The sequence below is a fragment of the Elephas maximus genome, chromosome 15 (genome assembly GCF_024166365.1).
Source record: "Elephas maximus indicus isolate mEleMax1 chromosome 15, mEleMax1 primary haplotype, whole genome shotgun sequence".
In the NCBI taxonomy this organism is placed as follows: domain Eukaryota; kingdom Metazoa; phylum Chordata; class Mammalia; order Proboscidea; family Elephantidae; genus Elephas; species Elephas maximus.
This window is the reverse complement of record NC_064833.1, coordinates 44,254,550-44,398,728: the sequence shown is the minus strand read 5'-3', so window position 1 is coordinate 44,398,728 and position 144,179 is coordinate 44,254,550. Positions and strand designations below refer to the sequence as shown.

The following is a 144,179-nucleotide window of genomic DNA, read 5'->3' as shown; positions in this document are numbered from 1 at the left end:
TGTAATCCTGACCCAAATCCCAATAACATTCTTTAACAAAATGGAAAAACTAATCTCCAACTTTATGCGGAAAGGAACCAAAAACCAAACCCATTGCCATCGAGTTGATTCCGACTCATAGTGACCCTATAGGACAGAGTAGAACTGCCCCATAGGATTTCCAAGGAGTGCCTGATGGATTCGAACTGCTGACCTTTTGGTTAGTACACAAACTCTTAACCACTTACTATACAGCCATAGGAATCAAAACAGCCTGGGACTGGTACAATGACAGACACATAGACCAGTGGAACAGAATTGAGAACTCAAAAGTAAATTCATCGAGCTATGGAAGCTGATCTTTGACAAAAGGTTGAAGTCCATTCAATAAGGAAGAGATAATGTCTTTAATAAACAGTACTGGCAAAACTAGATATCCATTTGCAGAAAAATGAAACAGCATCCATACCGCACAGCATACACAAAAACTAACTCAAAATGGATCAAAAACCTAAATGTTAAATCTAAAACTACAAAGTTCCTGGAAGATAACACAGGAACAAAGCTAGGGGTCCTGATTTATGGCATAAATACACTATCAAACATAACTAAAATGCACAAATAATAGAAGATAAACTTTAAAAATAGGACCTTCTAAATATTACCAAAACAGTAAAAAGACAACATACAGAATGAAAAAAAAACTTTGGGAAGAACATATCTGACAAGGGTCTAATCTCTAAAAAATATAGAAAACTTCAACACCTCAACAACAAAAAGACAAACATGAACAGACATTTCACCAAAGAAGACATTCGGATGGCCAACAGACACATGAAGAGATGCTCACTATCATTAGCCAACGATACCACCTCACCCCTGAAAAATGGCACCGATCAAAAAAACAGAAAACGATAAATGCTGGCAAGGTTGTGGGAATTTTGGAACTCTTATACACTGCTGGTGGGATTGTAATATGGTATAACCACTATGGAAAATCTTATGGCACTTCTTCAAAAAGCTAGAAATAGAAATATCACATGATCCAGCAACCCCACTCCTAGGTATATATCCCAGAGAAATAAGAGCAGCGACAGGAATAGACATATGTACAGCCATGTTCATTGCAGCACTCTTCACAATAGCAAAAAGATAGAAACAACCTAAGTGTTCATCAATGGATGAACGGATAAATAAAATGTGGTACATGTATATACAATGGAATACTCTGCAACGATAAAGAGCAATGATGAATCTGAAAAACATAACATGAATGAATCTGGAGGAATTATACTGAGTGAAATAAGGCAATTACAAAATGCCAAATATTGTATGATATCGCTCTTATAAAAGTCAAGAATAGGTTTTCACACAGAAAGCAACATTCTTTGATGATTACCAGGCATGAGAGAGGGAGGGAAGGAGAATCACTTGCTAGATAGTAGACACATATTAACTCTGGTGAAGGGAAAGGCAATACACAATATGGGGAAAGTCAGCACAACATGACCAAGGTAAACGAAAACACAGAGAGGTACTCAAGAATAAAGGGCAACTATTTTTTTTTTTTTTTTACAGTAAATGCTATAACATATACAATTTTGCAACAACCAAAAACTTGTGAGTGGTTACATAGGTAGGTATGTATGCTATACATAGGGGAGGGAGGGCACATGGGAGTACATAAGCATGCACATACAGGTATAGTTGTGGGCATTTGTATATACATATTTGTATTGCTACATATACATTCACATATATCATAGAGCACATAGGGGACACAGTTATGGAAACTTCTTAGACACATCCAAACACCTTGTGGGAGTGAGTTACTGGGTTTGAAGGCTAAAGGCCATAGTCTTGGGGGCGTCTAGGTCAATTGACATAACATAGCTCATAAAAATAATGTTCTACATCCTAGTTTGGTGAGTAAAATCTGGGGTCTTAAAAGCTTTCGAGTGACCGTTTAAGATACAACTATCGGTCTCTTCCTGTCTGGAGCAAAACAGAGTGAAGAAAACCAAAGACTCAAGGAAGCAATTGGTCCACAGGACTAATGGTCCACAAGAACCACAGCATCCTCTAGCCTGAGACCAGAAGAATTAGGTGGTATCCAGCTACCAATACCTATCTATCACTCTGACCAGGGACACAATAGAAGGTCACAGTTAGAATGGGAGGAAAATATAGAACAAAACTCAAATTCATAAAATAAACCAGACTTACTGGTCTGATAGAGACTGGAGGAACCCCCGAGAGTATGACCCTGAGATACCTTTTTAACCTAGAACTGAAGCCACTCCCAGAGGTCACCTTTCTGCCAAATAAGAGATTGACCTATAAAATAAATAATAACATCCACAAGGAATGGGCTCCTTAGAACAATCAACTATACGAGACCAAATGGGCAACATTTGCCCAAAAGTAAAGATGAGACAGCAAGGAGGGGCAGGGAAACTGGAGGCATGAAAGGATGGAAATGGAGAAGGCAGGGTGGAAATAGGGAGAGTGCTGATATATTGCCAGGGTTGGGGGGGAGGAATAGCAACCAACGCCACGGAAGAATTCGTGTACGAATTATTGAATGGGAAACTAATTTGCTCTGTAAACTTTTACCTAAAACACAATAAAATGTTTAAAAAAAAAAACCCTATGGAGCACAGTTCTACTCTGATACACATGAGGCATGAGTTGGAGTTGGCACCACAGCAACTGGTTTGTTGTTCTTGTTAAGAGGCAGGTATAGGGTGCTATGAGATGCCAGAGGAGTAGGCGCAGACACGGTATACAGGAGGAAGGGATGGGGAAGCTGAAACTTCAGGGGCAAGTTTGTACCAGCCAGGTTAATGGGGGTGGGGGCAGGTTTGGGGGTGGGAAGGATGATACAGGCAGAGTCAACAGCCTGTGGAAAGGCCTAGAAGCAAAAGAGAAACAGGCAACTTCAGGGAGCTACAAATAGTTCATTGGGGTGGACAGAGGGAGGTGATGAGAAAAGAAGCTGTGGAGTTAAGCCACATATCTCACAATTGTATATAAGCTGCAGATGAATTGTAATTGTCTATTTTTATTCCTGGGCATCTCAGAGTACTTGTGCTATATTCAAATCTGCCAAGTTTCTGATGACCATTTTACCCCCAAAATTACTCTGGAAGCCTACCAAGATCCCCCTGCACAGTAAAGCCACCAGCCGTGAATAAGAAGATGTGGGAAAGGAATCAAAAGTCAGCTCTGGCTCTGGGAGACAGGGTCCTGCACGGTGCCCGGCACAGTAGTTGCTCAGTGGATATGCTTCTTGAATGAAAGAAAGAATGAATAAATGAAGGGGGAATGAGTTACAAGGAAGGGCAGCTTTTGAGATAGAATCATCAGTAAGCACCTCATAAATGCTTGGCTGAGGTATCTTGACAATCCAATAGTCATTGCATCCATTTAAGAGTGATACTTTGAACATGTTATGTTAAAGGGAAAAGATTAACACCTTACTATATTTCTCCATCTTGAAACTGTTCTCCTTCATTATTTTTCAAAGCCTGGAGTATGTGATGAATTTTGGAGTTTGAGGGAGAGGGATTCACGAGAGCTTGGGCACCATTTCACCCTTTCCCTCACCCTTTCCTTCTCACCTCCCAAGCCTCTTTGGTTCTCTTTCTTCCTCATTCTTAATTGGCTGATGTCCTAGAAAAACTAACTCATCCCAGTTTGCCCAGGGATTTTCTGGGCAAACTGGGGTAGCTAGCCCCAGGCAAACTGGCATGGCTAGTCGCCCTCCCGCTGAAACATCTTCTTTAGTTTGGGGCCTTCTGAAGACAACGGGACTATTAGAAGACATTCCAAGAAGTCTTCTCTTCCCTGGGAGTTTTTCTAGATCATTCTTCACCCCAAAAATACAGTATGTGCCTGAAATGAGACAAGGAGCTAGGAGATGATACCCTCAAAGAACTCAAAGTCTAGTAGGAAAGATGAAAAAGAAACCAAGCAGTTCAGAAAACAGGCTGATGGTCAGCTTTTCATGTACTATGGAAACAGAAGCAGCAGCAACCACTTCAGTGGCAGGGAGTCATTAGTGAGGGAAGAAGTTCCAAAGCCTTGATCTGAATCTAAAAGGAGGAGCATAAATTTGCCAGGTGAACAAGTCAGGGAAGAGCATTCTAAGATGGAACAGCATACACAAAGGCATGGATGTTACTCAGCCTGCGTGAAGCAAAGGTCCAAGGAGCAGCAGGAGGGAAGAAGGGAAAAAATGGAGAGATTTCTAATTCTGAGGACTGATTTTCAGTAACAAAATAGCAGACATACTCATGTTTATAGGCAAATTACAGCTGCCAAAAGAGACTCTTTTGACTTCAGGCTGAGATTAGCTGTTCTCTTGCTTCCATCCATTACTGTGAATAATCAGGAACTTGAAGACCTTCCCACTATCCCAAGGGAGAACATGATCTGGATCCAGTCCTACTTATTATATTCATTCTGTTATTTCCTACTGTTAATGTGAATAAATATGAAACCTGATGTGACTAAACACCACCACAGGCTGCACGATGTAGCAAAAGGCTAATTTATTTTTGATCTACTACTTACATGTAAACATCTGACTCAAAGCATCTCGCCTCCTCTTCAGGGACTCATGCAGTTAAAAGTTGATGAAACACCTGAATATTATGCAGCAGAACTTGGATCCATTTCTTCTCCCTTTTTTTCCTAACTCTTTGCTCTAAACATCTGTTGTCCCCTGTGCAGGCATGAGTTCATCAGCAGAACAACAACATCGGGGTCCTATATATAACAGGATTCTTGACTATGAAACTTCAACATGCACGTAGTGTTCTCCTGCTCACTATGGTCTCCTTAACTACCCTGACAATCAAGTAGCTCATACTAGTATTGCTTTGCGTTACCACAGTCCACCAAAATAAGTACCTATCATCGGCACCATATTGAACCATGCTGGCCTTGCATAGCAGGCACTGTTGGTTGCCTACCAAATACCCATTCCCCCTTCTTCCTTCCTAACAGAAACACAATTTTGTTCAGGTACCACACAGTTAAGTGCCTCAGGGGAAAGTGACTCTACTTTCACCTAAAAGGCAATCCCACTAAGGGTAGTAGCAGGGGCAGTGGTGATTCGGTGGTAGAATTCTTGCCTTCCATGCAGAAGACCCAGGCTTGATTCCCAGCCAACGTACCTAATATACAACCACCACCCAGCTGTCGGTAGAGGTTTGTGGGTTGCTTATCATGCTGAGCAGGGTTCAGTAGAGCTTCCAGACTAAGGTGGACTAGAAAGAGAGGCCTGGTAATCTACTTCCAAATAATGGGCCAATGTAAACCCTATGGATCATAATGGTCCAATCCACAATGATCATGGGGATGACACAGGATCAGGCAGTATGTTGTCCCATTGTACACGGGGTAGCCATAGTAGGTGCTCAAAAAATATTTGTTGAATAAATTTGTCATTGTTACTGTTAGTTGAGGTCTAGTCAGCTCCGACTCATGGTGACCCCATGTACAACAGAATGAAACATTGTCTAGCCCTGCACCTCTTCATGTCCATTGTTACAGCCACTGTGTATTTTGGGTACCTTCCAACCTAGGAGGCTCATCTTCCAGAACTATATCAAACAATGTTAGTGTTTTCACTGCTTAGTTTTCAGAAGTGGATCACCAGGCCTTTCTTCCTCATCTTAGTATGGAAACTCCACTGAAACCCGTCCATCATGGGTGACCCTGCTGATATTTGAAATACTGATGGCATAGCTTCCAGCATCATACAAACACTCAATCCACCACAGTACAACAAACTGACCCAAACCAAACCCATTGCCATCGAGTCGATTCTGACTCACAGTGACCCTAAGGGACAGGGTAGAACTGCCCCATAGAGTTTCCAAGGAGCACCTGGTAGATTTGAACTGCCGACCTTCTTTTTAGCAGCCATAGCTCTTAACCACTATGCCACCAGGGTTTCCAACAAACTAACAGGTAGATTAAATTAATTACTATTAAATTCTAAGATGAGGAAGTGCTCACATGATAATATCATTTTTAACCAAATAAGATTTTAGTCGAGGGATATACCAGAAAGTGGAAGCAGAAATGTCACAGTCATTGCTACAGTCAATGTAGTTGCCTTTGGTTTTGAAGATAATGACAATCACAACATCCCTGAAATCTTTGTCTAGGATCAAATATCAGCCACTAATATGCTCGGGAAGCAGTGACCCTGAAATGACAGGAGGTGACATAGAAAAACCAAAACTCAATACTACTCTAAATTAACAGCTTTGACCACATATTATTGGTATTCGTTGAGTCTTCCTCACCCCTAGACAGCCTGTTGGGGAGTTACAGAGACAAACAGAGGAATAAAGGGCATTACTGAGAGGGATCCTATTCGTTCATTCATTCCAGTCAGCCATCAAACTTTCATTGAGTGAATCCTACATGCCAGACATTTTAGCCAAGAGCCTAGGCTAATATCCTTTCTAGGATAAATAGTTTTTCTGTTCTGTTTATTCCAGAGATTATAGTTATTGTGATCACTGTCACCATCATCTTCATCATTATTCATGCAATGCTGGAAGCATGAAAACCTAAGAAAAGTCATCGAGGTGTCCCCTTACTTTTTCTACCGTGGGAAATGATGGTGACATTACTACCAAGTAGTATCACCTACACCTCCCAGCAAGGTTTTTTATTTTAAGAATTGCTCTATCCATCTTGGGGCCACAGTATTTCAGTTACCTGAGCCATGGGCGGGGGGAGGATGAGGCCATTTGGGCATTTTTGATGGGACGCTCTGTTCCCCTACTTTGGCAATATTTTCCCAGTTATAATTTAATCCTCAGAATCCTATAAGACCCTTAGGAGACCAATGGATAAGTGAATGGCTGCAACATACTAAATCCTTATTTTCATTACAAGAGCTTGATCCTGGTGGTAACATTTTTTAGCTTTTCACATCATCTGTGACAACAAATCACGATATAACAGAAACTACTGTGGAGCTAACAAGATGCTAACTGCTGGCATGTGCACTTAAAAATAGTCAGTTGATGGCACAGGAGAAATCAGATGGTAAAACTTTTACAACATTTTTCAAACACCTTCAGTAAAGCCTAATATATTTAAAAATAAATACAGGAAAAAGAAGAATTTATCTGCGCTGAAATTTTGGCAAAGAAAGGACGGGACGTTACCTTTGAATCCATCATACAATCCCCTTCTATCTGACTCTCTCCAAAAACTCCCCATAGCTCCGTGGAACCTTGACTTCCTTCCAGATGGCCACCGGACTCCTCTTCATTCCCCACGTGGGTCACTGCCTGTTATCACTGTGAGTTCTTAACATGACACCCAACTCTGAGTCTTCAAATCCAAGAAAATTCCACCAAATGGCATTATAAATATGGGCTAGGGCTTAGCTTCTTGAGACCTCCTCTATGAAATGGGAATAATGCCTTCCTGTCTTCTTCAAAGGTGTCCCTGGGTGGTGCAAATGGTTAATAGGCTCAGCTGCTAACTGAAAAGTTGGAGGTTCAAGTCCACCCAGCAGGTCTGGTGATCTACTTCAGAAAAATCAGCCGTCGAAAACCCCGCGGATCACAGTTCTACCCTGACGCACACGCGGCCGCCAGGAGTTGGGGTCGACTCGACAGCAGTTGGTTATTGGTGGCCTTTTTCAAAAGCTTGTTACAAATCATAATGAAACCATTTTCTTCCTTCTCTTTCTCCTTCATTTTTCCTTCCTTTCTTCCAGTTTTTCCTTCTTTCATTTTCACGAATACTTACCAGTACTTACTATGTGTAAATTCAATGTTGATGCTATAGAAGATACAAAAGTGACTAACGTTCCCACATTCAAATGATTTCGACCTAGTAGGAAGATTCAGGTGATGTAAAAATCATATTAAGACAGAAGGTGGTAATTGCCTTAAAAGAATAGTAGACACAGTGGCGAAAAAAATCCAGAGAAAAAGATCAATTCCTGCTGGGGAGAATCAAGCAAGACATTTGTGCTTGACCTTGAAGAATATCCAGGATTTGAATTTTCAGAGGTTAAAATAAGAGTTCCCAGTTGAGCTGAAAGCAAAAGCACAGAGACAAGAAACCACAGCCAAAGCAATGAATAACAAATACATTTTCTCAGTGTGTCAAGGCCCTCATGTGTCATTGTTACAAATGCATTTCAGAAGCTTTAATAGAAACAAGATTGGAAGAAAAAGTGCCGGAAAGCTAACTAACAGTGGTCATCCTTTGTGCTTTTATATAGTTTTCAAGTTTTCTTCAAGGAGCACATTACTTTTAATTAGGAAAAAATATACTTTTTTTTCAAGGAAGAATTTTAAATCGCCTCAACATAGTTGTCACAAAAAAGGAGAAACCAAATCTTGCAAGATACAGAAATATAACTAAGTGAGATAATGTGAATCATGTCGATGAGGACGTGGAGGAAGAAAATGGCCAGGAGGGGCAGCTATCAACAGCGGGTTCCTGCAGATGCTGACGTTTCAGTCTGCTTAAAGACAGGGCAGAACTTGGATTTCTCTTTTAGGTAAGCAGTGTCTGCCCTCTGCTGGTAATTCAAAAGATACCATAGGCAAGAGTTTTGCTTTTCCATCTCACAAGAACAAAGTGAAGAGACAGGAAACGTAAAATCATTATTCCAGTTGTAAAGCCATTAGCTTGTGGTTTTGGCCAGGTATTCTGTTCCTTTAGGCATACTCTCCCCATGGAGAGAAAAGATGGTTTGCTCACACTTCTCTTGAGCAGTAGCACAGCCCGTCCTGGAGTTGGGACATCAGAGCATGCAGCAAGTCAGAGGAACATTCAGTTGGCAACAGAGCAGGTTTGGTTTGTGTTGTAGGATGTAGGGCGCCAGGGGGGCAGGATTGTACCTACACGGTGCCCTGGGTAAGGTAAAGCGTTTGTACAAAGTTACATAGAGAATCAGTATCACAGAGGGGAGTCAGATTCTCCAAACTCTAGAGGTTTGATTGGGTTGTTTTTTTTTTGTTTTTTTTTTTTTTTCTGCACTATGCTGAATTGAGTGGTTTCTCAGCCTCAGCACTATTGACATTTTGGGACCAGATATTTGTGGGGATGGGGTTGGGGAAAAGTCCTGTGCGTTGTAAGATGGTTAGCAGCATCCGCAGCCCCTATCTACTCGATGCCAGTAGTACTGCCCTCCTGCCACAGTTGTGACAACCAAAAATGTCGCCAGACGTTGTTGTGTGGGGGATGAGAGAGGTGTCAAAATCTCCCCCTTTTGAGAACCACTGTTTTAGATCCAGCTTCTTTCCTTTTTAAAACCTGGGTATATTTACAAACCAGTGCTCATATTGTGTGCAAATATACAGGAGGTAGCAAGGACAGGAATCCCTCTGGGGTGCAAATGGTTAACTCACTCCTCTTCTAACTGAAAGGTGGGAGGCTCAAATCCACCCAGAGGTACCTCAAAAGAAAGGCCTATTGATCTACTTTCAAAAAATCTGCCATTGAAAACCCTATGGAGCACAGTTCTACTCTGACACACTTAGGGTCTCCATGAGTCAGAGTCAATTTGATGGCAACTGGACGCAACAACAAAGAACCAGGAGTTAGAAGACTCATGTCACCCTATACCAAGCCCCTTAACCTCCTGGAGCTTGGTTTTAGCAACTGCAAAAACTTATACAACTTTTATCTCCCAAGGCTGTTGTTTGGTCAACAACAACTTACGAAGCATCTTTTACGCGTTAGGCAACGTGGTAAGGGACAAACAATGAAATGACTGTGACGAACATAAAGCACTTTACAGATGTGTTTCCATACTAAAATGAATTCATTGGAAGGTAGCACTTTAAGAAAGAGTGAATACAGGTCCACAACCCCTTACTCACATTTCTGAAATCCAGAAAGATTGGGAAACCAATTATTTTTCACGTGTTTGGCACCGAAATCTATTTGGTGGCAAAACCTGACCTGACATGAATGAGGCTACTTATAGTCTTCACTGATCCCACTGGGTGTGAATATTCGTATTTTTTCAGCACAAATTTTAATGTGTTTGATCAAGGGGTGCTGTCCCAGACCCTGCTGGGGGCCCTACGTGGTATGTAACGTGCACTGTTCTACCTTTCTAAAACCCAAAACAACTGGAATTTCAAAACACAAATGGCCCCGGCGGTTTTGGATAAGGGATTATGGACCAGTATATGTAAATCGGAGCCTTGGTGGCACAGTGGTTAAGAGCTGTGGCGAGCTATGGCTGCTAACCAAAAGGTCGGTAGTTGGAATCCACCAACCACTGCCTTGGAAACTCTATGGGGCAGTTCTGCTCTATTCTACAGGGTCACTCTGAGTCGGAAGGGATTTGACGACAACAGGTTTGGTATTTTTGCTTTTTGCTTTGTTTTGTTTTTGGTGTATGTAAATTAAAGGAGCCCTGGTGGAGCAGTGGTTAAGCACTCGGCTGCTAACCGAAAGGTAAGCGATTCGAACTCACCAGCAGCTCCACAGGAGAAAAGACCTAGCAATCTGTTCCATAGGGTCACTATGAGTTGGTGCAAAGCAACACAACACCATATGTAATTTAACAGGGAAATGAGCAAAACGGGAGCTAACGCCTTCACACTAGAAGTATTGTTCTCATTTGCGTCTTGTACCACAGCAGGCAAACTGTGGGCTTATAATACAAGATGAGTGGGCAAAGATGGATGTGTGAGTTTGCATGCAGGGCATATGAATGTTGTCCGTTCATCAGTGTTAAGTAGCCCCGTCCGAAGAAACCTGTCACTATTTACATCATCACCCTGGGACCTCATGAGCCCTTTCCTGTCACAGATACGGATCCTGGTCAGGTGAGGCACAGATTCCTCTGCAACCCTCTGCCACTTAAAGCAGCTCCCCCCCCTCCCCCCCCACAGAAGGCATGCTTGCCTCCAGCTCCTGCTAGCAATGCCGGCATCAGCTCACCAGGCTCCTCGTTCTGTTCTAGCCCTTTCTTCATGCCTGTCCAGTCCAGCAAACTTGGACTGAGATGGGCATCTCCTCCCCCCATCCTCTGTCCATGCTCTCCTCTAAGTGTGCACGGGGAGGAATAAGGGGGAGGAGGGTGCTCTTGCTCTGTTGTTTACTGTGCAGATTTCGTAGGAAATGTGAATTAATCTGCTGAAAACAAACAGGAAGCAGTACTTACGATAAGCACGGGTCTTACAACCACACAAGCGGTTTTCACTTAAAAGAATTTTAGCTTAAACCAGAGCTTGATGTCTCTTTGTCACCAATCTCAATCTTAACCTTCAAAAGACTTGTGGTCTCCTGGGCTCCTTTTATTTATACAAAAATGAATACTAAACCTGTATTATGGGTCTAGTGCTGTGCTAGGTGGTATGCATGAATAAAATATGATCCCTACCTTGGAGAAGGAAGTTACAGTCCGATAAGGGAGACATCCTCGGACAACAGGCTGTCCTCAACCATTTTGTGAACAAAGGCTATTTTTCATTTCTCCTGATTTTAGACTAAAGCATGGGTCAGCAAACAAGGGACCGCAGGCCAGCTGCCTGTTCCTATAAATAAAGTTTTATTGGAACACAGTCACACTCATTCACTTACATATTGTCTATGGGTGCTTTTGCACAACAGCAAAGGTGAGTCATTGTAACAGAGACTGTACGGCTCGTAAAGTCTAAAATATTTACTATCTGGTCCTTCAAAAAAAAGCTTGCTGACCTCTGGACTTAAGGACAGATGTAAGGTTTATGGCAAGGAAAGCAGTGAAAGGAGGTAAAGGGAAGGAATTTACTGTCAAGGCCCTGAGAAGAACAACAAAAGGATAGTGTATAAGTTAGGATTCGGTCCAGCTGCATACAACAGAAAACCTAATGTTGTAGCTTAAACAAAATATTTCTTTTCTCTTACATAAAATGAGGCAAGAGGTTGACAATCTAGGGGTTGTCATCAGGGACCCAGACTCCGTTTATCTTTCTGTTCCCTACTATCCTTAGCATTGGTTTCCTTCCTCAAGGTCATCTCATGGCCCAGGGTGGCTGCTGGAGCTCCAGCGATCATATCTGTGTTCTGGACAGTTGAACAAAGAGAAGATCAAAAGAAACCACCTCCCAGCTGAGTCAATTCTGTGTAAGGAAACGACCTAGACACCCTACTCTACAACTTCCATTTTCAACTCATAGGTCACACCTAGCTGCAAGGAAGGTCCTCACAAGCAGAGTCTTTCCAGTCTATTAGGAAATGTAGTCTCCCATAGCACTCTATTCATGTACCCTTCATGTGTAGATGTTAACACTCTCACAGCTAGGGTATAAGAGCCTCTATTCAGTTCCAAAATAGGCATCCTAAACAATGCTTACTTAAGAAACAGGGACATCCCTTCCCCCATCTTGCTATTAATGTATTTGTTCGTTTTCAAGTATTTGTTCGGCTCCTACTATGTGCCAAACACTGTGCTTATCATGAAAACTTCTCCTTTTCTTTTTTTTTGGTGGGGGGGAGGTGCCAGCATTTTTTTTTTTTTTTACTATTTTTTCAGAAAACAGTGGAATAAAAGAAACCTTTTCAGGTATCATTTAAACAATTGAACTATTCCATGATTAATAAATGTGAGTTTATTTCCTCTTATATAAAACGTGTATGTAACTGTTAACAAGTAGTATGCCTTCCCAAATTGCATGGGTTAAAGTGGTTTTGTGTTATTGTTAACGTTAAGGAAATTGACGCCTTCTGAAAGCTCTCATCCATCCTTACTCTTTGTTGATGTTTCTCTCTCCCCCACTAGACTACAAACTCCTTAGGACACCTTTGTATTTGCTACATGCACATGTTAAGTAGGTGTCTGATGAGCTAATAATGAAGGGATGAGCTTCCAACCTTCTGGCTGAGGATTCCCTGCCTTTGTAACTGTGTTCAGTGGCTACTTCTTTTCTCTTGAGACAGATGACAGAGATGCGTGCAGAATTTTACAATTTTCGAAGTGCTTTCCCATACATTAAAAAATAATTTAAATCTCAGGGGACATCTAGGTCAATTGGCATAACGTAGTTCATAAAGAACACACTTTACATTTTACTTTGGTGAGTAGCGTCTGGGGTCTTAAAAGCTTGTAAGCAGCCATCTAAGACACATTTATCAGTCCCATCCCATCCGGCGCAAAGGAGAATGAAAAAAAAAACAAAGACACAAGGAAAATATTAGCCCAAATGACTAATGGGCTACATTAGCCACAGCCTCCACCAGCCTGAGCCCAGAAGAACTAGATGGTGCCTGCCTACCCTGATCAACCGCTCTGACAGGGATCACCAGAGGGTCCCAGACAGAGCAGGAGAGAAGTGTAGAACAAAACTCAAATTCACAAAAAAGACCAGACTTACTGATCTGACAGAGACTGGAGGAACTCCCAGGACTATGACCCCCGGACACTCCGCTAACTCAGAACTAAAGCCATTCTCGAAGTCCACCTTCAAGCTAAAGGTTAGACAGACCTATAAAACAAACTAACACATGTGAGAAATGTGCTTATTAATTCAGTCAAGTATGTGAGACCAAATGGGCAACACCTGCCCAAAAGCAAAGACAAAAAGTGGAGGGATGGACATGGGGAAACCAGGGTATAAGGGAAAAGGGGGAGAGTGCTGACACATTTGCAGGGATTGCAACCAATGTCACAAAACAATTTGTGAATAAGTTTCTAACTGAGAAACTAATTTGTGCTGTAAACTTTCACCTAAAGCACAATAAAATTTATAAAAATAATTTAAAAAGTAAATCAATCCAAAAATAAAACTTGGAGTGGTAGAGAGGAAGCATAGCAAGATTCTCATTTATGCTGAATGGATCTAGGAGAAGCTGTCTTCTTCCTTCCAATTTGTCCTCTAAAAATTGGCTTTAAATACAGTATTTGAAATCGTGCGTTTTTAGATGCCTTGGAAAGCATCACTCTCATTTACAACTAGAGAAAAACCAAGAAATAAAAATGTAAACAGCATCAATAGCAACCCAGGTTAGGAATCAGGAAAGTTTTATTAAACATAAAAGCTAAGGATCAATAGAACGTTTTCTTACAGAGATACAGAATCACCATAAAAATGGCAAACACTGTGGTCCTAAAATTATTAGGGGCTTTGGCTCCGTTTTCCAGCAGGAAAAAAAGCTACCGGAAAATATTTGGCCACCAGAGGGTGCTCTACCAAAATCCAAAGGAACTGCCTTGGAGAGCCTCCTCTTAAGTGCTCATTTATTGAAGACCCACCATGGATTGGGAAATCCTGGTACAGTAGTGGTTAAGAGCTACGGCTGCCAACCAAAAGATTGGCAGCTCAAATCCACCAGGCGTTCCTTGGAAACTGTGGGAGAGGTCTACTCTGTCCTATAGGATCACTATGAGTTGGACTTGATGGCAGAGGGATGTTTGTCTGTCTGTCTGTCTGTCTGTTTTGATTTGTTTGTTTTTACCATGGGTCAGAATCAGCCCCACGGCAATGGGTTTGGTTTTTTGGTTTTTGACCATGGGTCAGTCTCAAAGCTCTCATAGTTGTTTTCAACAGTCTTTCATAACCCGTGCTCCGAGGAAAATCACCGTGTCTTCTGCTCTAGACTTCCAGATCAAGACGCAATTTTTAAGTGGCAGAGAGTCAGATGGGCTCAACATTGCCCCAGACTGGAATTCCACTTCAGCTACACCCAGTAGAGTTGCACTAGAGGGGGCACTTTCTATTCTTGCATCTGCTCTTGAGTACAGAACTTCACACTTCTCTTAAGTATACTGACGATGAATAAACCAGAACAATATGAGGACATATGAGGCTGTTACATTTAATTTAGCAATTAATAATTAAGATTAAGAGAACAGTTTGCCATTTAGAAACACCAGGACTGGTCCTTTAATTATCATCTGGATTTCTTCTGAATTATTTGATTTGTTTAATCCTTGTTCACTTTCATTCAAAATCCCTCAAATTTTGCTAATTTGGCTGCCAGATATTCAGCTAATGGCCTTTGTAGAAAACAAACAAAAATACTCAGCAACCCAGTACTTGAATCACTCCAGCAGTGGAAAAATTATCAGGCTGGGGTGTGAGGACTCCTGTCTTCCAATCCACATCAGCCACCAATTAACCGTGGGACTGTGGGCAAGTGACTTCATGTACATCAGCCTCAGTTTCTTCCTTCAAAATATGGGAGGGGGGTGGCCTGGAGCATAGAATTTTGCTTCTTTCTTTTAAAGTGAGCCCTTTCTTCCATAATGGAAGGGGAATATTCTACCAATGTCCTAAAAAAAAAAAAAGTCCTGGCTCTAGGAAAATGGGAAACTGGTTCTGTTGGGTTTCACCCAAGGGTGAGAGCAGCAGAATGAGTCATGGGCCTGTCAGGGTTGTGTTCAGTTACATGTTTCAGTTGCCAAACAATGGATTAAGTGAGGGGTTTATTTCTCTCATGTAGCAAGGAAACTATGAGTAACAGATAAGGCAGTGGTAATGTGGCTGTTCAAGAACCAGGCTCCTTCCACCTTCCTGCCCTGCCATCCTTAGCAAGCAGTCATCATGTCGCCATTTCAGACAGGAAAAGGGGAGGAAAGGAGAAGGCAAAGGCCCCCACCAGAAGAGTCTGTCCATTTTTATTCAGGAAACAATAGCTTTCCTGGAGGCCTCATCCAGTGGAATATGTGAGCCTTCCATTTACATCTCATTGGCTAGAACTATCCACAGGATCACCCCTACCTTGAAGAAAACTGGCAAATGGAATTTTTTGGTGGGTACATTGCTACCCTGAGCCAAATGGAAGATGTAATAGCCAGGGAAAGGGGGTAACTGGAAATCGAATAGGCTGCTAGCTGCATTGCCACAGCAGTTAGAAAAGTATTGAGACAAAGATGGGTGTCCCTCATGCTAGTCGTTGAGTGACACGCAGATGGCTGTTTAAGAAGGAGTTCTCACTAGACATCAACCAGAAAAGTTCTTCCTTGAAGGGGACACAGTACCCACTCCAACAGAGGCTTGGGTTCCTTGAACACCCAGAGTAGAGGAGTCATTCTTCAATAGCTTATGTGCCAGTGGAGCCTGGGCAATCTCTAGCTCTTCGCCTATTGGAATCTAGACCCTCACTCAGACCCCACTAACCTCCCCTCTCTCCACTTCCCCTCCCTCCTTCCCTCTCCTCCAGAACTGAGAGCCCTTTCTACAGCAGAAGGCTTTGCTTTTCTTTATCTCCCAAATCTCTTATCTATGCACAGGAATCTTCCTCCTTCTGAAGCCTAGGTTTCAGCAACTTAGAACCCAAGAATGCCCTCCTTTGATGGCTCCTCTACTTTCTCTGAGTTGTCTTTCTCCTAAGGCAAAGAACATGGAAAGCCAAGCTCACTGAATGGGTAAAGGGCTAAGAGGTATATACGGAAGTACCAGAAAAGAAAAACAATTTAGATTTTAAAATACTACTGCTCTACTCTTCATATGAAATCTTACCCAAAATTTAAAATCAGAGATCAAATCAAAGCCAATGTAGTTGGAGGAAGGATGGTAGATGGGAGGATCCCAGGGCCTTTCATCTAGAGGCTTGGGAGAGATCTGCCAAGAAAAGTTTGAAATCCACCAAATCAGAAAATCTCTAAGTCCTTTCTGGTTTAAAAGTTCTATGATTCAATATTCAGAGCAGATCCTTAGTCTATTTTCCCAAAACTTAAGAATAGTCACACATAATAAGTGTGACAGAAGAAATAAAAGATGATTCATGTGGGAATGTTCCCAGCCTTTCCTTGGCCCAGAACCTACTCTTTGGCCTGCTTCAGGCTCTTCGGCTTACCCACCCTTCAAGCAGAGTTTGTGATAAGAAACCAATATGAAAGAATGAGAAACAAAAAAAGGCACCAGGGAATGTTTGTGGAGAGAGTGTTTAAGAGCAGTGGCTGAGGAGACAGCAATTGTGAGCATGAAGGTGGTGGATAGGAAAGAATGCTGGTAAAGATTTTATGGCCCACTCCCAAGTCTAAGTAAAAGACTTCATGGGTGAGAGCACAAGCTCTGGAACCAGACTCCCAGTTCTGTTACTTGCTAAATGTGACCTTGAGCAAGTTATTTAACCTTTCCATACCTCAGTTTCCTCATTTGTAAGATGAGAAAAAAGTAATACCTAACTCATAGGAGTTGCTGAAAGGGTCAAATGAGTTACTCCATATAAAGGATGTAGAATAGCATAGGTCACTCGACATATTCCATGAACGTTGTCTATCGTTCTTTATCATTTTGATCTCATGGACCTTCCTCTTTGACCAAACCATTCCAGGACTGAGCCATGTGAGTTGTGCCTTTTAAACCCTGTATCAATGTTTCCCTATTCTACAATTTTTTTTAATGCAAACTTTGAAATAATAATAAAAATATCACCTTTTTGTGTCCCAGGTTCCATAAGAACTTTTAAGTTCCCTGGTTTCATCTTTTCCCACCAATCCCTATAGCTCTCTTGACGTATCCATAAGCTCCATGGACACACTTCTGTGCTCCCTCCCAGGCAACCAGCTGCTGGAACAATCTTGAGAAAACATAAAGCATCCCATCTGCAGGCATGTTTCCTCTATGACCCCACACTGTGGACATGTGCTGTGATTACTTGGTCATGTTTCATTCCTCTGTGAGTCTATGAGTCTATGAGTCTATGATAGAGTCCCTACCATAGACTTCAAATCTCCAGTGACCAGTACATGCTGTGGGAACTTCAATAGATGAGGAAAGGAAGGAAGGGAAGGAGGCAGAGAGGGTAGGGAGGAAAATAACTCAAATGTCTACTGTCTTAATAGACCCCACCTGTGAGGGGTCTGGAATCCTTGGGGATTCAAACGTTTAACATAGTAGGCTGCTAACCAAAAGATTGGAGGTTCAAGTCCACTCAGAAGTACCTCAAAAGAAAGGCCTGACGATCTACTTCCAAAAAAATCCGTCATTGAAAACCCTGTGGAGCACAGTTCCACTCTCATACACATGGGGTCTCCAATAGTTAGAGTCAACTCTACGGCAGCTGGTTTTTTACTGGTGAATGACACCAAGCCCTCAGCTCCCCTTTTCAGTTTGTCTCACCTCTTGTTTCTCTCACATGAGCCCCCATCTAAACCTCCATTAAGCTCTGCTGTGGACTGCCAATAACTGCTACTCTAACATTGAGCTGGGGCTGATAGTTCCCTGTAGCTCTTGGATGATGTAAACTCCCTCTGGTCACTGCAACCTACTCTGTGATGGCCTTAGAGTTGCAGCTTTCTCCCTTACAAGGCCAAATTTTTACTTGGCACACCAAAGCCCACATGCTTACCCACTATACTAGAATGAATGTTGAATTGGAAAATATATGTTCATTATGTTTAAGAGGGGAGTGCAAACCGCAATTGAAACCCACAAGTCCCTCAAAGAATAATAAGTTAAGGTGAACTGGGTCAAAAGAACAGGATAAAAGACATAAACCCTTCCCTGCTTACCTATAGCTCAGACTAATGCATATAGGGACAATAATTCTAAACTTTATTGAGCGCCTACAGTGTGCCAAGCACTATTCTTTTCTCACATGAATCAGCTCACTTACATCTCACAATAGTCCTGGATGGTAGAAATTATTGTTATCCCTATTTTATTGATAAGGAAACGGAGGCTTAGAGAAGTTAAGTAACTTAACCAAAGTCACACCACTAGTGAGTATGGGAACCAGGATTTGAACCCAGGCAACCTAACTGCTTGTACTGGATTGAATGGTGTCCCCCAAAATTTATGTCCTCCTGGAACCTCAGGATGTGACCTTATTTGGAAATAGGGTCTTTGCAGGTATAATCAGTTACGATGAGGCCCTACTGGATTAAGGTGGACCCTAAGTCCAATGATTGGTGCATTATAAGAACACCATGTGAAGACACAGATACCCTCACAGAGAAGAAGGCCATGTGCAAATGGAGGCAGAAACTGGAATGATGCAGCTACAAGCCAAAGAATGCCAAGGGTTGCTGGGAGCCATCAGAATCCAGGAAGAGGCAAGAGAGAATTCTTTCATAGAGCCTTCAGAAGGAGCATGGCCCTACCTACCGATAACTTGATTTCAGACTTCTGCCCTCTAGAACTGTGAGAGAACAAATTTGTTATTTTAAGCCACCTAGTTTGTGGTACCAAAAAGAATTGGTCTACATTCAACCATTTCAGGAGGTAATATATGATCAAGAACCGATGGTACTTAAGGAAGAGGTAGGTCCAAGCTGCACTGAAGGCACTGGTGAAAAACAAGGCTCCAGGAATTGATGGAATACCAATTGAGCACAGATGCAGCACTGGATGTGCTCACTTGTTTATGCCAAGAAATTTGGAAGACAGCTACCTGGCCAATCGACTGGAAGAGATCCATATTTGTACCCATTCCAAAGAAAGGTGATTCAAAAGAATGCAGAAATTATCAAGCAATATCATTAATATCACACACAAGTAAAATTTTGCTGAAGATCATTCAAAAGTGGTTGCAGCAGTACATCAACAGGGAACTGCCAGAAATTCAAGCTGGGTTCAGAAGAGGACATGGAACAAGACATATCATTGCTGATATCAGACAGATCTTGGCTGAAAGCAAAGATTACCAGAAAGATGTTTACCTGTATTTTATTGACTATGCAAAGGCATTCAACTGTGTGGATCATAACAAATTATGGATAACATTGCGGAGAATGGGAATTCCAGAACATTTAATTGTGCTCATGAGGAACCTAGACCAAGAGGCAGTTGTTCAAACAGAACAAGGGGATACTGTGTGGCTCAAAATCAAGAAAGATGTGTGTCAAGGTTGTATCCTTTTACCATACTTATTCAACCAGTATGCTGAGCAAATAATCTAACAAGCTGGACTACACGGAGAATGGGGCATCAGGATTGGAGGAAGACTCATAAACAACCTGCGATATGCAGATGACACAACCTTGCTTGCTGAAAGTGAAGAGGACTTGAAGCACTTACTGATAAAGATCAGAGACCACAGCCTACAGTACAAATTACACCTCAACGTAAAGAAAACAAAAATCTTTACAGCTGGGCCAGTAAATGACATCATGATAAATGGAGAAAATGTCGACGTTGTCAAGGATTTCATTTTACTTGGATCCACAATCAATGCCCATGGATGCAGCAGTCAAGAAATCAAATGACGCATTGCATTGGGCAAATCTGCTGCAAAAGACCTCTTTAAAGTGTTAAAAAGCAAACATGTCACTTTAAGGACTAAAGCGCACCTAATGCAAGCCATGGTGTTTTCAATCGCCTCATATGCATGCCAAAGCTAGGCAATGAACAAGGAAGACCCAAGAAGAATTGGTGCCTTTGAGTTATGGTGTTGGCAGAGAATATCGAATACCCCATGGGCTGCTAGAAGAACAAACACATCTGTCTTGGAAGAAGTACAGCCAGAATGCTTCTTAGAAGCTAAGATGGTGAGACTTCATCTCACATACTTTGAACATATTATCATGAAGAACCATTCCCTGGAGAAGGATATCATGCTTTGTAAAGTAGAGGGTCAGCAAAAAAGAGCAAGATCCTCAACGAGATGGATCAACACAGTGGCTGCAAAAACGGGCTCAGACAGCAATGATTGTGAAGATGGCACAGGACGGGACAGTGTTTCGTTCTGTTGTACTCAGGGTCACTATGAGTCGGATTCAACTTGGCCGCACTTAACAACAACAGTTTGTGATAATTTGTGGTGACAACCTAAGAAACTAATAAACCACTGTTAAAAAAAAAAAAAAATCCAAAACTTGGAAAGAGGCAAAAGAATGACTGTGCATCTTTTCAATGTCATGTTGGGACACTGCCTACCAGATTCACCCAGAATTATCCTATCCTCTGAGGGAAGGGGAGGGTACCTTTGGTGACTCACTCTCTACTATTGATTAGGATATATTTACTTGTAGAAAACTGCGAATGATTCAAATAATTCCTGACCTATAGCAATGCAAATGAGTTTCTCTCCAGTGGAAAATATAACTCGAAAAGCTGTAGTTTTATCTTCCTCTAGGAGATCAGGCAGTTTGGTAACTAATTTAGCCATCTTGTTCAAGCAATCTTTCTTTCAGCAACTATAAATACTTCTGTCTCAACTGTAATCCTTTGAACTGGGTTAACCATCTTGAGTTAATTAAATCTGGGATGCATGTTCATTATATCTTCAAATAAGAGTAATATTTTTAATGTTTTGAAATTTTTACTTGGCACACCAAAGCCCACATGCTTACCCACTATACTAGAATGAATGTTGAATTGGAAAATATATGTTCATTATGTTTAAGAGGGGAGTGCAAACCACAATTGAAACCCACAAGTCCCTCAAAGAATAATAAGTTAAGGTGAACTGGGTCAAAAGAACATTATCTATATACTCACTCCCACCCAAAAAACCAAACCCACTGCTCACAAAGGACTGAATACAGCACAGAACAGCAGAAGTTGCTCTGGGGGAGCTTCATCTGCCGGTTGCTTTGGGAGTTGGTAGAAGAGACACAGGCCTTTGAGATCAAGACTAGGGCTTACCAAAAAGCCAAGCAATCCCCAGAAGAGTAAACTGTGGGTCTCTCAAAAGCTGTGACCTCCTGGGGTTCCTAAATAGGAAAATACCTAGCACTTTTACCAAGGTCCTGGTCCAGTAGAAGACAAGTACCCCAACTGAACACTGTTAATAGAGCTAAATAAATGAAATAACTGCAACATAATATTTTGCACTGGAGAGAGATTTATTTGCATTGCTATAGGTCAAGAATCATTTGAATCATTCTCCAAACATAACGCTGTTGCTTGGAATAGAGAAGGTGGTTAATATTGAAAGAGTAAACAAATTGCTCACCACTACAGAGAAATCACTTCTGCAAAAAATAAACCAAGTTGATCCAATTCACAAAGACATCTTTCAGGGCTATTCCCTTACTTGGAGAAAGATTATGACACACATACTTAGTTTCAAGTCACCACTAATAACTTGCTAATGGTGATAATGGATTTCATAATTACATGGGAAAGACCTACTTTTCAAGTGTTCAAAAATGGAGACATGCATTAAAAACCCATTATATTCCTCTGTGATTCTCTTCTGGAGTGGTTCTGGCCATTTGTGGTATCTGTTTGTGGAAGGATAATACAGCATGAGCACCCCAGGATGGGAAGATGGAGAAGAAGCGAGGAAGTACAATCATGCGATGGAGTCCCCACATATGTTAAGCATTTGGGAAGGAAAGCAGACTAAGAGAATAATATGAAACCACTTGTCACAGCCTTGCAGCTGTCTCCCAGCTCAGGCACCCATGGGCCTCATGACCTCTCCCAGCTTCAAGGAAGGGTGACTTACAGGAGTGCCTCGCTTTAAGAAGACCGCTGGGTCACAAACATTGCTGGGTAACAGAACCATGTGGAGCACTGATATAAAACAAAGACCCCCGGGCTCAGTGAAGTAGAATAGGGCCTAGGCCTCTGTCTTTTTTACCAGTTTTTTGGTAAAATCCATACCCAAGTTTGAAAACCACTGGTGTAGACCATGTAGACCTGGACCAAAACTGAAACAGAAAATAAGTGTCAGTTTATAAGTCACCAAAGGAGCCTTATAACTATGTCCCCATTCATTTTAAATTTACATCATTTCTTTATAAATTTTTTTTTTTTATAATTTTTATTGAGCTTTTCTTTATACATTTTTAAGTGCCCACTGTGTAACCAGTGTTTGGGGGGCAATAGTGGTTCAGTGGTGGTTCAGTGGTCGAATTCTCACCTTCCATGTGGCAGAACCAGGTTCAGTTCCCAGCTAATGCACCTCATGCACACCCACGACCTGTCAGTGGAGGCTTGCAAGTTGTTATTACGCTGAACAGATTTCAGCAGACCTTCTAGACTAAGGTTAGAAAAAAAGACCTAGCAATCTGCTTCCATAAAACGGCCAATAAAAACTCTATAGATCACAATTACCTGATACACAACTGGTCATAGGCATGGCGCAGGACCAGGAAACGTTTCATTCAGTTGTGCACAGATTCATCATGAGTCAGAAGCCAACTCAATAGCAGCTAACAACAACAACAAACAGGGTTTATTCAACAAGCTTTTATTTGCTGCCGAGCATGTGCCAGACACTGAAGATACAGAGACATAAGACATCATTCCTGCATTTAATATGCTTATAGTGGAGGAAGCAGCAAGTCACATTTTTATGGCAATAGTTACCACATAGTGAGCTCTTACGTTGTGTCAGACCCTGTACCATGTACTTTACAAGTCTTTAATCTTTACAAGAACCCTATGATATCGATATGGTTACTTACCTCAATTTATATTTGAAGAAACAGAGATAAAGAAAGCTTTAAAAAAAATAAACAATCCATCAACTGATGAATGAATAAACAGATTTGGTATATCCATATAATGAAATATTATTCAGCCATAAAAAGGAATAAAGAATCAATGCAGGCTTCAACATGGATGAACCTTGAAAACCTTATACTAAGTGAAAAAAGACAGACATTTATATGATTCCATTTGTATCAAATGTCCAGAATAGACAAATTCAAAGAGACAGAAAGGAGATTAGTGGTTGCCAGAGACTGGGGGAAAGGGTGAACAAGGGGTGATTGCTATTGGGTATAGAGTTCCTTTTTGGGGTGATGAAATATTCTGGCATTAGACGGTGGTGATGGTTCCATGATACTGTGAATACACTAAAATCCCCTGAAGTTTACACTGTAAAATGGCGAGCCATACGGTATGTGAATTACATCTCAATTGAGAAAGAAAGAAAAAGAAATATACTCAAAGCCACAGAGCTAGGCCCTTATCCCCGGGTCAATCTTACCCGAAAGCCTGTGTGCTTAACCACCACAGCACACGTCCTCCAAAACGGGAAATAAACTAACTACAGCATCATGTACAGTGATGAGGTGTGCACAAGAGGTCATGGGAGTCAGTGAAAAGGCACTCCCAAAACACAGCTGGGACAGAATTCCAACAGGAAAGGATTACAGAACAACATTAGACAGTATCTGACCTAGTGCTAGGTGGACAGCACAGACCGCAGGGAGTGCTTTTCAGAAAGGGGGGAGCTCACTGGGCAGCCCAAGAGTTGGAGAAGCCTTCAGGGAGCATGCTGGCTCTCAGCCACACTTGAAGAAGGGCAGACGTGGGCAGACTAAAGAAAAGAAGGACCTCCCAAATAAGACGTGAAGAAACGTTATTATGACACTGGTCAGGAGCACATGTCCTCTGTGGAGGAAGTGGTGTCAGTGACTGACGAGGATGACAAGGAATAAAGTTCTCCTGGCTTTGCTGATTAAAGCAAAGGCTATTATCTAGGCAAAGGCCTCACCCCTGTCTGGACGGGTGGGGAGGGGGGTGGAGGGGTGCTGTCTATGCAGACTGTGAACTGTTTACAATGTTTTATATGTAAGTACGTAGGCTCGTTTCTCTAGGAAAATGATATACAGTTCTCGAGGGACTATGTAACACTCAAAAAGATTTAAGTATTTCCTGTTTAGAGGGTGGCTACCAGGAGCAGTAGCTCCTGTGCAGATTCCGAAGGGGCTGCACTAAAGTAGACAGAAGGCATGCCAAGACGTAACGTTTGGTGATCAAGCAGTGAGTGCTGTGCTGGATCTGGCTCACAAGAACCAACTGTTAAATTTTCAGGAAGTTTGTGACCTGGTTGTTAAGCACAGCTGTTATTAAAATTAAATTTTAGAAACTCACAATTAAGTAAATTATATTAAAAACAAAGGAAATAAATACTTAAACTCATCACTTCCTAATTATTTCACTATTGTCTGTATAGGAGCCCTGGTAGCACAGAGGATAAGAGCTCAGGCTGCTAACCAAAAGGTCGGCAGTTCAAATCTACCTGCTGCCACTTGGAAACCGGATGAGGCCGTTCTACTCTACAGCGTCGCCATGAGTCGGAATCGACTCAATGGCAACGTATTTGGTTTTTGGTTACAGGAGCCCTGGTGGTGCAGTGGTTAAAACAGCTTGGCTGCTACCAAAAGTCCAGTGGGAGAAAGATGTAGCAATCTGCTTTACAAGATTTACAGCCTTGGAAACCCAACGGGGCAGTTCTTCTCTGTCCTAGAAGGTCGATATGAGTCGGAATCAGCTCTACAGCACTGGGTGTACAGAGTCCCTGGGTAGTGCAAATTATTAACATGCTTAGCTGATAACCAAAAGGTTGAATGTTCAAGTCCACCCAGAAGCACCTTAGAAGAAAGGCAGGCAATCTACCCCTGAAAAAGGAGACACCGAAAACCCTATGTAGCAGAGTTCTACTCTGAAACACATGGGGTCATCATGAGGAGGAGCTGAGTCCTCAGCAACTGATTATTATCTATGCTCTTTAGTTAGTTTATGTCCGTTGTATCTGTATGGAGGAAGAACTATCTGACAGTGTGCTACTGAGCATCTCTTCCCAACCCCACGTATTTACATCATGGAAAATGGCCACACTACAAATCAGGGCTTTTTTTGCCTTCCAGATGAACGTTAAACATTTATCAGCACACCGCTGGATAAGGGAGACTCTAGCCAGTATTAAGAAATGACATTAAAAAGTATTGGTAGGCTTACTGAAATAGACAACTAGTTAAGGCAACGTATTTACTGATTGGTTCAAGGTATCCTTACAAGCAGTGGCAAAATTGACAAAATGTCTTGCTTCTTGGAGCTTAGATTCTAGTGGGGAGAGAAAAAAATTTTTTAAAAAAGCCAATGCACATAACAAAATAGATGGTAACAACAATACGGGGAAGGGGGAAAAAGCTCCAGGTTGGGAGTTTTCACAGTTCAAACTAGGGTGATCGAGGAGGGCCTCACTGACGTGACATTTGAGTAAAGACTTCAAGGATGTAAGGGCACAAATCATATGGATATCTGGGGGAAGAGCTTTCTAGAAAGAGGAAATAGCAAGGCAAAGTCCTGAGGCAAAATTATGCCTCGTGTGTTGGAAAAACAGTGAGGGAACCCGTGGCAAAAGTGGACTGCATGACGGGGAGCAGTAGGAGATGAGGTCAGAGGGATAATGGGAGGACAGATCAGGTAGGGCCACGCAGGTTATTGTGTTGAGATGGAAGCCACAGAGGGTTTGGGGCAGAGGACTGACATGCTCGGCTCATGCCTTAGCAGGATCACCACAGCTACCAGGTTGAGAATAGATTGGAGAGGAGCCAGGGCAGTAGTAAGAAGACTAATTAGGAGGCCCTACTGAAGTGGAAGCCACCCTTGCCCCTGCCTTCATCTCCAAAAATCTGGCCACTTAAAAATGTGTCCAGCTCGCGCTTGCAATGTCATCTCACAGCAATTATATTTAATCCCTGCTCAGTAAGGAAAGCAAAAAATTGAAAAGAGAAAATGGGGCTGGACATAAGGACTATCATTTCCCAAGAAATAGGAAAAAAATGAAATTGCAATTTGCGTTTTTGACAGTTAGGGAAATTGAGTGGACCCAAGTTGCCTTAGGAAGAAGAAAGCTAATGTTAGTAAGTTAAAAATAACCATGCAATCCAGAGTGTTCTGGGATAATTAGCCTTGAAAAGGGGTTGCCCCAGTGATCTCATTACATTTCCTCAGATGACTTTCCCAAGCAATGGCAGGTGAGTAATGGGAAACCATTGGGTCACCAGGCACAATGCGCCAGTTTTAAAAGCCTAAAATTTCATCTTGAAATAAGTGGCAGAGTCCAAAAACATCAAGATCAATTAGCTGATAGTTAAGGAAAATGACATGCACTAGTGTCCTAGAAAGGGCTCTCTTAGGACGTACTGTCACCCTGTGTCCTTCACTATAAGTCAGGCCCAGGAGCTGCTGGTATCCCTGGACACCTGCCAAAGGTGTGTGTGAGAGTAGTGCACATTTAAATTGCACTGCATGGTTCAGTTTAGATCCAGAAGGTTGGAAGAGTTTTTTTCTAAACAGCATTTACGGAAACCAAGACTCACTGCTTAGAAGGCTAATGCTTTGCTGCAGGTCAGTGCTTTTTTTACCCTGCCTCCTGACTTGGGTGAGCTGAAACAAAAACCAATTATCCTCCAAGATCAAAATCTTCAGAGGCCTCAAGAGCTGTTTTAATTTGGTTTTAGAATTATGGGCCTGCATTCTGCCTTAGATGTAGCCAAATTAAAAACATTGCCAAGTAATGGAAAGTTACTTAAATCTTTCTCTTATGACTATTCCCTGTTTACATGCATTGTAATCATTTTCTGGCTGACCATAAACACATTTCTTTTAAGAGAAATGTCCCATAGCTCATTTTGGGCTATTTTTCTCACCCCCCTTTATTGACCTCCATCCTTTTATCTCATTCCCTTGGAAGCTTGAACCTCAAGTCTATAAATACATTAAAAATGAAAACAGATTCCATTTGGAATGAGGTCATGTGGTCGAATTTATTCTCGGATTACATCATGATTTAAACAATTCTAGATTGCTCCATAATATGCCTAAAATTTAGGTGTGGCTAGACTTCAGCCTCTTGGGGTCCACAGTGATCCAAGTAGAGCCCTCAAGCTGAATTATTCCTTCTCCATTACCTATACCCTTCTCTGTCTCTACTTGAGACTTTAGATGAAAACTGCTTAGTGGCTACAAGTTATCGCCAAGTATGACCCTGCCTAAAACACTGTCTAACTCGACATCTCAGAACCCTGCCTCTGCAGAAAGTTAGTCTCCAACCATATCCAACACCTCAATGCTGCCTAAGAATCCTTCCAGGTGTCTCTTCTCACTAATCCGATGTACTTATTTAGCACCTTTTTATGTGTAAGGTGTTGTATCAGACCCATATGGTTCGATGGTCTGCAGCTCCATCTGCTATTCCTTACTACAGCTATTTCTAACCTATATTGTTCTCCTGGACCCCCAGCCACAACACCTCCCTATTCCCCTTATCAGTGACCCAGACTCCTATTTTAGAAGAGGACTCCATCAACTTGCCACACCACCCTCACACCTACACATCTACCAGCACCTTATCCATCTTCCCTTCCTTCTCTTCTACCTCAGTGGAAAAGGTATGATCTGGAATTTTTCACTTTGTATTTCCTCAAGGGTCTTGCTACATCAGCATTTCCCTCTCTCTTCTCTACCTTCAATCTCTCCCTCTTTATTGGTTCTTTCCTATCAATATTTTTAAATGTTCAGGTCTATCCTGAATTAAAAATAAACAAATGACCCCCCAAACCCTTCTCTAGTATCCAACCTATCTCTGTCCCTCTATATCCAAGCTTCTAGAAATAGGAATCTACATATTCTATCCTCACTTCATCATTTTAGCAACAACCTTTAAGTCAGTGGTTCCCAAATGTAAATCTGTGTCCCAGGTTCCTTCATAAATGATCAAATACCTACTAGATATATCACCAGTTAGATGGTCCAAGGAACATTAAACCATGCCATATGCCTGAAGCTGAACTCATTAACTTCCCCAGACTACAAGAATTCGGATCCTACCTCCACCATTTACTAGCTGTGTGACTTTGGGGAAGTTATCAAACCTTTTTGTGTTTCCGTTTCCTCACTTGTATGTGTTACAAACTAGACTCTGAGATGTTACCCTATTTGCAAAATAGTAAGTTTATCTACCACAGCTTCATGGATGCTGGTAGAAGAGACGAGACTGCTGGGTCAGAGATGAATGCCAGTTTATTACTCACAACAACTGCAGTAGCCAGTATATCAGCATGTTTTTGCAATGGTTTCCTGAGCCCCAATTCCCCCAGGGTGATGAAAAAAGGGCCAAATGACTCCTGCGTGTCCAGCGTGGTTACAGGAAAAAAAACAAACCCAGTGCCGACGAGTCAATTCCTACTCATAGTGACCCTACAGGACAGAGTAGAACTGACCCATAGAGTTTCCAAGGAGCACCTGGTGGATTTGAACTGCTGACCCTTTGGTTAGCAGCCATAGCACTTAACCACTACGCCACCAGGGTTTCTGATTACAGAAAAGGAACCCTGAATTCAAGGAAACCACCCTTTGCTCCAAAAAAAGTTACAGTTAAGTCAACTCTGACTCATGGCAACCCCCTTTGTGTCAGACTAGAACTGTTCTCCATGTTTCCAATGACTGGTTTTTCAAAATTAGATCAGCAGGCCTTTCTTCTGAGGTGTCTCTGGGTGGACTCAAACCTTCAAGTTTTTAGTTAGCAGCTGAGCACATTAACCATTTGCACCACTTTGCTCCATGAGGAGACAATATATATTTCAAGGCTGTTTGCTATACAAATATCCTGGAGAAGATAGTCCAGAAAAAAAAGAGCAGTTAGTGCCTCAAGCACAAGACGTGCAGTAAAATAAGAAGAATGATAAAGTAGCTAACTCTCCAGTTTGTTGTGAATATTAAACATGTTAATAAATACAAAGACTTTAAGACAACGCTGGGCACATAGTAATCCTAATATTATTTGTGTATTATGTCTGTATCTCCCAATAGCTCACTGCTTGAGGGGTATGTTACTTACGTCTGTAAACTCATGCCCAGCACGAGGTATCGTACGCATTAGTTGCATGATGAATGTTTACTAAACAATTCGTTGTGTAATATCTGAAAATCTTCAAATATGACATATATTAATTTACATTCCAGCTACTCTAGGTACCTAGGTGATAGAAATCTCAAATATTGGCTCATTTTAGGCTTAACAAGTGAATTACAATGTTAATGCCAATTTGAAAGCCATCAAGTTAACATGAATTGGGTGAAAAAAATCATTTAATATCCTGTTTTAAAAAAAAGATTAAATAATGTTTAAGGGCTCGTTTTAAAAATATGTTCTATGAAAAGGAATATGATTGCTTTAAATAAGTTGAAGGTTAATAGGTGCAACTTTAGACAAAAGATTACCTTTGTCTTTATAGTTAATTTGACCTATAGCACAGTAGGTCTTCAACAATCAAAGCTTCAGTGACTATTGTATTTTGACAAGGAACTTTTTCTAGTAAATAAATGTTATTGAACACATTCTTTGTGCTAAGTATTGTCCTAGGCAGGGAAAAAGGCCAATTGAGTTCCTGCCCTCAAGGACTCATATTCAGAAGGGAAGATTAGCATCAAACACTCAAATACGTAAATGCTGGGGGAGCTAAAGGGGACATCAACAAATAGCATCCCATTTCCATGCCAAGTTCTGACCCAAAAATAAGACAAAGAGTCAGCGTTGCAGGGTCATTTCTATTACCTTTAACACTGATAAAGCTGATTCAGAAAATCTAACCAAGGTATAGGAGCCAAGCGAGCTTCAAATTTCAGTCCTCCTGAATTAGACAGATTTTTATCTACCCAGTCATAGAAGGTGCTGGGTCAGGCAGGCTTTCCCACACCCATTTGACCTTTACTGCTTATGTCTAGTGGAAAACAAGATGAGGAAATCAATAGTTTTATATTTGTCATGCTAAGTTTGCTATAAGGAGGCCTGGCGGCTCAGTGGTTAAGTCCTCAGCTGCTAACCAAGAGGTGAGTAGTTCAAACCTACCAGCGCCTGTGCAGAAGATGTGGCAGTCTGGTTCCATAAAGATTTACAGCCTTAGAAACCCTAAGAAACTAATGAGAACTCGAAGCACTTACTGATGAAGGTCAAATTCTACAGCCTTCAGTATATATTACACCTCAACATTAAGAAAACAAAAATCCTCACAAATGGACCAATAAGCAACATCATGATAAACGAAGAAAAGATTGAGTTTGTCAAGGATTTCATTTTACTTGGATCCACAATCAACATCTATGGAAGCAGCAGTCAAGAAATCAAACCACATACTGCATTGGGCAAATCTGCTGCAAAAGACCTCTTTAAAGTGTTAAAAAGCAAAGATGTCACTTTAAGGAGTAAGGTGTACCTGACCCAAGCCATGGTATTTTCAATAGCCTTATATGCATGCAAAAGCTGGACAATGAATAAGGAAGACCAAAGAAGAATTAATGCCTTTGAATTATGGTGTTGGTGAAGAATATTGAATAAACTATGGACTGCCAGAAGAATGAACAAATCTCTCTTGGAAGATGTACAACCAGAATGCTCCTTAGAAGCAAGAATGGCAAGACTTCATCTCATGTACTTTGGACATGTTGTCAGCAGAGACCAGTCCCTGGAGAAGGGTATCATACTTGGTAAAGTAGAGGGTTAGTGAAAAAGAGGAAGACCCTCAACAAGATGGATTGACACAATGGCTGCAACAGTGGACTCAAACATAGCAACAACTGTGAGGACCAGGCAGTGTTTCATTCTGTTGTACATAGGGTCACTAAGAGTCAGAACCGACTCAACAGCACCTAACAACAGCAAGTTTGCTATGCCTGTTGGATATTCAGGAGTCTCTGAGTGGCGCAAACAGTTAACAGGCTCAGCTGCTAACGGAAAGGCTGGAGGTTTGAGTCTACCCAGAGGTGCCTCAAAAGAAAGACCTGGTTATCTACTTTCAAAAAATCACCCATCGAAAACCAAATGGAGCACAGTTTTAATCCGATCCACATGGGGTTCACATGAGTCAGTATCAACATGACAGCAACTAGTTGGCTACTAGACATTCAAGTGTAGACAAACCAAAACACCAAACCCATTGCTGTCGAGTCAATTCTGACTCATAGCAACCCCATAGGACAGAGTAGGACTGCCCCATAGGGTTTCCAAGGAGCACCTGGCAGATTCAAACTGCCGACCCTTTGGTTAGCAGTCATAGCACTTAACCACTACACCACCAGGGTTTCCTCAAGTGTAGAAGTTAATTCAAAATGTAGGTACACATGTTTGAAGACCAGGGGAGAGGTCTGGTCTGGCAATAAAAATGTGAGTGCCGTTGACTTACAGATGATATGTAAAGCCATGGACTTGAGGACCCCACCTAGGAACAGGATGTAGACAGATCAGGGGAATGAAGATTGAGTGCCAGGGGTACTCTTACCCTTTAAAAGTCTGCTAGAAGAGGTGGTTGATGTTGTTGATAGTGGAAATTGAGTCAATTCTGACTCATGGCGACCCCATGTGTGCATAATAGAACTATGCTTCATAGGGTTTTCAAGGCTGTGACCTTTCGAAAGCAGATCATCAGGCCTGTCTTCCCAGGCACTTCTGGGTGGGTTCAAACTGCCAGTCTTTTCGGCTAGTAATCCAGTGCTTAACCATTTATGCCTACTGGAGCCATCAGCAAATGAAATCTAGACCCAGTGATAAATGGAAGAAGGAAACCAGGAGGGTGGGGTGACTCAGAAACCTAGAGAAAAATGTTCGCAGGTAGAAATAGTCTGCCAATGAATTCAGTGGGTAAAAAAAAAGGAACTTATTTTCAGCCTATTGACTCAGATTCATCATCTCTGATTAGCAAAAGAGATCTGATAGTTAGACAGTCACCCAAACTTAAAAAAGGAAAAGGTGCACAATTCTCTACAACAAATCCTAGCCAGTTTAAGAATTTAGTTCAGACAGAGTAAAAATAAAGGATTTAGTGTTTTTGTGGTCACTTGATTATGTCACGTGCTACGTTAATACATATCATGAAAATTTATGTCTATATTGGGTGAATATTGACTTCCTCTTATCATCACTCTTCCATTTCTTACAAGTGAAAGCAATACTTTTGTAATTTGTCTCATTTTTGTAATAATAAATGTCTGAACATTTCTTTCATGAATGAGTTTTAGACTCAGCAGATTTTTGAAAATGCATTCTATAAGTAATCTTAGATAGTTACAACGGATATACGGAGTCCTATTGGTGGCGTAGTGGTTAAGTGCTACGACTGCTAACCAAAGGGTTGGCAGTTCGAATCCACCAGGTGCTCCTTGGAAACTCTATGGGGCAGTTCTACTCTGTGCTATAGGGTCGCTATGAGTCACAATCGACTCGACCGCACTGGGTTAATTATCTCTTCCAACCTTCTATACGACTGAATTCTAGATTTGGAAATTTTTCGAGAGAGTTAATGTTTGTATGTTTGATGTTTCCCTGTGATTAGATTCAGGTTATCAATCTCCTGCTGGGATATCACCGAAGAGATGCTGTGCCCTTCCATTACATCCCAGTAGGATTTATTATTGGCGTTATTAACTTTCATCAAGGAGCCCTGGTGGCACCGTGATTAAAGCACTCAGATGCTAACCAAAAGCTCAGCAGTTTGAATCCACCAAAGTCTCCATGGGAGAAAAATGTGGCAGTCTGCTCCTGTAAAGATCACAGCCTTGGAAACCCTATAGGGCAGTTCTGTTCTATTCTATAGGGTTGCTATGAGTTAGAATCAACTGAATAGCAGTGAGTTTGGTTTTTTCGGTTAACTTTCCTCCTTGGTGTCTGCCAGCCTTTTCCAGTGGAAAGTTACACTTCGTCCCTCTGTAATTAATACCTAAGGACCCCCGGTGGTGCATTGGTTAAGTGCTCAGCTATTAGCTAAAAGATCGGCAGTTCGAACCCACCAGGAGATTCTCCAGAGAAAAGACCTGGCAATCTGTTCCTGTAAAGATTACAGCCTAGGAAACCCTGTGGGGCAGTTCTACTCTGTCACATAGGGTCGCTAGGAGTCAGAATCGACTTGATGGCACACAACAAAAAGGATACATATTTTGAAATTATGTAGATATCCTGTACCTTGTCAACCTTCCAATTCATTCATTTACTTATTTATATCATATTGATTCATGGACTTCTATTTTATTTAATGGATTTTAATCTATCAAGCTGGCTTTTCTGTCCTTTGACACAAGACAATGCTTTGAGCTCATCCTGTACTTTCTTGCCCCAGCGTTGGAATCAGCCATTTTTCTAATGAGTCTTGGATCCTTTTAGTGGAGACTGGTATTTAGAAATCAAGATTTAGATGCTAGACGTGTACGTTGCTATTGGGATACCTTTGCTTTTTCCTGTGGTGGGCTCCATGACAACTCTTCTGGGTCTCAATTCAGTAGACAGTGCAAAGATTGAGCTACTCAGGGAAAATAGAGGTGACTTATGCTAGGTCCTCAGCTCAAGGGACACAGGTCTCTGTCAGTAGACGCTTCAAACTTGGCCTGGTTCTCCTTTGGATGGTTGTTTTGTGAAGGTGATTCACTACTTAGTGATGTCCAGTACCCCCCTTTTAGCCCAAAATATGTTATAATCTCCTTTTTTGATTGGCATGTAGCTCAGTATGCTCAGTTGAGAGGTTTAAGATTTATGGTGTTTATTGGACTGAAAGAAGATTCATAAAGTTCAAAGTGATGTTTTGGCACAAAAAAATCCCGCTGAGGAATTTTCTAAAGGCTACATGCATACCACACTGTATACTAGTTGCTGTCAAGTTGACTTCAATTCATGGCAACTCCCTGTGTGTCAGAGTAGAATTGTGCTCCACAGGGTTTTCGATGACTAATTTTTCAGATGTAGATCATCAGGATTTTCTTCAGAGGCACCTCTGGGAGGACCAGAAAATCCAAACTCTCAGTCAGCAGTCAAGCTCATTAACCATTTGCACCGCCCAGGCACACCACCGTAGCATTAATACAGCCCAAAAGAAGGGAAGATGACCAAATGGGGCCGCTAAGGACAAGACCTTGTCAATGGTGGCAATGGCACGACTTATAAGCCCTCTGACTCCACTTGGATACTCCTCTCTCGCTACACTGCTTTTAGGATTTTGGGGTGGTTATGGTGATGGGGAGTAGGCCAAAATGGGAGGTGATTATGAAAGACTTAGAACAAGCACTCTACAGTATATACATCCTGTCAGTGTTTGCTCCCTGAGCCAGCTTTGAGACAGCACATGTCTCACAGCCATGTTTCCAATGGACACTACCTGGTCAGTTGTGTGGCCTGGGGGTCTTTGAGGCAAACTTATGTAGATCTCAGTCCCTCATGCCCTGAGGAGGCTGTGGTTACAGTGCAGGGAGAGGGATCCCAGCAGACAACTACCATGGAGAATTCTACCACTGAACCACCACTGTTCCTTATTAATAAATTAAAAAAAAAAAAAATCCAATCAGTTCTGACTGATGGCAACCTCATGTGTGTTAGACCAGACCTGTGCTCCATAGGGTTTTCAATGGCTGATTTTTCTAAAGTCTATCACCAGGCCTTTCTTTGGGTGGACTCAAACGTGCCCATGAAAAACAAAAATCTCAGTTCCTCAGGGAAGCAAAACTTTTTTCCCAGAACTTAATTCTTAAAATCCTCTTCCACATACAGCTTCATTCTCATTTATCAATGTTACACCTTATGTTATTCTCTCAATGAGATAAGAAAATTAAGGCTCTAGTGCAATCCAGTTTGTACAAGAGATACCATAATTTGCCACCTGGTCCCATAATTCTTCCTTGGAGTACCTGCTCCTTTCACCCCTCCCATGCCCCCACTCCAGATCCAGAAGGAACAGTGCAATGTCCCACATGACCCTGTCCTCTCCACCCAGTTAACTGAGCCAGGATTTGACACCTGACCCCAGATGGACCAATCAGATTTTCTGTCCTATGAATTTAAATCTGGAACCCAGAGAGACTGTGGCCTTCAGACCTTTGTTGTTGTGTGCTGTTTAGTCAATGTCGACTCATAGTGACCCTATAGGACACAGTAGAACTGCCTAGGCTATAATCTTTATGAGAGCAGATCACCACGTCTTCTCTCCCATGGAGCAGCTGGTGTAGTTGAACCTCTGGCCTTTTGGTTAGCAGCCAAGCTCTAAACCATTGAGCCACCAGAGTTCCTTCCTTCAGACCTGGAAGCCTGTATAACTTAGAAGGGACCAGGGGAACATTTTGAGAGAGAAACAGAGACAAGGTACCATTTGGCCCCAGAGAGATTGATAATAGCTGTTTTGGTTCTAAATGGCATTCTGGTTCCAGTCCATTATGATAGCCAATGGTATCGTGGAAATGTTCCAATTGACATCTCCCTTATTCCAGTCTTTTTAAATCAATAAATAAAACAATTACAATATTTGCTTAAACCAGTTTAAGTGGTTTTTTGTTCCTTGAAAATGAAATGATACCCCAAACTAAGAAAAGGTCTTGGTTTTTCTATTCCAAAGCCTTGATTTAAAGGGTCACATTTCAACTACAGTCATATTCCTAGATAGGCAGATAAACTCAGAGACGTCAGGGCAAGATGTTGAGAGAACAGAGGGTAGACTTCAACTCAGTTAATATTCTGAGTACCGACTAAGTGCCAGGCACCTGTGCTGGGGGCCAGAGAGCAGTGGGGCAAATCTGGTGCCCTGGCCTTCACCACATAGGAATGTGAAGCACTGATTCCAGGAGGACCCAGAATCAAAACCCAAGACTAAGGGTACCTGAGCAGACCCAGTGGAAGCACGGCCAGAGGTGACACAATAGTAGCAGGAAATGGTTTACAAGCCCAAGGAAAATTTCAGGAGCAAGGATTGAGAAGCCAGAAATTAGTCAAGCACTACAAGACTGAACATGGGTAGCATTGTGCACCCAAAAGCAAAGGTCAAGTAGCCGAAAGGAAGCTAAGAGCTGGAAGGAATGTCAGAGTTAAGTGACCAGGAGCGTCTTGTACGAGGATTTGAACACAATATATTGGACAAAATATATTGACTGCTGCTGTCCATTTACAGAGCGTGCTTCTCATGTAGCACACCTTTCGCTTTTTGCCACACATTTACCCATCCAAGTATTTGTTCAATAAAGATTCACTGAGACCTACGAAGCTCCTGCCTTGATGGATGCTGCACCTTCCAGTCTAATCAGGAATGTTGGCATTAAACAGCTACACACATAAAAATATAATTTTGATAAAAGGCTACAAAGAAAAGGAATAGGATACTATGAGAGAGAATTAAAAGGGAAGGATGACATTAGATGTGGCTGAGCCTCAGTGAGGAAGTGGCATTTCAGTTTAGATCTGTCAATGAGAAGGAACAAGCCAGGTAAAGGGGGGAAAGACAGTTCCAGGCAGAGAGAGAGGCACGTGTAAAAAGGTAGGGAAAGCTTGGTGTGTTTGAGGAGCTGAAAGAAGGTCAATGAGACTGTAATGTCACGGGCAAGGAGAGGGGGTCAGAGACCCAGCACGTGGGACTTCCTGGGAACTGGTGAGGAGTTTGGATTTTATTCTAAATGCAAGGAGAAGGCATCAGAGGATTTCAGGAAGGGCAGGACTTCCTCTGGCTACTGCATGGAGAATGGTTTGGAAGGAGGTGGAAGCCAGAAGAACAAACAGGAAGCTATTGGAATTGTCCACGTGGTTTTAATTCTTAAAGGTATTATGTATGGCTCTTGACAAATAGAAGGGAAAGAAGAGGTAGCAGCAATGAAATATTCTTAATTATGATAAAGTTGATTCAATATCAGAAATTCCTCAAAGCCACGGACAGATGTAAATAGGCTTTACAAAAAATAATAGCAATCTACATTTAAAGAGTAGGTTGCTTTTTTCCAAGTTCTTTCACTTAAGTTACATCCTTTGATCCTTACACCTATTTAGTGAGTGATTGAATGAGTATCACTAACTCTGTTTTACAGAAGAGCCCACTGAAACCCAATCCCTTGCCCAATGTCATACTCCAAGAACGTGGCAAGCCTCCTGACTCTTAATTTCCTTCCCACAACCGCAGACCTGCTTTATGTAAACCAGACACTAACACTTGGATTCTGACATTTCAACCAACTTGAAACAAGGCTTCAAAGCATTTGGCGATTTGTTGTTGTTGTTAGTTGCCCTCGAGTTGATTCCTACTTATGGTGACCCCATGTGTTACAGAGTAAGCTGCTCCATAGAGTTTTCAAAGGCTGTAATCTTAACAGAGGAGTTCTAGTGGCGCAGTGGTTAAGGACTTGACTGCTAACCAACAGATCAGCAGTTCAAACCCACCAGCTGCTCCATGGGAGAAAAGAGCTGGTGATCAGCTCCCAAAAAGATTGAAAAAAAAACCTAAACCCACTGGCGTAGAGTCGATTTCGACTCATAGCGACTCTATAGGACAGAGTAGAACTGCTTCACAGGGTGGCCAAGGCTGTAAATCTTTACAGAAGCATGTTGCTACATGTTTCTCCTGTGGAGCGGGCTTGTGGGTTCCAACTGCTAACCTTTTGGTTAGCAGCCTAGCGCTTAACCACTGTACCACCAGGACTCCTCTGTAAAGATTACAGCCTAGGAAACCCTATGAGGCAATTCTATGGGCGCTACGAGTTGGAATTGACTTGACGGTATGCAACAACCACAATCTTAACAGAAGCAGAGCAGCAGACCTTTTCTTCCAGGATACCACCGGGTGAGTTCAAACCGCTCATGGTATCAGGTATGGCCCAAATATTTCTGCCTTCCTGTCGTAAGCCTTTTCCCCCTTCCTTTCACCATGACCATAGTCTTGGCCTCTCTGTCCTACCCTGAGCCAGACCCTCACTTTGGGAAGCACAGATGAGGACTCTCAATGCCATGAGTTCTCTACCTCCGCATCCAGTCACCTTGCTGCCAATTACACTTTGATTGTGGTGGCCCCGTCTTTGAGGGCTTTATTTCTAATTCTCGGGACCCAGATTTTTAGGATTCATCTCTTGTGTCCCAGCTTCATTGTGGCTGGCGTCTGCTCCTGATCTGCCTGTCCAGATTTTGGTGTTGCCTGTGTTCCTCAGTGCTTTGCCCTCCAGTGCAGTTGCTCGTGATCCCCTCACTAGGGTCCATGGACTCCTCATGTCTACTCCACAGCCGAGTGTAGCCCCAGCACTAACCATGGCTCCACCACTGCTCTGGATACTGTGGCACAGCTTCTTTCATAGCAGGCTCTCACAGCCTTAGGGAAATCCTCCCCATATCCCTGAGACCAGGCCGGATCTGCTTGGCCCCTCCATCACTCCAGGCACCAAAGCAACTTGGGCTAAAGTTAGCACATTTGAGGTCAGTCACTGAGTCCTGTTGAGTCATATTGGAGCCTGAGCCAAAAGAAGAAATGCGAGTCCTAATACACACTTATCAAAATGTTGTTGTTATTGCTATTAGTTGCCATCTAGTCCATTCCAACTCATGGAGACACTATGTATGCAGAGTAGAACTGCTCTATGGGATTTTCAAGGCTGTGACCTTTCGGAAGCAGATCACCAGTCATATCTTCTTCCCACATTTTGAACAATCCCAAAACATGACTATCTATCATGCATTATCCCGAATTACCCAATCTATTTGCACGCCACTGTCAACAGCTGGCGGATTGGGAATGGCTGTTCCCATTGCACAATAACATGGGGTCATAAAACAGCCTGCCTTTATTTAAATTTTTTACATTTTTTTTCATCATGGATTTTTTGGCATTAATTCTGATTTTTTTCAATTCTCTATTAAAATATTGTTTTTTTTTATTATTGCATTTTTGGCACCCCCCCAAAATTTTACACACAGGCAAACGTCTCACTCTCTTTACCCTAACACCAGTCTCATTATTGCTTCTAACTAAGTCTTACAGGAGACTTGGGTTCGATTCCTGGCCGATGTACCTCATGCACAGCCCCCACCTGTCTATCGGTGAAGGCGTGGGTGTTGCTAGGGTGCTGAGCAGATTTCGGCAGCGCTTCCAGACTAAGACAGACTAGGAGGAAAGGCCTCATGATACACTTCCAAAAATAAGCCAGTGAAAACACTGTGGATTACACTAGTCCAGCCTGCAACTGATCACGGGGATGGCGCAGGACTGGGTAGCATTTCATACCATTGTTAGGAGCCGACTCAGTGGCAGCTAACAACGACAATTTGTTAATTAATTAACATATATAACATGTGTGAATGGGACCAGTACAGTGACTGGCATTCAAAAAATTTCTGTTATCTGTTTTTCATTTTTTTAAGCTTTGTTGAGATATTATTTGCATACTGTGTTAGTTTCCCAGGGCTGCCGTAACAAAGTACCCCAGATTTGGTAGCTTAAAACAACAGATATTCGTTCTCTCATAGTTCCCACAACGCATATCTTAGATTTCGCCCATTTGAAGTGTACAGCTCAATGGTTTTTAGTATATTCACAAATATGTTCAACCATCACCACAGTTAATTTTAGAACATTTTCACTCCCTCGAAAAGAAATCCATATTCTTTGAGTATATTTAGGATGGTTGATTTAAAGTCTTCGTTTAACCTGTTGCTGTCGTGTCAATTCTGACCCATAGCAACCCTATAGGACAGATGAGAACTGCCCCATAGGGTTTCCTAGCCTGTAATGTTTACAGAAGCAGATTTCTACATCTTTCTCCAGCGGAGCTGTTAATAGTTCAAACTGTCAATCTTTCGGTTAGCAGCTGAGCGCTTAACCACTGCACCACCAGGGTTCCTTTGTCTACTAGGTCTAATTTCCTCAGGGATAGTTTCTGTCAATTAATTTTCTTTCCCGTGAATGGAGCATATTTTGTATGCCTTGTAATTTTTTATTGAAAACTGAACATAGTGAATATTGTAACGTGGTAACTCTAGAAATCAGATCCGCCCCTCTTCCCATACCTTGCTGTTTTTTCTTGTTGTGGGCTGCAGTCACCTGTTTAGTGACTTTTCCAAAATATTTTTTGCAGATGCTTTATTCCTTGTTGTATGTGGTCACTGAAGTCTCCATTCCGTTATCTCGACGCTCAGCCAGTGACCTGACAAAGATTTCCTTAAACACCGAAATATAGCAGCCTCCTTCTTTCTGAAGCACTCCCCTGGTTGCTGTAAGGTTTTTTTTAGATCCTTGAATTCAAAAAAAGTTAATTCTGGCAGTTTTTACCAGCTTGGTGGTTACTTTAGTGCAGGGACCAACCCTCGGAGCGCCCTACTCCACCATTTTTGGTAACATCACTTCCTAAGACATATTTTTTTATATAATGTATTTTATCTTTTTTGTTGTTGTTGATAATATACACAGCAGAACATACACCAGTTTAACAATTTCTACATGTATAATTCAGTGACACTGATTACATTCTTCCAATTGTGCAGCCATTCTCACCCTCGTTTTTGAGTTGTTCCTCCTCCATTAACATAAGCTCACTGCCCCCTAAATTCCTCTCTAATCTTTCGAGTTGCCTTGTCAATTTGATCCCATATAAATGTTTCTTAAAAGAGCACAATGCTCAAGGCAAACATTCTTTACTAGTTAAGCTAAACTATAGTTTGGTTTTAAGGAGACTTTGGGGTATTTTGGGGTTAAGGTTTAAAGATTACCTCAAGGCAATAGTTTCAGGGGTTCCTAAGACATATTTTTCATCTCTGTATTTGTTTCCTCATCTGTAAAATGAGACCAGTAAAGGTACTTACCACACTGTGGTTTTGTGAGGACTACAGGAAATAATGTATTTAAAGCATATATCACAGCACCTGGCATTTTCTTCACAATGAATAAATAATGCTTATTAATTTACCCCATGGATTTGATGGCAACTGGTTTGGGTTTTTTGGTTTTACCTTACCCCTAATTCTTCATAATACCCATAGTTCTTTCTAATACCAACAGACAATCTGTAAATTCAGCTGAGCATTACATGTCTGGGATTCTGTTGAAGAGAATTCATTAAACTTAGAGTTGATGTTTTATTTCCTTCAAATCCTAGTTTAACTCCGAGACTAACAACCCCCAGCCTCTAGCACCTCACTCCCACTGCAAAGAGTGAGCAGTCAACTTCTCAAAGATTACCTTTGGGTTGTCTCATGACTGTCTGTGCGTGGAAAGACAAAATAAAACTTGAGTGGAATGAGGGTAGAAAAAGGGAAGACCACCATTTACCCTCACGCAAAGTATGGACGATTCGATAGCTGTTCTCTAACTTGCCTACTCTGCAGGCCTGGGTATAAGAGCCAAGCAAATTAGACATAAGCCTAAACATGAGATTATTTAGTGCCTTAAGTTGCAAGTTCTGCTGAATTCACTGAAAAAAAAGAGTGACTACTCTAAAGTAAAGGCTTCCTTACACAGTAGTTTTCTGTGAAGGGGAGAACAGCAGACACTGGGAAGTATGGCTAATTTGGGGCTAGGGGATACGTGGAGGAAGCTGATAAGACCTCTGGATCCAGGTAATGGGTGGAGCATTTGGTGCAGGACTCAGGAGACTCAGTCCCTAGGGTAGGCAGACTGGATAGGAGAGGGCCCTGCCCCTTTATTTTCATATTTCATCTTTCTCCTATCTATGCCACAGTGTTCTTCTTTTCCTTCTCCCCACCCCCGCCCCCCTTGTTCTCTACCCACGACTGGCATAATTTGTGGGGCCCAGTGCAAAATAAAAATATGGATCCTTTGTTCAAAAATATGAAAAAACGTCAAGATGGTGACAGCAGAATGTAAACCAAGCATGGGCCGCTTCTGAGGGCAGGGCCCTGTGTGACTACACAGGTCACACACCCAAATAGCTGGCTCTGCCCTTTTACCAACGTGTGTTGTGCTGTTGTGTGCTGTGAGTGAATTCCGACTCATAGCAACTCTATCGGGCAGGGTAGAACAACCCCATAGGGTTTCCTAGGCCATAATCTTTACAGGAACAGATCGCCAGGTCTTTTCTCCCAAGGAGAGGCTAGTGGGTTCAAACTCTGCTTGGCAGCAGAGCACTTAACCACTGCGCTATCAGGGCTCTTTCCTTTCTCTGCTGGTGCCTCAATTCTTACCCATCTGCCTCCATCTCCAGGGCAATATTTACCTCCCGACCCATGCAGCAATTAAAAATTATAGACCCCTGATTGTTAGAACTGCAAAGGACCCCAGAGGCCAACTCCATCATTTTTTATGCCAGGAAATGGAGGAGTTTAGGGACAATCACAGGCATATCAGCTGAACCAGGCTTTTCTAGTAGTCCAGGGCTCTTCTCACCCAGTCACTTCTCTGCCTACTTCTCTCTTACAGCAAGTTTTCTAATTAATCTCCATATGGGCGGGCAGGGGGGAAGGGCGGTGGCTTTTGTCTCTTCTTATACCACGTAACTGCAAAAAAGAGTAAGGGAGAAGAAAGAAGAAAGAGAGGTAAGAATAGCTGAACCCATCAGCAAATTAAAATGTTGAAACTTCTCCCTTAAGGCAGAATCAAGAGTTGTATAGCCTAGCAGAAATAACATTGCAGAAATGGAGAAAAAAAATGGAAAGAAAAAAAATTTTTCTCATCTTTTACAAATATTGTTGAGTCATGTGTTATCAGAAGACTTTAAAAAGTTCCAACTCGTTCAGTCATTGACTCAACCAGTATTTGCCAGGTGTAATTGTAGATTAAAAAAAGAAAAATTTAATTTTTTTTAGTTGTAGATGTTAATAATGAGGCGAAGTCTGTCCTTAAGGGCTCTGTGAGGAAGTCAGATCTGTAAAATCTAACCAAAAAAAAAAAAAACACAGCTATTAAACTGTGCACACTTTTGGCATCAGTTGTTGTTTTAGGTTAAAATAAAATGTACCTAAATGTTAACGGTGGTTTTGCTAGGTAATAAAATTACGAGTCATATTCATTTTTCCTACATTTTGATGTAATTTTCGTTCTGTATTATATTTGCAAGCCATGCATTACATTTGCAATAAAAAAAATTTGTTTGCTTTTTTTAATGTTTATACCTTTTGACAATCTGATGGCATTTCTAGGAGCCCACCCCTTTTAGGAAAGAGCCCTGGTGTCACAGTGGTTAAGAGCTCAGCTGCTAATCAAGAGGTCGGCAGTTCAAATCCACCAGCCCCTCCATGGCAGAGAGATGTGGCAGTTGGCTTCCGTAATGATTACAGTCTAGAAAACCCTATAGGGCAGTTCTACTCTGTCGTATAGAGTCACTGTGAGTAGGAATTAACTCGATGGCAATGGATTTTTTTTTAATCCCCTTATGAAATAATCTGAAAATATGGATAAATCTGATAATTGTGATATTATTTATAACCCCAGAAAAACTGAGAACGTTTTTCTCAAGGTCCTTCCCTGAGCAGTATAAAAAAAAAAATTTTTTTTTTTTTTTTTTTTAGCAGTGTGCATAATATTTATTCTACGGATTGTTGTTAATCGGTCTCAAAATGTTGCTGCTACAATTTAGAGATGGTGCCACTAGGTGGCAATAGGGAGTCTCTGCCATATAAGCACAATTTAGGGCTAGTGTGTAAGCCCTTCAGGACCCAAAACTAGTGGAGTGTTTATGGAGAATTTTCCTCAAAGTGACTTCACAATGCTACCAAAAAAATTTTAAAGCCTTTAACCTAGAAACTCCACGAGATATTCATTCTAGGAAATAATACAATAAGTGAAGAAATGTATGTTTACACAGGCATTGAGAAAAGCAAAAAAAAGTGAAAACAACCTAAATGGCCATCAGTGGAGAATTCAGTACATACATTATTAAAAAGGATGATAAATTTTTATACTGACATGGAAGCATGTCCATTATATGTTATTTTTAAGTGAAAAGAAAGTAGAATACAGAACACAACTGTGAAAGGTAATTTGTTATAATGGCTGAAACCACAGGTTACGGAGCCGGATCATCTGGGGTCAAATCCTAACAATTACATGTGTAACCTTGAGCAAGTTTCTTAACCTCTCAGGGCCTCATCTATAAAATGGGGGTAATATTACTCCTCACAGGGTTATTGTGAGGATTAAATGAGATATTACAGATAAAGCCCTGAGAATAGTGTCTGGCACAGAATAAGCTCTAAGGAGGTGTTAGGAGCCCTGGTGGTGCAATGGTTAAGTGCTTGGCTGCTACCCAAAAGATTGGCAGTTGCAACCCACCCAGTAACTCGAACAGAGAAAGACCTGGCGATCTGCTCTTATGAAGATTACAGCCAAGAAAACCCTATGGGGCAGGCCTACTCTGTCTCATGGGGTCGACCCAGGTGCACCCAACAATAACAACAAGCTGATGTTAGTTACCATTATTGTGTACAGTGTGATCCCGTTGCTTTTTAAAATATCCAACATACCTATACGTGAACACATGGATTCTCTAGAAGGCTATCTATCAGACTGTTATAGCGGTTATATCTGAGTGGTGAGGCTGTGCATGATTTTTTTTTTTTTTTTGATTGTGCTTAGGTGAAGGTTTATAGCACAAATTACTTTCTCATTCAAAAATTTATACACAAATTGTTTTGTGACATTGGTTGCAACTCCTGCAATGAGTCAGCACTCTCCCCTTTCCACTCCGGGTACCACGTGTCCATTCATCCAGTTTTCCTGTCTCTTCCTGCCTTCTTATCTTTACTTTTGGGTACATGTTGTCCATTTGGTCTCGTATACTTGACTGAACTAAGAAGCACGCTTCTCATATGTGTTATTGTTTGTTTCATAGGCCTGTCTAATCTTTGGCTGAAAGATGGACTTCGTGAGTTGCTTCAGTTCTGAGCTAACGGGGTGTCTGGGAGCCCTGGTCTTGGGAGTTCCTCCAGCCTCTGTCAGACTAAAAAAGTCTGGCCTTTTTTTGTGAATTTTAATTTTGTTCTACATTTTTCTCCCGCTCTGTCCAGAAAGTATTAGTTCAGTGTGATCCCTATCAGAGCGGATGGTAGTGGTAGCCAGCACCATCTAGTTCTTCTGGGCTCAGACTGATGGAGGCTGTGGGTCATGTGCTCCATTAATTCACTGAACTAATACTTTCCTCGTGTCTTTGGTTTTTTTCCTTTGTTTTTGTTTTGTTTTTCATTCTCTACAGATGATATTTTGATTAAAGTTACTAATATGTGGCAGACAAATTTCTGATGTTGGCTCTGCATGCCAAATACACAGAGCTCTGTAACTATGACTTTCCATACCATATCCCTAATTTAAAAAAATAAACTATTTTTACCGAGAATAATTTTATCTATTTAACAACCAGAAATCACTGTTTTAAACAAAAATCTAGAATGTACCTCTCTAATTATTTTCCCTTTATTTATTTATTTAATTTGATTCCATCTCTAATCTCATCAGAGCTTGTTTCAAAAGTTTATAGTTCACCCCTAGTTTTACCTGGGTGTGCAGCCCTCCCCTCCCAGCCCAGGTTTACCCCAACTCTGGTTTCTGCTGTTCGGCCTGCCAGCCCTCTGCCTGCTAACACAGGCTCCTCCCATTCCACGCCTACTTCCTGCCTTCCTACCACAAGGACGCCACGCTGCTTGCTGTTCGAGAAAACGACGAATTACTCTGACTAGGTAGATTCCCCTACAGTCAGAACATGTCTTACCACCATTTCCCTTTATGGTCCCTGTAGGTAAAAGAACAGCTCCCCTTCTCTTCCGCTTACTCCACCCCACTCTTTCAAACTCTTCCCTTTTCAGTTGTGTGGTTGCCTTGGGTCCAATGCCCCAGTGATGAAACACTCCCCAGCCGCTTCCCCTCAGGTTCTCTTTTTACAACCTTGCCGGTTCCTTCAGAAACCAAGATGCAAGTTTCAAAATCTCAACGCACCTACGCTAGGACGTTGCAGAGAATGAACAGCAAATTAAACTGCTTTCATTACTGCAATTCATGGTATCAGCTTTAATTGCACCTCACTAATTGCTAACATAAATTGGATACTGGTTATTGAGTTATCTCAATTAACGTTTTACCTATACTCTCATTCTCAGTACTGAGGTCAAATAAATGGTCTTCAAATACTACCCTCTAAATTTTGGAACTTAAACATTTGGAAGTAGAGTTTAGCTAATTCTCAGTAGAGAGGAATGAAAACTGAAGTTGGCTCCCTCTGCTGACTTCAAAGGACCCCAGCTCTACTGATGCTGAGATGATGCCGCTGCAGATAATGACTCTGACATTACGCAGTTTTTTTGCATTGGCTTAGTGATTAAAGCCGTTGGAAGGAATAGCTGTTCCCTCCAATTGCTACTAAATTTTATTAATATACATGTATGTTGAAGGTAAGGTAATGGTACGATTTTGTTAGGATCAAATACAATAAATGAAAGCAACTTCTGCTTTTACTCTAATCAGCCTTAGAAATTTAGATTGGTTTCAGATCATTTTCAAGCAGCTTTATAGTGTATTATGTTTAAACCACAGAATTTTTCTCAAGGATGGAAGTTGATTTCTCTTTAATGGAAAACGAAGTTCATTTTAAGGATTTATTCGTTCATCCAACATTAGCTCACGATTGAGGAGGCACAGTGTTGGATGGGGTGGGAGGAGAGACAGGCTGCAGAAAGCAGAAGACACAATTTCTACTTTTAAGGAATTTATAATCTAGTTAGCAAAATATACACATAAAATAATTCACAGAAAGTTTTTGGAAGCAACATAATAAACAAGCATAACAATGTCTTTGGGTTGTTTGTCTTTTAAGACCTTTAAATTTGAGTAAACTTGCCTGATAAAATACGAAAATACCAGGTTAATTTTGTGTTTCATAGTCAATGAATAATTTTTAATATAAGTATGTCCTGTGCCAAAAAAAAAAAAAAAATTGTTGTTTATCTGAAATTTAGATTTAACTGGGCAGCCTGTATTTTTTATTTGCTACACCTGGCAACCCTTAACGTGAGGCATGTGGGGTACAGAAAGGATCCTAACAGAGGGGAGTTGGTCAGATAAGCAAGCTTCCTGGAGAATATGAATTTTAAGCCAACTGCTGACGAAAGCCATGCACAGAAACAGAAGATGTTGCAAATGTGGGAAGCGGCATGTCCATGGCCCTGAAATTGAAATGAGTAAGTAATTCCTGTTTAGGATTAGTTACACTGGAGGAGGATTTTCAAAATGGGCAAGAAAACCAAAAACTATTAAAGTGAGTGATCACTCTTAACTGGATTTCTTTCTGTGGACTTTGTTTAAAGGGCGGTTATTCCCACTTCCAAATCAATGAGACCTTAATCTTTGACTAAAACCAAAAACCAAACCTGTTGCCCTGGAGTCCATTCTGACTCAAAGCAACCCTACGGCCAAAACTAGGGATTTCAATGGCTTGAATGCATAAGATTTAAATTGTAGACGTGTTTATCTCTACAGGTCATTTACGTGGGCATTACAATTTGAGGTTTGTAGTGACACATCTAAATCTAGTTATAGAATAACAACACCCTGGTGGCCTCCAAGGAGTAGGTCCTGATGCGTGGAGAATCTTTATTTCCTGAGTAAGTGTTAGGTTGGTGTCTACAAGGCTGGAGAGAGGAGCAACAGGAGACCTAAAGTGCTCTGCATAATACAAGGGCAAGCCTGAGAGGGGGCGCTTGGAGTCTGGAAAGTTTTCCTGCTAGTGTAGAGAAGGGTGCTGGGGAGAAGAGAAATATTGAAGGGAATAATGAAATAAAACCTTCTGTCCTTTTGTTTTGAGTCCCTGGGTGGTACAAACAATCAGTGAGCTTGGCTACTAACTGAAAGGTTGGAGGTTCAGTTCCACCCAGAGGCACCTCAGAAGAAAGGCCTGGTGACCTACTTCTGAAAAATCAGCCATTGAAAACTATGGAGCACGGTTGTTTGACACACATGTGGTTGCCACGAGTCAGAGGTGACTCCAGGGCAACGGGTTTGGTAATAAATGAATTAATGGATGTAGGCATTAACCATCAATGGCTGCTAGCATTACAAAGAGAAACATTAGTTACCCCTTGATGGAAGGACCACACTACCTACAAAATAGTCTTACTGAAAACTCAAACCTGAATCTAACAAAGCCTCAAGATCTAACTACCAGTGCACAGGAAACATAGGAGACAGAGGAACATACTGCACACTATGGGGGTACAATTAGCAAAGTACAGATGCCCCAGTCACTTCAACAGTTAAATTACAAGGGGAAAAAGGAGAGAGAGAGAGTGTGGAAGGCTATGGATTAAAACGACTAAATTAAGAGATACATCAACAATCACAGTATGTGTACCTTAATTGAGTCCTGACTCAAACAAGTAAACTGATTTGTTTTTCTTATTACCTTGATGAGACGATTACAGATTTGAACAGTGGCTTGATTTTAGATGAATTAAGAATATTTTATCAATTTTTAATACATGATGATGTTGTTATTTAAAATATAAGTCTTTCGTTTATCTTTTAAAAACTATACTAAAATTGTTATGGGTATCGTACCTACTAAAACCCATTGCCTTCAAGTTGATTCCAACTCCATAGTGACCCTATAAAAGAGTAGAATTGCCCCATAGGGTTTCCAAGTCTGCAATCTTTACAGAAGCAGACTGCCACATCTTTCTCCCGCAGAGCGGCTGGTGGGTTCAGTCCACTGACCTTTCCATTAGCAGCCGAGAACTTTAACCACTGCACCAGGAAACCTTCTAGAACAACTATTATAAGAAAAATGGAAAATAACAAATGTTAGGACCCCTGGCAGCACGGTGGCTAAGCACTCAGCTGCCAACCAAAAGGTCATCAGTTCAAACCCACGAGCCATTCCATGGGAAAAAGATGTGACAGTGCTTCCATAAAGATTACAACCTTGGAAGCCCTATGGGGCAGTTCTACTCTGTCCTGTAGGGTCACTATGAGTTGGAATCAACTCCATGGAAGCAGGTTTGGTTGTTTTTGGTTTGGGGTTTTTTTGGTGAGGATGTCGAGAAATTGGAACCTTCACCCATTGCTGGTGGAATGTAAAATGGTGCAGCCACTGTGGAAGACAGTTTGGCAGTTCCTCAAAAAGTTAAACATATAATTACCATATGATCCATCAATTCCATGAGTTACAGAGGAATAATAGATGCCTTTTGCCTTTATTTTTTGGAAAATAGCTGGAGAGATTTTTCCCTTAAGCCCTGAGGAGTTACCTTTGCCCTAGTTTTCTGCCCCAGAGGGTTTGTGCTTTTGTCCACGTTGATTAACATTTCCGGGGTAAGGCTGTAAACAACTTGGTTTGATACTTTCTGTCTGGTCCTGGGCTGCCACCTGCCCTGTGATTGGTATGCACCTGGCAAGGACTGGTCAATAGACTATGCAAATAAAGTGAGTTGTAACCTACTATACAAATGAAGTATATATGGCCTGGTAGGAGTGTCATGCCTTGAAATTGACAGAGTTTGTGTATTTAAGTAGTCAGCCCCACAAAGGTTTTAGAGACAGAAACAAGCAGGAAGAGAAGCAGAAGAAAGAAAAGAAGCAGAGAGAGAGGAAGATAGGAACCTCATAAAAGAGTTGTAACACAGGTCAAGGGCTAAAACAATAAAGACAGGGACAGACCCAGAAGGGGCCCAGCTGCTGAGCTGGCAGTGACAAGTGGCAAGACCAAGAGGAGCCTCTCCTTAGGGGGCTGAGAGGAGGCCTGCACAACCAAAAGGAGCTGAGAGAGCTGCTCTGCACTGAAGAAGACTTTGCCTACATGGTTCCTGATCCTGATTCCTGAGCTATAGCCTGTTGATCCTGATTCCAGGTTGTACCCTGTTCCTTAATAAACCACTTAACTGTAAGTAAGGTCTGTGAGTTTTGTTGTGGCCATTACAATGGATTATGGAACTCAAAAGTAGAGAGTGCTGTGGGAGGGATGGCTGGTGTCAGAATTGGTAAAAAGGTTGAAGAGTCAGCAGATCTTCGACAAAGGACCAAAGTCCATTAAATGGGGAAAAGACAGCCTTCTTAACAAATGGTGCTGGCAAAACTGGATGTTCATCTGTAAAAAAAAAAAAAGAAAGAAAGAAACAGGACCTATACCTCATACCATACACAAAAACAACTCAAAATGTATCAAAGACTTAAATATAAAACCTAAAACGATAAAGATCATGGGAAAAAAAATAGGTACGACACTAGGGGCCCTAATACATGGCATAAATATGATACAGACCATAAGTAACAATGCACAAACACCAGAAGATAAACTAGATAACTGGAAGCTCCTAAAATTAAACACTTCCGCTCATCAAAAGACTTCACCAAAAGAGTAAAAAGAGAACCTACAGACTGGGGGAAAAAAATTGGCTATGACATATTGGATAAGAGTTTAATCTCTAAAATCTATGAAATACTTCAACACTTCAACAACAAAAAGACAAATAATCCAATTAAAAAATGGGCAAACAATATGAACAGACACTTCACCAGAGAAGACATTCAGGCAACTAACAGACACATGAAGAAATGCTCGCAATCATTAGTCATTAAAGACATGCAAATCGAAACTACAATGAGATGCTATGTCAGCCCAACATTACTGGCACAAATCAAAAAAAAGAAAATAACAAATGTTGGAGAGGTTGCAGGGAGCTTGGAACTCTTGTGCACTGTTGGTGGGAATGTAAAATGGTACAACCACTGTGGAAAATGATGTGGTACCTCCTTAAAAAGCTAGAAATAGAAATACCATACCACCCAGCAATCCCACTCCTGGGAATATATCCTAGAGAAATAAGAGCCATCACACAAACAGACATATGCAAACCCATGCTCATTGCAGCATTATTCATAATAGCAAAAATATGGAAACAACCTATGTGCCCATCAACAGATGAATAGATAAACAAATCATGGTACACACGACAATGTAATACTATACAACAATAAAGAACAATGATGAGCCCAAAAAACATCTCACAACGTAGATGAATCTGGAGGGCCTCCCTCTGAGTGAAATAAGTCAATCACAGAAGGACAAGTATTATATGAGACCACTATTATAGAAACTCAAGAAAAGATTTACACACGGGAAAAAAAAACAATTTTTGATGATTACAAAAGAGAGGGGAGGAGAAGAGGGGAAATCACTAACTAGATAGTAGACAAGTGTTAACTTTGATGAATGGAAATACAAGGGAAGTCAGCACAACTTGACCAAGGCAAAGACATAGAAGCTTCCTAGACACATCCAAACACCTTGACAGGCCGAGTTGCTGGGGCTGAGGGCTGGGGATCATAGTCCTGGGGGATAGCTAGGTCAACTGGCGTAACAGAGTTCATAAAGAACATGTTCTGCATCCTACTTTGATGAGTAGCGTCTGGAGTCTTAAAAGCTTGGGAGCAGCCATCCGAGATACATCTATTGGTCCCATCCCATCTGGAGCAAAGGAGAATGAAAAAACCATAGACACAGGAAAATATTAGTCCAAAGGACTGATGGACCACATGATCCACAGCCTCCACCAGCCTGAGCCCAGAAGAACCAAATGGTGCCTGGCTACCATCACCGACCACTCAGACAGGGTCCCAGACAGAGCAGGAGAAAAATGTAAAACAAAATTCAAATTCACAAAAAATGACCAGACTTCCTGGTGTGACACAGACTAGAGGAACCCATGAGACTATGACCACCATTGGACACGCTTTGAACTCAGAATTGAAGTCACCCCCGAAGTCCACCTTTGAGTTGAAGATAAGACAGGCCTATAAAACGAACAATAACTCAGGTGAGGAATGTGCTTCTTAGTTCAATCAAGTATACGAGACCAAATGGGCAACACCTGCCCATAAGCAATGACGAGAAGGTAGGAAGGGACAGGTAAACTGGATGAATGGACATGGGGACCTGGCGTGGAAAGGCAGAGAGTGCTGACTCATTGCAGGGACTGCAACCAATGTCACAAAAAAATTTGTGTATAAATTTTTGAATGAGAAACTAATTTGCACTATAAGCTTTCACTTAAACACAATCAAAAAAAAAAAAAGCATAAAACAAAACAAGAAAGGTTAGAGAGTGGATGTGTCTGACTTCCACCTCATAGGGATCAGCCTTGGGCTGATCCTGGTTATTATGGCCCCTGAGATTAGACAAGTTCGGACAATACTAATACTAACACCACTACCATTTTACAGTACCCAAAAGAATTGAAAATCAGCGACTCAAACATATACTTGTACACAAACGATTATTACAGCATTATTCACACTATCCAAAAAGTGGAAACAAGCCAAGTGCCCATCAACAGATGGATGCAGAAACAAAATGTTGTATATCCATACAATGAAATATTGTTCGGCCATAAGGGAAATGAAGTTCTGATACATGCTACGACATGGTTGAAACTTAAAACCATTATGCTGAATGAAATAAGCCATACACAAAACGACAAATAATTATATCATCCCACTTATACATGAGTCATCAAAAAAGAGAAAGACTGTCAATGAGATGGATTGACACAGTAGCTGCAGCAATGGGCTCAAGCGTAACAACAATCATGAGAGTGGCACAGGACCAGGCAGTTTTTCATTCTCTTGTACATAGGGTCGATATAAGTCAGAACTGACTCAACAACACCTCACATCAAGAATAGGCAAACAAATAGAGGCAAAATGTGTTAGTGGTTATCAGGGGTTAAAAAGAAAGGATAATGGGGAGTTATTGCTTAAGGGCTACTGAGTTTCTCTTTGGAATGACAAAAAACTTTTGGAAATAGTGGTGACGGTTGCACAACAAGGTGAATGTAATTAATGTCACTAAATTACACACTTAAAAATGATGAAAATGACAAATTTTTTACCTATATTTTACCAAATAATTTTTTTAATATACATACAGATAAGCAGATATAAAATATCTGAGATTTGCTTCAAACAAATACTGGGTAAAGAAGCAGATAAAAGAATACCAAAGAACCAAACCAAACCCCGTGCCATCGAGTCGATTCTGACTCATAGCGACCCTAATAGGACAGAGTAGAACTGCCCCATAGAGTTTCCAAGGAGCGCCTGGCGGATTTCAACCGCCGACCCCTTGGTTAGCAGCCATAGCACTGAACCACTACACCACCAGGGTTTCCGATAAAGGAATAGCTTAAACAAAATTGGCCATCAGTTGATAGTCATTGACACTGCAAGATGAGTACCTTGGGGTTTATTTTATTCTTCTCTGTGCTTTTGTACATGTTTGAAATTTTCATTAATAAAAAGTTTTCTCTAATCTATACTACCCATTCATATTAACAGCCAAGATTTATTGAACACTGAACGTGAATTATTTTATTTGATCCTGACAAGAGCTTTGTAAGGTAGGTGCTATTACCACCCTCTCCCACTTAAAGATAAGGAAAATGAGGGTTAAATAAGTTAATTAACATATCAAAGGTCGTACACGCAGAGCAAGGATTCAAATCCACCACACCAACCACCATCCTGCAAGTAGGTTTTTGGAGAACGTATCAAGACCCAGATTTGTGTAAAATGAGAACAGAAGTTGTCCTGGGGGCCAGCTGGCATCAGGGTTTTAGTCATTTAAAAAATTTTAAATCTTCAAAATATGTAAGAAAAATATTTGGGAAAATAATAGTGTGTTTAAACCATGCCAAGGAAAATGTGACACTACTTCTATTTATAATAAAAAGTCTATTTAGACCAGTACTACCAAAAAAAAAAAGTATTACTGAGACTTTCAAGGAATGAAAAACAAAGATAATATTTTTAGACAAGGCAAAAAGACAGAGTATCCGTAAGGGAATATGAATTTGAATAGAAAAAATTGAACAATGAAGAACAGTCGGCTTATTAGACTCTCTGATACATGAAATCTGGTCCATTTCCAATAACAACCAGAAGATACTGGCAGTGACCCAGGTGGCCCACGTAAGACCATCTGGAAGAAAGGGAAGCGTCCACCCCACATTGGTCAGGCTAATACCAGCACAGAGCTGTTTTGTTCATTTTTACAGTACCTGTAGACCTACGTTTTGTTTTGCTTTTTGTAGACTGACCTACTGTTGTTTTTATTAATTGCCATCCAATCGGCCCCTGCCCAGTCCTGTGCCATCCCCATGGTCCATCGTGGATCAGACCATTGTGATTGATTTTCAGAAGTAGATCACCAGGCCATTCTTCTTAGTCCCTCTTTGTCTGGAAGCTCCACTGAAACCTGTTCAGCACGGCAACACACATGCCTCCTCTGACAGATGAGTGGGGGTTGCGCTTGAGGTGCGTTGGCCAGGAATCAAACCTAGCCTCTGGCACGGAGGGCAAGAATTCTAATACTCGAATTCTGCTGATCTACCAATGCCTCATAGACCTACTAAAACCAAAACCCACTGCCGTCAAGTCGCTTCTGACTCATAGTGACCCTATAGGACAGAGTAGAACTGCCCAATAGAGTTTCCTAGGACCGCCTGGCGGATTCAAACTGCCAATCTCTTGGTTAGCAGCTGTAGCACCTAACCACTCCGCCACCAGTGTTTGCTAAAAAAAAAAAGAAAACCAAACCCATAAAAAAAAAAAATTTTTTTCCATGGATGAGGCTAAATAAGAGGGATATCAAATCAAAATTGTTCATGACTACAAAGGAATTAAAGTACCTAATCAAGATACTGGAAACCCTGGTGGTGGAGTGGTTAAATGGTATGGCTGCTAACCAAAAGGTCAGCAGTTCGAATCCACCAGGCACTCCTTGGAAACTCTATAGGGCAGTTCTACCCTGTCCTATACGATCACTGTGAGTTGGAATTGACCCAATAGCAACAAGTTTGGTTTTTTTTCTTTTTAATCAAGATATTAGGATCATGGTAGCTCCACAGACACATCCAAACTCCCTTAGGGACCAAATTGCCAGGCTCAGGGCTGTGGGGACCATGATCTCAGGGAATATCTAGCTCAATTGACATAACATAGTTCATAAAGAATATGTTCTACATTCTACTTTGGTGAGTAGCATCTAGGGTCTTAAAAGCCTGTGAGTGGCCATCTAGGATAATTCACTGGTCTCACCCCTTCAGGAACAAGGAAGAATGAAGAAAACTAAAGATACAAGGGAAAGATTACTCCAAAGGACTAATGGACCACATCTACCATGGCCTCCACCAGACTGAGTCTGGTACAACGAGATGGTGCCTGGCTACCACTGCTGACTGCTGACAGGGATCACAATAGAGGGTCCTGGACAGAGCTGGAGAAAAATGTAGAACAAAATTCTGACTCGAAAAGAAAGACCAGACTTGCTGGTCTGACAGAGGCTGGAGAAACACTGAGAGTATTGCCCCCAGGCACCCTTTCAGCCCAGTAATGAGATCACTCCTGAGGTTCACCCTTCAACCAAAGATTGAACAGGCCCATGGAACAAAACAAGACTAAAGGGGCACACCAGCCCTGGGTCAGGGACTGGAAGGTAGGAGGGAACAGGAAAGCTGGTAACAGGGAACCCAGGGTTGAGAAGGGAGAATGTTGACATGTCATGGGGTTGTTAACCAATGTCGTACAATAATGTGTGTACTGTTTGATGAGAAACTAGTTTCTTCTGTAAAACTTATCTAAAGTGCAATAAAAAAAAAAAAATGTATTAGGAGCCCTGGTGGCACAGCTGCTAACTGAAAGGTCTGCAGTTCAAACCTACTAGTCCCTCCACAGGAGAAAGATATGACAGTCTGTTTCTGTAAAGATTACAGCCTTGGAAACCCTGTGGGGCAGTTCTACTCTATCCTACAGGGTCACTATGAGCCGGAATCAACTCGAGTGCAATGGATTTTGTTTTTGGAATCGAGATATTAAAGGGGACTTTTCAGAGGCATAATGTACCCAGCTTAGAATGACTTATTACCAAGTTTTTAGAAATTGATCTGGAGTTCTTCCCTGGTCTAATTTAAGGTCACTATTATCTTTTCCCCTGAATGTAATTCAAGAAAGCTATCTTTATTGTTCTGCTTGTATCTGACAACCCAGACATTAAGTCTCTGACTTGAATATATGACTCTGAGGTTGAAAACTGTTATCTCCCCTAAACATTCTGTCCTGGGAGAACGTGACTTTTTATACAACAAGGAAAAAAAAAAAAAAACCCAACAAGAGGCCAGCCTAATTCGTTACACTTTTCTAAGGAACAGTGATACAATATTCACAAGGATCTCTCAGACAGGAGATAAAATACTTGATCATAAAAAGGTGATTTTTAAAATCTTACAAGACTCATAGAGAAAGTGAGTGCACAATAGATTTGCAATAGCCCTTCTCCCATCTTGAAAGATACACAACCAGAGTTGTTTTATCACAAAATTACCTGAATCTCCAGCCTGGCAAATGGCAATAAATGCTTTTGTTGAGGTTAAAAAAAATTTTTTTAAAGAGTAGAGAAAATGTAGAATCAATCATTGTTTAGTGTAAAGACTCTCTGTAAAAAAAAAAAACCCACATAGAATCTCTAACAATACCCAAAGGAGTTAAAAAGGAAACAAAAATAAAAATTGAGTACACATGTAGTAATTTTTGAATGTAGGTAAAATGTTGTTGTTGGGTGCCCTCAAGTCGATTTTGGTTCATAGCTACCCCATGTGACAGACTAGAACTGCCCCCACAGGGCTTTCTAGGCTATAATCTTTACTGAAGCAAATCGCCAGGTCTTTCTCCGCAGAGCTGCTGGGTGGGTTCCAACCACCAACCTTTCAGTTAGCAGGCAAGCATTTAGCCATCGTGCCACCAGGTTTCCTTGTAGGTAAATCAGGAAATCTGAAATCATAGTAGTTTTTCTATTTTATGTATTTTTTTTTCCACTGAGGGGAATATGACACTATTTTGTATGCAATCAGAGGGATAATAGATGCTGAATTGCTAAAAGAAATGAAATACAATTGCAAATCAAGTCCAACAATTAGCAAAACAATACATCGGGCCCTGATTTGTAGCATTTCTGTAGGAGCACCATGGCCAGGCTCAAGCTACTGACAGGACATGACAGAACATGGAGAACACAGGGCTGGAAAGAGATGTGAAGTAGCACATTACTATAGAGTCATACACCATACAAACACAATAGACACAAATAACCTCAACAACATAAATAACAATTAAAAAAGAAAAAAAGTTGCCATCAAGTCGGTTCTGACTTACAGCCAACCTATAGGACAGAGTAGAATTGCCCCATAGGATTTCCAAGGAGAGGCTGGTGGGTTTGAACTGCTGACGTTTTGATTAGCAGCCAGATGCTTAACAACTACGCCACTAAGGCTCCTAAATAACAATAAGGTATAGTAAAATAATTGGCAACCGATAGGCTGTAAGTACTTATTATCTTTGGTTTGAATATAATTTAACCTCAAGTGTTTAAAAGATTATTTCTAATAATCGCTGTTTTTAAGAAATGTCTCATAAAATTCCTAAAGTTTAAACATTTGGCTCTTGTGAACACACCACCGCCTGAACCTCCACAAGGAATGCAGAAAGGGCAAACTGAAGATGGGGGAGCATCTCGAGGGAGAAGTCTTGCTCTTACCTGTTGTACAACTGGGAAGGCTTGGAAGAAGTTGGTGACAGTGAGACATAAGCCCAAGGATGCCAAGTGTAAAAAGAAAAAACAAATTGACTCGTTGCCACCAAGTTGATCCCAACTTATAGCAACCCTGTAGGACAGAGAAGAACTGCCCCATAAGGTTTCTAGGCTGTAAATCTTTACAGAAGTAGACTGCCACATATTTCTCCCTCGGAGCAGCTGGTCAGTTTGAACTGCTGGCTTTCAGTTAGCAGCCAAGCACGTTAACCAATGTACCACCAGAAATCCTTCTATGCCGAGTGTAGCTACCAGAAATTATTCTCCACCAGTACTGACAGCGGGGTGAGGCTCTCCCTGGTTTTTCCTCCAGAGGAGAGAAAAAGGATGTCTGTGTAAATGAACAGCAAAATGTTGCTTCTAAAATCATTCGCTCCCAGACTCTTTTCATCACTTCTTTTATTCTCCTTGTTGTTGTTAATTGCCATGGAGTAGGCTCCCACTCATGGTGACCACGTGTATAACAGAATGAAATGTTACCTGGTCCTGCATCATCTTCCTGATCCTTGGTATGCTCAAGCCCATTGTGTATTTTGAGTGCCTTTCTGGTGCAGTGGTTAAGCACTCGGCTGCTAACCAAAACGTTGGCAGTTCAAACTCACCAGCTGCTCCGTACAAGAAAGATGTGGCAGCTTCCATAAAGATTTGTAGCCTTGGAAACCCTATGGGGCAGTTCTATTCTGTCCTATAGGGTTGCTATGAGTCAGAATTGACTCCATGGCAATGGGTTTGGTTTTTGGCTTGGTTTTCAACCTAGGTGGCTCATCTTCCAGCATTTTATTGGACAATGTTCTGCTGTGATCCATAGGGTTTTCACTGGCTAATTTTCAGAAGTAGACCACCAGACTTTTCTTCCTAGTCTTAGTCTGGGAGCTTTGCTGAAACTTGTCCACCAAGTGTCACCTTGCTGGTATTTGAAATATCAGTGACATAGCTTCCAGCATCATAGCAACATGTAAGCTACCAGAGTATGACAAACCAACAGACAGGTGATGGTTACTCTCCTTAAAATGACTAAATTTGGGTTTTTTTAATTGTTGTTGTTGTTGTTAGAGACCCCATGTGTAACAGAACGAAACATTGCCCAGTCTTGTGCCATTGTGTTTGAGCCCATTGTTGCAGTCGCTGTGTCAACCATTTAATTGAGGGTCTTCCTTTTTTTCACTGATCCTCTACTTTACCAAGTATGATGTTCTTCTCCAAGGATTGGTCCCTCCTGATAACGTGTCCAAAGTGAACAAGATGAAGTCTCACCATTCTCACTTCTAAGAAGCATTTTGGCTGTACTTCTTCCAAGGCGAATTTGTTCATTCTTCTAGCAGTCCATAATATATTCAATATTCTTCGTCAACACCATAATTCAAATGTGTCAACTCTTATTTGGTCTTCTTTATTCACTGTACAGTTTTCACATGTATGTGAGGCAATTGAAAATATCACAGCTTGGATCAGGTGCACCTTAGTCCTCAAAGTGACATCTTTGCTTTTTAACACTTTAAAGAGGTTTTTTGCAGCAGATTTGCCCAATGTAAATATGGAGTATACTCCAAAGACTTCTCTTCTTCTACCTCCAACATCCCTCTACCAGCTTGCTGAAGTCCCTTTACAAGCAAAAAAAAAAAAAAAAAAAAAACCTTTGTATTCTAAGATTGAAGTTAAAAGACTAAACACAAGTTCAAGTAACCCAGTGACTGAAATAGTACACAGTAAGAAATACGTATGCAGTCCCTCAGTAACCATTAAGTGACATAGCAGATCCTTTCCTGTTTGACGGCCTGAAGAAGGCACAGGGAAACATGAAAACTATTGGGGAACGGGGAACCAACCTGAGAGAACTAAATTTGGCCTTATATATCAACTTTCTTGGACAAGTAAATGTTGATGGGGTTGATTTTGGTCTCTATAGTTGTGCACCTTTACGTCATGGCTTGAGATAACACAACAACTACATCTGCATAATCTGAGACTTTGTTTTTAACATAATCCATCATAATATACCAGGACTGCCAGAAGAATAAACAAACCTGTCTTGGAAGAAGTACAGCCAGAATGCTCCTTAGAAGTGAGGATGGCAAGACTTCATCTTATGTACTTTGGAGGGATCTGGAGAAGGACATCATGCTTGGTAAAGCAGAGGGTCAGCAAAAAACAGGAAGCTCCTCAATGAGATGGACTGACACAGTGGCTACAACTATGGGCACAAACATAGTAACAATTGTGAGGATGGTGCAAGACTGGGCAGTGTTTTGTTCTGTTGTACATAGGGTCATTATGAATTAGAACCAACTCAACAGTACTGTCTAGGCATGGACCAGTACCTTGAAATTTGCCTCCAAAAATGGAGGGCACTGAGAGACAGAAAAAAGAGGTAGATGACTTCTGTGTGGCAACAAAGGATTTTATTAGGATGACTTACATACGAGGCAGTCCTGGACAGCAGTAGGACCAGAGCAGATCTCTGCACCCCGCAGTGGGAGGGCAGAGGTTTTATAGTGGTGGTCGACCATAGTGGCTCCATACCAGGGACTTACATAAGAATGCAAACTGTAGTGAACTAATGGATCACATGGGGGCACCCACGTTGGGCCTCACAAAACCTATTTCCCCTTCAGTCCACCCCTCAAGGCTGGCTCTTAAAATCTGGCATGCTCCCCGCCATAGTACAAGAAACCCTGTTCCCTCCCCACTGGGAACAGAAATAGAAGTGGGGTTGGCTAGGTGCCGTATGGTGCCTGAACATGTGCTATAGACAGAGAAAGTTACTGTGTGCCCAGAACAGGGGGACAAGGAGAAAGAGCTGGGAGAGAGAGGGCAATCCAATTCCCAGTCTCCTTATCAGAGAATGTTCTGGGCCCAAGGCCTTCACTTAGGCAGCCTGAATGGGAGGCATAGAAGCAGACCATTCCCCCAAAGGGCACCTAATAACAACAACAACAGCTTCCACAAAAGATCTATGAGTCACTATAAGGGTTACTTGATATGGTCCTGACAAATAAATACCTACCTCACCAAAAATTTATGTGATAGATTTTATATTACATTTTTTCACTTTACATTGTAATTACTTGGATATATGTTTCCTTACCAAGAGAATTGATTCTGTTTTGTTGATGTTTCTCTATGTGATACATAGCAGTGTCTGGCACAGAAAAGGGGCTCAAAAAAGGATCTTGGAATAAGTGGAGAAATGTATATTATGTCCTTTTTGTTTGGGATTCTCAGAGGACCCTCATTCCACCTTGACTCCCTTCTCTCCATTGTCCCAAGGATAATGCTCCTGTTCCTTGTTCACAGGAATCTGTCTTACCTGGACAAATGTTAAAGGGCCTGTTCTGCTCTCACTTAATACTTCAGTCTCTCCTACCCACCAGATGCACTGTTTCCTGATCCATATCTTCTTTAGAACTGCTATATTACATGCAGTGGTGTGCTGGTAAATGCTTAGTAACCAGCTCTTAGGGCAGGGGAGAGGGAGAGAGACCTCGTCTGTAGCATCTCCTAATTCCTGTGGTGTAAATTCTCCTGCCATAACCAATTTCATGCTACCAATGTGACTTCACTGAATGCAGATTTGTGAAGAGATACACATAAATAAGCTCACCACTGATTTATATTTCATCAGTAGGCAGTGATCCCCAGCATGACCTTAGAGTTTGACAGAGCTGGGGCCTAGTTCCAACTCTACAACTAAGTGACTTTGGACAAATTATTTAGCCTAAGCTTCCATTTCTTTAGCCATAAACTGGGGATAATAATAGCAGCTATAATAATAGCAGGTCGTAGCTCATGACTGTTAAACGAGGTAATGCATACAAAGTATTTACCACAGTGCCTACCACACAGTAGATACTTAAGAAATATTACCTGTCATTACCACCATCATCATCATCATTATCTTTGTTAATCCTCTTACCTGCTCCCCAAATGTCACCATTCAGTGCTGCCATAGATCATCAGGACCCCACCTTCTCCATTGTACCCCCTGCCAGTTGCCAAGGCAGCCACATTTTACCTGACCTATTATTTAAAAATTTGCATAAACATTAACACACCGAAATCCTGTTATATTTTTACACTGATCTTAGCCAAAAGGCTGAGAATAGATTCCTACTAAAATTTTGTTATTCAGCTTCAAACTAGTAGGAGACAGGACTGAATATTTACCACTGGGGATGAATGAAACTAACTTACTTCTGTAATGGGAGAAAGGGAGCCTTCTTTTCTTGAATACCTACTTTGTGAGCCACAATGCATTATGCTAGAGATTTTGCCTTTTATCTCATTTAATCCTCACAACAACGAGGAGATCTTTAGTCTCATTTCCATGGGTGAGAAAACTAAGGCTCAAACGGACTGAGTAATCTTGCCCAAGGTTATACAAATAGTGAATTCTTCTGGCTGATTCCAAAGCCACTCTGCACTCTACCACAGTATTAACTTGGTCAAGAATATCCGAGTAGTGAGATGATAGGCTAAAGCAATATAAGAACGCACTGGAGGCCACAGCTGGATGTATTAGACAATTAAATTCAGATTAACTTCAGCGTTTTTTTTCCATTATCCTAGTTAGGTTTGTATTAGCTTGCATTTAACAGAAATTCAATTACAGTGTTTTAAAGAGGGTTTCTTTAACTCATGTAACAAGAAGTCCAGAAGGAGGTAGACCAGGTCTGGTGCATTTACTTGAGGAAATCATCAAGGCTTCAGATGCCTTTGGTTTGCTGGTCATACATGGATCTGCTTCAGGTGGCTTTCTGCTTCAGGGTCACAAGAGGGCTCTTCTATTACCAGGTGTTACATCTATGTTCTGGGCAGGAAGAAGTTACAGAACACATATTCTCTAAGCATGTTCCTTTTTTACAAGGAAAATAATTGCTTTCCCAGAATCTCCATTCTGTGGACTTTTGCTTATATCCATTGACCAGAGCTGAGTCACAAGGCCACCTCTAGTAGCAAAGGATTCAGGGGATTATACCTTTTTAACTGGACACATTAGTATTCTAAACACAATCGGATATCTGTTTGTAAAGGAAAATGAGAAACTGAATATTGGGAGAGCAACCAACAGTGCCTGCCAGCATAGAATCTTAGAATTAAATGGGAACTTAGTCATCATTGGTCTAGTTCAATTTCCTGCCTAATGAAGAATTTACTTGTACAACTTCTCTAACAGATGGTTATTGAGCTTCTGCAGAATACAGACAATGTAGCAGTATCTGGATGCTTGACTAGTACATGCAAGAGAATTAGGAGTTAGGATCTTAACAATAAATTGACTATAGAATTGTGATCAAGAGCCTGAAAAGAAAAATATGAAAACAATGTACAGTCCAACTGGACAGCAAAGGGAATATTACAATCTCGATGAAGGAGTGCAGAGTCCAATGTGTTCTAATCATGCAATAAAAAAATTTCCATCTTCCTAAATCAGATGATGGGGTCAGTGGTGATTCAGTGGTAGAATTCTTGACTTCCATGCGGGAGACCCAGTTTGATACACCTCATGCACTGCAACCACTCACCTGTTCAAGTGAGAACAGCTTGTGTATAAACCCCTCAGCTTGCCCATACCAAAAACACACTGTTGTTGAGTCAATTCCAACTCATAGCAACCACATAGGACAAAGTAGAACTGCTCCATAGGGTTTCCAAGGCTGTAAATCTTTCCTTTTTTTTTTTTTTTTTATTTTAGATGAGGGTTTACAGAGCAAATTAGTTTCTCATTAAATAATTAATACAAATATTGTTTTGTAACATTGGTTGCCACTGCCACAACAGATCAACACTCTCTCCTCCTCAACCTTGGGTTTCTGGTTGCCAGCTTTCCTGTCCCCTCCTCCCTTCTCGTCCTTGCCTCTGAGTTGGTATGCCTATTTAGTCCCACTTTGTTTTATGGGCCTGTCTAATCTTTGGCTGAAGGGTGGACTTCAGGAGTGACTTCAGTACTGAATACTGGAATATTCAGTACTGAAGTCACTCCTGAACCATACTCTCAGGGAGGCCGTACTCGCGGGGTTTCTCCAGTGTCTGTCAGACCAGTAAATTTGGTATTTTTTGTGTGTGTGTGAGCTAGAATTTTGTTCTACGTTTTTCTTCAGCTCTGTCAGGGACTCTCTATGGTGATCCCTGTCAGAGCAGTTGGTGGTGGTAGCCAGGCACCATCTAGTTGTGCTGGACTTAGCCTGGTGGAGGCTGTGGTACCATTAGTTCTTTGGACTAATCTTTCTGTTGTCTTTTGTTTTCTTCATTATCCCTTGCTCCAGATGGGGTGACACTAGTGGAGTATCTTAGATGGCTGCTCTCAAGCTTTTAAAACCCCAGACGCTACACACTAAAGTAGGATGTAGAACATTTTCTTTATAAACTATGTTATGCTAATTGATGTAGATGTCCCCCAAGACTATGGCCCCCAGCCCTCAGCCCATTAATTTGGTCCCTCTGGGGTTTGGATGTATCTGTGGAGCTTCCCAAGGCTGTAAATCTTTTACAGAAGCAGATTGCCACATTTTTCTTCCACAGAGTAGCTGGTTCGAATTGCAGACTTTTGGTTAGCAGCCAAGTGCTTTGATCACTGCACCACCAGAGCTCCCCACTTGCCCATCCAAATCAAAACCAAACCCATTGCTGTCGAGTCAATTCTGACTCATAGCAACCCTATAGCACAGAGTAGAAATGGCCTATAGGATTTCCAAGGAGCAGATGGTGGATTTGAACTGACAGCCTTTTGGTTAGCAGCCAAATAATCAAGGTTGACTCCTTCTCTTGTTCCATATCCAATCAGGAACCAAGCTTTGCTTCTTCCTTTGACATGGCTCATGCTTGCCCCTCCCTCCCCACCCACCTGCTGCCTTCATACCCAAACCAAAACCAAACCCATTACCGTTCAGTCAATTTTAACTCATAGCGACCCTATAATCTAGCCTTTATTCTTTCCCATGAGTACCTGGTGACACCTCTAACTGACTTCAACAGTTCAAGATGAAAATATTTAAAGGCTCAAAACCTAAGTGTGAGAGGCATTTCTCTCTTGATTATTACAGGGCTGAATTTAAATAAAAGCCTAGTTTTGCTTTCCTAAGGTGGTGTTTATTTTGTTTTCAGCAGATCCCTAAAGAACTAATACAATACCTGTATGTGGAAATACTGCTTCAGAATTCTGCGATTCTTTTTGCAGTGCCTAATCTTTGAACAGAAACCCTGGTGGCGTAGCGGTTAAGAGTTCGGCTGCTAATCAAAAGATTGGCAGTTGGAATCCACCAGGTGCTCATTGGAAGCCCTATGGGGCAGTTCTACTTTGTCCTATAGAGTCCTATAAGTCAGAATCCACTCGACGGCAACGGGTTTTTTTTTTTTTTTTTTTTAATCTTTGAACTGCTCCTGGAGTGCCAGTCCTTTCAGTGTCCGTCAACTGCCCCTCCTAAAGACACCAGCACAGACCAGGGACTGCCCATGCATTTGCTTTTAAAGTGACCAGCTCAGCCTCTGAGGCCAGGGTCAGAACCTCCCAATGGGGCCTTCACAGCCAACCGGGTGTTTCTTCTGGCTCCATTTGAGTTCCAATTCCTACTCTATTTAAAGGACTGAAAGTTAGAATTGAGCCAAAGAAACAACTAGAAGGTAACAGCAGCTAAGGCCCCAAAGCTTTAAATAGAGTAAGACACCACATAAGGAGATGCTTACCTGGACTGCTCCTACCTCTCTGAAAGTCACTCCTTGCACTGAAATTGAAGGCCTGATGGCAATAAAGTTAAAAAAAAGGTGGGGGCAGCAGTGCCTACATTTATCAGGAGAGAGTTTTCTGTGCTTAGAGTGGATGAGAAAATATCCCTTGTTATGCAAATAAGATGACTATATCCATTGGGCAATGATTCTTTCATCTGACTCTAGGAATGACTGAACTGAACTTTAGATAAATGATTCTTCACCACAAGAGATATCGATTCCTAAAGACTGCTCCAAGGAGAGGGCCAGGCAGGTCCCGAATGAAGAGGGGAAAACTGGGCCTAAGTGGTGAGCACACCCTCACTTAGAGACATTCAGATTAAAAAATATTTGAAAACATTGAACGGACTGTATGAAACCAAAACACAGCTGCCTACAAATCTGGCACTGGCTGCTGGCTTATGTCTCTGGCTCTGGCTCTTAGGTTAAGCAAACCCATTGCCATTGAGTTGATTCTGACTCATAGTGACACTGCAGGACAGAGTAGAACTGCCCCATGGGGTTTTCAAGACCTATAAATCTTTATGGAGTCAGACTATCACATCTTTCTTCTGTGGAGCAGCTGGTGGGTTCAAACCACTGCCTTTTGGTTAGCAGCTCAGACCACTAACATTTTGGTTAGCAGCCAACCATTTAACTTCTATACCACAGGAGCTTCTTCAGGTTAAGCAGAGAGATTATAAAATCACCGAAGGGTTAGAAACACTTTTTTTAACTACAAGGTTTAATTTTAATAGCATGAATTGACTCCCTACTATGAAAGATGAGATGATTTCACTCATAACAATATCTCCTACCTTTTCCCCGTTCCATTTTTCATTGTTTATATTATATTTTACTTTGCCAGATGTATTCATTTCCTAGGGCTGCTATAAAAAAAAAACACACACAAACTGGGTGGCTTAAAAGAACAGAAATTTATCTTCTCACACCTCTAGAGGCTAAAAAAAAAAAAGGCTAGGAGTCCAAAATCAGGGTGTCAGCCATCTTGATTCTTTCTGAGGGCTCTGATCAGATAGGAACCTTAAGAGGCAGTGAGTTTATGTTAATGAGGGAGAAACAACTCAGAAAAGGAGGATGAGAATGGTTGCATAACTCAAAGCATGTAATCAATGTCACTACATTGTACATATAGAAACTGTTGAATTGGTGTATGTTTTGCTGTTTATATTCTCAACAACAATATAATAAAATTTAGAAAAAAAAAAGATCAGAGTTCTAAATACTAGTTCTACAAATCGGGTGTGAAGAAAAGAGCTATACCAAAACTTCCGTCATGTTTTGAAGTTTATAACATAAAGTTGTTCTCCTTTGTTCGGATGTCATTCAGGAATTCTCATCCCCCTCACCCCTTCACCCGCACTATCTCATCTACTTTTGTTCACCTCATTGCACTGTCAGGAAGATTATTTAATCTGATCTTTTATTTTTCTCTCTTGCCATTTGTAGTCAAATGTTTCTTCACTGTTCATACTTTTAACCCTATATACTTATAATAATGTATGGACAGAAAACATCTACTGAACTATTGCCAGTACACAATTTGTTAAAAAGTAAAAATTCTTCATCAGACTGTTTCTTGCTCTTGGCTGGTTAACCATTCCTCAAGAGTGCTACTATGCGATGGTTAAGAGGCAGTACAGCTACACAGTTAGCAGCTGAGTGCTTAACACTAACCAGCCATTGGCTCCAGTCCAGTAAAATTCTCCAAAGACTCCATTTCTTTTCTACTCCAGAGTTTGGTCAAGCTACTCCTCATCACCACTCTGCTTTACTATTTTAATACAGAACTCTATTATTTCTTAAAGTATAGCTTCAAAAGTGTGTTAATACATCTCTCAGATCTTCCTACGTATGTTTGAAGTCTGACTATTTGAAAGAGGATGCTATAACTAAGGTACTAACAAGGGGTTTCCTTACTCTAATTGCAGGGAAAGTATACAAAAGAAGCTAAACAACCTCTTAGGAACAGGAAACATAAATATAAAGTAACAGCCTGACTCGGTAAACTTACATCTGCCAGCACTTTATAGCTAACAAGCACTTTCACATACATAGATTTCATCTGATACTCATAGGAGAAGAGTAGGCAGCTGACAATTATCTTGGCCAAAACTAGATGTTTGTTGTTGTTAGTTGCTGTTGAGTCCACTCTACTCATGGCGGTCCATGTGTGTAGAGTAGAACTGCTCCATAGGGTTTTCAGGGTTGTCACTTTTGGAAGCACATCTCCAGGCCTGTCTTCTGAGGCACCTCTGTGTGGGTTTGAACTGTCAACATTTTGGCTGGCAGTCAAGCACTTAACAATTATGAAAGATTATTTTTATGCAATTGTAAAGTATTGTAATGAAATGTGCTAAGCCCTGGAGTTAGAAAACCAAAAGGGAAGAACACGCTTGGCATTTCTCAAGCTGGAAGAACTGAAGAAAAAATTCAAACCTCGATTTGCAATAGTGAAGGACTCTATGTGGAAAATATTAAGCCACGCAGGAAGCATCAAAAGAAGATGGAAGGAATACACACAGTCACTATACCAAAAAGAATTCATCGACATTCAACCATTTCAGGAGACAATATATGATCAGGAACTGATGTAGTGAAGGTAGAAGTCCAAGCTGTACTGAAGGCATTGGTGAAAAACAAGGCTCCAGGAATTGATGGAATACCAAATGAGATGTTTCAACAAACATATATAGTGCTGAAATTGCTCACTGATCTATGCCAAGAAATTTGGAAGACAGCTACCTGGCCAACTGACTGGAAGAGATCCATATTTACCCATAATCATAAGAGGATGTGGAACCAGGGATATCATTGTTGAGTTAGATGGATCCTGGCTGAAAGCAGAGAATACCTGAAATACGTTTATCTGTGTTTTGTTGACTATGCAAAGGCATTGGACTGTGTGGATCATAATAAATTATAGATAACATTGTGAAGAATGGGAATCCCAGAACACTTAATTGCGCTCATGAGGAACCTGTGCATAGATCAAGAGGCAGTTGTTTGGACAGAACAAGGGGATACTGCATAGTTTAAAGTCAAGAAAGATGTGCATCAGGGTTGTATCCTTTCACCATACCTATTCAATCTGTATGTTGAGCAAAGAATCTGAGAAGTTGAACTATATGGAGAAGAACAGGGCATCAAGATTGGAGGAAGACTCATTAACAACCTGCAATATGCAGATGATACAACCTTGCTTGCTGAAAGTGAAGAGGATTTGAAGCACTTACTGATAAAGATCAAAGACCACAGCTTTCAGTATGGATTACACCTCAAAGTAAAGAAAACAAAAATCCTCACAACCAGACCAATTAACAAAATCATGATGAAGGGAGAAAAGACTGAAGTTGTCAAGGATTTCATTTTACTTGGATCCACAATCAATGCCCATGGAAGCAGTGGTCAAGAAATCAAAAGACGAGTTGCACTGGGCAAATCTGTTGCAAAAGACCTCTTTAAAGTGTTAAAAAGCAAAGATGTTACTTTCAGGACTAAGTTGCACCTGACCCAAGCCGTGGTGTTTTCAATCCCCTCATATGCGTGCAAAAGCTAGACAGCCAATAAGGATATTGAATATACCATGGGCTGCCAAAAGAATGAACAATTCTGTCCTGGAAGAAGTACAGCCAGAATGCTCCTTAGAAGGAAGGATGGCGAGACTTCATCTCACATACTTTGGACATGTTATCAGGAGGGATCAGTCCCTGGAGAAGAATATCATGCTTGGTAAAGCAGAGCGTCAGTGAAAAAGAGGAAAACCCTCAGTGAGATGGATTGACACAGTGGCTGCAACAATGGGCTCAAGCATAACGATTGTGAGGATGGCCCAGGACCAGGCGGTGTTTCATTCTGTTCTACATAGGGTTGCTATGAGTTGGAATCGACTCAACAGCATCTAACAACAACAATTTTTAAGCAATTAGGTGTGCCATATTATACTTTGTCTTTTTTGTCTACTCAAAATAATAATAACATCCTAACATACTTATTTGAAAATGACAAGTTATCTACCTAAAATGTCTTCTTTTTTTTTTTTGGTAAAAATAACAGATTTGTACCAAAGCAATTAAAGCTCTCACATATATTCACAAAATAACTGCTCAGAATTAGAGGTCACAGCATATTTGAATTTATCCAAACAGTAACCACACTTGCAATTCTCTTGTACCATAGTCTAAGCAAAAAAAAAAAAAAATGCTCATTGAGTTCAAGTAATTCATCAAATTAAGATTTTCTAGATGTAGCAAGATCACACTGGAATAATAAACTGCTAACAGCCAGAGTTCATTTTTTAGATTACATTATCAATTCTTTTGTCAGCTTTTGAGTATTTGAGGCTACTAATTTACATAAATACTTTGGTTTTTCTCAGCAAGAACAGGTGTTTCTTCCTTTCTGCTCAACCACCAGAATAGCTACCCATTTTTACAGACATTAGGTCTGAAGTGCGGTTTGGGGTATTATTACTATTTTTTTCTCTCCAGGAGAGGCTATTTATTGCCTTCTAGAGAAGTTTTTATTTTAGTAATAAAGGTTTCACATCTTTAGAAATACATCTGAATATTTAACTGGAACCGTAGAAAGCCACTGGTTATATTAATAAATGACATGGATGGGCATATCTTATAATTCAGTGTGGCATTATTCAGCAAAGGGGACCTCAGTGAAACATAGCACTTAAATAAATATTACAACTCTTGGGAAGTGTTTTCCAGGAAGGCACTTTAAAGATTTATTCTAACACGTAATACTCAAAAAATATTATTCTCTTGAAAGAAAATTTTCTATGGTTCAATACCAAGCCTCCCCCTGATTCTTAAAAGGTAAATATAACATTAGTTTATTCTGGTGGCAGAATGGTTAAGCATTTGGCTGCTACTGAAAGGTTGTTGGTTTGAATCCACCCAGCAGCTACATGGGAGGAAGACCTAGTGATCTGCTTCAATAAAGATTACAGCCACGAAAACCTTATGAGGCAGTTCTACTCTGTCACATAGGGTCTCTATGAGTCAGAATTGGCTCAAGGCACCTGACGATAACATTCTGATTAAGAGAATAATATATATTCGCATAAAATATTCAAACAATTCGAAAGAGTATATAGGAAAAAGTAACAACTATCCAAAAAATCCTAGTACCTAGATGCAACTATTGTAAAGATTTTGGAGAATAGCTTTCCAGATGTCTCTCTATACATGTACACACATACACACATTCTAAAATGTTAATGAACTAATACTAAGCATCTTATTTTAGAATCTGATTTTTTTCACTCAGCAATGTGGCTTTCAATGCCTGTGAATAACTGATATATATAGATATATGTCATATTCTTTATGGCTGCATAAAACTTACATCCTTGTATATGTTAAAGTACATTCGACTAAGCATCTGTTTAGGTTTTTAAAATTTTTTGGAAATTACAAACTATACTGTAATGACTATGTAAATTCACTTTTGTGTATTTGTCCAGTTACATCCTTTGGAAAATTTCTTAGCAGTGAACTTTGCTGGATTTTTTATTTTTTTACATCTATATTGCCAACATAACTTCAGAAAGTTGTGTACCAATTTATTCTTACTGACACTGTCTGAGGATACTTGTTCCACCACAGCCTTGCACACACTGAGTATTGCCCATCTTTTTCATCTCTGGGAATATAACAGGTGTATTAGTTATCTATTGCTGCATGACAGATCAGCACAAAACTAGCAACTTAAAATATATTTGCTATCTCACAGTTTCTGTGGGTCAGGAATATTGGCACAACATAGGGGCCCCTTACTTTAGGGTCTTTCAGAAGATGTCTACCAGGACTAGAGTCTCACTGAGGTTCAACTGGGAAAGGATCTACTCCCACACTTGCATGGTTGTTAGATTCAGTTCCTGTGGGGTGTCAGACTGAGGGTTTCTTGCTGGCTGCTGGTCTGGTAGGGGGCCAACCTCAGTTTCTTGTCAAATGGGCCTTTCTTCATGGAAGCTTGCTTTAACAAAGCCATCAACAGAGAAAGAAAATAGAGTCTTCTATGGAAGATTCAACCTTATGGAACATAATCATGTGAGTGACACCCAGGGGCAGATTACCCAGTAAGCATGGTACGCACAGGCATGTGAAATTGTGCACTACAGATGAGTCAGTAAACACAATTAAGTCCATGCATACCTTGCTTACTATAAGCCAGTGCATACCGTGCTTAATGGTTAATCTTCCCTGGTGACTTCCATCACCTGTTGCCATAGTCTACTAGTTAGAAGCAAGGCATAGGTCCCTCCCACACTCAAGGGGAGGGAATTACACAAGGTGTGAAAACAAGGAAGTGGGGATAACTGGGAATCATCTTAGAGTCTTTCCTCCACAAAGTACTAACTGATGCCTTCAGTCAGATGTATCTGTGCATCATGTGTCAACAGCTATTGTTCTTTTTATTCATATTAATATAAATTATTCTTTTAAATATGTTCTGAGCACCCATCACGTGCTAGGCATTATGCTGGTAGATATAGGGTGTAGTACAATAGCGAGCAAAAACAAACACAGTTCCTGTTCTCATGGAAATTATAGTCAGAAGGAGAAAGAAAATCATCCTATGAATAAATGTGAAATTACAACATTGACAAATACTATGAAAGTTCATGATGCTATGAAAACATGGAATGTGATGTAGTGACCTGATCTAGTGGTTCGGCACAGCTTCTAGGAGAAAATGACATTTTATTAAAGAGACAAAGAATGAATTGAAGACCTAAATATAAAACCAAAAACTATAAAGATCATAGAAGAAAAAATAGAATCAACACGAGAGGCCCTAATACATGGCATTAACAGGATACAAACCATAACCAACAACACACAAACTCCAGAAGATAAGCCAGATAACTAGGATCCTCTAAAAATTAAACACTTATGCTCATCAAAAGATTTCACCAAAAGAGTAAAAAGAGAACCTACAGACTGGGAAAAAAATTGAGGCTATAAAAAATCCGACAAAGGACTAATACCTAAAATCTACAGGAAAATCCAACACCTCTACAACAAAAAGACAAATAATCCAATTAAAAAATGGGTGAAGGAAATGAACAGACACTTCACCAAAGAAGACATTCAAGGGGCTAACAGATACATGAGGAAATACGATAACTAGCCGTTAGAGAAATACAAATCAAAACCACAATGAGATACCATCTCACCCTGGCGTTACTGGCACAGATCAAAAAACAAAGATATAATAACAAACGTTGGAGAGGCTGAGAGGAGATTGGAAGTCTTATGCACTGCTGGTGGGAATGCAAAATGGTACAACCATTTTGGAAAATGATCTGGTGTTTCCTTGCCAAAAAAACCAAACCCATTGCCATCGAGTCGATTCCAACTCATAGTGACCCTATAAGACAGAGTAGAACTGCCCGATATGGTTTCCAAGGAGCTTCTGGTGGATTCAAACTGCCAACCTTTTGGTTAGCACCCGTAGCTCATAACCACTACACCACCAGGGTTTCCGGTGCTTCCTTAGAAAGCTAGAAATAGAAATACCATAAGATCCAGCAATCTCACTTCTAGGAATATACCCGAGAGAAATAAGAGCCTTCACACGAATAGACATATGCACACCCCTGTTCACTGCAGCAGTATTCACAATACCAAAAAGATAGAAACAGCCTAGATGCCCATCAACAGATGAATGGATAAACGTACTATGGCACATACACACAATGGAGTACTATGCACCAATAAAGAACAATGATGAATCTTCGAAGCATCTCATAACATGGATAAATCTGGAGGGCATTATGCTGAGTGAAATAAGTCAACCACGAAAGGACAAATATTGTATGAGACCACTACTATAAAAACTCATGAGAAGGTTTACACACAAAAAGAAACAATCTTTGATGGTTACGAGGGAGGGGAGGGGTGGAGATGAAAAAACACTAAATAGACTACAGATAAGTAGTAACTTTGGTGAAGAGTAAGAGTACAAAATACTGGGGAAGCTAGAACAACTTGTCCAAGGCAAGGTCATGGAAGCTCCACAGACATATCCAAACTCCCTGAAGGACCAAATTGCTGGGCTGAGGGCTATGGGGGGCATGATCTCAGGGAACATCTAGCTCAACTGGCATAACATAGTTTATAAAGAAAATGTTCTACATTCTACTTTGGTGAGTAGCGTCTGGGGTCTTAAAAGCCTGTGACGGCCATCTGAGATACTCCACTGGTCCCACCCCCTCTGGAGCAGAGAAGAATGAAGAAAACCAAAGACACAAGGGAAAGATTAGCCCAAAGGACTAACGGACCACAACAACCACAGCCTCCACCACACTGAGCCCAGCATGGCTGAATGGTGCCTGGCCACCACTACTGACTGCTCTGACAGGGATCACAACAGAGGGTCCCGGACAGAGCTGGAGAAAAATATAAAACAAAATTCTAGCTTGTGAAAAAATACCACACTTACTGGGTTGACAGAGACTGGAGAAACCCCAAGAGTACCGCCCCTGAACACCCTTTTAGCTCTGTAATGAAGTTACCCTTGAGGGTCACCCTTCAGCCAAAGATTAGACAGGCCCATAAAACAAAATGAGACTGAAGGGACATACCAGCCCAGGGGCAAGGATTAGAAGGCAGGAGGGGACAGGAAAGCTGGTAATAGGGAACCAAAATAAAAAAGAGAAAGTGTTGAAATATTGTGGTCTTGATAACCAGTGTCACAAAACAATATGTGTATTATCTGTTTAATGAGTAGTTAGTTTGTTCTGTAAACCTTCATCTAATGTACGAAAAAAAAAAAGATACAAAGAATGAGCAGAAATTAAATAGGAAAAGCAAGGAAATAAATTCTGTGCACAGGTAAGAGCAAGTGCAAGTGGCCTTCAACAGTAGAGATCATAGTATGATTACGAATGAAAAGTGCGGTTGGAAACCAAGAGGTATGTCTAACTCCAATCTCTCCTCTGGGGTCCACACCCATATATCCACCTATTTGGTATCTCTACCTCAAACTCAATGTGTACAAAACCAAGTGTGATGGTTAATGTTATATGTCAACTTGGATGGGCCATGATTCTCAATATTGTGTAATTGTCCTCCATTTTGTGGTATTGTATATCTGACTTGCAATACTGAAGAATTCTACAGGAAAAATATTAAGCAATGCAGGAAGCATCAAAAGAAGGTGGAAGGAATACACACAGTCTCTAGAATTGGTTGACATTCAAGCATTTCAGGAGGTAACATATGATCAGGAACTGATGTAGTGAAGGTAGAAGTCCAAGCTGTACTGAAGGCATTGGTGAAAAACGAGGCTCCAGGAATTGATGGAATATCAAATGAGATGTTTCAACAAACAGATGTAGTGCTGAAAGCGCTCACTGATCTATGCCAAGAAATTTGGAAGACAGCTACCTGGCCAACTGACTGGAAGAGATCCATATTTATGCCTATTGCAAAGAAAGGCAATTGAACCGAATGCAGAAATTATTGAACAATATCATTAATATCATATGGCGGCAAAATTTTTCTGAAAATTATTCAAAAGCAGCTGCAGCAGTATATCAACAGGGAACTGCCAGAAATTATAGCTGGATTTACAAGAGGATGTGGAACCAGGGATATCATTGCTGGTATCAGATGGATCCTGGCTGAAAGCAGAGAATACCAGAAAGATGTTTACCTGTGTTTTGTTGGCTATGCTAAGGCATTCAACTGTGTGGATCATAACAAATTATGGATAACATTGCGATGAATGGGAATTCCAGAACACTTAATTGTGCTCGTGCGGAATCTGTACATGGATCAAGAGGCAGTTGTTTGAGCAGAACAAGGGGATACTACTTGGTTTAAAGTCAGGAAAGGTGTGCATCAGGGTTGTATCCTTTCACCATATACTTATTCAATCTGTATGTTGAGCAAATAATCCCAGACTATGGACTATATGAAGAACGGGGCATCAGGATTGGAGGAAGACTCACAAACAACCTGCAATATGCAGATGATACAACCTCGCTTACTGAAAGTGAGGAGGAGGACTTGAAGCACTTACTGATGAAGATCAAAGACCACATCCTTCAGTACGGATTACGCCTCAATATAAAGAAAACAAAAATCCTCACAACTGGACCAATAAGCAACATTATGATAAACGGAGAAATGATTGAAGTTGTCAAGGATTTCATTTTACTTGGATCCACAAATCAAAAGATGCATTGCATTGGGCAAAGCTGTTGCAAAAGACCTCTTCAAAGTGTTGAAAAGCGAGGATGTCACCTTGAGGTCTAAGGTGCGCCTGACCCAAGCCATGGTGTTTTCGGTTGCCTCAAATGTATGTGAAAGCTGGACAACGAATAAGGAAGACTGAAGAAGAACTGACACCTTTGAATTGTGATGTCAGTGAAGAATATTGAATATACCATGGACTGCCAAAAGAACAAACAAATCTGTCTTGGAAGAAGTACCACCAGAATGCTCCTTAGAAACAAGGATGGTGAGACTACCTCTCACATACTTTGGACATGTTATCAGGAAGAATCAGTCCCTGGAGAAGGACATCATGCTTGGTAAAGTAGAGGGTCAGCAAAAAAGAGGAAGACCCTCAACAAGATGGGTTGACACAGTGGGTAGAGCAGTGGGCTCAGGCATAGCAACAATTGTGAGGATGGCACAAGACTGGGCAGTGTTTCATTCTGCTGTGCATAGGGTCACTATGAGTTGGAACTGACTCAATGGCACCTAACAAAAACAACATGACTATCCTCCATTTTATGTGTTGTAAATCATAAACCTCTATATGTTAGTGAGGCACGATTAGTGTGGGGTGTATCTTGAGTCACATACGTTACTAAAGGACTTGACTCAAGTACAGCCTTACTCAAGTCATACCCTTACTCAAGTCACACCCTTACTCAAGTCACTGCCTTACTGAAGTATCTGATGTAAGGGGAGTTTCCTTGAGGAGGTGACCTACATCCAATATATATGGACGCTCTGGCAAAGCATTATCTTGCTCTAGATCCTGCATCCAGCTCATCATCATCTGACCTCCAGTTTTTGGGACTTGAACGTGTCATCGGACTTGCAGATTCTGGGATTCGCCAGTTTCTGCAGCCCCGTGAGCCAACAGCCTGATGCCTGACCCACAAATTTAGAACTTGCCAGCCTCCACAGCCATGTGAGCCATTTCCTTGAGATAAATCTATACATATTTTTATACATACATTTCACTGGTTTTGCTTCTCTAGAGAACTTAGCCTAAGACACTAAGCTACTGAACTCTCCCCCAATATCCACTATTTTAGTGAATGACACTTCTTTGATGACTTAACCTTAATATATAGCTTTTAAAGTCTTCTACTTTTTACTACCCCTAGGAAATAATGTCTCCATCCTCAATGATATCAAGCAAAAAACAAACAAACAAACAAACCAGTTGCCTTCAAGCCAATTCTAACTCATGGCAACCGCATGTGTTGTAGAGTAGAACTGCACTCCATAAGGTTTTCATGGCCGTGACCTTTCAGAAGCAAATCACCAGGAATTTTCCAAGATTCCTCTAGTGGGTTTGAACAGACAACCCTTACAGTTAGTAGCCAAGTGCTTAATTCTTTGTGCCACACAGGGAATCTAGTGATATCAAATACTGTATAAATGCTTCATCAACCTTGTTGCAGGTTGGGTTGTCTGGGAAGCTGACTTTGCAACAGAGTAGTTTACAGGACATTTATTAGGAAGTACTCTTGAAACCAGTGCAAACGGAAGGAGAGGAAGGAAGCAGGATTGGGGAAAGGCAGAACTGAGCTGAGATGCAGCTTATCCCATGAAGTATTCTGAAGCTAGGATAGCCCTATAGAACTGTCCCAAGTTGGGGAAAGAAGGTCAAGATTTTATACACCCAGGCTGATCAGTCATTAGGTGGGGGCATGACCTTGGCGAAGGCAGTTTCCCTTAGTAGCCACCACCCCCCCCCCAAAAAAAAGTTTAGCAGGGATGTCTTCTGGCAGCATGCCCAGAGTTGGGGAATAAGTCTGTGATGGTTACATTTGTGTATCAGCCTGGCTGGGCCATGATTCTCAGTATTTATACGTGATCACTCTCATGATGGGATCTGCTATGAGTCACCAATCAGTTGAAAGGGGGTTTCCTTGGGTGCGTGGCCTGCATTCAAATATAAACGGACATTCTGGCTTTTGCCTGCACTGGAACCTGCAGCTGGCTCCTGTTCATCTGACCTCCAGTTCTTGGGACTTGACCTAAGCAGCTTACCTGTCAATTTTGGGATTCATGGATCTTTAGAGCCTGTGGGCAAGAGCCCTGCTCTCTGCCCTGCCAATCTTGCATTCACCAGCCCCTGTGGTTACATGAATCAGGAGAAGCCTCTATTCTGATCCACAGATTTGGGATGTTCCAGCCTCTACAATCACGTAAGCCGGTTCCTTGCTTCTCTAGAGAACCCTGCCTAAGACAAACTTCTTCATTGCTGAAGGGGGGTCTCAGTGATACATCACAGTTTCCACTACAAACTGCATGCTCAAATCAACTCACCATAGCGATACTCTGTGGTATTAAATGTATTTCAAGGAAGGGTCCATTGTATTCAATATGATTTGAGATTTTCGAGGACAGAAACCATGCATTTAAAGCAAAGAGTTTGCTGGGGTCTTAAACACTAGCATGCGGCCATCTAAGACGCATCAATTGGTCTCAACCCACTTGGAGCAAAGGCGAATGCAGAACGCCAAAGACACAAGGGAATTATGAGCCCAAGAGACAGAAAGGACTAGATAAACCAGAGACTACATCAGCCTGAGACCAAAAGAACTAGATGGTGGCCGGCTACAATCTATGACTGCCCTGACAGGGAACACAACAGAGAACCCCTGAGGGAGCAGGGGAGCAGTGGGATCCCACTACCCACTGCTGTCGAGTCGATTCGAACTCATAGCGACCCTAGAGGACAGAGTAGAACTCCCCCATAGAGTTTCCAAGGAGCACCTGGTGGATTCAAACTGCTGACCTTTTGGTTAGCACTTAACCACTATACCACCAGGGTTTCTGGGAGCAATGGGATACAGACCCCAAATTCTCATAAAAAGACCAGACTTAAGGGTCTGAGACTAGAAGCAGCCCAATGGTCATGGTCCCCACACCTTCTGTTAGCCCAAGGCAGGAATCATTCCCAAAGCCAACTCTTCAGACAGGGATTGGACTGGACACAGAAAATGATACTGGTGAAGAATGAGCTTCTTGGATCAAGTAGACACATGAGACCATGTTGGCATCTCCTGTCTGTAAGGGAGATGGGAGGGTGGGGGGGTGGGGGGTGGTCAGAAGCTGGCCAAATGGACACGAAAAGAGAGAGTGGAAGGAAGGAGTGTGCTGTCTCATTAGGGGGAGAGCAATTAGGAGTATATAGCAAGGTGTATATAAATTTTTGTATGAGAGACTGACTTGACATGTAAACTTTTACTGAAAGCACAACAAAAAAAATTATCTTCAGAAAGAAACAGTAATGGAGGTACAATGGCCAAATTAATATACAGCACAATAATGGTGACATATATAAATGTCATACTTAATAAATAATAATAAAGCAGAGTTTTGATTTAATTTTAAAAATTAGTGAAGTAATCATTAAATAAATGGCCCAAGGGGACTGACTCACCAAAAGCACAGGTACCTAATTGACAGAACAATCCTTTCCATTCCACCAGTGTTTTTCAACCATTTTTTCATTATCACTTCCTCAAGGAGCCTTTTAGACATTTTTTCCTAACGACCCCCTCCGTAAAATTTTAATACCATAGATTTACTGTATATCTATGTACTATATTATACTGTACTTTATACATAAGATTTTCACCCCCAAGACCCAATAATCTTTCCCTGTATGGAGGAAATGTTGTTCCATTGAGAATGAATGATTTACAGTAATAAATATAACTGTGAAAAGGATCAGATTGCTTAAAAGTCAGCTAGGGGACTCAGTCTCTTATTTAGTAAAGGCCACATGTGAAGCCACATTACTATATGGGTCTGGTGTGTTGAGCATGAAATCAGAGCAAAGGGGATTAGATGACCTTAGGGGATAGCTATCGAGCTAAACAGTCCAATATACTCTTCCCTACTGTAAGGCTATATCCACCCAGCAATCGTGTAGCACGGGAGCCTCCATTATGTTGTCTAGCTTCCATGCAAACTATTACCTGTATCTCTCAATTTTTATCACTTAAATGTTATAAAATATTTCAGGTAGAGATAATAGCGAGCACACTTAAACCCATAACTTAGTTTAAAAATAAAACATTATAGATAACATCTGTAGCCCCTTGTATATTCCCCCAATCCCATTTTTCTCCTGCTCTCCCTGAAAATAGCCACTATCCCGAATTTGGTGTTCATTACTCCCTCCATGCATGGTTTTACATTTTCACTACATATGTATCTATAAACCTGGTTTTTCTGTTTTTCTTTTTAATTTTGCAAGCCTGGTATCAGGGTGTAAATATCCATTGACACGTTTATTACTGCCTAGCACTCCACTTACAAGCTACAAGTTGCACTTTTGCTATCACCTTCACAGCCCTGGCTGATCCCCTGGTTCCCCTCCTAGTGCTTAAATTAGGTACAACTGATACAATTCCCGTTTTTATATCCATGCAGGTTCTAAGCCTATCTCCTAATCTTTTAGGGAGACTTGGAAATACCCTGGCCCTTTCAGCAACTATTATAAACTACTTTTCAGCTTAGGTATTTCTACAGATGATTCATTATTTACTAATTTTTACTAGATTTATTCTGAGTGTAATGCTTTCCTGACCATATTTCCAAATTCTCAGGACCCTCTAGTTCCCTTCTTTACTGTCAAATCTAAAATCGTCTTCCTAGAGTGCACAACCCTGTGACCCAGCAGGGAACTGATTTCCATTACTCTCTATATTTTGAAGGCCCAAGCCAACTTTTTTCTTTTGTCAGCCCTCAAAAATGAGCTACTTGAGTGGAAGTTAGCTTTCTGCACTAACACCATGGATTGTATAGCATAACTGAAGCGGAGTAACCAAGAGGGCCACTCTGACTACAGGGTATTAATCATCTGAAGCACCCGTCCTCTTCTGGAAACCCCTGTGCTGTAGTGGTTAAGAGCTACTGGTGCTAACCAAAACGCTGGCAGTTCGAATCCACCAGGCGCTCCTCGGAAACCCTATGGGGCAGTTTTACTCTGTTCTATAGTGTCGCTATGAGTCGGAATCAACTCGACAGCAACAGGTTGGGTTGGGTTTGTTCTCTTCTCGACAGCAGTGCGTTTTGTTTTTTTGGGTATAAGGGGAGAAGCTAAAAGTAGGTAACTTCTTCAGGTCCCTTTAAACTTACAAATTAAGTGTCTAATTCACATATAACAGGTATGGCTTAGGCAATTACAGCACCAGTATCTTATCCTCAGGAAGTAATTATATTCACAAAGACTTAGTTACAAGCATGTTTATGATGGATTTGCTTTTAACAGCAAAAAAAAAAAAAACCCTATAATCTAAATTTCCAACAATAAAGTATTAGTTAAATAAATCCTAGTAAAGTCGGACAGTAGACTACATAGCCATTAAAAATGATACTGTAATAGAATATTGTGCAAACATGTAAAATACTCCTTTTGTTAATATCAAAGAGATAGTGCTGAGAAACCTTGTTCTCTAAAATCATGGATTGACAAAAACCTTGTTTGAAATCCCGTCAGTCAGAATGAAACATCCCACCCATCTGGAGGATCTGAACAATGCGAGTCACTTTTTTTGAACTGCTTTATTGAGGTTAAATGACATACAATAAACTGCACATATCTAAAGTATACAATTTTATAAGCTTTGCATACATCCCACCACCCACTGCATACATACATACCCATAAAGCCATGACCACAATCAAGACAGTTAACATACATCACTCCCAAATCTCCTCTCGCCCCTTGATAATCCTCCCTCTCTCCTTACCTCCCTCCTTGCCTCCCACCATCCCCAAGTTACCAGTGATCTGCTTTTTGTCAAGTAGATAAGTTTTATATAAATGAGATCATATAGTATGTACTCTTTTTTGGTCTGGCTTCTTTCACCAAGCATAACTATGTTGAGATGCATCTATGCTATTACACGTACTCATAGCGCATTCATTTCTGAGTGGTATTCCATTGTGTGGATAGACCACACTTTGTATATCCATTCCACATGGGTTGTCTTTATTTCCAACCCAGGTGCAGAGCTTCAGGTAAGGGGTTTCGGACATAACATTTCACATTTATGATTTTCAAAGAATTGGGATTCTGAGTCTACTTCTCAGGCCCAGCTGATATCAACCCCCTTACACAAACTCCTGCGGCAAGTTAATAAAACTAACTTTGTGGGACTACAGGTGTGTCCCCAATGGGCTTTATCAAGTGATGGGCATGTTCATGACTATGTTAAGTGCAAAGTAGTAAACAGTGTGTGACCTGATTTTTGTTTTCTAAATACAAATCCATGAAAAGATGACTAGAAAGTTATACATGAAGAATGAGTATCTCTGGGTGGTGATACAGTAAACGTATTGTTTTCTAGGTTAAAGGGCAGTCACAGAAAGAATAAAAGTGATATCATTTAACTGAATCAATATTTGCTAGGTTACTCAAGGAACAGGCAAACCCCTCTACTATTATACGTATGTTGTTGGGTGCTGTGAAGTTGATTTCCGACTCATAGCAACCCCATGAGACAAGACATAACTGCCTCAAGGGTTTTCTAGGCTATAATCTTTATGGAAGGAGATCACCAGGTGGTTCTCCTGAAGAGCCCTGGGTGGGTTGAAACTGCCAATCTTCCTTGGTTAGCAGCTCAGCTATCAACCTTTGTGCCACCAGGGCTCCTTTGTAATAGCTTAATTTAAAAAATCCACACGTTAGCCCAGAATGGTCAGCGAAACTTCTTAGGCAAAGCATTGCAACCTTCACCTTTCTGGAACCAAAACACATTGTAGGATTATGAATGTAATTTCACAAATATAAATGGAATTTGGAAACTTTTAAAGTTAAAGCAGATCCTGATGACATCTTCTTTAAGTTTTTAGCCTTGTAATTTACACTGTCTTTAATTATAAGTGTGTATAAAGCTTATAATTGCAAGAGTAGTTCATTTTCATTATTTACAAAACTCCCTCCCACTCATTAATCACAACACGCATTACAATATTGTTGCAAAGTAGGTCAAAACGCTCCTTAATACATTTTTGGCATTTGGTGCTTATTATTATTACCCCCATTCTATTATTTGAGAAAGCCTGTTGTATTAAGACACTTGCTTACGCGCTAGTTTTCATTTAAAGGTAAAACCTTGAGTTTCCTTACAGCAGAATGGAACTTAAAAACCCATCTTGTCATTAAAACCTTGAAAAGGCAATTCATTTCCTTCTAAAGCTACCTCCCAGACATGGTCCACCAAACAAACAAAAAAAAAGCAAAACCCACAGCATATAAAAATAAGACTTTCTGCAACTCCTTTTGCGACGTTGCGTAAAAGCTTAAAATAAAGCGCAATAAGGAAGCTACTTCTATACGTAAATAGTCTAATTTGTTTCTTTCTTATTAAAGTTACAAATTTGGAAAAGAATAGTTCCTCCCACGGGCTTTCCAACTTTTGAATTCTGGGGAGTAACAGTGAGAGAGTGAATGAGCGAAACGACGCGAACGTGCCCAAGCCAGGTTGGCAAACAGTAGGCAAGCAACCTGCGTTAGCTGGCCCCGAAGAGAACTATCCAATTTGTGCGTTAAACCCAGGCCCTGGGGAAAAAAAACGAACAGCCTCAGACTCAGCTGAGCCCAGTCTGGAAGCATCTACCCGACCGGTGACCCTATGGAGAAGAAGCCGCTTCCACTCACCCCTAGGAAAAGCAAAAAAACGCTATACCTACTAGGACGACTTTTGACCTAGACCTTGTGACTCGGTTCACTGCTCTTCACCCTCTTCCACTCCCCCACCACGCTTCCTCGAGAGCTCCTCCTCTGAACTCTCTCAGAGCGACACGTCTCTTAAGCCAGGCCCACCGCCTCCCCTGAACCCCTCGCAGGCTCTACTCCGTACAGTGTCACCCTGCTCCCTAGCTCCGCACCTCGACCGTGCCCGAACCCGTCACTTTCGACGCAACCCCGCGCCTCCGCCCAAAGGCTCCCGCCCCTCCCGGCCCCGCCCTACCCACGTGACCCAGCGCCCCGCCCACCGGCCCCCACGTGACCCGCGGCCAGCCCGGCGTCCCCGCGCACCGCGTGAATCACGGCCGGGGCCGCCATTGTTCCGCCGAGGGAAGACTGCGGGGCCCCAGCATTGGCGCCGAGACGCCGCTTAGCGGCCGCCACTGGAGACACCACCTTCCGCTTCCCTCTTCCCCTGGCGGTGGCGGAGTGAGGCTGACTAGGGGGAACCTGGGAGCCCCCTCTGCCCTCCCCGCGGCGGCAGCGGCCGATCCCCGGCTCCGGCGCGAGGGGCGGCCGCGATGCGTTCGGCCTGAGGCCGCCTGGCCCGGCCTTTCCTTGCTTCCCTTGACTCTTCCACGGCGTCTCGGCGCCCCAAGGTCCTCCTGCGAGTCGCTCTGACGGGAGGGAAGATGGCTGCACGGAGCTGGCAGGACGAGCTGGCCCAGCAGGCCGAGGAGGGCTCGGCCCGGCTCCGGGAAATGCTCTCGGTCGGCCTAGGCTTCCTGCGCACCGAGCTGGGCCTCGACCTGGGCCTGGAGCCGAAGCGGTACCCGGGCTGGGTGATACTCGTGGGCACGGGCGCGCTCGGGCTGCTGCTGCTGTTACTGCTCGGCTACGGCTGGGCCGCGGCTTGCGCTGGCGCCCGCAAAAAGCGGAGGAGCCCGCCCCGCAAGCGGGAGGAGGCGGCGGCCGCGCCGGCCCCAGCCCCTGACGACCTAGCCCTGCTGAAGAATCTCCGAAGCGAGGAGCAGAAGAAGAAGAACCGGAAGAAATTGCCGGAGAAGCCCAAAGTGAGTAGGAGAGTAGCGGCGTTACAGTAGGGGCGAGGGGGTCGGCGCAGCGGCCGGGCTTGGAGACCCTCCTGTGGGAGGCCGTGCGCTAGCCAGGAGTGGAAAAGAGTGAGGTTCGTCGAGAGCCGAGACGCACGTCTCCCAAGGTGGAGGAGGTGGTAGGTGGACATGTCACTGACGAATGGTGGAAACTCAGGAAGTATAGGACGAGTGGAGAGGACCAGTTTCGAGGAAGGAGTTAGAAGGTCTGGGGGATATGTTTAATGGCAACGCCCAGAGGTTAAGACATTGGGGGAACCTTGACGGCTTGAGTAACACACCAACCTTAATCGAGGCCTACTGGGTAACCTGTGTGTGGAGGTTAATGGGACCTTAAGGTGGTGCTGGGAAGTTGTGGAAAGACTTCACCTGGAAGACAGATGCTATCTCGAGTCACATTGATACTCTAGCCAATGGAGGAAATAACGGTGACCTAAAAAATCTGGGGCTTACAGAGCATTAAAGGTGCCCAGGTCTAGACGCACTTTCATTTTCGCAGGAACTGTTAATGGCAAATGGTTGCACACTCTTGGGCTGGTGACTGTGGCCCGTGGAGGCCAGAACCACCAGCAGTTGGTTACCTCATATACTTTAGGGTATCTAGTCCTGTGAGAGAAGTGGTCTGTGGTACACCCCATGGTGTGGCAGGTGTTTGACAAGGGTGTGACAGAGCACAGTGGTGCAGACAGAGAGAGGGTTCAGATGCCGAATTACTAGACCACGTGTGGAAATGCAGGGAGCATCACATCCCTTTTATCATGACTCCTTGCTGTATTTATACGTTGTTTGTTTCCATCTCCCCGTAGTTCTCCCACTATACTTTTCATAGTGTTATTCTTTAAATGCTCACTTTACAGCTGAGCAAACTGAGGGTATGAAGGGTGTGTGAAAGTAAAAATACATCCTAACGTATTTTGAAATCCACTAATTAAGCTCATCATCCTTTCGGTACAATTCAGCAAGCCAATACCAAGGCCCTACTATGTGGAGTGCACTGCTGTTTGGAGGGCAGTGCAAGGTATACACGTAGAAGTCAGATTTAATCATGGAGGCCAAGGGTAGGAGACGGAGTTACAAATAATTCCAATATTGCATAGACTGATGAGTGCTACAGAGGGGTGAGCAGAGTGTTAATGAGGTTTAGAGAGTGGGAAACTAGTTCTGTTGGAGGGATTTAGGTAAGTTATTAGAGGAAGTGGAATTTGAGTTCAAACTAGTGTAATGAAAGTATTTTTGGAAACAGTGCAAAGAATAAAGCTGTTTTAGAGACATGACAGCCCCCAGTTAATTCATTATTAAACCTAGATAAGCATTTACATTTTGCTTGCTGATTAAAAAGATGCAAGATGTGTACAAAACCTAGAAAAAGCACAGCTTTTTCAGGGGGAGTACTGCCTTAAGTTAGGAGAAGTTGTTAGGGGTACTAAACCCAAACCAAACCCACTGCCTTTGAGTCCAACTTATAGCGACCCCAGAGGAAAGGGTAGAACTGCCCCATAGGATTTCCAAGGCTGTAAATCTTTACGGAAGCAGACTGCCATGTCTTTATCCTGTGGAGCAGCTGGTGGGTTCAGACTGCAGCCTTTTGGCTAGGAGCTGAGCGCTTCAGCCACTACACCACCAGGGCTTTTTTAGGAATACAAGTATATATAATTAATTTTTAGAGAGCGTTAAGGGGATTACCAGTAGAACTGCCCCATATGGTTTCCAAGGAACTGCTGGTGGATTTGAACTGTCGACCTTTTGGTTAGCAGCCGAGCTCTTAATCACTGCGCCACCAGGGCTTTTAGGAGTACCAAAAAAAATAATAATAATAACAACAACAAATCCGTTGCTGTTGCGTTGATATACCTGTACTCCCATGAGTTTAGGAGTACAGGTATTTGTAATTAAATTTATAGAGAGCGTCAGGAGGATTACCAGAAAGTCATGTTATGGTGGAAATAAATAACCTGGCTCCAGGGTAAGGAAAGAAGGTGATTTTGGAAAAAACCGTATTCATTAAGCCTAAGCCTCGTATGGATGAAGCAGGTTGTGAAAATTTCAGTGCCTTATTTGGCATGGCTAGAATTTCAGATAGACTTGAGTTGCAAGACAGGTGCTCCAAGAGCCGGTCTGAAGTGCATCATAACACCCATATGACTCATCTAAAGAAGGATCCCAGACTTGAAGGCTTGTACTGTGAAGAGTGCTCATTAGACTTAGGATCTATCATTTCCCCCTTTTCATTTGAGTTAAAGGGGAAGAGGTTGTAACTAAATAACCTAGTATTACCTTTGATGAGTGGAGAATGAAAAAACTGATTGGATGGTTGAATGTGAAGTGGGTGAAAAGTATCTTTGCCAACAGAATGGTGAAGACGTATGGGAGTTCAGCTCCATCAGCATTTACCAAATCGTGCCTTTCACACTTTGTTGATTGCAACCCACAGTAAAATATATATTTTCCATTAAAATACCCACCCCCCACAAAACTGTTCAGTTTTTCTTTGATGATACTAGTGACCCACAGTTAGAAAAACACTGTTTTATAAGGCTAAGGAGTATAAGCTGCCATTTATTTAGTTCTCATTTTGTGCCTTGCACAGTGCTAAGAATTTACTTGGAGAAAAGCAGGATACGGTTTGCAGATTGAAGGCAGTAAAAAGGAATACAGTATTTGTATGTGTCACTGTGAAGGGGATATAAGAGTAAAAGCTCAGTTTCTCCCCAGGGAGCTTTTTATTCCAGTTGTGGAAAAAGATAAACTCACTTAAAAAATCAACGATACCACCCCAGTGGGGACTGAGATGGGCACGGAAGGCCATATCCCAAAAGTTGGCTTTCAAAGTAGGTGAAGGAGGAGGACATTGAGAGAGGCCGACCAAATGGCCCATAAGGAAAACTTTGTCAGCCTGGCAGGAATGGGGAACTCTAAACTTGAGTAAGGTACTTAACCTTGCTCTGTGTAGCTTATCTTGTTTATAAATTGAAGTTTTTCATTAAGTTAAAACACTGCAGGATTTCTCAAAGTTATCCCTGACTACTTGCAAAAGAGTCACTTTGAATGCATGTTAAGGTTTGTAGATTCCTGAGCCTCAGAAATCATACGCATTCACAATTCCTGGAAATTGGTCAAGGGAATCTCATTTTTAACAAGCTCTCATGATGAATCTTCGCTTGCTTTGAAAATTACTCACTGGCTAGGGCCATAATACCTTTAGTGAGAGAGATCTCCAAGTGGAGCCCTTAAATTTTATAATCCATCTCTTTCTTCATTACTACATCCTTCTGATGAACATTTTAGAATATACTTATTCTGGTTCAGGTGGCTTCAGTAATGTAAACTACTACAGCTTTTTAGAAAGGGCATTGCAAGTTCTTTTAGGACATTTTGCTTAAGTATAATTTTATTGTCATGTTTTCTATTATTTTTAGTTTTTTCTTAAATCATTCCAATTTTGCAACTTCAATTTTCAAAATTTGTTTCTGGGAACTTGTCTTTATTTGTAGAGCAGTTGGCATTTAGCTTTTCAGAATCTGTGTTTGGACCTATTCATAAACATTTTTTGAAATTATTTTTATTGTGCTTTAGGTGAAAGTTTACAGAGAAAAGTAGTTTCTTATTAAATAGTTAATACACAAATTGTGTGAAATTCTTATGTCAGTTTGGTTTTAGCCCCTAATAAAATCTTAGCATAGGTCTTTTAGGGCTATGAATTATAGTTTGTTGCCTTACTTAAAAGAGGAGGCTGGGGTACACTTTTCATTAGGCTTAGTTCTTGTTACTTTTGGAAATCATTATTATCCAATGAATATTTTCCATGACACCTAGCTCAGTGTAGGTATTTAATAGGCACTCAACAAATATTTTTTCACGTGGCTTTTAGTGGTTCAGAATGTTCACTTTCTGTCTGATGGACCCAGGTTTGATTCCCAGCCAGAGCACCTCAAGCTCAGCTGCCGACTTGCCTGTCAGTGGAGGCTTGTGTGCTGCTGTGATGCTGAATAGGTTTCAGCAGAACTTCCAGACTAAGATAGACTAGGAAGAAAGGCCTGGTGATCTGCTTCTGGAAATCAGCTAGTGAAAACCCTATATGGATCAAAGCCGTTCAAATGGATTGTGCATGGAGTTGCCATGAGTTGGGGGCCAACTTAACAGCTGCTGACAAGGCCTTAGATAAGTAATCTTACCAATTGATGCTTTGGATTTTAACTGAAAGCACATAACCAGGGTCAGCTTCAAAGAAATTTATTTTAGTGAACAAGTTGTTCGTATTTTAATATAGGAGTTTTCATAAAGATTTGCCATAGCATACTTATAAATATCTGTAAATTCCACGAAGAAAAGAGCACTCTCTTGTTTTGTTTGCTACTGTATAACCTTGCATAGTGCTTGGCACTCAGTAAATAATGATTGAATAATAGTATGATCAAAGTATTTATACAACTTAGATTCATATTTTTCAAGCCTGCTAAACAGCCATATGAGCATCTTTTTATTTTTGCAGCAGAGTTACGATGGCTTATTGCCTCATCTGCTACACTATTCCTCATCTGGCTAAAATTTCTTAAGGTCCACCTTTCTACAGTCAGTAAACTATCCTAATGGTATCCAGTGCCTTTTGTAGTCATTATTTCCCATTCTGGTTTCTCCCGCTGCTGCCCTCTTCAGGGCTTTAATACCTTTTTCTTCTTCCAGTTACTTTGTCACCAGTCCTTTCTATCCACTTATGCCACTTGCTTGAATCTTAAAGCCCAGCTCTGATCATGTGACTTTCATGTTCACATCTTTGCAGTAGTTTCCCTATTACCTATTGAGTAAAATCCAAAGTCTGTGACTTGGCATTCAAGTCTGATCCTGATCTAACCCCATCTTGTCTCTCTTCGTTACCCCTAAGACAGTTCTGCTCAGCTAGACTTCTGTTACTCTTTGTTGGTATTATTTATCATCTTTTAGAAAGGTCTTGCCACCTGCAGGGATACCCCTACTATAAAGCTCCCCCACCCTCTCACCTAGATTTAGTCTCTTTTTTAAAAAATCATATTGGGCCACATTGTATAAATAATTGGTTAATAATAAAGTCGTTAGTTGTTGGTGACATCCCAACTCATGGCAACCCCACTTGTGCAGCATAGAATTGCTCCAGAGGGTTTTTAAGGCTATGACCTTTTGGAGGTAGATCGCCAGACCTGTCTTCTGAGATTCCTCTGGGTGGCCTAAAACCACCAACCTTTCATCTAATGGTCGAGCACTTAACCACTTGCACCACTACGCTACCTGTATCACTTTTTTGTGTTTCTTGTAGCACCTGGCATGTTTAGTGGAAACTGCAGTTGCCATATTTGTAGGTCCAAATGGTTGGATATCAGAATTTCATGTGGTTAAGTCTAACAGTCATTCAACAAGTATCTGAGCATCTACTATTTTGTCCATTATCATAGCAGTAGCATAGAGTACAGGAACCCTAGTGGGACAATGGTTAAGCACTCAGCTGCTAACCAAAAGGTCAGCAGGCCTTTCTTTTTGAGGCATCTCTGGACAGACTTGAACTTCCATCCTTTTGGTTAGCAGTTGATTACATCAGCCATTTGCATCACCCAGGAACTTTATAACACACATAGAACATACTTTATTAAATAAAAATGGAATGAATAGATGAATATAATAATCTGTATCTCTAAGTGGACCGTTCCTTTTATCTCCAGAATCTCATGCCTAGGTGTGTACTTGACTTTTCCATTTAGAAGTCTGACAGCTATCTCAAACTTTAACATTTACCAAACTCTTAATTCTCTGTTCTCTTCCAGTCTCCCCCCATTTCTGTCAATGGTAAGTGTGTCGTACACTTTCAGAGATTACTCCTAGATTTTTCTGTTGTCCTTAGCTCATCATATTTTCTTACCCCCTTGTATCTAATCCATCAGCTTGACGATGTTGTCGTTACGTACCATGGAGTCAGTTCTGACTCACAGAGATCCTGTGTACAACAGAACAAAACACTGCCTGGTCCTGCGCCATCCTCACAATCATTATGCTTGAGCCCATTGTTGCAGCCACTGTGTCCATCCCCTTTGTTGAGGATCTTCCTCTTTTTCACTGACCCTCTACCAAGCATGATGTTCTTCTCCAGGGACTGGTCCCACCTGATAACATGTCCAGAGTATGTGAGACAAAGTCTTGCCATCCATGCTTCTAAGGAGCATTCTTAAAAGCTGTACTTCCTCCAAGAGAGATTTGTTCATTGTTCTGGCAGCCCATGGTATGTTTAGTATTCTTTGCCAACACCATGATTCAAAGGCACCAGTTCTTCTTCGGTCTTCCTTATTCATTGTCCAGCTTTTGCATGCTTATGAGGCGATTGAAAATACCAGGGCTTGAGTCAGGCACACCTTAGTCCTCAAAGTGACATCTTTGCTTTTTAACGCTTAAATGGGTCTTTTGCGGCAGAGTGCCCAATGTAATACATCATTTGATTTCTCAACTGCTGCTTCCATGGATATTGGTTGTGTATCCAAGTAAAATGAAACCTTTGTCAACTTCAGTGTTTTCACCATTTATTGTGATTTTGCTTACGGATCCAGTTGTTGAGGATTTTTGTTTTCTTTATGTTGAGGTTTAATCCATAATGAAAGCTATAGACTTTGCTCTTCATCAATAAGTACTTCAAGTCCTCTTCACTTCAGGAAGCAGAGTTGTGTCATCTATATATCGCAGATTGTTAATGAGTCTTCCTCCAGTCCTGATGCTTCATTCTTCATCAGCAAGTACCGTTAATTTTAACTCTAAAATAAATACTCAGATCAGTTACTCTCCAATACTACTATCACTGTAGTTCAGGCCACTATTGTTGTCCGAATTGCTGCAGTAGCCTTCAATTGACTGCCTCCAACCCTTTCCTAACACCTTAATATGAATTTTTTCAAAACAGATCACTGTTCTGCCTAAAAACACTTCAGTAGCTTTTGCGTATAAAATAATTCTAAACTTCTTTTCCTGGCCTACGTCGGCCAGCACCTGCTTATCTTCCCAAGCTGATTTTGAGTTACTTCTCATTTGCTACCTCTAACTATACTGATCTTTTTTCAGTTCTTCAAACTCTTTCACAACCCAGTGCCTTTTTATGAGCTATTGTTAACACTCTGTGGAACAATCTTTACCCCCACTGTTCTCATCATCTTCAGATCTCACCTTCTCAGAAAATCCTTTCCTGATCACCCGGTTTCACATAGGCTTCACCTTCTATTTTCTGTCTCAGCTCTTGTATATTTCCTTCACAATACTCATTAGTTTGTAGATGATTTACTTTTATGGGGTGTTTTCACTCTACTAAATTATTTATTTTCTGGACATATAATTGCAAACAATGCCTGGCATATAAAAGAGCCTTTGATAATTATTTGGTGAACTAAATACTGAACAATGTGGCTAAAATGACATCACATAGTTTTACTGGGTAATCAGCTATTGAGCTAAGTAACTTTGTCTTTTAAGGTATTTCCAATAGAATTGTGGCTTTTATTCTAAGATGGTGGTTTTGCTGTATCACCCCAGGTAATATTAAAGGTAAATTGTCATTTGCCACCTATATATGTCATTATCAAAGAAATTTGTAAGATTTCTTTTCACCTCTAGATCACTGTCCCCTTAGGTGAAATTCTTTAAAGAATAATCATTTGATAAAACAACCCTGAGTGATAGATAAAATAAATATTCCTGATTTCACAGAATAGGAATCTTGAAATTCAGACCATTTAAATAACTTATTCAAGGTTAAAGAGCAAAGGAGTTTCAAAGGCAAAACAGTATCCTGATCTCTAGCCTAAGAACTCACCATTATTTTCAGTATACCGGTCTGGTCTCCATAGCGTGTTCCAGGATATTGAATTACATTCAGAGAACAAATCTAATTTTCCCAGTGAGTTACACCTTTCTTTATTGCTTTTAAATTTTACTTTTATAATCACAAGTTTCTGCTGAAAATTATGCCGACCTTTACAAAAGCTCTAGAATTTTGGCTCCATTTTTTGGGCTTCTTTTAGTTATGTGGTGGAATTTTTTCATCTTTTCATTCTCTTATGCCAGAGGCCTAGCAGAAAAGACCTTTAATAGTTATGACAGAAAAAGACCTGTAATAATTGTGCTCATCGTAGTCAGACACCAAGAACAGCAGTAAACCCTCTGAATACATGTTTTGTTGTACTTTGGCATTATTGCCTTAACTGTACTGCTTCTCAGGGAGCCTTTGGGTGGTGCAAATGGGTAACGTGCATGCCAAAAGGTTGGAGGGTTGATTCTACCCAGAGGTGCCTCAGAAGAAACCTGGCGGTCTGTTTCTGAAAAATCAGCTGTTGAAAACCCTGTGGAGCACAGTTCTACCCTGACACACATGGGGTTGCGATGAGTCAGAATTGATTCCACGGCAACTGGTTTAACTACTTCTCAAGGTTGTGAAATCCTTGAAGTTACTTCATAATTAGTATTGTTCAGGCATAATCAAGAGATCTAAATGAGGAGTTGGTGTTAGTCCACCAGTTTTAAAATTCACCATTTTTTCTCCAACTATGCCAGTAGTCTTCAAACTGTTGCATAGAGCATCAGGATTCCAGAAAGCATCCATCAGGATTTAAGAAAGAAGAACATGGATATGTGTCTAATATATCACTTTAGTCGTTATGTCAGTACCTATCGGATGGAAACTTGAAATCAGTGTTCCATTTAGTTTTTCACAAGTCATCATTAGTGTAATTTGGCCCTTTGGACAGATACTGAGTGTCATCTCCTCATCCCATAAAAATACCCCAGAACCTCCCTGGTACAGTCAATAAGGAGATAGTGTGGAATACTGAAATAGCTGAGTTTTTGACTAGCTGTTTAAAAGGCACTAGGAAATACCTCAGAATAAATAGCAAGATTTTATAAATTTGAATTATTAGTCATATTTGTAAGATTGTTCTTTTGGTTATTAAGAGTTTCAGATTGGGGTTGAACTGAAAAATGAGTAGGTAAATTACTATGGCTGACACCGTATGTGTACGTTCACGTTCACGTTTAGGTATCATTTGTGTAGTTTATATACACACACAGTTTGGCAGAGAAAAAACACAGGGTTTGTGCTTTCAAACAGACTGTCCACAAATTGTTCTGTTTTGAATTTGTATCAGAACTCTTCACAACTAAAACTATGGAACAAATCAAGACTAGTCTTTTCCATTAAAGGAGATAGTCCATATAAAGCATCTATTAAGGTGCCTGCCACGGCACGTACATACTCAGAGATCATTAGTTGTTATCATCAGGCTGTCTCCTAGTCTAATCTGTAATACCTCTTCTGAATTTCCATAACATCTTGCCTTTTATTTTTTTAATATATATATACCTCTTGTATGTTTAGAATATTTTTGAGCTAATAATGTTGAGATTTCAGTAAAGTAGTAACTTGTCCATGGTAACACATTTGGGATTTCAACTGTAGTTTCTCATCTTGGCTTCAAATCCCCTACTTTTTCCCTTAAAAGATGGGGGCGTGGGGAGGATGAAAGTTTACCTTTTGTCTTGTGTTTTAGTATGTGCTGTTGCATACATTTCTTCTTCCTTTACTTAGGCTCTAAGATTCTTGAGGGCAGGGATTGTGCCTTACTTGTCTTCGATTCAAGGTTTTAAGGGTTCAACATATTGCTATACCATGTTCACTTTGTATTGAGTGAATGAACAAATACTATATAATTTCTTAGAAAATGATGAGATTATAAGCTGTTTTAAAAAAGAACAACAGCATTACAGTGCTGTGGCTGGAGTTAGTCTGAACTGTTTTTAGCCTCTGAGAGAATGTATCTACTTAAAATTTGTATTCTATTAACTTCCCAGAAGAATTTGTGTCTGGGCCTGGTGGACACAACTTTTTCTTGGCCCCTTTGACCACCAAAATTTAACATTCATTTTGAACTTGCTAGTTTTTTTTTTTTTTTAGTATAAAAAATAACCCAAGTGCTTTAACATGGGAATAGAGGGCGCGGTGCAATGAATCGCTTTTATATGGTCTTTCTCACCATGGTCTTTTAACTCCCACCAAATGATTGGGTGAGACTGTGTGAATAAGGTTCATGAACCTCTTGTGGAGGGGATGGGACCATGCAAATAAGATGGAACCCTAGCGACGGATTGGTCAGTTTTGACATCCTGCTAGAGAAGCAGTAGCAGGCAAACAGCAGCAGCAGAGGGAGCAGAACCAGAAGACCGGCAGGAGATGGCATGGTGGGCTTTCTTGCCTGTGGAGTGAGAAAGCTGAGTGCCTTTGAGCAGGGAGCTTGCTGGTGGAGTGGGTGTGTCTGGGCACTTGGCAGAGCTCACCGACTCACGGAGTGGGAGAGCTGAGCACCTTCAGGCCCGGGCTTACTGGTGGAATAGGATGTCCATGGGCACTTTTTTTTTTTTGTCCACGAATTTTTTTATTGTGTTTCCTTTGAAAGTTTACACGGCAAGTTAGGTTCTCATTGGACAGTTTCTGTACAAATTGTTCAGTGACATTCATTAGATTGTTCACAATCCAAAGCCCACTGTTAAAAATATAATTTATATTTTCTTTTTTTTAACCATACTTTAGATGAAGGTTTACAAAACAAACTAGTTTCTCATCAGTTAGTACACACATTGTTTTATGATATTGAGTAACAACCCCACGACATGTCAGCGTTCTCCCTTCGCAACCCTGTATTCCCTATTAACCAGCTTTCCTGTTCCCTCCTGCCGTTCAGTCCCTGCCCCAGGGTTGGCTCACCCCTCTAGTCTTGTTTTGTTCCATGGGTCTGTTCAATCTTTGGCTGAAGGGTGAACCTCAGGAGTGACCTCATTACTGAGCTGAAACAGTGTCAGGGGGCCATACTCTCAGGGTTTCTCCAGTCTGTCAGGCCAGCAAGTCTGGTCTTTCTTTTTGATCTGGGCAGTGATCTGGTGGAGTTAAAGAGGTTTGTAACACTTGGTGGGCAAGGGCCGGAGAGAGGCCTGCCTGCAGGCACGGCTGAAAACAAGCTGTCCTGATAGAAGGGCTATATCCTGAGTTGTCCCTGATCCTGAATTGTACCTGTTCCTTCCCTAATAAACCCCATAACTTCCACCTGGTGGCTCAGTGGTTAAGAGCTCAGCTGCTAACCAAAAGATCGGCAGTTTGAATCCACCAGCTGCTCATTGGACGACCTATGGGGCAGTTCTACTCTGTCCTGTAGGGTCGCTGAGTCAGAATTGACAAGACAGCAGGGAGTTTTCATAGGAATCAGCCTTGGGCTGATGATGATGGTGATTCTGCCTCCTCTTCATGAAGTTAGAGGAGGTCAGACGCCCCAACACCACCATTTTTACGGAGGATAATGGGCCATCATAGCTCTGAAAGAGAAGAAACTGTTTCTTGAGTAAGTGGTCTTTCATGTGTTCTCTCACTTAATGTAATTCTAACAAGAAAGTTGTAGGATAATGACATTATTTTCTCTATATACAAGGGATGATAATTTACAAATGATGAAATCAAAGGGGTAGGTTAAGGAAAATGCTTAAAATCACAGCAAATAAATATTGAACTTAGGTTTTAATTTTAGGTTGTCTGTCTTCACATCGTCTTCTTTTTTTAATAGATTTTATTTTTAGAGTAGTTAGTTTTACAGAAAAATTACATAGGAAGTCCAGAAAGTTCCCATATACTTCCCCCCAAACACAGTTTCCCCATCTTTAGTGTGGTACAGTTGTTATAATTGATGAGCCAGCACTGGTTTATCATTATTAAGTTATTGTTAACTGAAGTCCATAGTTTACATTAGGCCCACTTTCAGTATTGTACAGTTCTGTGGGCTTTGGCCAATGCTGAATGACATGTATCATCATTATAGTGTCTTACACTGTTTTCCAGCTTTTCATCCCTTTCCCTTTTCTCCTGAGTCCCTGGCGACCTTTGATCCTTTACTGTCAAGTTGAGGAAGTTTCCCTCTATTCCTAGTTCGCTGAGAATTTTTATCATGAATGGGTACTGGATTTTGTCAGATGCCTTTCCTGCATCTGTTGATATGATCATATGGTTTTTCTTCTTTACTCGTGATGGATTACATTAATCAACTTTTGAATGTTGAACCAGCCTTGCATACTTAGTCCCTTTTACAATGTGTAATTCTTTTATACATCGTTGGATTCTATTTGCTAATATTTTGTTGAGGATTTTTTGCATTGTGAGAGGTACTGGCCTGTAATTTCCCGTTATGGTAATGTCTTTGTCTGTTTTTTTTATTAAGATAATGCTGGCATCATAAAATAGGTTAGGAAGTGTTCCATATGCTATTTTCTGGAAGAGACTATAGAGAATTGGTATCATTTCTTCTTTACATGTTTGGTAGAACTCACCAGTAAAGCCATCTGGACCTAGTGCTTTCTGTTTTACAAGGTTATTGTTAATTCAAGGCACATAGTCTTTTCATATTTCATTAGTTCCTAGTTGATAGGCTGCTCTTGGTTTCTAAAACTAAGAAGTTTCCAAGTAATCTGAAGTCATGGGTTTTACATTTTGTGGCTAGGAATAATATTTACGTGTAACTAAGTGAAAATAGGGTTCTAAATGGTTTCATTTTAGAAGTCAAATGCTAAACTTTTTATATATGTTTATCATTCAGATACAGACTTGTAATTTGGAATCAGTTTAATAAATACGTGAAGGCTGCTCAGATGAAGTAGAAGTCTATTATTAAACATACCTTCTTATTCTGAACCTTATAACTCCTTAAGGGCTGGTTCCTTTTATATGTCTTGTTTGCATAACGCCTAGTCCTAGTACTTAATAAACATTTATGGAATTTTATGGAATTAATAAATGGAATATTGACTAACCTGAGTATTGTTTCCTTAAAATCACGAGTCATGAAATAACCCCTTGCTCCCCTGCTGTTTAGCCCCCTCCCTCATTCCATTTGGAAACCCTGGTGGGATAGTGGTTAAGAGCTACAATCGGCTAACCGAAAGGTCAGCAGTTCGAATCCACCAGGCGCTCCTTGAAACTCTATGGTGCAGTTCTGCTCTCTCTTGTAGGGTTGCTATGAGTTGGAATTGACTCACCGGCAATGAGTTTGGATTTTTTTTTTTTTTTTGGTTCTCATCCCTTTCTCCTTATTGTCAGCTAGGTGTCTTCATTCTGGCTTACCACTACTCCTCTTAGCACACACACAGTGTCTACTGTGTTCATCTGTTTACTGTTGTATCCCTAGCACAGTTCCGGAAATATTTTAGAGATACAAACATTTATTGGTTGAAAGAATGAAAATTTAAATCTGGGAATATATGTCCCCAGACTAAAAAGTCATATATTCTAAAGCAGTGGTTCCTAACCTTCTGGAGATAATTAGTAAGTACAAAACCCAGACAAAAAATGAATGTGTACATACGTTCCTACAGTTTGGGAATGCCAGGTAGGTCCTTGTCCTAAGTTTAAAAAAAAAAAAAACTGGAACTTAAAAGAATCTTTCCTATCTACTGTATACATTTCTACTTAAGAGGGAATGAAACCGCCTAATTAAAAAGCCCTTTAGTACTTCACTTTCTTTGCATGAAGTCTGAGATTGAGAAATTTGATATAGGGTTGGTTCTCTAATAAATGGTGGTATAAACAAAAAAAAAAAAAACCAAACCCATTGCTGTCGAGTCGATTCCGACTCATAGGGACCCCATAGGAGAGAGTAGAACTGCCCCATAGGGTTTCCAAGGAACCACTGTTGGATTTGAACCACCGACATTTTGGTTAGCAACTGAGCTCTTAACCACTGCCCCACCAGGGCTCCAAATGGTGGAATAGTAGTTTTCCAATATACATCATAAGCCACTTTTTTAAAACATGCTTTTATTTTGACTGAATTTTTAACCATGCATTTGGGACTTCTTCATGTGAATACTTTTTAGAAGTTAGTGTAATTGTGGTACTTGAAGTAGTTTCTCTTCAATTAACCATAAAAGACTGGCATTAAAAATAATGGAGATGCCCAGTTAAGTCAGTTCATAATTATTTATGAAGAGAATTGAGGTATAAATGAAAAGCCTTGCTTGTGATGACTTTCTTTGTGTTTGCACATGTCAAATACTTATTAGTAAGTTGATTTTGTCAAATTGCATTTGTAGTTGAAGTTCTACAAAAATATTTACATATATATGCATACATGGAAGCCCTGGTGGCATAGTGGTTAAGTGCTACGGCTGCTAACCAAAAGGTCGGCAGTTCAAATCCACCAGGCGCTCATTGGAAACTCTATGGGGGTAGTTCTCCTCTGCCTTACAGGGTCACTATGGGTTGGAATCGACTCGATCACAGCGGGTTTGGTATATGCATACATACATAGAGAGAGATTAGAAGGTGCGGCAGTAAAGTTGGAAGTAGCACAGTGGAAAGGAAACCAAGTCGAGAGTAAGGAGACCTGGATATTAGTTCCAGATTTACCATTAGCTATGTCTTTTTCCCCCACTGCATATGTCTGTTAATTTTTAACAAATGCAGGAAAAGTCAATTACAGGAACTTTGAACATTCAGATTGTTTTGTTGAGTATATCTTTGCTGTATTGAGTAGACAGTCTTTTTTTTTAATTCTGCAAGAACTGGGCAAGTGAAAAGAAGTGCTGGGGTGCAGAAAGATGTTAGAACACCGAAAACTGGGCCCCGTTCATCGGAATCCTAAATCTACATAAATTTTTGGTAATGAGGTTCAGAAATGCTTATTGAAAAAAAATCAGTGATTTTGATTAAAGAGCCAGATTGGAGGATCATAGACTCAGTTCCACTCATGAACACCTCTAAATTCTATCTGTTATTTTAGGAATGTGAGAGAAGTTGAGATAGGCTTTTTTAGTTGTGGCAGTGATTTTGTAAGATTTTTAATCCCAGAACAATAGTACATTGTAGGACTAGAGGAGACATTAAACATTACCTAATACCCAGTAAAAAAGGTGCTCCTTACCTAATACAGGGGTCAATAAACTATGGTCCATGGGCTAAACCTGACCCTCCATCTGTGTTTGTAAATAAAATTTTATTGGAACACAGCCATGCTTATTCATTTACATATCATCTGTGGCTGCTTTTTTGCTACAATGGCAGAGTTGTGCAGTTGTAACAGAGACTGTATGGCCTGCAAAGCCTGAAATATTTACTATCTGGCATTTTACAGTTTGCCAACTTTTGAGCAGATCAAATGTATTGTTTTAGAGATGTCAAAATAAGGCTCATGGATGAGTAAAATGTGCGATTACACAGCTAACTGGTGGTCAGACTGCAAATATAGTTTAGTTCACCTTTTCCTGTCTCCATTCTAGTATTTTTTATTGAAGGAACTGATATACCTGGGTGAGATCAGAGAATACACTTGTGGTACAGAATTTTGTGTATAAGTTCATTATATCATTATACAACAAACCACTGTTACTTGGGGGCAGTAGTGCATCAGATCTTCGATAACATTGCTGCACAAAAGCCTTTTTAATTTGGGTCAGGGGTAGAATTTGATTGTAGCATATACTGTTGCCTAAGTAAAAGTCTTTGGTTTAATCTGCCGAGTGCTTTTATAACATGCTTTTTTTTTTTTCCCCCTCACATACAGCCAAATGGACGGACTGTTGAAGTGGCTGAGGATGAAATTGTTCGTACTCCTCGAAATGTGTCAGCAAAGCAGCCATTAGAGCCAGACAAGAAAAATGAAAAGGTAAGTTTGGGAGCATATGAAATACACAAAACCCTTAATAATGAAAGTGACTTGTTATGAAAATGATGCTTTTCTGTTTCAAAACATTGTAAGGATACCCCATTAAAAGGAAAAATATGAAAATAAGAATTTACAGCAGTATGTGGATGGGTAGTGAGAATTTAAGTTTATTTTAATAGGAAGTGCTCATCACCAAGTATTTTAAAATTCCTTAGGGATTTTAAATATTCATTATGCCAAAAAAGGTTTAATCATGACTTCAACATTTTTTGAATGAGTAAGATTCCAGATATATAACATATCTCTTACTAGAAAACAGAATCGTGTTATCTTTGTTAATAGTGCACCTCTGATATAAAAAGCTTAGCAGAATTGTCCAGTGGTATTGTTAAAATAGATTTCTGTTGTGATGGAGACATAATCATCTTCATTTTAGAACGAAGTTCTGTACTCAGGTCATTATTAAAAGGTTTATAACCCTGGGGGTGTTGTAGTTAAGAGCTATAGTGGTTAACCAAAAGATTGGCAGTCAAATCCACCAGGCGCTCCTTGGAAACCCTATGAGGTCGTTCTGCTCTGTCCTGTAGGGTCGCTGTGAGTCGGAATCGACTCAGCAGCAGTGAGTTTGGTTTGGGGTTTTTTTTTTATATGCACTCTGAAGCTTTCCAAAAAGACTATTACTCGTACCCCAGTAAATGGTACCTTCCTTTAATTTTATTAATTTTCCAGTTGCCAGTGTTAGAATTAGCCCATTTTTACTCGACTTAATCTGGTTTGGAATTAAGTAAAATTGTGCAAGAAACTGTTAGCAGTCGTTCCTCCAACTGTGGGAAACTTTTCATTGAACTCATTTTCATACGTTGAATACTTTCTCTCCCCCCACCCCCATTTTTTTCACCCTGTACATAACTGCTTTTGAGGGAGGAGTGTTTGCCTAAGTGTGTTAGTAGTTTCTAAGAACCGGGGTGGAATATCGTCACCCCCATAAAATAGTGGTGTGAAATGGTTGCTGCAGTTTCTTGATGTTTTTAAATTTCAAAATAGCTTTGAAAGAATTAATGATATCAATTCACCTTCTGTAGCCCTGGTGACGCAGTGATTAAGCGTTTGCTAACCAAAAGGTCAGCAGTTCGAATCCACCAGCTGTTCCTTGGCCATGACCAGTTCTGCTCTCTCCTGTGGGGTCTGTATGAGTTGGAATAGACTCGACGGCAACAAGTTTAGTTTTGGTTTAGCCCAGTGAAACTGGTTTAGGGCTAAGACGGTAGGAAGTGTGATGGCTTGAAATAAAAGATAATTGTGTAGAAGAATTAAATTTATATCTGACTTTGCCTTTGGCAGATGAGTAGTAAATGACTTGCATAAACAAGTAAGTGCTTAATTTAGGGATTGTTGAGTTTACAGGGTGAATACTTTACATGCCTATTACAGATTTATACTGTTCGCACCTAGAGTTTCCTTGTTTCTGTGCTTTCCCTCTATTAGTGACTAATTTGTATTTACTCCTGCTTCCTATTCCCTGAATTATCGTGACAAATTTGTTCTTGGAATAATTCATGAACTATCGTTAATCTCTGATTGATTAATTATATGTAGATTAAGGGTATCAGGGTGTAAAACCACAGTTTAAAGTTTATAAAATCATGATTCTAAAATTTTTATGGTAGGAAATAATTGTAATAGTTGACATTTATTAAAACAACAAGAAAAAAAACCCAAAACCAAACCTGTTGCCATTGAGTTGATTTGAACTCATAGTGACGCTATAGGACAGATCGGAACTGCCCCATAGGGTTTCTAAGGAGCAGCTGGTGGATTCAAACTGCCTACTTTTTGGTTAGCAGCCGACCTTTTAACCACTGTGCCACCAGAGCTCCCTCTGAGATTTATTAGGTATCTGTAATATTCCAGTCATTGTGCAAGGTGAGGTATTTTTATGAATATATTTACGTGTATCTAGTAGGAACAACTTATGGAGTATAATGGCGCAGTGGTTAAAGTGCTTGGTTGCTAACTGAAAGTTTGGTAGTTTGAACTCACCAGCTGCTGTGCAGGAGAAAGATGTGACAATCTACTTCCATAAAAATTATAACCTTTCAAACCTTATGCAGCAAGTACAATTGCCCCGTTAGTGTCACTATGCGTCAGAATCAACTCAAGGGCAGTGCCGTTTGATGTGCCTTTTTTTTTTCTTTTCTTTTTTTAGTAAATGCTAGGTGTACTTTTATGACTCTGTAGAATATTTACAGGTATTTTATTTATCCTCACAAAAGTTCTGAGAAGGTGTTATTATACCAAACTTACAAATGAGAAACCTGAGGCTTAAATCAGTTACCTAAAGCTATAAAAAGTATGCTTGGTTCTCAGCTTGACCTGATAGACATATACAGAACACTCCACCCACCAGGGAGGCATCCAAGTAGACTTTCTTTTCCAACGCACATGGAACACTCTCTGGAATGAACCACTTATTAGGTCATAAAGCAAGCCATAACAGAATCCAAAACATCGAAATACTACAAAGTATCTTCTCTGACAGTAAAGCCATAAAAGTAGAAATCAGTAACAGAAAAAGGGGGGAAAAGAAATCAGAAACAAGGAAACTGAATAACACTTTGCTCAAAAACTACTGGCTTATAGAAGAATTAAGGACAGAATAAAGAAATTCATAGAACCCAATGAGAGTAAAGACACTTCCTATCAGAACCTTTGGAACACAGCTAAAGCAGTCCTCAGAGGTCAATTTATAGCAATAAATGCACAAATCTAAAAAGAATAAAGGACCAAAATCAAAGAATTATTCCTATAACTTGAACAAATAGAAAGAGAGCAACAAAAGAAACCCTCAGGCACCTGAAGAAAGCAAATAATAAAAATTAGAGCAGAATTAAATGAAATAGAGAACAGAAAAACAATTGGAAGAGTTAACAAGACCAAAAGCTGGTTTTCTGAAAAGATCAGCAAAATTGATAAACCATTGGCCAAACTGACAAAAGAAAAACAGAAGAGGAAGCAAATAACCTGAATAAGAAATGAGATGGGCGATATCAAAACAGACCCAACTGGAATTAAAAGAATCATAGCAGATACTATGAAAAATTGTACTGTAACAAATTTGAAAACCTAGAAGAAATGGATGAATTCGTGGAAACACACTACCTACCTAAACTAACACAAACAGAGGTAGGACAACTAAATAAATGCATAACAAAAGAGGAGATTGAAAAGGTAATTTAAAAACACCCAACAACAACAACAACAAAAAGCCCTGGCCTTGATGGCTTCACTGCAAAACTCTACCAAACGTTCAGAGAAGAGTTAACACCACTACTACTAAGGGTATTTCAGAGCCTAGAAAAGAATGAAATACTCCCAAACTCATCCTGTGAAGCCAGCATTTCCCTGATACCAAAACCAGATAAAGACACGCCAAAAAAAGAAAATTAGAGACTTATATCCCTTATGAACTTAGACACAAAAAATTCCTGAACAAAATTCTAGCCAATAGAATTCAACAACATATATTAAAAAAAAATTAACCATGACCAAGTGGGATTCATTCCAGGTATGGAGGGATGGTTCAACATTAGAAAAATAATCAGTGTAATCCATCATATAAATAAAACAAAAGATAAGAACAACATGATCTTAGAAAAGGCATTTGACAAAGCCCATTCATGATAAACACTCTCAGCAAAATAGGAATAGAAGGAAAATTCAGCAGCATAATAAAGGGCATTTATACAAAGCCAACAGCCAACATCATCCTAAATGGAGAGAGTCTGAAAGCATTCTCCTTGAGAAGGGGAACCAGGCAAGGATGCCATTTATCACCACTCTTATTCAACATTGTGCTGGAGGCCCTAGCCAGAGCAATTAGGCTAGATAAAGGAATAAAGGGCATCCAGATTAGTAAGGAAGAAGTAAAAGTATCTCTGTTTGCACATGACATGATCTTATACACAGAAAACCCTAAAGAATCCTCAAGAATACTACTGAAACTAATAAAAGAGTTCAGCAGAGCATCAGGATACAAGGTAAACATACAAAAATCAGTTGGATTCCTCTACACTAACAGAGAACGTCAAAGAGGCAATCACCAAATCAATACCGATTACAGTAGCCCCCAAGAAGATAAATACTTAGGAATAAATCTTACCAGAGACTTGAAAGACCTCTACGAAGAAAACTACAAGACACTACTACAAGAAACCAAAAGAGACATCCGTAAGTGGGAAAACATGCCTTGCTCATGGATAGGAAGACTCAATATTGTAAAAATGTCTACCCAAAGTGATGTATAGATACAATGCAATACTGACCCAGATACCAATAGCATTTTTTAATGAGTGGAGGAACAAATCACCAACTTCATATGGAAGGGAAGGAGGCCCTAGATAAGTAAAATGTTACCGAAAAAGAAGAACCAAGTGGGAGGCCTCACACTACCTGATTTTAGAACCTATTATACCACCACAGTAGTCAAAATAGCTTGGTACTGGTACAACAACAGATACATAGACCAGTGGAACAGAATTGAGAATCCAGACGTAAATCCATCCACATATAAGCGGCTGGTTTTGACAAAGGCCCAAAGTCTGTTAAATGGGGAAAAGATAGTCTCTTTAACAAGTGGTGCTGGCTTAACTGGATATCTGCAGAAAGATAAAACAAGACCCATACCTCACACTATGCACAAAAACTAACTCAAAATGGATCAAAGACCTAAATATAAAATCTAAAACGATAATGATCATGGAAGAAAAAATAGGGAAAACGCTAGGAGCCCTAATACATGGCATAAACAATATACAAAGCATTAGTAACAATGCAAAACACCAGAAGAGAGACTAGATACCTGGGAGCTCCTAAAAATCAAACAGTTATACTCATCCAAAGATTTTACCAAAAGAATTAAAAGATTACCTACAGACTGGGAAAAAGTTTTTGGCTATGACAAATCCAGTCAGCGTCTGATCTGTAAAATCTACATGATACTACAACAACTCAACAACAAAAAGACAACCCAATTAAGAAATGGGCAAAGTATATGAACAGGCACTTCACCAAAGAAGGCATTCAGGTGGCTAACAGAAACGTGAGGAAATGCTTATGATCATTAGCCGTTAGAGAAATGCAAATCAAAACTACAATGAGATACCGTCTCTCCCCAGCAAGGCTGGCATTAATCCAAAAAACACAAAATAATAAGTATTGGAGAGGTTGTAGAGAGATTGGAACACTTATACTATGCCGGTGGGAATATAAATTGGTGTAACCACTTTGGAAATTGATTTGGCGCTTCCTTAAAAAGCTAGAAATAGAACTACCGTACGATTCAGCAATCCCATTCCTTGAAATATATCCTAGAGAAATAAGAGCCCTCACACGAACAAATATATGCACAGGCATGTTCAATGTAGCGCTGTTTACAATAGCCAAAAGATGGAAGCAACCAAGGTGCCCATCAACGGATGAACAGGTAAATAAATTATGGTATATTCACATAATGGAATGCTACGCAACAATTAAGAACAACGATAAGTCTGTGAAACATCTCATAACATGGAAGAATCTGGAAGGCATTATGCTGCGTAAAATTAGTTGGTTGCAAAAGGACAAATATTGTATGAGACCACCATTATAAGAACTCAAGAAAAAGTTTAAACACAGAAGAAAATATTCTTTGATGGTTATGAGAGTGGGGAGGGAGGGGATATTCACTAATTAGATAGTAGACAAGAACTATTTTATGTGAAGGGAAAGACACCACACAGTGCAGGAGAGGTTAGCACAACTGGACTAAACCAAAAGCTAAGAAGTTTCCTGAATACAACTGAATGCTTTGAAGGCCAGAGTAGCAGGGACAGGGGTCTGGGGACCGTGGTTTCAGGGGACATCTAGATCAATTGGCATAACAAAATGTATTAAGAAAACATTCTGCATCCGACTTTGGTGAGTGGCATCTGGGGTCTTAAATGCTAGCAAGCAACCATCTAAGGTGCATCAATTAGTCTCAACCCACCTGGAGCAAAGGAGAATGAAGAACACCAAAGATACAAGGTAAAGATGAGCCCAAGAGATAGAAAGGGCCGTATAAACCAGAGACTAGGTCAGCCTGAGACCAGAAGCCTAGATGGTGCCTGGCTACCACCAATGACTGCCCTGATAGAGAATGCAACAGAGAATCGCTGATGGAGCAGGAGAACAGTGGGCTGCAGACCTCAAATTCTTGTAAAAAGACCAGACTTAATGGTCTCAGACTAGAGGGACTCTGTAGGTCATGGTCCCCAGACCCTCTGTTGCCTGAGACTGGAACCATTTCCAAAGCCAACTCTTCAGACAGGGATTGGACTGGACTATAAGACAGAAAATGATACTGGTGAGGAGTGAGCTTCTTGGCTTAAGTGGACACATGAGACTGTGTGGGCAGCTCCTATCTGGAGGCGAGATGAGAAGGCAGAGGGGGACAGGAGCTAGTTGCGTGGTAATGGAGAATACAGGGTGGAGAGGAGGAGTGTGCTATTTCATTAGAGGGAGAGCAGCTAGGAGTACATAGCAAGGTGTGTATAAGTTTTTGTATGAGAGACTGTCTTGTAAACTTTCACTTAAAAAGCACAATAAATAAATTTTTTTAAAAAAAAAAGTACACTTCGTTCTGATCAGATCCATCTGATTTCAAAGTCTGTGCTTTTGACTGCCCTATATTATTTCTGACCCCCTTAAAAACTGTCAGGCAGATAAGAGACCCATTTTACAGATAAGGACTCCAAAGCTTAGAGGGATTTCATGATTTCACTCATGTTATACAGTTTCTGAACTAGGATTTGAACCCAGCTTATTCCATCACCAAAGTCCATGCTCTTTTTATTACTCAGCAGTGCTACCTCCTTTCAGTTGCTGTTGCTTTTCCAGCACAAAGCTTCTTTCCTTTGGTTCGTTACCTATTTGTTTTTTTTTTAATTTTATCATTGTATTTTCTGTGTAATAATAAATGCCACAATTCAAGGCTGGTGTTCTTTTTTAGCTATCCTGCATCTTCAGTTCATACTTTTTAACTTGGTTCAGTCCAAGTAACTTGTTTCAGTTAATTTTTTATACTATTACAACTTTGTGTGTGTGTTTTAAATATGTGGTGTTTTTTAGATTTCTTAGTACTATCTTCCTTTATAAGCAGACATCTTAGAGCCCTGGTGGCACAGTGGTGAAGAGCTTAGGTGCTAACCGAAAGGTCAGCAGTTGAAACCCACCAGCTGCTCCTTGGAAACCCTATGGGGCAGTTCTACTCTGTCCTATAGGGTCGCTGTGGGTCCAAACCAACTTGCTGGCATCCAACAACAACAACATTACTATCTTCCTTTATAAGCAGACATATCCTAGATCTACTTATGCACCTTGATATACATTATCATATCTTTGTTTTCATCTCAAAGCCACATCTTGGGCACTTAGAAAAGTATGATTTTTTGCTTATAATCACACTCTAAACTAGGGTGTTGGGTTCCTTGCCTTGTTACTTAGTAAGCCTCATTGATAGAAACTGTTTATGACAAAAGCTATAGATCTTATGGCTGTAAAGCAGATTAAATTACCATAGTTTTCTAAGTCTTTATTTGGATATGCAGGTCAGTGCCTCATTGATGCTGGTCTCTAGTAAAGTGCACGTAGGACCATTAGCCAGGCTGAATGCATTGTGCTAATATATGGTGAAAGGAATAAAGAAGTATAAGATGTACTTGCCCTCACAGAAGATTAATCTAGTTAAGGAATGACAGGCATTAAGTGCCAGATGGTCAGAGGAGAAAGATAATCCTACTTGGGTAGTCAGAAAAGATTGACTAACTTGGACTATTAATGTGGGTGTGGTATTTCAGTAAGAGGAACAGTTGAACACAATCACATTTTTCAGATGAAACAAATGAACAAATTCAGACACATTTGAGGGAAAGCCCTAAACCAGTTGAACTGGTCAGGATTAGGTGACTTTATGATAAAACTTAAATGTGTTAAGCTAGCAGCAACACTTATACTTAATAGATGCATCTTGCATCTACAATAATAAAAAAATAAGGATCAGAATTAAGGTAGCAGTATTAATACTGGTAATGAGAGAGATAATAAAAGCAAAAATGTGTAAAACTGGGTCACCAAGGTTGTCCTTGAAGTCATTGGTGTGCCAGTGTAGTTGACCACTTTAGTAGTTAAAAGTACTAATAATCCCTTAGATTTTTTTGATGTTACACAATGTACAAAATATTTCTACATCTCTTAATCCTGACTAACAACTCCAGGAGAAATATGAAATTTTTTCCCTTTATACAGCTCAATAAAGAGTTTAGTGAATGGCCCAAGATCACATAGCTAGTAAATAATGTTCCCTCAATTTATCTAAGGCAGCAGTTCTCAAAGTGTGATCTGTGAACCTCCGGGAAGAGATCCCAGGGACGCTTTGTGGGTCCCTGAGAGCAAAACTATTTTCGTAATAATTGAGACATTTGACTTTTTCACTGTGTTGATGTTTGCAGTAATGGCACAGAAGTAATAGTGTGGCAGACTCCTAGTACTAATTATATTTTTCACTGCCATTCACATGCAGATAAAAAAAAATTAAATCCTAGTTTCACTAGCATCAAGTGTCCCTGATGAAGCAGTAAAAATAAAAATTACTAGTTTTGTTAAATATCAGTCCTTGAATGTATGCTTTTTAAATGTTCTGTGTGATGAAGTGAGAAGTATGCATAAAGTAATGCTGTATATTGAGTAACAATGGTTGTCTTGAGGAAAAATACTTGTGTAATTGAGTTGCAAGCTGAACTACCTGCTTACTTCATGTTACCCCATTTTTACTTCAAAGAACAACTGATGGACAAACCATGGTTATTCAGTTGGATGTATGCAGACATTTTCTCAAAAATAACCAAAATGATTTGTTGCCAAATGAAAATTAGAATTTTGGAAAATTTGTGTGTCTACCATGAGTCTGACAACTTCCCAGTACTTTACTAATTTCTGATGAGAGTGGTTGTTATATTAACATATGTGTGTGTGTGTTTTTTAATATTGTATAATGAAATATGTTAACATTTGGAAGAAATGTGTAACTAAGTGAGCCAGTATTTTCTGAATGACCAATGCTTTCTTGTTACAAAATCATGCAAGATTAAAAGATCAATTCACAGTGTGAGGTAAACCAGTGGATTTTAATGTAATAGAGTACAGAAAGTTCATTGACAGTTTCAGATTCCACATTGTAACTGATTTTAAGAAACTACCACTCAATGGATTTTGGTGTAATCTTTTTTTCCCTCCTCTATCTCAAGCCTTTCATGACTTTCACATGCTTTTAGGGAACACTCCAGAATTTTTAACATGACCTAAAAGGCCTTGTATATGGCTCTGTCTCATCTCTCATCTCTTACCCTCCTCTAAGCTCTAGCAACATTGATTTTCTTTCTTTCTTTTTTTGCTAAACAGCTTTATTTTGAGGTATACTGTAAAATTCATTTAAGTGTATAAATTTAGTATATTTCTAGAATTGTACAGCCATCACCACAAAATGTATAATTTTAGAACATTTCCTTGACCCCAGAAAGAAATTTCATGCCCATTAGCAATCACACTCCATCTCCCTATCTTTCCTTTTACCCCCTCAATCTCAGGCCCTGGCAACCACTAATCTGTGGTGTATTTTATCAAAGAAGAATATCCACAGTTATCTAAAAATACTGTTAAAATAATCAAACCCATTTCTGTCAAGTTGATTCTGACTCATTGCAATCCTATAGGACCGAGTAGAACTGCCCTATAGAGTTTCCAAGGCTATAATCTTTTTTTTTTTTTAGCTTGTAAAACTGATTTAATGGGTTAACAAGGAAGCACACATATTTAAAATTTTTTAATTTATTTTGTTTTTGAGAATATACACAGTAAAACATACCAATTCAACCGTTTCTACATGTGCAATTCAGTGACATTGATTATGTTCTTTGAGTCCTGCAGCCATTCTAACCCTTCTTTTCTGAGTTGTCCCTCCCCTATTTACATAGACTCTCTGCCCTCTAATGTTCCTATCAAATCTTTTGAGTTGGTGTTGTCGATTTGATCCCATGTAGATAGTTCTTAAAAGAGCACAGTGCTCAAGGCAGACACTCTTTACTAGTTAGGCAAAACTATTATTTGGTTTAAAGAAGACTTCAAGGGATATTTTTGATTTGAGTTTTAAAGATTATCTCAAGGCAGTAGTTTCAGGGATTCATCTAGCCCCCATGGCTATAGAAAGTTTGGAGTCAATGAGAAATTGAAATTCTGTTCTGCATTTTCCCCCTTGTGATCAGGATTCTTCTATAGAAATCTTTGATCAAAATGTTCAGTAATGGTCAAGGCTGTAATCTTTATGGGAGCAGATCACCAGGTCTTTTCTCCGGCAGAGCTAGTGATGGGTTCAAACTGCCTACCTTTCAGTTAGCAGCCAAGCGCTTAACGACTGCACCATCAGAGGTTCTTTTATTATTAAAATATTCCTCCCTTTTCCAGTTACATGTCTGTATGAAATCAGATTTTCTTCATGTTTCAATCAAAACAACTTATCATAAAAGCAAAAACAGGTGTGCAGATCCAGCTGTTATTAAGCCAGTCGTTAAAGGTATTTGCAAAATGTAAAACATGCCACCCTTCTCACTAAAGTTTTTTTTGTTTTGGAAAATATAGTTAGTTATATAGGTATAGCTATTGTTTAATATTAATATGTAATATTAATATTATTGTGAAATAAAGTAATCCATATTTAAATAATTTCTCAGTTTAAAAATTTATAATATGATAAATATCAATATATATAATTCACATAAACAGAGGCTCTTTGAAGTCCTCAGTACATTTTAAGAGTATAAAAGGATCCTGAGAACTGCTGCTCTGTGGGTGATTGGTGTTTAGAAGGCGAAAGATAAAATAATTCAGAGGCAGTGCAGATTAAAGCAAGCATAAGCCAGAGCAGTCCTTAGCAAAACAGAATACCTGCATTCCCAGAGAGCTTATGTACATTCATGTTTTAACTTCCATGATACATCTTAGAAATTGTAGTTTAAGACCAGGGCCTGGCAGACTATGACCTGCATTCTAAATCTGGCTCTCCGCGTGGTTTTGTGAAAATCAAGTTTTACTAGAACACAGCCATGCTCATTCATTTGTATATTGTCTGCAGCTGCTTTCCTGCTAGAGAGCAGAGTTGAGTCACTGCAACAGAAACTTCATGACCTGTAAAGCCTAAAATGTTGACTGTCTGGCCCTTTTTTTTGCCAACCCCTGGTTTAAACCGTTACAGTCTTTTGCATTTGTTAAAATGTGTCGTAATCCATTGTGCTTTGATAGAGTCTAGTTCTCTGGGCCTTAGACCTTTGACCTCTCGGGTTCCCTGGTACCACAATGTTTGTAGCTTTGTGATTTCTTAGAATTAGTTTTCAAGGTCATCTTTAAGGTAAACAGAACAGTTTTCTATGAAAGAGAATTGTGTCTTCCCAGGGAAACCTTATTTCCGCCCCAGAATTCTCTGTTCAAACACCTAAAAAGTAACAGAACTGAAACCAGAACCAGGACTTGTATCCCAGTGCATTGTTTTTTCACTGTACCACAGTAGTACCAGGGAGGGGATTGAAACACAGCAAGATGGTGGATTTGGTTTTAATATAACGCTGAGGTGAGAATGGGAACGCAACATGGAATGAATTGATTAATTAGTGTATTGGAAATGAAGGAACCATATCTGGGAATGTTCAGGGCTAGATAAAAGTTCTTATGAAAGGTTTCTTATAAATGTTCTAAGATTGTGAGTTGATAACCATGCTGCTGCTACATGAGCAGTATACCATGCCTTGTGAGCACACACCATTTAAATAATTTAGTGACTTGAATTATGGATCAAGTATACAAATATGATAGCTCAGCATTTTATTGGGCAGGGAGTAGTGGCAGAAGGAGAGTTGGACGACCTAGTTTTAGATTCTTTGCTTGATTGACCAAGTATTTATTGAATACGTTCTGTGTGCAAAGTACTAATTCTAGGTACTAGGAATACGGCAGTTAATAAAACAGGAGTCCCCACTCTCACGAAGCTTGATGGAGGAAACCACTTAAAAAAACAACAGATACATTCTCTGTCAGGTGATGATAAATGTTGTGGAAGAAAAGAATTAAACAGGGTAAGGGGATAGAGATAAAGTGCAGGTCGTGGGGAATTTCCTGTACTTGAAATTGTACTCCTGTTTCTTTCACTCAGGAAAATGTATCAGAAGAACAGTAGCAAGGAGAATAATTTTCAGTCTAGTTTAAATTAACCAAAAAAGCAAACTCGGGCAAAGGATATGAACACACATTTCACTAAAGAAGATATTCAGGCAGCCAACAGATACATGAGAAAATGCTCTCGATCATTAGCCATTAGAGAAATGCAAATTAAAACTACGATGAGATTCCATCTCACACCAACAAGGCTGGCATTAATCCAAAAAACACAATAAATGTTGGAGAGGCTGCGGAGAGATTGGAACTCTCATACACTGCTGGTGGGAATGTCAAATGGTACAACCACTTTGGAAATCTATCTGGCGTTATCTTAAACAGTTAGAAATAGAACTACCATACAACCCAGAAATCCCAGTCCTTGGAATATACCCTAGAGATACAAGAGCCTTCACACAAACAGATATATGCACACCCATGTTTATTGCAGCTCTGTTTACAATAGCAAAAAGCTGGAAGCAACCAAGGTGTCCATCAACGGATGAATGGGTAAATAAATTGTGGTATATTCACACAATGGAATACTACACATCGATAAAGAACAGTGACGAATCTGTGAAACATTTCATAACATGGAGGAACCTGGAAGGCATTATGCTGAGCGAAATTAGTCAGAGGCAAAAGGACAAATATTGTATAAGACCACTATTATAAGATCTTGAGAAATAGTAAACCTGAGAAGAACACATACTTTTGTGGTTACGAAGGGGGGAGGGAGGGAGAGGGTTTTTTATTGATTAATCAGTAGATAAGAACTGCTTTAGGTGAAGGGAAAGACAACACTCAATACATGGAAGGTCAGCTCAATTGGACTGGACCAAAAGCAAAGAGGTTTCCGGGATAAAATGAATGCTTCAAAGGTCAGCGGAGCAAGGGCGGGGGTCTGGGGAACATGGTTTGAGGGGACTTCTAAGTCAATTGGCAAAATAGTTCTATTATGAAAACATTCTGCATCCCACTTTGAAATGTGGCGTCTGGGGTCTTAAATGCTAACAAGCGGCCATCTAAGATGCATCAATTGGTCTTAACCCACCTGGAGCAAAGGAAAATGAAGAACACCAAGGCCACACGACAACTAAGAGCCCAAGAGACAGAAAGGGCTACATGAACCAGAGACCTACATCACCCTGAGACCAGAAGAACTAGTTGGTGCCCGGCCACAATCGATGACTGTCCTGACAGGGAGCACAGCAGAGGACCCCTGAGGGAGCAGGAGATCAGTGGGATACAGACCCCAAATTCTCATAAAAAGACCAAACTTAATGGTCTGACTGAGACTAGAGGAATCCCGGCGGCCATGGTCCCCAAACCTTCTGTTGGCACAGGACAGGAACCATCCCCGAAGACAACTCATCAGACATGAAAGGGACTGGTCAGTGGGTGGGAGAGAGACGCTGATGAAGAGTGAGCTAATTATATCAGGTGGACACTTGAGATTGTGTTGGCAACTCTTGTCTGGAGGGGGGATGGGAGGATAGAGAGAGAGGGAAGCTGGCAAATTGTCACGAAAGGAGAGACTGAAAGGGCTGACTCAATAGGGGGAGAGCAAGTGGGAGTACGGAGTAAGATGTATGTAAACTTATATGTGACAGACTGATTGGATTTGTAAACGTTCACTTGAAGCTTAATAAAAGTTAATAAAGAAAAAAAGTAGGTAAGAAACATTAAAAAAAAAAAAAAGCAAACTCATTGCCATTGAGTAGATTCTGACTCAGCCATATAGGACAGGGTAGAACTGCCACAGGATTTCCAAGGCTATAAATCTTTATGGAAGCCTGCTACCATGTCTTTCTCCTGTGTAATAAATAGCTAGTGGGCTCAAACTGCTGACCCTTCAGGTTAGCCACAGGGGCTCCTTAGTTTAAATTACACTTCCCCCAAAAAAGGGGGAGATCAGTTGCAAACATTTCTACTTTAAAAAGATTTATTTGCAACACCTCATAATTAACCTGACATTGTGTTAAAAATTAAGATTGCGAACTGCTGGTATAGAGAAAGTAAAGAAATATAATCGGTACATCTCTTGGAGCATCCATCCATCCTTTCCCATTTAACCATGTCCAATTTGCCTGTGTGTTTGAGACAAGTGAGAAAAATGAATAGTGTCAAAATACGGAGCAATCTAAAGTAGGGACTTGCAGATGATAATATTATGTGGCACAACAACTAAAAAGTGACAGAGTGGACACTACTGTTCCTAGTAGGAATTCTGTATCAACATCATCATCACGAGATTACATATATGTTGTAGAGATAGCACCACGCATGAAATTCATTTAGTGCCTTACTTCTAGGAAACTAGGATGACAGAAGAGATCGCACATTGAAAGGCAAAAATTTTATAGTAAGGACAAGGTGGTAGTCTTCTAAGAGGATTCATTGGTTATCTTGTGACAAAATAATTTTATAGTGGTGACCAACTTTTAAAAAGTGAGCCACACGTTTTTCTTTTACTGAAAATCAAGTATTCCAAATGTATGTTTTCTTATGTCAAATGGCTCTGTACTTAGCAGATACTTTGGGGGGAAATTTTATACTTTATCTGTCCATTTAAGGTTAACAAGGACTCAAAAAGCAGTGGGTTTTTGAAAGAAACTCATGCAATGAAGAGAGTATTCTGAAAAAAAATTACATCATTGTGTGATTTTGTTACTAAAAATGATTTGTGTATTACTCATAAAAATTCTCATGTCTGTACAATTTAACAGCTTGGAAGTAGTTTCTAACAGAAAAATTACATAGTGGTTAGAAGCCCAGAATCTGGAGCACTATTTAGGATGAAAATCCCAGCCCCTACCCTTACTGCACATGTGATCTTGGGGTTAACCAATCAATATGCCTCTGTTTTCTTATCTGTAAAATAGAGATAATAGCATTACTTATAGGGTTACTTTGAGAATTAAGTGGGTTAATTAGAGCTATGTAATAGCTGTACAACCAACTTAAAAATCCATAAGACATTTTAGTGAAACCTTTCGTTACAAATACAAAAAAAATTCGTAAAAATTTCTCAGGAACAAATGATGTCGAAGATTAAATTTTATTACTTGAATTTCTACAAAAACCTTTGCATAACTGGAGGATGACATTGAAAAATTAGTGTCATGATTTAGTAAGACTTTAGAAAAGATTTTTCCTTACCATTAATGGAATAATAGTCGCTGAAATTCTATAGTCAGTTCATTAACAGGTCTCTTTCCTATTGCCAATTTTGTTTTTAACTAGTCAAACCAAATATATTCGCCTATCTCAAAGTTTTGGGAATAAAAAGTTCATTCACTTGCCAGTTTGAAGAAGGAAGAGAAAAGAGGGGCATAAATAGAAAATGATGGGTTTTAATTTATCAAACAAAATTTGTGTGTGGTAACTTTAAAGCACTAAATGTAAGGTACTTCTTACTCCCACACTAAATTACTCTTAAGACCAGCCCTGTCCGATATGGTAGCTGCTTGCCACATGTGGCTACTGACCACTTGAAATGTGACTAGTCCAAATTGAGATTGCTGTTAAGCATAAAATACACACCAAATTTTGAAGACTTAGTTTATGTTTTTTAATATTATCTTTTAATAATTATTTACATTGATTACATGCTAAAATGATAATATTTTGGATACGTTGGGTTAAAGATGTTATTAAAATTAATGCCGCCCATTTTAATTTTTTAAATATGTCTCCTAGAAAATTTTAAATTACATTTGTGGGTTGCATTATATTTCTGTGGGACAGCCCTGCTCTAGACCAGGGGTTGGCAAATTAAGGCCAACCAAATCTGGCCCAAATCTACCCAGACATGTTTTTGTAAACTACATTTTTTGGAACAGTCACACCCTTTCATTTATGTATTGTCTGCACACCAGAGAAACACTTGCATGGTTGCAACAGATACCACATGGACCACAAAAGCCTAAAATATTTACTCTGTTTTTTTACAGAAATGATTTGACCCCTGCAGTAGACTGTAGATGATAGATGCTCAATTGTGTTATCTTTGCTTAAGAGTGAATGTGATAGAAACAGAGAAGGGTAGAGATAGAAGGTAGATTAGTGGTTGCCTTTGAAGAGGAGAAATGGGGAGTGATTACTGATGGGTAGGGTGCTTCACTTTGGGACAGTACACATGTTCTGGAGTTAGATCATGATGCTACTTAAGCAATTTTGAATACACTAGAAACCACTGAAGTATACAATACGCTTCAAGAGGGCACATATTATAGTATATGGAGGATATCTCAATTTAAAAGAAAAGAATGGGTATGAACCTAATTTGGTAAATGGGATACAACAGTGTATTAAACATGATACATGTTAATGATAATCAAACATGGAAAGAAACAAGCATGCAGGTTAATTATGGGGACAGTAAAAACTGCCAAAAATAGGTTTTCGTATACTCCCATTGTCGATTTTTGATGGCCTTTAGAAGGTCATGCCCCATGAAAATATTTGAGAATTGTTTATTGATAGGAAAGGCAGTTAGTTGCCATTTATTGCTTACTCTTTAGAAGCTTATCATAAAAAAGCTTATAATCAAGGTGCAACCTCTTACATAGTTGTAAACTTAATTAACTTAGTTGTAAACTTAAGTTCACAATAACACATACCAAAAAAAAAAAACCAAACCCAGTGCCATCGAGTCAATTCTGACTAATAGCGACCCTATAAGGACAGAGTAGAACTGCCCCATAGAGTTTCCAAGGAGAGCCTGGCAGATTCGAGCTGCCAACACTTTGCTTGGCAGCTGTAGCACTTAACCACTATACCACATTGCTAATCTCAAATAATTAGTTGGATAACTACAAAGTATATATGAAAACACTTTTGTGAATGTTAATTATTTTCTCCTGGAGGCAAAGCTTGGTAAAGTTTTTAGTAAGCAATTGAAAGGAGAAAAGAATATAATTTAACAGAGGGAATTGGAAGGCCATTCCACAATGCCTGTATCTTGTGTGTGTGAATAGTTTATTGAATTATTAAACACAAATCCTAGATATTTTCACATTGCTTTGAAGTTGACAAAACATTACCTACTTTGTACAATTGGCTCATAAATTTATTATAGAAACAAAGGATGTGCCAACAATCTGCTTTATGCAAATTCAAAAAATCAATAATCAAAAAATCAATTCAATTGTTCTGAAAGCACCACATTATAGTACCTCACTTAGGATGTCTGTTAAGATAGCATGGTGGCTGAGGGCACAGACTTTGAAACCAGGACGACGTAGTTTGTAACTTACTGCTGTTACAGTTTCTACTATTTACTAACTTAATGTGGTTTAGTATAGCCTACCTAACATCTCTAAGTCTTTGTTTCCTCGTCTCTAAAACGGAAGTGATACCATCCCCAACAAGTTTTTTTAAGGAATAAATGAGAAAATGAATGTACTCGGCACAGAGTAACCACTCAATAAATAGTAGTAGCCTCATATTATTATGTCCATATAATATATGTTGTTTTTTAAATCAAACTTGTTAAATTATATTGGTTGTCAGCATCATACATTTCATTATGTATTTTACTGACTCCTGTCTTTTCAAGAATACAATGAAGTATTGTTAAGTAACATTCTATTTTACTTTCAGTCAAAGAAAAATAAGAAGAAATCAAAGTCAGATGCTAAAGCAGCGCAAAACAGTTCACGCCATGATGGAAAGGAAGTTGATGAAGGTACTTGAGCAGGGGAAAGACTGTAGAAAAAATTGTTAATTCTTTTTTTACCAAAGTGTGTTATATAAAAGCTGCATTTGTTTCACTTAATCGTGTATCTGTAGCTCTTCTTTTTAATAACTGCAAATTTTAATGTACAGATGTGTAACATTGTTAGGAAACACTTTTGCTATCTGAATTATTTAAGGATCCAAGAATGCCTTTCCAGAAGTGGGAACCACCTTGAAATCTGAGGTCTAGCTCAATATCTTAAGCAATTGAATAGCAGTTTTCTTGTCATTGTTTCCTAGAAATGTGGTTTTAAATATACCATCCCTAGAAGGCTGTGTAGAAAATGCCTGAACCATTTATTGTCATCACCTAATAAACCTATTAGTGATTATATATAACTTTCTCCTATTACTTCCACCCAGCAAGATAAATGATTTATACCTATCACCTTCCTAAACCATAGATGAGAGATTTAACAAAATTACCATAGTAAATAATGACAGTTTATTGGTTAAACAAAAAAAATGAGAGTAGGATAAATTAATACAATTAACACTCTTGGATTTTAGCATAATATCTAAATTTATCATGATACTGTGTGTGTCCCACCCCATTTTCCTCCCAAAGCTACAATTCTTTTTGTCTCCCCTTACTGAATAACATTTTTTTTCTGGGGCTATGTTAGGAGCCTGGGAAACTAAAATTAGTCACAGAGAGAAACGACAGCAGCGTAAACGTGATAAGGTGCTGACTGATTCTGGTTCATTGGATTCAGCTATCCCTGGAATAGAAAATACCATCACAGTTACCACCGAGCAACTTACAACTACATCATTTCCTGTGGGTTCCAAGAAGAATAAAGGTATATTAGTGGAACATAAGAATGATACATCAAATCAAATTTCTTTTTAATCAGATGTACAAAATATCATTACATCAAAATCTGACTATTCTGAACTGCTTCCATCATGATGCTGGTACACCCTTCTTCGTGAGAGTATTGTGAACCATGTATTGGTCTACTTAGTACTAGCAGTGTTACTCGTTACATGTTGCCTAATGAATGGCCTGTCAAATTAAGATTTGCTTTCTGCCTTCAGTCAAATGAGAAAATGATGTTGGCACTTTTCCTCACGTGTGTTGCTTTGCCCCAACTCTGTTGCATCCGTGTTTCTTATAGGGGATAAGATATTTAAGTGGAACTATTTATCATCACTCTGCATGTTGAGTGTTTTCATTCCAAGATGAAGCAAGCATGTTCAGGTTGGTGTAGGCCCTGTCCATATTCCTTATCACCCCAACTTTTTGAAAGTACCCTAAGGTGTTTAATAAAGCTAAACTGGAACTTCAAAGATTATTGAGCCAATGTTCTTTTTCCTAAGTATTGGAAATGCTCGAACTATTCAATAGTGGTGGCCTCTTGGTAGCTCTTTAGATTGCCATCGTTTTTATCCTTGATGAGGTCAGTCTACAGAGTGGTACTGTTCAACTTGCTTCAAGACGTTGACTTATCTTCCTTCACCTTTTTATTAATTGCTTCTCACCCAGTTGTCTTCAGACCACTTTCTTAGCCTTGTTACCTTTTACTTTTTTTGCTTGTTGACTTAGTGGAATTTACTGCCGTGGTACAGCAGTGACTTCTGTTTAATCCATTTTCACTGTTACATATTAGCTGTGCTTTAGTGTTTTTGTTGGTAACCCTCTTTCACTGTCTTTTGCATGCCTATCTTGCTAGCACAATCCTACATTATGTTGTTGGTTTTGATACATTGTGATCATTATGCTTTTTAGTGTCCGAGAAATAGTATTTTTGTGTTGTAACATGTATTTTCACCTCTTGCCGTATTTCCTGAGTCCTGGTCCCAAATACTGGCAAAGTTCTTAAGTTGATGTGTTTGCTTCCAGGATTATTGAAAAGGCAGCTGGTATTATTGAGAGGTGGCAAAGTTGAATCCAATTACACAGCGTAGCTCTCTGGTTCCTACTTTAAAAATTTTTGATAACAGCTGTAGAACAGCAGACTCTATGTATACTTGAGCATTTGTCAGGCCTGTTAATTGGCATTTTAGTTGACTTAAGAATATGATAACTAGAGAATTCAATTCTTAAAACGTATGAATTATCTTGTGGGTAAGCCGACTATTTTCCAGTGTAATAATTTAGCATTTGCAGGAGCAATTCATCATAGCTAGTAAAAATTAATTTGTACATTAGTCCTAATTTAATTTAATATGCATAGTGGCCTATTTAGTATTAAATACATTTTATTTCTGTTTCAACCAGGTGATTCTCATCTAAATATTCAAGTTAGCAACTTTAAGTCTGGAAAAGGAGATTCTACACTTCAGGGTGAGAGAAATTACGTGTAACTTAAACTGAAGGCCCGTCAAAATAGAAACTTGCATATGTGTCTCTTTCCTCACATGAGAAAATAATGCAGGAGGGGAAGAAGGGTTTAAAAACTATTTTTAATTACTAAAGTAACAAAATCACAGTCCAGAGATTTTGGAAAGTAGATCAGTAGTTGTTTTTTTCAGTAGTTTGTATGTAATTTTGATTCTTGGTTACATTCTTTAAGCCACCAGAGAAAGATCTTTTTGGACTTGGGCTCAATATAGGCATACATGGAATAAAAGATTTACCACTATATAATAAGAAAAAAAGCCTTTTTAAACTGCCTACACTAAGGAAATATCAAATGTTTCACAATAAATAGACTAGTCTAAAGTTATGCAGTGCTTCACAAACAAAATATCTTTTATTTACTCATTTGTGATAAAGATTGAATTAAGTACGGTGGTGTACCTAACCTGAAAACAGAAGTGTTGTACTAAAATATAAATTCGGAAATGAAAAAGTACCTTCTCATCTTCAGACTTGTTCTTGACCCTGTCACCTTCCTTCATGTCTGTGGTTGTCAATCCTGGCTCCACATTAGTTATCTAGGAAACAAAAAACAAAACACACACGTATATAAAAAGAAACAGGTACTTATATATACACAGACACACCTGTGTGCATTTGTGTGCACATATACATACACATGTATGTATACATACTGATGCTTTGGCCCCACCTCCAGAGATTCTGATTTTAATTAATCTGGACTGAGACACCAGTGTCTATATTTTTAAGAAGTGTCTCAGCTGAATTTAATGTGCAGCCAAGTTTGTGAATTACTGCCTTATACGTGATGTATAAGATATTTAAGGAAAGAACATGTAACTAAGGAAAAGTCTTCATATTCTTAGTGGGTGAGTATTCTGAATGTTCTAGAATATGTGCTGTTTCTCTCTTTATTCTCTTGTACTTCCTTTGAGCAAGTCATTTCTGCTGTTGAAAATTTTGTTAGTGTATATATATATTACAAGTTCAGACATCCTGTTTTTAAATTATCTAAAAGGCATCCATGGTGATCATATTACTTTTGGAATTCAGTTTTTCTCTTTAAAACACAAACTATTTAAAGGACAGTAGGAAAAAAAAATAAGTGATAAATATAATCCAAGCAATCACAGAAATTTAAAAATAACCTCGTTTTAACAGTGAGTCACATACAAGTTTTTAATCTTTATTATTTTTTTTCTTCAAGTTTCTTCAAGTCTGAATGAAAGCCTCACACTAAATGGAGGAGGCTGGAATGAAAAGTCTGTGAAACTGTCCTCCCAGATCAGTGCAGGTGAGGAGAAGTGGAACTCTGTTTCACCTCCTTCTGCAGGCAAGAGGAAAACTGAGCCATCTGCTTGGGGTCAAGACACTGGAGACGCTAATGCAAATGGAAAGGACTGGGGAAGGAGCTGGAGTGACCGTTCAATATTTTCTGGCATTGGTAAGAACTGTTAGAAATTTTAAGTTTGTTCAAAATTGTTTATCCAGCACACTGAAAATTTCCAAGCGTGGGGAAAAAAAGCCATATATAGAAAAATTAGTAATACCGTGTAGAAATAATGCTAAATAACTCATCTTAAATCGTTCACATGGAACAAAGTAGGAACCAAGTAAGTGAATAATAGCATTTGTTCCTTATTTACTCTTTACAGAGTGCTCTCACCTATGATAAGTGCAGTGTGTGAGCAGACTTTCTGATTAATTTGAAAACAGTTCTGGTGGATCTAAATAAAAATAGTAAATTGAAGTATAGTTTAGCATACGTTTGTATAGTATTTTGCAGTCTGCAATTTTGTTTATACTTAATTTTCCCCCTGGATTTTAAAGGTAAAGACCAGTAGTTGAGAACCTTCTTTCTGTTGAGGGTCCATCAAGTTAAAAGCTGTGTGTGTGTGTGTGTGTGTGTGTGTCTGTGTGTCTGTGTGTGTTATAACTGGTTATAGAAATCTGTGTTCAATGTGGGAAACTACAGACAGAGAAGAGAAAAACCACTTAGAGATAACTGTTACTTTTTATATTTCTTTGTGGGTTTTTCCCCCTCTGTATAGGGCTTTTACTTTTTTTCTTAAAAAACATAAATTGGATATGCATTTCTATGTTCCTCTTTCCTCCACTTAACATTGTAAATAAGAAGTTTCCTTCCTCTTTGTAAGTATTTCTATTTAATGACCTATAATATTTTTTTAATATATATTACGTAAACATAGCATAATTTACTTAACTGTTCCTGTGTTGTTAGAGAAATAATTTTTCTTTTTTAAAACTTTTTAAAATAACTTTGCATTGACTGTCTTTGGGGGTAATTTCTTTAGGCTCGAATCTTGGGAGTGATATTATTGAATTAAAGGAAATACGAGTGTTTGTAATGCTCTTACTACGTATTGCCTAAGTATTTTCAGAGAGTTCTAATCTGTACTCTCAGCATCACTGAATTCCCATTTCATCGTATGCTTTCCAGGGTTGGGTATTCTTACATTTTTAAATCTTCTCTAATCTGATAGGAAAAAAAAAATAGTTTTAACTTTTTTTTTTCCACACAACTTTTCTTGATCGTTTCTTTTTCATTTATGAATTGTCTGTGTCCTTTGTCCATTTGTCTAGGGACTGTGTTCTTATCAAGATATAATTCCTTGTGTATTAAGCATATAATTTTTTCTGTTGTGTTTGTTGCAGATTTTTTTCCTTAATTTCTTTTAGTTTGGGCGGAGCGGTTGACTCTAGAAAGTTTTTAGTGTTTAAGTAGATAACACATCACTTTTAAACTTAGAAAGAGTCCTGTTAACTAACATCAGCAAGAAGCAAATTCTAGATCATTTACTAATATTGCTCTTAAGCTTTCTCTCCCCACCTTCCCCTGCCATGTCCAAAAATTGTTTAGGAATATGAAAATTGGGGGGGGGGGAAGAGTTACTCCCTAAATTCCAAGCCCTTTTTCAACAGAAAAGCTTAAATTAGATGGCACTTGCTTAATGTTGCTGCAGGTAAAATTAAACAGCAGATTAGAGTTCATGCCAGGATAGATTGAGACATTTGTTGAAATTGAAATGGAACTGTATTAAATTAGATTTGCAGTGGGCCACTGAGAAGAAAGATAAGTGTCAATAGTCTCATGTGGGGGTATATGAACTTGAATGTTACTTAAAATACTCGTATATAAGAAATCCCTTGAAGAGATTGAGAGGGTAGCATGGTGTAGTAGAATGCACTTGGGCACTAGTTCAGATAGACCTATTAGATATGAATCCCTGTTCCTTCGCCTGCTAGCTTTTATGGACACAAGACTTCTTGTTTAACCTGTATGAATCTCACACTTAAGTTGTGAGGATTGATTATAATGAATATCAAGTACCAAGTTCAGTGCCTGGCCCAAAGTAATTGCTAAACGATGGTAGATAATAAGGTAGCTTGGTATAGTGGAAATTGACTTGTTCCTGTCATGGCTCTTCTGTTTTCTAGCTATCAGCAAGTCACTTAACTGCTCTGAAACTGCCTAACAGGGTTAGAACTGGTTGGTATAAGGGGCCCAGCATACAATAGACATTCAATAAATAGTAGCTATTGCAATTAAGTGGTTCTAATTTCTAAGGTTATCTTTAAATATTGTTATCATAGTTTTAAATCTGTACATATTTTTCAAGTTTCATTGCAAATTGAAGGTTCCAAGTGACGTTCTTTATTTTGACAGCTGCTTGGTCTAGTGTGGATAGGGGAATGAATACCTCTGAACAGAATTCTGCTTCTTTTGCATCTCTCACACTTAACTCTGCTGTTTCTGGTATGTGAAAACAGTCTTTCATTTAGTTAACCAAAAAATTTGTTTGAATTAATTCTAGTGCTTGCTATTTGGAAAAATAACCAGAGACAGGTACTGCTGTTCACCATAAATAGTAGGTAGCGTATTTTTTTCACAAATAACACATGCATTATACATTCTTTTTTCCAGCTGCATAAACTTCCTTCCCACCCCACATGCAAGTTATTTTCGTATCAGTATTATGCCAATTTTTTTTTCACATGTTGCTGACTTCAGTTGACACCAAGAAGACATAATTAAACTATGAAATATGCTGACCTAACAACTTAATGGTTTCACTTAAGATGATAAGGTTTTCACATTCAACTGTTGAGCTAATGCACTATAATTATCAACTGAAATTAATAGAACCAAACACAGTTTCAATTGTTTATTTTCCGATTACTGGGGGATTACCAAACTCGATCTATGACTTCTTGACCGTGGCTTACACCTTTATTATACAGTTACAATCAAAGTTACATTTTTGGACTCTTTATACACATAAGCAGATTAAATAAAATGAACAGAACAATATGATTTACCTGTAATATGGAAGGATGGGTGAATGGGGTCAAAATTCACTTCGGGAGCTATCGTAAGACATTTGCGGTATATGCATGGATATGCTGCCTCTGGACGGTTTTACTTAATTGCGTCATTTTCGCACATTGTGTGTGGACATATTATTTGTGAAAAATACGGTATATGATATAAAATGACCCAGGCCTTAAAAGGGGAGGAGGGGACTTAAAATCATATCTACGGGTGGCTTAGTTCCTTTCTGTAGGGGAGATAAGAAGATTCTGTGACCTGACGTAGTTGAAAATACATTGGCACACAGACAGATGTACATGGAAGGCCTTCCCTTCAGAATCATGGTACTCTTCTGTCACTAGTGTTCTCTGCCCATTCTTATACTTGCAATTTGACGTTTTATTTCCATTTACCCTTATTCATTATGACTTCATAGTTAACCCTTTTCAGGTTATGTAGGCTCCCACATAATAACTCTACTTTGGTTATCTGTTGATTTAGAAGATACACTATTACTAACTAATAAACTACTATAAATTCAGAATTACTGAAGTAAATTATGTATTTAATAAATCTTATGTAAATGTGGGAGACATCTGTTTAGTTTGCAGTGTTGGTACACATTGGAATTCATGGAGCCAATGTACTACAATTCTGTAGTTTCACAGTGTCTGGGAGCACTAGCCTTGAACAAGTGTCGACAGACTTTCTGTAAAGAACCAGATGGCAAATATTTTAGGCTTTGTGGGCCATACCGTCCCTGTTTAACCACTCAACGCCATTGTAAAGCAGAAAAGTAGCCAGAGACAATACATCAACAGACAAGTATAGCTGATTACTGATAAAATTTTATTTATGGTATTAGTTTTTTTTCCCCCCTCAACCATTAAAAAATGTAAAAACTATAAATTCAGAATTACTTAAATGAATTTATCTTTTATTAATTATAATAGAAGTTATATTATTCATGGGTTGCACAAAATGGGATAGCCAGATTTGCCCATAGGTCGTAGTCTGCCAGACTTGGTCTCATAGACCATGTTTTAGTCCCAGAGGTACGAGTGAATTGCCTCACTCATTGGGTGACTTCGTATAACACAGATAGTATTCCCTTTATATATTCAGAGAAAATACTACAGACTACTAACAGTAGTCCTTCTAAGTGGCTAATATGTTAATTATATTTGGATTTTATAGAGTTGTCCCATTTGTTAAAATTATATAAAAATACATGATTATTTTGAGTATACATCAGGCATTATCATATTAGTGGAATACTAGCAGTAAGATTATTACCAAGTGGAAATATGTGAGTTGGTAAGGACTCTGGTAGGAGGAAGTGATTGTATATAAGTCATTCATACTTACAGGTATCTTTTCTTCTTAATCATTTTATGTCAGTGGCTCTGAATTCAAAGTGAATGTCAGAGTCACCTAAATACCCTGATTTAAAAAAAAAAATACCCTGATACACATGGAAACTGATTGAGCGGGTCTGGGATATATATATCTTCGATGGAGAGCCACTGCGTTACATTTGTATTCTAAAATGAATTTATGGCTATAGATCAAGGTTTTTGATTTAGCATCCATGAATTTATATGCCCCCAAACTACGAAATTTTATCTAAGTTCTAGACAGTAGTCCACCACATCTTTCATCAGATTCCCAAAGGGCTATATAATCCCCACTCTCTCTCACTTATTCCCCTACCCTGTAACCGCTCCAAAAAAAAAAAACTTCAATGATATTCTGTTCTCTAAATACACCTGAACTTAACGTGGTTTCTAAACCTCCAGCAACTCTCTTGTGCTTTGGCTTCTCTCTGCCTTTCCTCTCTAGGTAATCACCTATCTATTGCTTTAATTTTTTCTCAACCAAAAGGTTCTAGCTAACTCTATCAGTAAACTATTATAAATAAAATAGGTATTTTCTAATTCTCTTCTTTAGGACTCTAAGGATAAACGTATATACTAAAACATCTAGGACTGAAATGATTAATAATAGATTTCTTGTCTTTTATTGTTTTCCATTAAGAAAAATAAACTTTCGTGACTTCTCAAAATTTATAATTACTTGGAAGTATACACCACAAAAGACAGAAATCTAACAGATTGGTTCTAGAGAAAAATATATTTCCGATTAAATGATTGACATATGTAATCTAAAATTACACTCAATTCTGCTTTTCTTTTTGGCCTCTTACTCTAATGTCTGAATTTTTCCTTTTAGGGGAAATAAAAAATAATTTAAGTCTCCGTGTACAAAGTTTAGAGCTATTGTTATGAAACATCACTAGAAAATTCCATTTTTAATTTTATTGCATTCGTTTTTTATTTAAGGGTCTACTGCTGAGCCAGTTTCTCAGTCTTCCACTTCTGATTATCAGTGGGATGTTAGCCGTAATCAACCCTATATCGATGATGAATGGTCTGGGTTAAGTATGTCCTTTTAAAAATTATCAGTTATTTTTTTCAGAATTTTCTTTCTAGAACCCTGAATTCTTTATGTTTTAACTTTAATCCTAATCTCTCAATTTTTAGGTCTTAGCAATATAATGTAATAACCAAATACACTACTTGTAAACTGATCATTGAATACCTGTAGAATTAAAACTAAAGTCATTTTTCATAGCAATTGAGATAATATTTAGACGTGAAGTTTTCCTATAATTCTGTAGTATTTGTAGTTTTTAATTTTTTTGTTTTATTTTAAATGAATGTCCTATTTCTCTTCCTAGTTTTAACAGAGTGAATAGAATATGGCTTCGACTTTTTGAAATTTAAAGTGTGCTCATTTTTGTACTACTAGCTACTTTCTTAGCATAATTATGTTCAGAAAGCTCATACCATGTCATCTTTTTAAAAAGTCTGAGTTTTATTCCCCATAACCCCAAACCTCAGAATTTACTCTTCTCTGAATTTTTATAGCACATCCTTTTCTACTATTAGCACTTAATATCCCACCTTGTGAGATTTTCCATTTTGGTCTTTGTAAAAAAAAAAATTTTTTTTTTAACATGTTTTGTTTCTCCAAATAAATTTGAAACCTTCCGAAGATAGGAGCTATCCCTTACTCTTGTATACTTACTACTTGCTGCGGTGTTTTATACGTTTAGTAATAGTAATAACGGTAATAAAAGCAAACACCAGCCACTGTTCCAAGTCATTTTATGTATTATTTATTTAATGCTAATAGCATACTATGAGGTAAGTTTGTTTTGTTTTTCCTCCACACTTTCCAGAAGAAACTGAGGCAAAGAAATTTATGTAACTTGTTCCAGGCCATTCAGCTAGTTAGGTGGTGGAGGTGATATTCAAACCCTGGTAGTTTGGCACTATGTGGTATATATAGCCTTGGTGATGATTGTAAATTATGAAGTAAGCTTGCAACTCAATACATAAGTAGTCTGGGTGAAGCAGAATTCTTACAGGTTGAGGGAGTTGAGGTTGAAAAGGTAGACTAGGGACACATTGTGAAAAATCTTGAATTGCTGGCTAAAGATTAGGAAGTGCGGGAGTTGGAGAAGTACTGGCTGAGTTCCAGTCCTGACTGTAAAGCATAATACCTCATATGGGTTGGGCTTTGTCACTTATCTTACAATCTGTATGTATTCAGCTCTATAATGGAGCTAATAATCTGTTATATTTACTTCCATAGGTGGTTGTGAGATTTTAAAAAGATTATGAATGAACATGAAGCTCTTTGTAAATTATAAAGTATTATATAAATCCAAGGTGTTTTTAGGAATAATGATCAGTGTGCTGATTAGAATTGAAGAGTGACTGTAAGAATAATAGAAGCCATTATAGAAAAATAGCACTGAGGTATGTTAGGCGGCTGTGGGTTGAGGCTGAGGAAAATTGCAAACAGGGCTCAAGGCTTCTCCACTTGTATAGAATAGCTCCACTTTTGTCTTATCTGTGTTAGAATTCTTTGAACGTGAAAAACACGATTGGCTGCTGAAATTAAAGATTGAAAATATGTATGTGTGTGTGTATATATATGTATCCCTAAGATTTTGTAATTAAAGTAACATGTATCAAGAACACCATCTCTGTTACACTGTATTGGCAGTCTTTTTGGTCCAAACCTTCTCTTTAATTTCATTTTCTCTGAATTTTATTTTTGCAGTCTTTAATGTGGCTGTTTTGGTGGCCAATGACTATAATTGTTACTTCTGAATTTGAAGAATACATGATTTAGTATGCAAGCATGCATATTTGATATTACTAATTCATAAAGTTTATTATATTAGCTTTACCTTTACAATGTGATTAATGTATCACCTCTCTGGTTTGAGGCATAAACATCATCATTTAACAAAAAGGCATTGAATTTGCCCTAGCACTTGAATATGAATAAAAAAGAAGAGATACTAAGGTACGAAGATAACATTTTGGCTTAAACATTTTTTAAAGACACATGTTAATCTATCCATTATCTTTACGGTAAAGGAAAAATATCATTACAACCCCTATAAAAAGTAAGATTTTTAATAAAACTTAATCCTCATTGGCACACAGGAGTGACTGAATAGTGTAGCATATAGTACTAGTGAATGGAATAGTATTTGAATAATGTAACAGATATGAACAAATAGTGTAGCATAGTGAAGTGGTTAGGATCATGAGCTTTGAGAATAGACCTCTTGGATTTGAAACCCAGCTCCCTTGCCCTTGAGCAAGTTACATCATCTCTCTATACCTTGGTTTCATCATCTATAAAATGAGAAAAATAATAGTTCGTCCCCACAGCATTGTTGAGAGAGTCAAATGAGTTAAAATGTATAAAGTGCTTAGAACAGTACCTGGTATACAGTAAATATTCAGTAAGTCCTACTGGTGCTGTTGCTGTTACTCCTCCCCTAGTGGCAAAATCAGGAGTCGTAGTGACGCAGTGGTTAAAGAGCTTGGCTGCTAACCAAAAGGTCTGTGGTTCGAACCAGCCAACCACCCTGCGGGAGAAAAGACCTGGCAGCCTGCTCCCATAAAGATTACAGTCTTGGAAACCCTGTGGGGCAGTTCTGCTCTGTCCTGTAGGTTTGCTCTGAGTTGGAATCGACCTGACGGCCATGGATTTGGTTTTGGTTTAGTTTTAATGGCAAAAATAATAATCTCCTTAGTGGTGTTAATTAATATTGTCTGTTAAACACTGGAGAATGCCTTTCTAGAATAATTGTTTTTGTCTTATTAAAGTTAGTGCTGAATTAAATTCTGACAGGAAATAGCTGATAATCATTTTCTTACTCTGAGGTAAAATAAAGACTAACAATGAGATGCTTAAACTTAAAACATTATTAAATAGCAAGTTAAATAGAGACAAATTTCTTACCATATTGAAAAAACTCATCGGGCTCTTTGAAAAGACAGACTGGCAGACTAATGGGAGAATTTTGAGTAATGAGAAATTACTCTATTTAAAAATGGGGAGAACTATAATTTGAATCATTTCAAAGGGAACTATGTCTAAGAAGTTTATTCGCAAATTAAGCCCATGAATCTGGTGGCAATTACTAGGTTCAGGTGATTGATCTGTTGTTTGAAAATATTATTTGATTTATCTGATCCCACTTAATAAAAAAATTAAAACCCTGAACCTAATAACATGGAACAATCACCCTAAGGCTTTATGAAGTCAATAGATTTGTCCCTTTATTAATGTTCTTATAGAAGTTAAACCATAGGCCACAGTTTCTCCCCAAACTTAGTAGTTGCTTCTTTTCTGGCAAGTGGCCTTGGAGACATGACTTACGAACAAATAATATCCCAAACCCGGATTTTTTATTTGGGAGATTTAAGCTAAACCAGTGTGACAGAAGTGATGTGTCAGGATTGTGAGGAATAAATTCTCATTATATGTGCCTGATGGCTTAGAAGCTGGCTTTCTAACGTTAATGTTACCAGTGATACATAAAAACAGTAATACCACTTACTGAGCATTTGCTACATTGTTATGAACTGCTTTACCTGTATCTCTCATAATCCTCTGGGTTATCCTATGAGGTTGATATGTGGCCCATTAAGATTGAGAAACTTGGCCCAAGTCACATACTTATTACATAGTAGAGCAATATTCAAATGTGGATTTGTTTGACCTTAATGCCCATGCTCTTAACCTCACAGAGATTTCCCCTTTGTAACACATTGCATACTTGTAAGCACTTGTTCAGTGTTTTTCCCTCACTAGACTGTAAATTCTTATCTTTTCAACTTCTCCAGTCCTCTACTAGATTAGCCCCTCTTCTGTTTCCATGACCCATGATAGAATCTATCATTCTGTACTTACTTTTGTCTATTGTCCTTAACCTTTCTCCATCCCAGGATAGACTCCGCTCCGTGTCGGGAGGGATCATTTTTGTATATCTGGCACCTGCCTACAAGATAACATATAGATTAACACCTGCCTTTAATAGTCCTAGCACATAGTAAGTGCTTAGGAAGAGATGTATAGATAAAATTCTTATAATACTACTATTGAGATATAGCTATTATAAACATGTTATTTTCTTTTATTTCTTTGTCACATATAAATCTGGGATTATACTGTCCAGACAGTTGTGTGTGTGTGTGTTTTTCCTGTGAACATTTTTCCAGATTCTTCCAAAACATGGGTTTTAAAGCCTTCATGATGGTGTATCATAATACCTCCTCTTTAAGGAAAAAGTAATACAGAGTTCACCTAGAAAAATAAGAATGACGAAAATAAGTAATGCAGGCAGATTTGTCCTTCTAGATGCTAAAATTATTACAAAGTTATATTACATATGACACTATCCCAAGAATAGATGAGTGGAATAGAACAGAAATTTCAGAAACAGACTAACAGGTACATGAAAGAATTTAGTATTTGCTAAAAGTGACGTTTGATGTGAGTGGGAAATAGTTGGATTTTTCGGTTAAGCAATTTTAGAACAACTTGTTAATCATTTGGAAATAAATCCTAACCTCAAACCGTTGTAAATGAAACCTGACTATAAGTGTGTATTACAGGAGTATGTATATGGGAATGTATGGTGTGAGGGGAGAAGAAGGAAGAATTAATTTTGAGAGCTGCGTATTTAGCCAAAGTAAAGCCTATAGGATCGTTTTCCCTTTTAGGATAAGCCAATGATAGCTTCCTAAAAGAGAGAGAATTTAGTCCCTCCTGGAGTGAGAGAAACAGATTTGATTTGAAAGTCTGGAATAATAATTCATTCTTGAAAATAAGATGAATAAAGCCCTGAAAGTGACTCAAATACTTTTGAAATGGTCCAATTAAAGGAGCATTATATAAGTTAAAAAATGTAGGGTGGTACAGGTTAAGTTATTAAAAGAGGAGAAAAAGAAGAGGTTAAATGTTCCGTCGTGACTTGGTGAATTTGAAGAGAAACCTAATCTTGAAACGCTCATAAGAAAGGGTAGGTATATGACAAGTAGAGTTATAATTTTGGCACTGCTGTTAAAGATTGACTAATTCTGGAGCCTAGAAAATAAATCCGTTACAAAAATCTTGAAATAATCAGGACAAAAAAAAGACACCAACTCCTAGACCAAGTTACAGATTTGTAGTGAAAAGAGAGCAGATACAGGAGACAGATAAAGAAAGCAGGGAGAGTGGAATTGAAAGGTTAATTTTAAGTTTTCTGGAGTTTCTTAGAAATTCAGTTTAATTAACCATATAATAGGCCTAGCAGAAGTTGGGATGAAGGTTTTTACCATCATTTTATTGGGTTTTTCCCCTAGCCCTTAAAATGTACTTGGGAAAAAAAAAAAAAAACAGTAGTTTTCAAATTCCAGTTTAGTTCAACTTAGAGAATTTTATTTTTTGCATTTGGTTTGTGGTTGATGCCTAATTCACACTTCTGAATTATAGATGGTCTGTCATCTGCTGATCCCAGCTCTGATTGGAATGCACCAGCAGAAGAGTGGGGGAACTGGGTAGATGAAGAAAGGGCTTCACTTCTAAAATCCCAGGAACCAATTCCTGATGATCAAAAAGTGAGTAAACAGAGTGGTTGGTGTGTTTTTAGTCTTTATACTTCATAATTCCCATGAGAAAGGATTTACTTCTATATTAACAATTATTATGTTCCTTGGTCACTGAAGAGTACAGTAATCCTTTATGTTTTCTGTCCTCAATCTTTGGAGCATGTGGTTCATGATTTACCTCTTTAGATGCAGAGGATTTACATCCAGAGAGAATACAGGAGAAAAGCTAGTTAATTGGGGGAAAGATCGTTAGTTCAGTTTGGGTATGTTAAATGTGGGATGTTTTGTAGATATACCTAACAGAAGTCGAATATACGAACAGGTTAGAGCTTAGGGAGGATATCTTTGTAAATTATTAGCATGTGTTTGTTAAAACTATGAGGCTGGGTGAAATATCTAGGAAACATCTTTAGAGTTGAAAAGAGCATTGGAATGAGCGTAGACATCTGAGGAACTCTCAACTTTGCAGGAGTGAGAAACCCCATGGACGGGACTGAGGGAGGAGAGTTCTGGGTCATGGAGGCTGAGGCAATTAGGAAGAGGCAGCGATCAACAGCATCAGAAGCAACAGAGGGGTTAGTAATGTTAGGACTGAAAAATATCATTGGATTTGCTCCTTGGTAATTTACCAAGAGCAACTTTGTTAGAAATTTTGGAATAGAAACCATGTTGCAGTAAGTTGAGTAATAACAAGTATGAGTTTGTTTTTGTTTTTTAAGAAAGTTTTCCTATGAATGGAGGAGATAGTGGTTAACAGCAATGTGTGGTAGGTAGCAGGAGTGTTTTGTGAGGGGTTGTTTGTATTTTAATGATTGGAGAAGTTCTAGGATAGGGGGCTGGCAGACTTTCTGTTAAAGGGCCATATAGTGTGACTCAGCTAGCTATTCAACTCTGATACGGTAATGCAAAAGCAGCTGTAGACACTACGGAAAGAATGGGTTTGGCTGTGTTCTAGTAAGACTTTATTTACAAGGACTGGGTTTGCAGTTTGTAGACTCCTGCTTTAGCTTATCTGTAGACAAAAGGAAAATGGTGTAGAAGAAAGTATAAAAAAAAAAAAATTATGTTTAAGTAAAAATTCATTAAACATAAATGAAAGAAAAGGTTTAACTAATAGTAGGGTAAGGTCCTGGAAGAGGCAGTAGGGGAATGGGAGCCCTAGGTACAAGTGGATCAGTTGAACTTTAGTAGGATATAGCACCTTTCATTTTTGGAGACCAGAGAAAGAGAGGGACTAGTAGGTTAGGGGTATAAATAAATGTAGGGAGAGACAGTTGGCAGGCAGTATGAAAGTCAAGGGGAAAAATGAGTTTTTGACTGGACCTACAAAAGCTTCCTAGTACAGTACCTTAACACACAGTAACCATTCAAATATTTGTTGAATGCTTAGTGGACGTAACAGCCGTTAAGTCTTCATTTCTCCAGTTAGAACTTCTCCGTGCTGATCATCAGAATTAAAAAGTAGATCCACTCAGTGAAGTAAGACTTGATCACACATCAAAGCAATTCTTTTTCTGACTGTATTTAGCAATCATCATGTACATTTCTAAGCAAAAATGGGACATTATCTAAATGGCCTGTCAGTTGGGGAATGGAGAAATAAAGTATGGTATGTTTGTGCAGTGGCATATTATACAGAAGTTAAAAACTAATGAAATAAAGCTACATTAATATCAGTGTGGATAGAATTTTGAAAATGCTGAATGACGAAGATCAGTTACAGGAAGTATGATGCCAGTTATGTAAAAATTTTTATGTGGATTTGCATAAATTTATAGAAAAATTGGTTGGTTGGACACAGAAGATAGATGGTCATAAAAATAAGTTACCTTTAGGAAAATAGGGTGAAAATGAGATGGGGTTTAAGGAAACTTTAATTTACCAATAATGTCTTTAATTGTTAAAAATCTAAAATTGTCAAAATGTCCAACATTTATTAAATCCAAAGGGGAGGACACAGATGTTTGGTAGTCTCTCCATGCTTTTAGTATTTTTAAATTTGTTCATTCTTTAAAAAAAAAAAAAAAAAGACTCACACAGCCACAACATTGCTAAATCTTAACTCCAGCCCTTTTATATTAGTTAAAAGATGGTATGGAGTTGATTTCAGACTTCCTCCTATTATCAAAAATAAAGTGTTTTGCCATAGGGAACTACATTTCTTTTATGGTTAGATTATAATGAGCTGAGAAGCAGACTGATGAGTGTGTTATGACCTGATTGTCTTACATTGGATGCTTCTATTCATATGTGTTTTAAGCGTTATTTGAGTATTTTAGAGACCAGAGAAAGAAAGGTACTAACAGGGTAAGGGTATAAATAAATGTCAATAAACTCTTAGTGCTGAAAACTTCTGTGGCAGTTTCTCCACAACTGACAGGCAGGTTGGACTGAAAATCTCTTAGCTTGCTTGCTTGCCTTTTTCTTTTTTTTTTTCTGTAAGCTATTTGTTCGTAAAACCTCCAGAATCATTAAAATGACCATGATGCTGAGCAGATAAATAGCAGTTACCCACATCATCTCTTCCTCTAAAGATAGTCTGGTAACCTAGGCTGTCATTTTCCATAGTGAGTTCAACCACAGGGTATATGTGAAAAAGTATCATGAATGCTAATTTAACAATCCTAATTTACCAGGTATTTTTATTGTTACTTTAAAGACATTTTGTTATATTTAAAGACATTTCTTCTCAAGTTCAAGTTTTTTTAATTAAACATTAAACAGGTTATCGCACATTCACGTGCAGTTGTAAGAAGTAATACAGCAAGATTCCCTGTATCCAGTAGATTGCCCTGCTGGTAACATCTTGAAAAACTGTAGTTCAGTATCACAACCAGGATGTTGACATTGATACAGTCATGATACAGAACATTTCCATCACCAAAAGGATCCCTTAAATTGCCCGTTTAAAGCCACACGTCTTCCCTCCCATCTTCACACCCTCCATAACCCGAGGCAACCGGTACTCTTGTCTCTGTTTCTATAATTTTATAATTTCAAGAATGTTATATGAATGGAATCATACAGTATATAACCTTTTAGGATTGGTTTATCTCACTTGCATAATTTTCTTGTCTGTTCATCCAGGTTATTGTGTGTATCACTGGTTCCTTCTTCTTCACTGCTAAGTGGTATTCCATGATCTGGATGTTCCTCAGTTTAATGATTCATCAGTTGAAGGACATCTGGGTTGTTCCCAGATTTCGGCTATTACAAATAAAACTGCTGTGCACATTCGTGTTCAGTTTTTTGTGTGAACACAAGCCTTCATTTCTCTGGCAGAAGTGCCTAGGAGTGCAATTGCTAGAATCTATAGGGGTTACATATTTAGCTCTTTAAGAAACTACCAAACTCTTTTCCAGAGTGACTGTACCATTTTACACACCTGCTGGCAATCCAGTTTCTCTGCATCCTCACAAGCATTTGGTATTGTCACTATTTTTCATTTTAGCTGTTCTGATAGGTACCTTAGTGGTAGCTAGTTTAATTTGTATTTCCCTAGTGGCTAATGATATTGAACATCTTTCTGTTTGCTTTGTTGCCACTGTATATCCTCTGGTGAACTACTGGTTTGTGTCTTTTGCACATTTTCTTATTGGATTGTTTGTTTTTTTTTACTTTTGAGTTTTGTGTTTTCTTTATATGTTCTAAATACTAGTCCTTTGTTGGATATATGGTTTACAAACATTTTTCCCACTCTATAGCTTGCCATTTCATTCCCATAGCAGGGCAAATATAAATGTAATGCAAGTAGCTCTGCATTTAAAAGCTACAATAAAACAAAGAGAACTCTCCGTCCAGTGCCTTCTTAAAACACCAGGGTTTGCACAGTTCTCTAATTGATCTTGTAATGAATAATAAAAGACATGGGAAAAGCAGCCTATTATGAACAATAAGAGGATGGTGCATCCATGTATTGTTATTCCATAAATGTGTAATATTAGATCAGTTTTATTATTTGTTACTAATTCTTATTTAGAATTTGGGGGACAAAGAATGAATCTAATGGATGAAATTATTCCATAATTTCTGAATAATGAAAACTTAACCAGTTGGCTCACTTTTAATATTTTACACTTTTAACAATAGGTGTCTGATGATGATAAAGAAAAAGGAGAGGGAGCTCTTCAAGCTGGGAAATCTAAGAAGAAAAAGAAGAAAAAGAAGAAGCAAGGTGAAGATAACTCTCTTGCACAGGTAAGAATATCAAAACAACAAATATTCATTAAGCACTGAAAATATGTAGAGATAATATGCAAACACTAAGAATATGATGAGATGAAAGTCACAGTGTGAGAAATCAGACTTTGTTGAAAATAATTTGAAAAATCACAGAATGTTTTAAAGAAAATTCCATATTACTCAACTTATTTTTGATTATAATGGTGCACAACATTTCACACATAAAAAAATTTGCTTTGAGTAACTGAATGGTAACGTTCAGTGCGATTAGAAAAACCACATAACAAGTGGGGTTTTTCGTATGACGTTGTTTTTGCTGGCTGTTCCACTTAGTATCTTTCCTGCTTTTTTAACTTCTCATCAACAGACGCTAGCTGTTCGTGCCCTTTCTACTGTGTAAGCTTAATTTACCTAGAAAATTCACTTATATGTAAACATTTCACTTGTTGAAGAAATTATTAAGCAAAATGCTGTTCTAAAGTCTTAGTTAAGTATCCACTAGTTCACTGTGTACTTTTTGAAAAATAGAAGATACACTAGTTTAATTTACTCTGTGTTGGTTTAGTAAGTTAGGATGGTTCCCATTTAAAGGCGGGGTGTTTTTTGTCTTTTTTAAAATTCACAACTGATTTAAAAACCTTGGAAAGCCAAGGCAATGACTGTGTACAAAATGTTCATATGTATTATATATCTTCGAGTAATTATTTTTATATCATCTCTTTTTAAGCTGTTGAGCAGCTTCTGAAACGAAATTATTGGGACATCTTCTGGATATTAGTACAAATGCCAAGTAGATTTTAATTACAAAAGAATTGACTACTTTTCTCTGTAGGACACAGAAGAATTAGAAAAAGAGGTTAGAGAAGAGCTTCCAGTGAATACCTCTAAAGCTCGTCCAAAACAGGAAAAAGCTTTTTCTTTGAAGACCATAAGCACTAGTGAAGCAGCTGAAGTGCTCGTCAAAAATAGCCAGGTACATAATAAAGTCTATTAAGAAAACATTCTACATCGCACTTGGAGAGTGGTGTCTGGGGTCTTAAACGCTAGCAAGTGGCCGGCCATCTAAGATGCATCAATTGGTCTCAACCCACCTGGAGCAAAGGAGAATGAAGAACAGCAAAGACACAGGATAGTTATGAGTCCAAGAGAGAGAAAGGGCCACATATGCCAGAGGCTACATTAGCCTGAGACCAGAAGAACTAGATGGTACCCGGCTACAACCGATGACTGCCCTGACAGGGAACACAGCAGAGAACCCCTGAGGGAGCAGGAGAGCAGTGGGATGCAGACCCCAAATTCTCATAAAAAGACCAGACTTAATGGTCTGACTGAGATTAGAATGATCCCGGAGGTCATGGTCCCCAGACCTTCTATTAGCCCAAGACAGGAACCATTCCTAAAGTTAACTCTTCAGACAGGGATTGGACTAGACTATGGGATAGACTGATACTGGTGAAGAATGAGCTTCTTGGATCAAGTAGACACGTGAGACGATGTTGGCTTGTCCTGTCTGAAGGGGGGATGAGAGGGTAGAGAGGGTCAGAAGCTGGCTGAATGGACTTGAAAAGAAATAGAGTAGGGAAGGAGTGTACAGTTTCATTAGGGGGAGAGCAATTAGGAGTATATAGCAGGGTGTTTATAAACTTTTGTATGAGAGTCCGACCTTGGTTTGTAAACTTTCATTTAAAGTACAATAAAAAAAAAAATAGCCAGGTAATTTTTCTATATTCAAGGAACAAAGTTTTGACAATTTGAGAATTGTATTCTGATATTTTATCAAAGCACTGTACTAAGCATTTTAAATACACTAATGCTCATGACAACCCAAGAAAAAAGTAGGACGCCTTAGAGCCACTAGACTATATTTTCTGCTATTAAATATCTGGGCATACAAGGGATAGACAGCTTAGAGAAAATATAATTGGTTGCATTTTCCCCAAAGCATATACATTATGTAACTATGATTCTCAAATCATGTGCATTCTATGGAAAATACTGATGAATCAGAGGAACCACTTTACAAAAGGTCTAGACCAATGACAAAGACCATGGCTCTTCTATATCTGATTTCTGGTTGGGTAAATTACACCATATCAAAGTATGTTAAATTCTGCTTTAGTCGCCCGTGATTTACTCATTCAAAAAAAATTTATTGGGAAACTAATATGTGTCACACACTATTGGAGGTGCTGGAAAGCCTAGAAGAACAACGAGCAAGAGAAACATTACTTAGCCTTGTTTCTGCGTTCAGAATAATGATCACAGGTTAAAAAAAAAAAAAAAGCTAAAGGATAAAATGATCTCTGAGCTGTTACAGCCTCAGGACACGCCAAATATTAGAGTTTCTGTCATTACCTGGTCCTGACCACTCATTAACAGTGATACCTCAGTGAGGCAACTCAGTTAGTTTACCTCTTTCCTGCTCCCAACTGGGGAGAAGGAATAAGGCTCAAGTATGCCCTAAGCATTCTCATTTCACTACCAGACTGGATAAAATTCTGAATGTTTGGACCTGAGATTACTAGCTGTTGTAATCAGTAAGACTGGTGGCCACAGTCTGCTTTTGTATGTGGCAGGACTTCGAACTGGTTCTGTCAGGTTCAGTCGTGGCTTAGGAAGCATCACCTGAACAGACTCATGTTTTTAAAGTTACAGTGAATGGGAAAGATGTCCGGAAAGGGAAAAATTACAGATGGAAGTCTGCTAGACACTTAATTTCCCTCTTAGAGAACAAGAGCAATGTAGTATTGATAGCAACCAGATCTCTTGCTTTCGGATTTTGAGCCCAGTCTAAAGCAGCACTGCCCAGCTGAGGATGGAGGTGCCCCATTCACGGATGGTGGCCGACTGAGCTGCTTTGAATGTGTGCCGCTGTCTTGCAGTCCTGCCAATAATCCAGCCTCGTGCATCAGGCTCCTGAAAGGGCTCACTATGCCCCTCCTGAATCTCCCATTCTAGGACATCAACCTGTAATTTTTCCAATTCTGGTACTGCTAAATTGTAAAACTTCAGGTCTGTACCTGTTTTGTCAGCCATGACTGAACTGGTTCGAACCAGCTCAAAGCCCTGGTATGGGGCCACCTTTTTCCTTAGTTGGGAAACTGAAGCTATTGCTGGTGCTGTTTGGGATAATATTCTCAGTGCTCATCCTACCTCTTTGGAAGGAGAAGAGGTGGTATTACCTACCGGTAGTTGAGAAATTAACTATTTTTCGTTTTGTTTTTCACACAAAAAAGGTTTGAGAAGTTGAGAATTGGTGGGAAATGGGCTTAACTATTGAATCACTAAGGAGCTAAGGATCCCTGGTGGTACAATGGTTATGCGCTCAGTTGCTAACCAGAATGCTGGCAGTTCGAACCCACCCAGCAGCTCCACAAGAGAAAGATCTGCCAGTTTGCTCCCTTAAAGATTACAGCCTAGACTAACTCAAGAAGAAAGACCAGACTTGCTGGCCTGACAGTGGAGAAACCCTGAGAGTATGGCCCCCAGACACCCTTTCAGCTCGATAATGAGGTCACTCCTGAAGTTCACCCTTTAGCCGAAGATTTAACAGGCCCATGGAACAAAACAAGACTAAAGGGGTGCAGCAGCCCTGGGGCAGGGACTGGAAGACAGGAGGGCACAGGAATGCTGGTGTAATAGGGAGCCCAGGGTTGAGAAGGGAGAGTGATGACGTGTCATGGGGTTGTTAACCAGTGTCACAGAACAATGTGTGTACTAACTGATGAGAAACTAGTTTGTTCTGTAAACCTTCATCTAAAGTACAATTAAAAAAAAAAAAAGATTACACTCTAGAAACCCCATAGGACAGTTCTGTTCTGTCACTTAGGGTTGTTACCAGTTGAAATTGACTCAGCGGCACCTGACAACAGCAACATTGAATCACCAACAAATACAAAATCTGGCTATTTATAATGAAAAAGAAAAGTATAAAAGTTAATGCAAATGGGAAGAATTATTCACTCCTGTTTGAGGTTTAGTAGACGTTTTATAGTTTTATACCTGTACCCCTTTTTATCTCAACCTGTATTCGTGAATATTGTAGGTCAGGGTTTATCTAGTTGCATCACTAGAGGGCAGGCATGAATTGCAGCGCTTCTGATGATAAATTATTTAGAAACCGTCTTAGCATTTGCTTGCTGTTAAAAAGCCTTTTGATAATGACTAAAATGTTTAATTTTATTAGGATGTTTCTACAAAAGAAAAACTAACATAGTTTTATTCCAAAATAGCCTATCAAGACTCTTCCACCTGCTGTTTCTATGGAGCCATCTATAATTTTATCAAAAAGTGATTCTGACAAGAGCTCTTCCCAAGTGCCACCGATGCTACAAGAGACAGATAAATCCAAGTCTAATATTAAGCAAAATAGTGTGCCTCCTTCACAGAGTGAGTAATCCTCATTTTTAGTTCTTTGAGTGTTTTATGGGCTGTATTACTTTTTCTTATATAAGTGTTAAAGTTCTGAATTTAGAAGTCTGATGTATTAATATGTCAGCTTTTCCAAAGACTGAGGTCTTTGGAATCTTGTGAACTCAGTTGTTGTGGAGCTGAAATAACTCACGGAGAGAGGAGGACTTCGTACCTGCCTGCTTCTCTGTCTTCTCCCTCTGCTTTCTTCTGTGCTCTTGTTCTGGAGACTGCGCAGTGGTCTATGCCTTTCCCCTTTTCTCTGTTCAGCTACCTTTATCGTCCGTTTTCCCGTTACCGCTCTGATTGGTTACGTTGAGCCATATTAAATGGTGGTTTCTCTAGATCAGAAATAATTGAATATCAGTGATTATAATGTGTTATGATTGAAAGGAAGGGAGGAAAGCAGGCGTAGAATACTTAAGATGAAACTGGGACTTGAACATAAAATTTGAGGCATTACTAGTGGATTTTAGAGCATTTTTTCATTGTCACTACTTTTATATTATTGAGAAAATGTGACTGGTAATAGTACTTACTACCCTTCTAACTTTTTTTTCACTGTTTTCGGTTTTTTTTTGTTGTTGTTCATTCATTTGCTTGCTTGTTTTTTAGCCAAGTCTGAAACTAGCCGGGAATCTCCCAAACAAATAAAAAAGAAGAAAAAAGCCAGACGGGAAACGTGAATATTTTTCCTGAATTGGACATGTGTTTGCAAACACTGTCTTGAAGATTATGCTGTTTATGCAATAATTTGTGAACATGTACAGAGTTTTATATAAATTTCAACCAATTTTTAAAACAAAACTGTGAACACAGCCACCATAAAAATGGAATCAAAGGAAAGTTAATTTATGAAACTAAAGTCAGCAGAACATACTACAGTGCTGGAAGACACTTGAGAAAGTTTTCAATTTAACAAGAATAATCTTAATTTAAGAATATTATCCTGGTTTTACAACAGTGCCCTGTTTACAACAGATTGTGCCCTATCTCATCTGCAGCTGAGGAATAAAGGATTCTGATTAGAGAGAGGGTTGCCTACAAGTTAGTAGGTACTTCTTGAATCTTATGCACGGAACTTGTACCATTTGAATCTGTTTTATGCTTAAATCAAAGTGCTTTGATCAAGTGCATAATCTGCCATATCTTTACATATTCGTTGGTAACAATTTGTATTAAAGGAATCACAAGTGCGAATAAAAAGTCACTTATCATTTAACTAAACTGTCATAGTTGAGTTTACAGTTTTTAAAAAGTTCTTAAAACATTGAAAATGCAGTTGACACTTATATGGTTTATGAAGTAATTTTTGATAGTTTACATTACTTGAATTGTTCAAAGTACAGTATATTTTAAATTAAAGGTAAACTATATGTAATTGTTTTATACTTTTAAGATTCAGACTCACAATTAATGCTCTTGTTTATGATTTGAAAACTTTTAGGCAAAAGCCAACTTACGTATTTTCTTTCCCTAGCAATTACTTTTTCCACTGTCAGCTCTTTTTAGTTAACTAAGATTTTTTTACTTTAAAAATAAAATCATTCACAAACTAGTTATACAGACAGAACTTTGAGGATTTGATGGAGAATGAAAAACTAGCATCAGACAGCTTTAATTGACATTGTCAAGACCTCCAGTTATCAGGAATACATTTTTTTACTGCCTTAACCTGTAGTGTGTAGAATATGCATCAATTTCCTGAAGGGGATTAGTGTTTTTATAAGAATTTTCATGTAACTATTGCAATTGTGATCAAATAAGGAACATTTCCTGCTTGAAACTGTATTGATTACAATGACGTGTGAGATGTTTCAACTTTTGCAGGCACTGTGTAATTCTATCGTAATAAACTGGCAGGTATCTTTGTAAGTATAAATAGTGCATGCTCAGCCATGTACACTGTATATAGCCTTTACCAAACGTGTTTGACAAGGACCATAATTAACATCACTTAGTGAATTGTGATAAAGAGAAAAAAAGCCATGATTTATTTGATGTAATTGGCTTACTTGTTTTTCTGTGGCACCAAGAATGAAACCGTTTTAACAGCTGTAACCAATGGTACTGATATATCCATCCAATGTTGTCTTTATTATATATGATTGTGGTTTGATAGTATTGTATTGTCAGACTAGGAAAGCTAAAGAAACAAAATGGCTTTAGTTTTGCTGAAGACTGGCCTTATTAATGAACAGCTTTCCTAACAAGCGATATTAACTTTTATGCAGGTGTTAACATCTGTTTCAGGAACATGGCAGTATGTTTACATGTCAGAAGTTTTGTTTAATTCAGTGATACTTTAAGTTGATTTGTTTAAATAAATTCAGCAAATGGATAGCATTGTTTTTATTTGCTTCAATATGGGGATAAATGACAACTAAAGTGCCAGGAATGCATTTCTTCAAATGACTTTATTGTATTAGCTTTACATAGGTGTTGCCTAAATAGATGTGAGGATTCCTAAGTTGCCAGCACTTTGTAAAGGTATCGCAAAGGAGAATTTGCTAGGGAGTCTGTGTGATTTTGGAATGTGCCAAAA

The 144,179-nt window shown here is 39.6% G+C and overlaps 1 protein-coding gene across 3 annotated transcripts; it reads left to right on the top strand.

Moving 5' to 3' along the window:
* The first annotated feature begins 83,927 nt into the window (after positions 1 to 83,927).
* Positions 83,928 to 143,975, top strand: MTDH (metadherin). 3 transcript variants are annotated; one of them, XM_049853884.1, is made up of 13 exons: positions 83,928 to 84,670; positions 100,297 to 100,398; positions 118,279 to 118,363; positions 119,040 to 119,216; positions 120,638 to 120,703; positions 121,947 to 122,183; positions 124,428 to 124,517; positions 127,415 to 127,513; positions 132,927 to 133,051; positions 137,132 to 137,239; positions 138,057 to 138,197; positions 141,457 to 141,613; positions 142,250 to 143,975. In XM_049853884.1, exons 1-13 carry the CDS (start codon positions 84,290 to 84,292, stop codon positions 142,318 to 142,320), a joined length of 1,839 nt encoding a protein of 612 aa, XP_049709841.1. In that variant the 5' UTR covers positions 83,928 to 84,289; the 3' UTR covers positions 142,321 to 143,975. The 3 variants fall into 3 exon arrangements, with proteins under 3 accessions (XP_049709841.1, XP_049709842.1, XP_049709843.1); XM_049853885.1 differs by lacking the exon at positions 124,428 to 124,517 and having other exon boundaries at positions 83,929 to 84,670; XM_049853886.1 differs by lacking the exons at positions 124,428 to 124,517; positions 127,415 to 127,513 and having other exon boundaries at positions 83,929 to 84,670.
* Positions 143,976 to 144,179: the final 204 nt, after the last annotated feature.

Coding starts and splice junctions, on each gene's coding strand:
- MTDH (XM_049853884.1), top strand. CDS start 84,290: ATGGCTGCACGGAGCTGGCAGGACGAGCTGGCCCAGCAGGCCGAGGAG. Junction 124,518..127,414: donor ACTTAACTCTGCTGTTTCTG/GTATGTGAAAAC, acceptor TTTTTATTTAAG/GGTCTACTGCTGAGCCAGTT. Junction 133,052..137,131: donor CAATTCCTGATGATCAAAAA/GTGAGTAAACAG, acceptor TTTTAACAATAG/GTGTCTGATGATGATAAAGA.